Source organism: Rutilus rutilus, assembly GCF_951802725.1.
Source record: "Rutilus rutilus genome assembly, chromosome: 4".
Classification (NCBI taxonomy): Eukaryota; Metazoa; Chordata; class Actinopteri; order Cypriniformes; family Leuciscidae; genus Rutilus; species Rutilus rutilus.
The window spans coordinates 46,510,093-46,631,988 of record NC_140212.1 but is presented as its reverse complement, the minus strand read 5'-3'; the positions used below and the strand labels follow the sequence as shown (position 1 = coordinate 46,631,988).

Below are 121,896 nucleotides of genomic sequence, written 5' to 3'. Positions count from 1 at the left end.
ACGCATTGCAAGTTCCCTTTTTGAAAGGTCACGACTATAACCTTTGTTCCCTGAGAACAGGGAACGAGACACTGCAGCTGCATCCGAAAACGTAGGCAGTGACTTGTTGCCTCGCTGCCCTATCAGGCAATGACTTTACAGGCAGCGTTTGGCAGCATTTATCAGTTTTCGGACGCAGACTGCGTCTTTTGCCATGCCACGGGGATGCCTGCTGAACAATCCCTTCAGACGATAAGTGGATGACATGTTCTCTAGGCGCCCCTTATATACTTCCAGGTCACACTAGTAGTGACGTCATAGGGTCGCCGGTCAATAAGATTGCTGTGATTTGATAAGCGTTTCAGACACCGGATCATGCGGAGGCGTTCCCCAAAATTGATGGAATGTCTCATTCCCTGTTCTCAGGGAACAAAAGTTACAGTCATAACCTGAGACGTTATTGCTGCTAAAGGTTTGAATCATAGGGTGTACTTAGTTTGACACAACTGGAAAGTTGTCCTTGTTTTGGTCTTGTACATCAAAAACCTAGTTTTGTGTTTTCTGAACATTTGTTGACTCTTCTCCAGATTCTTCTCCAGCGCTCTACTGTGGGGTTTTATAAGGGTCTTGATAACTGCCAGCTTGAGATTATTTGTGACGTGTCTTAAAGAAAGCAAACAGTGAACAATGTTGACAAATTTTTTGTTTTTAGTTGTTTAGTGCATATATGATCTAGAATACATGTTGTTGGATTTGATGTTTTACATGTTTAAATGGTGTTAACTTGTTTTTGTGTTTTTTTCACTCTAGACTTGATGGAGCTGAAAGAGGAGAGTCAAGAACTGAATAAAATGGAAGAGGAAGATCAGTATGAGCAATGCCATGATTTCATGACTGGGGCAAAATCTATTAGTTACTCACAGACTCATAAAACAGGAACTAGAAACCTTAAAGTCCAGATGGGAGTTCACATTGGAGATAAGCCTTTGACCTGCCAACAGTGTGGAAAGAGTTTCAATCGAAAAGACAGCCTTAAAGCCCACTTGAACATCCACACTGGAGAGAAGCTGTTTATATGCCCTCAGTGTGGAAAGAGATTTACACAGAAAAAAAACCTTAAAGCCCACATGAGAGTTCACACTGGAGAGAAGCCTCACACCTGCCAACAGTGTGGAAAGAGCTTCTCACTTCAAGGAAATCTTACGACTCACATGAGAATTCACACTGGAGAGAAGCCATACACCTGCAAACTGTGTGGGAAGAGTTTCAGACATAAAGTACACTTCAATGATCACATGAGGATTCACACTGGAGAGAACTGTGTTATATGCCCTCAGTGTGGAAAGAGTTTCACAAAGAGAGTGTACCTTGAGAATCACATCAGAATTCACACCGGAGAAAAGCCTTTCACTTGTCCTCAGTGTGGAAAGAGCTTCACGATTAAAGGAAACCTTAAGGTTCACATGAGAGCTCACACTGGAGAGAAGCCTTACAAGTGTCTTCAGTGTGAGAAGAGTTTCACATATCACACAGAGCTGAAACGGCATTTGCAAACTCATTCAGAAAAGAAATATCCATTTTCCTCAGTGTGACAAGTTTTAGAAAAAGGAGCACATCTGCGAATTCAATTGTGATTAGTCTAATAAAAACATCACACTTACAAAAACATAGGAAAAGTCATGAAAATGTGAGACCCTGTTTGTGTTCTTTGTTAAAAGAAAACCGTTAAAGAAGTTTATTCAAGTGTGCTATTAATGTACTTTTAAAATAAAACAAAGTATCATTTCAGTCTACATAAGTAAAGAAGCATAAACTAGGCTGTTTTAGATTTTCATTGTGTAAGCAATGTTTCTATTGCTAATGTTACTGAATGACGAGTTGAGCCCATGAAGAGACTGTGGAGCTTCGGGGCTGATGATGGACTCGATCTTCTCCATCTGTGTTTTGATCATCGATCCAGACATAGTCTTTGAACAAAAAGCTGAAATATTTATGTTTTTGCCAAAGTTTTTTTTTTTTTTTTGGTATGAAACGTACCCACATTATTACGCTAGAACAAAAAATGTTTTGTTGTCGTTTAATAGCAGAGGCTCTTATCTTTCTTTTAATATACTGTATGTTTAGATATTAATACAACACAATATTCTGGTGGCCATTTTTTGTGAAAATTATCAAAAAGTTTTTAAAAGAAGTTAAAGTCCTTTAAAGGGTATATTTTAAGTATAAAATATTTTCTGCAAAAAGAATATATAAATAAAACTAAAAGTATAATGTTCACTTTACTTTAAGTTTACCTGCAGTATAAAACTACTAAACTAGTAGTTTACTGAGAATATAGTTCAAAGCGTACTTGCAGAAACCAAAAATGCGCTACACGTATTTACCTAGTAAACTAATGGTGTATACATTCAATTTGACTTGTAGTATAGTTGCAGTACAAATGAAAAACGTAGTTGTATACTCATAGTTTACTAATGTTACTTACAATTATACTTTTATACACCAAAAGTCGGCCAATTTAGTCCCAAGCAGTATTAAAATAGACCATTTACAAGTATACACCTGGTACTTTGATATTGGTATAATTACCCCCCAAAATATACGTAAGGGATAATCCATGGCTAGCATGTTGTGGAGGCAAAGCAGAGTGCGTTCAAATAGTTTAATGCAGTGCTAGCCGTGGATAATCCCACTTATATTATGTTCATTTACCAGCATTGACAACTTAAAGCTGTTATTGATGTTTGTAGTTGTAATTTTTGTCAGTTAGATCTAGCAATCTTCCATCTTTTGAACCGACAGATAGAGATAAAGTAGTGCGTAAGTTTACATTCTTTTAAATGAACATATTATAGCATTTATTTGAATTAATTATCGCGAGAGAGAGATGAGGGATTTGTGTGTGAATTACCGGTGTCTGTTCAGCGTCTCTCTCTATTAACAACAAAGCTGTGAGTTCAGTTGCTTCAGAATAGCAATGTTACCCCCTCGTTGCTGAGAAAGATAATGTAGTGATTCAGTAGTGAAGCTATTTTATTAAGAAAAGTTGTGGGGCAGCTATTAAAAGTTTCTGTGCTCCTGAATGTTTCTGTGTGAGCAGCGCGATCTCCAATCTCTGTGTGTGCGAGTGACGAATGTGTGTGAAAACACTGCATTAATACAACAGTTATTCAACTGACCTATAACCACCTTACTGAACACCTTCCAGCCAATCAGAATCGAGTATTCAGAACCATCATGGTATAAATATTTTTGTTTACATTCATGCATTTAAAAAAAGGACAAAAAACAACAATAAAATACATTCAAATAATCAATACGATACAACAAGCTTGCGATGCTTTTGTCAGTAGCTGCGTCTCGTTTCGAAGGCTGTGTCCTCTGAAGCTGGCATACGTCATCGAGCCTGTCGCATTTCAGAAAAGGAAGTTGTTGGTACATTTAACCCATAAAATGGCAGCAGCTGCACATTCAAGGGAAGATGTGGTGTTTAAATGTAAGTGGTTTCAAGTTTTGTATGTAGTTATATTACCTCAGTAGACGGGTGTAGTAAAGAGGATTATAAATGTTTAGGTTTTTTTTTTTTTACTTAACAAACAGTACTTTGCTACCAAATCAAAAAATAGTTAATTTGTTTAACCCTCTGGTATTATACATTTCAGGGTCGATTTCGTATTGTTCACGGTAGAATCTGACCGGAGACAATAATCTTATAATAAGTTTATAATAAATTTTTAAAAATAGAGCTAGAACATGTAAAATCCAATGACTGGAGACAATGAATTGGTGCCATCTGGTGGAAAAATTATATGTATATCACGGTGTTGACACTGACACTAGTGTATCATAGGCAGAAATTTGTTTGCAGTGTACTGTCACTAATCTCAAACGACAACACATTAACATGACTAGTTCAAATTAGCCAGTAGTCTTATTAATTGATATATTGTTTGTAATAATGTTTTTCTGATTAAATTTTAGATGAAGCGTATAAAGTTAGGTTGGTTTGAGTGTTTTTACTCTGCGGATTGCTTGATCTGCATCTGAGTATCTGAGACTGACTGACTGTAACCTACAGTGTGCATCTCTATCCTCTGCCCTGGATGTGAAGTAATGATGCCTATAGGGAATTGAAGGTAAGTTATTTACTCAATAATATGCATTGTTAGTATTTGCTACCGTTTTGAAAGTTTACATCAGTTTGATTGGCTCTGAATGACTGTGAAAGGATTGTTCTATCCTCATGTTTCTGTTCCACCTGAATGAATCATGTTTTAGGTGGGTCCTGATAAAATTCAACCTTGGAAGAGGATAAATGTTTGTTCTTTGTAACGGTGAAATGGACTACTTGGACAACTATTTCCATGTTTAACTTTGAACAACTCAGTCGTTTCCAGTTATAGCAATGGCTACTTACTATACTCGCTATCTCCAGGATCTCCCGGAGATCAGCGTTAATGACGTTCGTCGTTTTCGAGGAAAACAAAACAAAAAAACAAGCAAAGCGCCCAATCAAGTAAGCTGGAGAAAGGTTTAAAATTGTATGCCGCCTCGTATATTCACCGTTAAGAAGGTAAGAAAAAGTCTAATGTTTCCTAAGTTTACAACGCTATGACTGTTAGTTAGCGTTTAACAGCCTTCATTAAATACGTAATTTTTTCAGTTGTTGTTTAGTATCAAATAGAGACAGGCTGTCAGCATTAGAGCCTGGTGTCACAGGTCGATGAGGAAGAATGAACCGCAACCCAGTTTAATCGTATGCTAAAGGGTTAGGGTTAACTGTCCTGGAAACCCAGATAAAGTGTATTTCATGTGTGTGTCCTGTTTATAAACCAGTAAAAATAGCAACAACAACAAACAAAAAAACAATCTGCAATCTGTAACAAGTAAGTTTAACAGCATGATTTTACTCCAGAAGACTGCAATCCTCCTGAAGACAACACTGGGTTGGAAGAGGAATACCAGGAATCGGGGGAGGACTGTGAGGAGGCAGATGCAGACCAAACCTCCACAGAGGCCAGGGAGAACTTCAGCTGCACGAGTTACAAACCTGACACCTGGACCAACAAGGTTCTCGTGTTGAGGACATAAAGTCATATTTTTTGTTATTTTTCCCATCAAGCATTCAAAGCATCTTGGTGGAGATGACAAATTTGGAAGGAAAGCGTGTTTATGGTGCTGACTGGAGGGATGTGGACTGGACAGATATGGAGGCATTTATTGGTCTGCTCATTCTTGCAGGAGTTTATCGCTCCAACAATGAGGCCCTGTCCAGTTTGTGGGAGGCTGAAACTGGGCGAGCAATTTTTTGTGCTGTCATGTCGCTGAAAAGATTTCAGAGTCATACGATTCGATGACAGGGCCACAAGACCATGCGTGTGGTCCTTGGACTGACCACTGGTCTCCAGGGACAGTTACGTGTGACAATGTCTTCACTTTGTATGCCCTTGGCCAGGAGCTCCTGAAAAGGATGTTGACCATGGTTGGCACAGTTCGTAAAAACAAACCTGAACTCCCACCTGCTCTTGTGACAGCGAGAGACAGAGCTGGATTGCAGGTCTCCTGGCTCAGAGTTTTCCAGGACTTCTTCAGTTTCACTGGAACTCTCTTTTTGCATTCAATGAGACACACAGTCTTGTGTCATATTGTCCCAAAAGGCATAAAAATTTGCTACTCGTCGTGAACACGTCACAAGGATGGCAAAAATCAGTGACAGACTCCAAAAGAGCCATTTGTGCTGCTCACACCATGTACTTGTGCCAGATGTTACCATTTGTTTTACATATAATTTTTTGTAGCTTGTTATTGCTTTTATGTTCAGTGTTTCAGAATGTGATTGTAATTTTTTTTATTGTTATTCACCCCTGTTCATTTTTGCATATTGCTGTTGGTTTTATTTACATATTATTTATTTAATTTCTGGTGCATTCTAAAGTTAATTATATATTTTTTCAATAATATGCAACTACAATCTGACTCCAAGTCTCGTCTTTTAGGTGCGTCTTATGTGGCATTTTTCTATCAAATTTCTGTGGCATTTTGTAAAAACAGGCATTTCAAAATGCATCAAAAACTATGAAAATTCGACTATATGAAAGAATATTATATTTATTTTAAATGTCTTTTCTAATGTTATAAATGAACAAAATGTATCACAAAAGTTGTGATACAACCAGTTGGCCACATCCAATAAAATGAATGGATCTCTATTGCCTCCGCTGGTCAAAACGTACGTCTACACCTAACACCTAGATCAATATCCAGAAACAACTTGTTAAATTTAGATCATCATTTAAGTGATTTTTTTCTTAACAATTTAAGATTTCATATGCAAGCTAATGGTGTAGTTGATGAATTGTGTGGTAAATAGGTACAAAAAGTACTTCATATCTCCCAAAGCACAGCATTAATGAAAAGATGAGAAGTAACATTTTTTTTTTTTTTTTTTTTAAGATATATTATTTGTATGGTTAATTTTTTTTACATTTTTTTTTTTACAATTACTCTATCAATTGTTTGGGTCATACTGACCCCAAAGACCAGAAGTGTAAACAGGAAATAAAGACCATATTAGGGTTAATTTCTTTCAAAAAAATTTTTTTATTACTGACCCCAAACTTTTGAACGGTAGTGTATAATGTTACAAAGGCTTTCTATTTCAGATAGATATATTTCAGCTATTTTTGCTGTTCTTTTGAATGATGGTTTATGTGTAATGTGACATTTTTTATCACATTAAAATTCTTTTTAGAATTAAAGTATCCATAAATAGGTTAAGCAAAACAAATGTGTTTATATCTGAGAACCTTTTGTACACAGACACTGAAATGACATACACTGTGTGGTACAGTACAAATTTTCGGAGTGTTCAAAGTATCACGATTGTCCCTTATTTTCCTTTTCTGAAGTTGGCAACCCTACTTTACACAACTGCTACAAAAGAACAGGCTTTTTTTGGACAGACCCTCAATTTTGATTGAGGGAGTGAGTCCACTCAACATGTTCACTTCAGGCAGATCCATAGACCACAATGCAAAACGATTGTGACGTAACAGCAGATCACGCTTAATTTACCCCACCCCACACAACTCTAGTGTATGATACTGGAGTTATTTTGACATTTAACCGCATTAAATACTTGTAGCTACCTTAAGCTGACTGTTTTTTTTTTTATTGTTTTACATTTGAAGAGTTCAGATGCAAAAGCCTCTAAGTGCCATCTGAAATTTTCTTCTAGAATGATCATTTTTATCAAGCTCGTATATTTAAGTTGAGTAATTTCACTTAAATGGCAATGCAAATTACCTATGAATTGTCCTTTAAGTGAAATTACTGAACTTAAATATACGAGCTTGATAAAAATGATCAGTCTAGAAGAAAATTTCAGATGGCACTTAGAGGCTTTTGCATCTGAACTCTTCATATATAGTTTATTGTTTAAGTGAAATGAAAACACAGGCGATTGATTAGTTTTGGTGACTGATTACGCCGTTAGGTTTTACTACAAAGAAAATCAAACAAGTAGCAATTAAATGAATAAATTAAATGAAAATCTGCTAAATGAATAAATGTAAACAGTTATGAGAAATGAGCAGTGTTGGGGGTAACACATTACAAGTAACATGCATAATGCATTCAGATTACTTTCTAATCTAACAAGAGGCGCATACATTATGTAATCACATAACTTTTTTTACTTAAACATCTGTAATGTGAAAAAGCTTTTTTCAGGGCAGTACAACAACAACAACAACAAAAAAGTTTTTATGATCCTTATTATTAAAAAATAAAAAAATAAAACTGTTCCCAAAGAGAGAAAAGACCCCCAAGTAAATTGAAAGATTTTGTTTGGAAAGCACAATGTGGGATGCAGGGTGTACATGTAGAACCCAAACCTAATTATTTTAGTCAAGTACTTGAAATGATGCAACAACAAATGAGAGTGCAACAAACTCCAAGTGAATTGTTGTTTAGCCTTGTGGGTCATGTACCAAATTAAGTATCTGATGAGGACATCAGACTTTCAGCAGTGGAGGATGTAATCCACCCAATTATTAGAGGCTGTGTTCCTATGTATTTTCATGCATGATTTTATTTATTTTTATTTTTTTATATATTTATAATGCATGAAATGTTCAGACATGGGTTTTATTATTATTATATTTATTATTTTGTTTTCGCTGAGGGACGAAAATAATAAAGAATTGCGTTGATGGGTGCTGACGTCACATGCGTGCCAGCTCATTAAAGAAAGAGGTGTGAGCCACATGTGTGCCTATCATTAATCTAATCCATCGTCATCAATATTTTTCTAAATGGATGTCTGAACTGTTTTATTGCATTAGGTAAGTCAAATTTTTTCACATTTTCATTAATAATGTTTAAGTTTGTGTTTGTTCATATAAGAAAATGTGGATGGTTAATGCTGTTCGTAATTGAGTATAACGTGTGCAATAGAACACATGTAAAGCCTTTAAATTGTAGTAGTATACTTGTTAAAACCTGTTTGCACATTTACGTAATGGGAATAATGTTTTAAGTTTAAAAGTTATGAACATTTAATGCATTTCATGATGGATGCTGTAGCGACTGAGACAAATCAGACACAATTATTTGGCATATGCACGAACAAATCTTTTAAAAACTTCCATCTGAGAGCTGTGGTCCCAACCACATGCATCCCAGAAACTGTGAACATGCATCCCAGAAACTGTGTGAATGATTTACTGGCTTGTGTATCATTATGTATATACTTTGATATATATTTGATTATACAACCAAAAGGGACTCTCACTTAATTCTAAGATATTTAAAGGAGTATTTTTAACTTAAAGGAGAGATAAACCCTATTAATCATATTTATTCTATGTATAACCTCTTGAGAAATGTGTAGACATGTATCTAATTTTCACACCTCATGATTTTTCAGACCACTGGGCCCTGCAGGCCTCAACAGGCCGAGTCAGCCTGCCTTTCTTAAATCCAACCAAGAAGGAAACGGACAGCTCTTGCCTTAAGGATACCGTGCGGTCCAGCATGGCCTCAACAGGCCCAGGGCAGGAGGCTTCGAATCATCCAGGACATATGCTCACTCCAGCATCAAGGACAAACTCAGGAGTTCAGTGACTTCATTTAACACGGACGAAGTCCCTAGCAACTCTCACCATGTGCTCTTTGTGTCCTGCTGGCCCAGAGCATGTAGGCCACAATCTGCACTCCAGTCATGAGAACAGCGACAATACAAGTTAATCCTATCTCCTTCATCCAACGGAGAAGAAACGATTGCAGCTCATACAGTGACATTTGACACTCAAGGACCCAACGACGAATTCAATCTTCAACCACTTCAAGAATTGACCATGCAAGTATAAATTTCATGAGGTGCTATGAAATAAGCTGATGGTTCTTTTCATACTGAAATAGATCTTGCTCCATAGTTCTATTTCCTGTTTCCGGTTCCACATCACTCACCCCTTTACCTATGCATGTATGTATGGATGTATGAATGTATGTATGTTTGTTTAGTGTTAGTTATGTTTGTGATTTAGTTAATAAAACTTGTGCACAATTATGAATTAGATTTCTGATCCTCTGTTTGCATACAAAGTCTTTTACGATCTTGATCTTGTTACAGTATGCTCTAATTGCTGTACATGCTAAGGAATAATTATTTTTCAGTGACGATGAAAGATACACTTTTCTTAGAATAAATGAATAATCAAAGAATTCATTGGAACTGATTAATTGATTGTAATATTAATTGGCTTACCTCAAAGTTAATCTAATTAACTGACCCAAATATTTATAATTAATCATAATTAGTAATTATGGATTATTATTAATATTTCCCCTTTGAGCTAATATTATTACAATGCTGACGTCACATGCGCGCCAGCTCATTGAAGAGAGAGGTGTGAGCCACATGTGTGCTTATCGTGACTCTAATCCATCGTCGTCAATATTTTTCTAAATGGATGTCTGAACTGTTTTATTGCATTAGTTTGGATTGTTTCAACGCTCCATGATCGTGTTGGATTCGTGCAGTGAGGGAGAACCACCTGGATTCCACTCTGGAGGAATTGCATCATCTGGGGACTCTGCCTTCACGAGGAAAAATATTCGTTATCGCTCATCATTCATTCCTGCAAAGACTGTAGTATGCATTCACATTTGAACGAACTGAACTGAGTCCATTATATATTCACACGAACTGAACTGAGTCAATTGCATTGAACTCAGACTTAAACATACAGGTTGATTCTTTATTTATTTTTTATTTGATTGTCATTGATGAATGATGTATTTTGTTCTCAAGTGGTGATTTGTAAAGGGGCAAAGATAGTCTCATGTGATGTGTGCAGAGCCGGCCCTAGACCTTTGGGGGCCCTATGCAAAATTTGGTTGGAGGCCCCTTTGATCATTTTAAGACCTAAAGAAAAGCAATGACTACCTAATAACTATACGGTACATATTATTATTATATCTACTATGTTTGATGTCTAAAAGAAAAAAAATTATGATACCATGCACTGACTGAGCTGATGCACTGACTGAGCTGAGTGGCAGTGCAAGACTGAACACACACTGAGGAACTTGCTGAATAAAAAGACTGATAAAGTGATTTTCACTGACCAAATATAATTTATTTGACAACAGAGTTTAAGAGGCACAAACTACAGCATATATAATTTAAATTAAATAGAGCAAATAGAATAACATTTAAATAAAATATTATATAAAATAATAAATAGAACATTCAAATGTTTGAATTTTTCAAATAAACAAAACAATAACATCTAAAACACCACAAACAAGATCAATAGTAACAATAATAATAATAAAAACAATAATAAGAATAAGGTAACATTTCAATAGAACTATTCAAATCCAAACTTATTTAGTACTTATGTATTTGTGTGTGTCTCCTTGGGAAAAAGTAAGTCTATTTCTAGGTTAAAATAAAACACAGAACTTACCAACATTGTTAGCTTCTTGAGAGACATGACTGTGTTGTGAACTAGGAATATATGTGGTTGATGGAGCTGCAATGACATAAAGAAAATAATTATATATAAAGGTAGAATTCATTTTTAAAATGCATAAGGTTATCATTTTACAACCCCTTTATACTCACCAACAGCTAGTGCTTTGTTTACTGGTAGCATGTAACTTAACGTTACTTTAAAAGTGCTCCTGGACATAAGGAATAAATTAATGTTAACGTTAGCCCTTTAGTGTAGAAGCCAAACTGGGTTTATATTGCTGGTAAATGCTTTAACACCACATCGAATGATATAGGCATGATACTAAACCAATTTCATGCAGCAGCAGAAGGGTCTGGAGGGAGATGGAGGGTCTCGTAAGGACAGGTGGAGTGATGGAGGGTCTCGTAAGGGCAGGTGGAGAGATGGAGGGTCTCGTAAGGGCTGGTGGAGTGATGGAGGGTCTCGTAAGGACAGGTGGAGTGATGGAGGGTCTCGTGAGGGCTGGTGGAGTGATGGAGGGACTCGTGAGGGCAGGTGGAGTGATGGAGGGTCTCGTAAGGACAGGTGGAGTGATGGAGGGTCTCGTGAGGGCTGGTGGAGTGATGGAGGGACTCGTGAGGGCAGGTGGAGTGATGGAGGGTCTCTTAAGAGCTGGTGGAGTGATGGAGGGACTCGTGAGGGCAGGTGGAGTGATGGAGGGTCTCGTAAGGACAGGTGGAGTGATGGAGGGTCTCGTGAGGGCTGGTGGAGTGATGGAGGGACTCGTGAGGGCTGGTGGAGTGATGGAGGGACTCGTGAGGGCAGGTGGAGTGATGGAGGGTCTCGTAAGGACAGGTGGAGTGATGGAGGGTCTCGTAAGGACAGGTGGAGTGATGGAGGGTCTCGTGAGGGCTGGTGGAGTGATGGAGGGACTCGTGAGGGCAGGTGGAGTGATGGAGGGTCTCGTAAGGACAGGTGGAGTGATGGAGGGTCTCGTAAGGGCTGGTGGAGTGATGGAGGGTCTCGTAAGGACAGGTGGAGTGATGGAGGGTCTCGTAAGGACAGGTGGAGTGATGGAGGGTCTCGTGAGGGCTGGTGGAGTGATGGAGGGACTCGTGAGGGCAGGTGGAGTGATGGAGGGTCTCGTAAGGACAGGTGGAGTGATGGAGGGTCTCGTAAGGACAGGTGGAGTGATGGAGGGTCTCGTGAGGGCTGGTGGAGTGATGGAGGGACTCGTGAGGGCAGGTGGAGTGATGGAGGGTCTCGTAAGGACAGGTGGAGTGATGGAGGGTCTCGTAAGGGCTGGTGGAGTGATGGAGGGTCTCGTAAGGACAGGTGGAGTGATGGAGGGTCTCGTAAGGACAGGTGGAGTGATGGAGGGTCTCGTGAGGGCTGGTGGAGTGATGGAGGGACTCGTGAGGGCAGGTGGAGTGATGGAGGGTCTCGTAAGGACAGGTGGAGTGATGGAGGGTCTCGTAAGGACAGGTGGAGTGATGGAGGGTCTCGTAAGGGCTGGTGGAGTGATGGAGGGACTCGTAAGGACAGGTGGAGTGATGGAGGGTCTCGTAAGGGCTGGTGGAGTGATGGAGGGACTCGTGAGGGCAGGTGGAGTGATGGAGGGTCTCGTAAGGACAGGTGGAGTGATGGAGGGTCTCGTAAGGACAGGTGGAGTGATGGAGGGTCTCGTGAGGGCTGGTGGAGTGATGGAGGGACTCGTGAGGGCAGGTGGAGTGATGGAGGGTCTCGTAAGGGCTGGTGGAGTGATGGAGGGACTCGTGAGGGCTGGTGGAGTGATGGAGGGTCTCGTAAGGACAGGTGGAGTGATGGAGGGTCTCGTAAGGACAGGTGGAGTGATGGAGGGTCTCCTAAGGACAGGTGGAGTGATGGAGGGTCTCGTAAGGGCTGGTGGAGTGATGGAGGGACTCGTGAGGGCAGGTGGAGTGATGGAGGGTCTCGTAAGGACAGGTGGAGTGATGGAGGGTCTCGTAAGGGCTGGTGGAGTGATGGAGGGACTCGTGAGGGCAGGTGGAGTGATGGAGGGTCTCGTAAGGACAGGTGGAGTGATGGAGGGTCTCGTAAGGGCTGGTGGAGTGATGGAGGGACTCGTGAGGGCAGGTGGAGTGATGGAGGGTCTCGTAAGGACAGGTGGAGTGATGGAGGGTCTCGTAAGGACAGGTGGAGTGATGGAGGGTCTCGTGAGGGCTGGTGGAGTGATGGAGGGACTCGTGAGGGCAGGTGGAGTGATGGAGGGTCTCGTAAGGGCTGGTGGAGTGATGGAGGGACTCGTGAGGGCTGGTGGAGTGATGGAGGGTCTCGTAAGGACAGGTGGAGTGATGGAGGGTCTCGTAAGGACAGGTGGAGTGATGGAGGGTCTCGTGAGGGCTGGTGGAGTGATGGAGGGACTCGTGAGGGCAGGTGGAGTGATGGAGGGTCTCGTGAGGGCTGGTGGAGTGATGGAGGGACTCGTGAGGGCTGGTGGAGTGATGGAGGGTCTCGTAAGGACAGGTGGAGTGATGGAGGGTCTCGTAAGGACAGGTGGAGTGATGGAGGGTCTCGTAAGGGCTGGTGGAGTGATGGAGGGACTCGTGAGGGCAGGTGGAGTGATGGAGGGTCTCGTAAGGACAGGTGGAGTGATGGAGGGTCTCGTAAGGGCTGGTGGAGTGATGGAGGGACTCGTGAGGGCAGGTGGAGTGATGGAGGGTCTCGTAAGGGCTGGTGGAGTGATGGAGGGACTCGTGAGGGCTGGTGGAGTGATGGAGGGTCTCGTAAGGACAGGTGGAGTGATGGAGGGTCTCGTAAGGACAGGTGGAGTGATGGAGGGTTTCGTAAGGGCTGGTGGAGTGATGGAGGGTCTCGTAAGGGCAGGTGGAGTGATGGAGGGTCTCATCCATGGCACCATCTCCAGGATTCAGCTCTGGGCTCCTCATCCTCAGTGCTCACCCCAGCCTGCTGACATTTCAGATCCTACAAAAATGCACAAACATAACACAAAAGCAGTCATTTTAACAGCACAATGTCATTTGATTTCAGTATTATTTAGAAGACAAAAACGCTTTTTTTCACAAATGCCGCCATCATCTTTCCTTGCAGGTCCTGCTCCACAAAAGCTCTGCAGCAAATGCACAGAAATCAAGAATCAGAAAAGTGCTGTAATAGCTCTGTTTGATATTACAATAATTAAAATAACCTACAACTTAAGATTTAAATAGTTGTTGTTATTCATTTCTGTAGTATACTCACTCAAAGCCTTTGATGGCAGCATTCAGCTTCATGAGCCACTCTCCACCGGATAAACACACACATCTGTTCATCTGTTCATCTGTCCCTGTAACATCCAGATAAGATTCACATTACCTCTATGATTTATGAGCTCAACACTACATGTTAAACATTTACATGTTGAGGTTGTTTTAACTTTTTATTCAACATAAATGTTCCTCAATTTATCAACAGTAATGGACAAATAAAATAGATAACTTTAGTTGCTTTATAGATTTGTTCTACATAATAGCACACATTCATCACTCAGATGTCTATTTCATGTTGTGATGTGCTCTTCTGCAATACTTTCTGAAGATTTTCCTGTCAGATGTAAATAGACATTTAAAATAAGCGTCTTTAAGATGTATATGGTTTATGTAAATCCACTTTACAGACGCAACTTACGTGTCCTTACTGGAGCTCCCTGTTAGCTAACGTTAATAAAACGTGTTTTTACAGCAAAATCACAACTATACTATAGTGTCTAACGTCTTTACAGCTTCAACAATTCAACAGTTTACTCTACAGTAGTTCAAAACATGCAATTTTAACACAATAACCGTGTTACTCACATTTGAAAGCACCCGCGTCGCCGATCTCTGCGATGTTTGATAATGACGTATCCTCTCGCGTGGCCTCCTGGGATAGAAGAGTATCCATCGGTTGAGCACTCAAAAATCTGGGCGGAAGCAGTAAGCCATCCGGGAACTTATCGCCTACTCTTTTATGAATATTGATGTTTCGAACGTACTGCTTCCTTCACGTACTGTTTTCGCCTACTATATAGTAGGAAAGTAGGCATATTCGAATGCACTTAAGCCCGAATCTCACGATAATTAGTACGTCACCCAGGTAAATCTCGCCTACTCTTTTGGATTCGTACATACTTTTTCGCTCGCCTACTCTTTTTCCCATACTAAATAGTAGGGAAGTATGCGGTTTCGAATGCAGCCCGTCAGGGCCGGCTCTAGGTTATTTGGTGCCCAAGGCGAGAGTGCTCGACACCCCCCCCCCCCCCCCCCCCCCCCCCCCCCCCCACCACCACCACCACTTTTTACGCTGTAAAATTTTTTTGTAATGAGACATTTTAATTGTTTATTAATAAACAAGTGTTTCTGTGTCAGCTGCAAAGATGAAGTTGACAATACTGACTCGCGATCTTTGCAGTAGTGAACGCGCCGGAGAAAAATGCATTTCTTACGGATTACATAGCCTAGTTTTATTTAGTTTTGAATGGTTCTGTTTAAAATTAGAAATTTCAAGCTTTCTGTAGATAACAGATATAGGATATTTCTAATTTGTTTAGGTCTGTGAGGCGAGTAGCCTAGGCTACCTATAGCCTACGCTGAGTTTCAGTTCATGTATGATAGCTTAAGCTCCAGCCTGAACGTGTTGTGATTATACAAAATAATGAAACATGGATTAAAATTAAGATAAAATTAATACAAAACGAAATTCGTTTTAAAGAGAGGCTTTGTGCTTTCTGTTTGATGTCTCTGTGAAAGTTTTAAAAGTATTTTAGTGCCGCAGAGCGGTTGCGTCCTTAATGGAGAACGAACAGTCACATAACATGTTTTTTTTTCCTCATAAATGCCAACACGAAATAAAAGACAAAATACTTTTTAAAAAAGACAAACCAGCAATTAAAAAAAAAAAGAAAAAAAAGATGGATTTATAGCTTTTGAAAAAATATGGATGGATTTATAGCGTTTTGAAAAAAATACGAAAAAAGACTTTTACCCCATCATTTAAAGCGCTAAAACGAGCTGTCAGATGTTTTCGCGCCACTCCCGGTTGCTGAGCAACGCGCGTGAGTTTGACAGCTGTCAGAGTGACTATTACTTTCATAATAAGATATACATTTAATTAACTTTTTTTTTTTTTTTTTGCAATTTTGCGCCCCGTCCAGCAGATGGCGCCCCAGGCGGCCGCCTGTGTCGCCTGTCGGCAAAGCCGGCCCTGCAGCCCGTAACACGAGACAAGCAGGAAACAATGCATTCATGAACCGTGACAGTGAGTGTTGAATTGAAGTGAGAGAAATTTCAGTGAATATAGATACTGTTCAGTGAACTGATTGTTTCATTAATTAATTCATTTTATTTCATATTTTATTTCATTCATTGGTTCAATTATTATTATTATTATTATTTTATTTTTTAGTTAGTACTGTAGATAACCATTTAATCAAGAGCAGACACACATTTAAAATTATTAATCATTTATTTTCTTTTGATTAATGCAAGGTGTGAGACCCTGAACCCAGGACTCCAGATACTGTAAGTTGTGAGTATATGTATTTGGTGAGCTCAGACCCCAAGTAGATATTTTTCCTCCTTTTCTTTTCTTTTTTTATTTTATTTTCATTAGTAGGTCGTTAATTCCTACTAATGGGTTACACTAAAGAAAATGATTGATCAGTTTTGCCTCATTTCTTTGGCCAAAGTAAATTGGTCAAAAAGTGAAGCATTGATATGTGGTAAATGGGCTGGAGGTCCTCCTAAATTACCAGGAGGCCTGTCCTGGAAAAGTGATGGAATAAAATATCTGGGAGTTCATCTTGGGAATGATTCTGTTACAAAAAAAAACTGGGGAAGTGTTTTAAAAAAGGAAAAGGAAACCTAGGAAAATAGAAGTGGTGTTTAATTGTCTTAACATGTCTGAATGTAGGTTCAAATGTAAAAAAAAAAAAAAAAAACATCAAAAAAAGTCTTAATTGTTTTCCTTGTAATTTGTTGTTTATAAAAATGTATTCATGTATTTGTTTACTGATTTATTGATTATTTGTTTATTGCTTATGTGATGGCCAATGCTTTGGCAATACTGTACAAGTCATGCCAATAAAGCTCACTTTAACTTGAGAGCCTGAGGAGGGGAGAGAGAGAGAGAGAGAGAGAGAAGCAGCCACTGGAGAAGAGGTATACAAGTGTGTGTGTGTGTGTGTGTGTGTGTGTGTGTGTGAGTGAGTCTGAGGACAACCTACATTTGATATCAGATACTTTCAGGTTTTTAGTCAAGTTGACTTATATTTGCATCCTTTTCATCAGAGAGAGAAACAGACAGGAAACATTAACAGGTGTGTGTGTGTGTGTGTGTGTGTGTGTGTGTGTGTGTGTGTGTGTGTGTGTGTGTGTGTGTGTGTGTGTTAAACTATGCAGGGAAATGTCTTGATATTGTTTCTGCTGGCCCAGGAAAGCATTGTTGCAATTATGTGGTGTAAATCCTGTATGATGGAGAATATCTACAGGTGTTGATGTCAGTGTAATAGAGGCCCTATGTGTGTGTGTGTGTGTGTGTGTGTGTGTTCGGGCCAGAAGACAATGTGCCCAGGGTTCTGAAATCTTAATCCGGGCCTGCGTACAGACAGAGTTTTCTGCAGAGAAGGACAGTTTCACCCAGTGCCTTTATGTGCATCACTTAAACCTCACACTGCTGTTTCCTGTTATGTTCATTTAGTTAAAGATCTAAACCATCGTGAGAAAAACTTCTCTCACCCCTGATGCCCTAGAGAGGAAACGATTCAAAGAAGTAGCAGGTTATCGGCCACATCCTGTCACACAAACATATGCATTTATATTGAAGAAACAAACTTTCCACTAAGAAGAAAACTCTTAAAGTAACTACAGTGTTTTGATGGCAGACAGTGCTTCTCCATCTATGAATTTCTATGAATTAAATCTCTACTAGTTTTCTGAAGAAGTTCTGGTTTAATCGGTTTAAGTTTCAAAGTTCTCAAAGTCCTTTATGAAAACGCAGAACTGAAAGCAGCTTTAAAGCAACTTCTGCAGGAACAAGACTCATCTTCACCGTCATTATTCATGGTTAGTAAATACTACTTCTTAATATACTGATATATAAAGATAAAAAGTCATGTATCCATTCACAATGATCTAGACTTAATAAACAGTATTGTGTATGACTTTTTTGATTGCTAACAAAACTCAAAGCAATATTTGATCTTTTACAGTAATTTTAGCAGATTTAAGCAACACAGCTTTCTCAACACAGTTATCTCTAAAGAGCAGTCCACTTTAAAAAATAATAAAACATATAGCAGCAGCATATTAGAAAGAGCAAGCATAAAATCGGTTAAAAAGCAAAAAAAATTGGCCAGTGTATGTTTAATTATGACTGAATTGCATTTCACTGTGGCGTCATCCTCTCATCACATATCAAGCACACAGGTAAGCCAGAATCGTCAGGGGTGAAGGCAAATTAATCTGTCCGTGAAGCATTAAATGTTCTATTTTCATCCGAAATTCTTTTTTTAGATTTACACTGTTAATGATTTTCTTGTATTTGTACAGTACATTACTGGCTACCGGAAGCTAATTATTTTATTAACCCTCTAGAGCAGGGGTGTCCAAACTCGGTCCTGGAGTTTAGCTCCAACCCCAATTAAACACACCTGAACCAGAAAATAAAGTCCTAGTAAGATCTTGATTATCTGGTTCAGGTGTGTTTAATTGGGGTTGGAGCTAAACTCTGCAGGACAGTGGCCCTCCAGGACCGAGTTTGGACACCCCTGCTCTAGAGCCCTGTGGAGCACTTTTATGATGGATAGATGCAGTTTTATCATGGATGGATGTACTTTTATGATGGATAGATGCACTTTTATGATGGATAGATGCACTTTTATAATGGATAGATGCACTTTTATGATGGATGGATGCACTTTTATGATGGATAGATGCACTTTTATGATGGATAGATGCAGTTTTATCATGGATGGATGCACTTTTATAATGGATAGACAGACTTTTATCATGGATAGATGCACTTTTATAATGGATAAATGCACTTTTATGATGGATGGATGCACTTTTATGATGGATAGATGCACTTTTATGATGGATGGATGCACTTTTATGATGGATAGATGCACTTTTATGATGGATGGATGCACTTTTATGATGGATAGATGCACTTTTATGATGGATAGATGCACTTTTATGATGGATGGATGCACTTTTATGATGGATAGATGCACTTTTATGATGGATGGATGCACTTTTATGATGGATAGATGCACTTTTATCATGGATAGATGCACTTTTATGATGGATAGATGCACTTTTATCATGGATGGATGCACTTTAATCATGGATAGATGCACTTTTATGATGGATGGATGCACTTTTATCATGGATGGGTGCACTTTTATCATGGATGGATGCACTTTTATGATGGATAGATGCACTTTTATCATGATAGATGCACTTTTATCATGGATAGACAGACTTTTATCATGGATAGATGCACTTTTATAATGGATAAATGCACTTTTATGATGGATGGATGCACTTTTATGATGGATAGATGCACTTTTATGATGGATGGATGCACTTTTATGATGGATAGATGCACTTTTATGATGGATGGATGCACTTTTATGATGGATAGATGCACTTTTATCATGGATAGATGCACTTTTATCATGGATGGATGCACTTTAATCATGGATAGATGCACTTTTATGATGGATGGATGCACTTTTATCATGGATGGGTGCACTTTTATCATGGATGGATGCACTTTTATGATGGATGGGTGCACTTTTATCATGGATGGATGCACTTTTATGATGGAGAGATGCACTTTTATGATGGAGAGATGCACTTTTATCATGGATAGATGCACTTTTATGATGGATGGGTGCACTTTTATGATGGATGGATGCACTTTTATGGACTTTTTTTTTTTACAGAAACAAACATTCACTGCCATTATAAAGCTTTGAAGAGCCAGGACATTTTTTTATATATATCTTCGATTGTATTAGTCTTAAATAGGGATGTAACGGTATGAAAATTTCATATCACGATTATAGTGACCAAAATTATCACGATTATCAATATTATCACCGTTTTATTCAAATGAGATGTAAATGTTCAAAAATAACTTATACGCACACTGAAACCATTTCAACAAGTTTTATATTTGGAAATCAACAAACAACAAATAAAATTAGCAGCTCTACTATGCACTTTTTTTTAAGCATACACATTAAATTATATGACCGTCGTCAATAGCAATGCATTGTAACACAGCGCACATCTCTTCTATCACCGCGGCAGCATTCCCGTTGTCCTTCCAAAAGTGAGAGAGGTATGGGGCCCTGCACAGTGTCTATTTCAGCAAGCAATGCTGGTTCAGGTTTTGCTAATGTTCTTGTGATTCTACCGGCATTCTAGACAAGCAATCGGCTGCAAAGTTTTTGTGTCCAGCCCTGTGCACCACGTCTTATTGGTAACAAAGCAGTCTAGCTGACCATCTTGCAATGCGTAAGCCAGCGCGATTCATGCCTTTTGTAGCAAGTAGAGTTGATAACGCTCGATTGTCTGAGGGTAAATCTTCTCCCCCAGAGATACGTTCTCCAGCGTTCCACAGCGAAAACACATGCCAACGCTTCCTTTTCCACTGGACTGTACTTTTTGTCTGCATCGGTAAGTACTCGAGAAGCAAATGCAGTAACTCGTTCTGTGCCATCGGTGTGAAGCTGGGATAACATCAAGTTCAAGTTCAAATTTATTGCCAATTTTACTGTATGTACAAGACATACAGAGGATTGAAATTCCATTTCCCTCAGACCCCATGGTGTAAAACCCAAACATAACACAGACAAGTATTACAAATGTTAAAATTATATATAAATCACAATAAAAACATTTAAAAAAAAAACATCAGGCACATAAGAGTGACATAGCCCCTAAGCCATAATCAGATGCATCTGTTGAGAGATACGTTGGCAAGTTTAGATCGAAAGGTGCCAGAGCTGGACCTTGTTTGAGCAGTGTTTTCAGTTTTCGGAAGCTGTCATCCGCCTCCGCCTCTTCTGATTATTCTTTTCACTCCTCTATCAGAACTCTTGCGAGGAGCACTGGTCGAGGCAAATTTATGGTGAAATGATTGTCTTTCCACTTCCGTATTATGGCCCCAACAGTGCTCACTGGACCATTCAGAAGCTTAGAATGGTGCCTATAACCAATGCCATCATTATGTGTTGGAACAATTAGGTTGCGAAGGTCTTGAGACAGCTCTTTGCTTTTACCCATCATGAGATGTGTCTTGTGTGACACCTTGGCAATGAGACCTTTTTGTAGGCCAACCGTTGGGACTGAACCAGCTGTTATTAATTTGCATGGACAGGGGGCTGGATTGCTTTTTAATTACTAATAGTTTTAAGCTGGTGTCTTGGCTTTCCATGCCTTTTTGCACCTCCCTTTCTTCATGTGTTCAATACTTTTTCCCTGTGTCATTTCACATTATTACACATAACGTAATTTCTGAGCTTATTTGTTTTGGTTTCTTTGTATGTCCTGATTCCTTGGGTTGATATCAACATCTGATGAAAATTTCATGTCAATAGCACCTTTGGAAATATATTTACTGAGAAAAATGGTGACGTGTTCAATACTTATTTCCCCCGCTGTATCATATTTTTTTAATACTGCTTTTAACCGATAGGAGTTTTTAATATTTTTTATTATATTGCAATAAGTTCACAGTTACTGTCCTAATTAATGTAGAAACAACTTTAAGTCAGTATATTTTAAATATTGGTTTAATGCCATCTTTTTATAAATGAAGGCCAGTATCACTGATACTAATACAGCTACTGATGTCTCTATAATAATTGATTTTTTAAACATTAATCATAGACATTCATCTTTACAGTATAACTGAAAGCTATCGATTTCAACATTTATTAGGCTATAAATAAAATATCAACTTTTAATGTAAGTGAACTTAAAACATTCTTCTCATAAACCCATTTTAATAAATGTCACATTAACCTGTGACCTTCCTACCTGTCTAACAGGAAATATACAGAAATTAAATAAAGTTATCAAACACTTTACAGTCTTCACTGCATAAATCATAAATGAAATATAGGTAACACTTTACAATAAGGTTCATTAGTTAACTACATTAGTTAACATTAAAGCCACACCGTGTAACTTTTCAACCTTCATAATATATTTCCAAGACCCTTGTGATGGTACATCGACTTACAGTAGGTTGAATGACACGTCTGCCATAGTCTGACGGGGTCTGTATCGCTTTTACTGGCGCTATGTAACTTCGGGGTTCGGGTAGTAACCAGAGCACAAAAAGAACTACAAAATTCGACTGCTTTACGGCATACGTCACTTCCCCCACCACTTCCTCAAATTCGGACGTGAGCGTTTATATACTGTCTATGGACGTGAGATGCCAACCAGCGTTTGTTTTCGGCTTTCGTGCGTATGTTTTTGTCATGGGGGCTGTTGTGTTTAGACCTGGCCACTTCATGCGTTTTCTCAGATCGGATAGCTATCCGATTGAGAAAAGACCAGGTGTAAATGCCCTCCGAAACGCATTCAAGACGGATTTGAATCCGATCGCTCAAACCACTTCAGGAGGAGGTCTGAGACGCATTCCAGACGAAACTGAACAAGTGTAAATGCATCTGGTTGTTGAAACCACACATGTAAATTGTACTCCTCCCAAAATTGCTAAAAAATAAATAATAATAAAAAAACGTGTGAGAGCGTGTTATTGGCTATATGTTATTGCCAGATATGACGACGCGCTGGAACACGCATCACCGCAGCTGAGCATCAATTCATCAAGCCAACGTGCAAACTATCGCAAATCAAAGTGAAAGTAAGTCGCAGACGCTTAACACACAATAATCATTATCATTAAAAGTAAAGAAACTAAATGATCTTACCAGGGCTGTTGCTGCTGCTCTCTCTTATTGTGGTCTTTGATTTTGAAATTTTAGCTGATGATCAATAAAATGCAGCTCATATCTGTTGCTTTCGGTGACGTGCACTCCATTAAATCTGCATATAGCGCGAGAATTGAAGATCGGATTTAAATCCGTTTCGCAAAAACACATTTATGTGACCAGGTGTAAATGGAATCGTTTTGATAAATCTGATAGCTATCCGATCTGAGAAGACGCATGAAGTGGCCAGTAAATAAATCTCTTATTTGTAAACTTGTTTGCATTCTATGTTGTATGTTGTTGTGCTTGCTTGTAGTATGTCATTTTTTTACATGCTGTTCATTCATCCATTGCTGATAATTAGACCAGTCCAATAATTTCCATGTCTAGCTAGCTTTCGGGGGTGGAGGGGTATTTACAACAGTGCAAGTATTCCACAGCGACTCTAGGGGTCGCTGTTTGACAAAAACACAATTTCTCCACAGTGTCCCTTTAACTAATAATGAACTGCACTTATACAGCATTTGTTCATCTTTGTTAATGTTAATTTCAACATTTACTAATGGTTTATTAAAATCTTATTAACATTAGTTAATGCACTGTGAACTAACATGAACAAACAATGAACAGTTTTATTTGTATTAACTAACATTAACAAAGATTAACAAAAACAGTAATAAATGTATTGCTCATTGTTAGTTCATGTTAGTTAATACGTTAACTAATGTTTAATAAAGGAACCTTATTGTAAAGTGTTACCGAAATATAAATGAATCCTTATTAAATCTACAATTTTCTCTGCTACAACAATCTCTGTTACCTTTGTTCTTTGATTTTGATTAGCCAGCAGCCATATCTCCCTGTAGCCCAAGACTGGTTGGTTGCCCACTGAAGCTAAGCAGGGCTAAGCCTGGTCAGTGTCTGGATGGGAGACCTCCTGGGAAAACCAGGTTGCTGCTGGAAGAGGTGTTAGTGAGGCCAGCAGGGGGCGCTCACCCTGTGGTCTGTGTGGGTCCTAATGCCCCAGTATAGTGACGGGGACACTATACTGTCAAAGAGCACCGTCCTTTGGATGAGACGTTAAACCAGTGGTGTAGTCTACGTGATACGCAGGTATACGCCGTATACCCACTAGAAAAGGCCAAGGATTTGCGTATACCCACTTAAAAAAAGCGTGAGGATACGTATCAACTTCGTTTTGTGTCAGAACTTTCACACTTTCATTCATAAATTCACCCCATCTGTGTTTGCGAAGCGACGGATCGAATCGCGGAATCCAGTCACAAATGGAACTTGCTATATAAAGCAGAACGTCACGGAATTTGCTATTTTTGAATGAATAAATCAAAAGTAGCTGCTGTACAATGAATCAAATCTCGATATGGACTAGTGTCTATGAATATTAAAGCTAAAAGAGACTGCAATTGTTCTACGCGTCTCTGGGAATGAGCGCTGTGTGCTCCTCCACTACACACACACACACTAGTGATGGGAAGTCCGGTTCTTTTCTGCGAACCGGTTCTTTCGGACAGTTCGTTTCAATGAACCGGTTAAAAAAACCGGTTCACCAGTTCTTTTACGTCATCATGTAATGACGTCAATTCTATCATCGCGGCGTATAAATATACATTCAAATAAAGGCATTTGTAATCATAACTTCAGTTAAATAATGTACTCATCGTCATAATCATTTTGGATAGGTTTCTTACATTTACGTTTTGAAAGTGAACCCTGTAGTAGGCCTAAGGAAATGCGCAAACGCGGATGTTTTACATGTCTTAAAGTGAATAAACTGGTCTTCATCATTTTTATTTTATGTGCAATTAAATAAACTTACATTTCGCCGAATTCGGCCCCTCATTCAAGTCATTGGTTCACCCGTGCTCATGTAACAGCACAGCACATAGACAGCATATAAACACAGCATCAGTTGGCCAAAAGAAAGTTCGGTTCAGAGACGGTGCGATCACGCATGCGCAGTCTCTCCAGCTCATCGGTTCTCCGTATCGAACGTGTCCGAAAGAAACAGTTCTCGGTTCTGTGCTGGTGATCCGAGAGCTGCTGCAACAACCAGTTCTTGACTCGAGAACCGTAGCATGCCTGAGTGTGAGCTGAAAACTACTGAAACCTTACTAGGCTAAATCAGTCGACAAAACTAAAAACTCGATGCATGTCTCCAGTATGTTTAATACGTTATGTTTTGATTAACACATTATAAACATTTGCACCCTTTAAAACCTTGGAAAGAGTTTAGGCTACGTCAAAAACGTATATCACCTTACTTAGAAATTAAATTATCTGTTCCTGAAAATAATGTTTTAGTATAATAATAAATGTTTAGTTTTATAATCCATTCATTGTTTCCAATCTTTAAAATAATACAGTGAAAAGGCAGTAGCCTATGTGATAAACATGTTTCTAACATGTTTTATTTTGTTACACTTATTGATGTTCAATAAAATACTTAAGAAACATGCATTTCGTCCCTCTGAAAAAATTGCACGCATGCTCAGCTCATCAGCTCATCGGTTCTCCGTATCGAACGCGTCCGAAAGAAACAGTTCACAGTTCTGTACTGGTGATCCGAGAACAGCTGTACCTGTACGTTCGGCAGTGCGCGCATGCTCAGTATCTGCTCGTGCTCATCACTTCTCTCAGCACAACATGTCTCAGTTCAGTGAACTGTTGGATTTACTGGAGTAACATATATGCCTACCCCGGATATTGGTTTATTTTGAGTCGAAGGGACTGTCAGGACTCAGGCATGTCCGAAAGTGAGTAACTTAACTTGTGGATCAGCGCTGACGCAAGACGCGAACTGTTTCGAACGATTCAGTCCGATTTAGTGTACTGGTTCGACCAGTTCACTAAAAAGAACCGGTTCAAAAGAACGATTCGTTCACGAACCGGCCATCACTAACACACACACACACACACACACACACAGAGAAGCACGCGTGACTCACGCTCGTGGGGTTTTCAGCGTTTCACTGTATTGAGACATGATGTAAGCTACACATGTGCAATTGTGCATTTCATCGCAGAGCTGCTATGAGAGTCACTTGATGAGAATTTCACCATTTCATTTGATAAAACTATCGTCATTCATTCGTTTCATATACACACAGAAAGTAAAGTTATGTCTTTACAACAACCTGTCAAAATAAAAGTTCTGTATAACTTGAAGAAATTATAACAGAAATATATTACTATTGCACGGAGTATACTTCAGGCCTAATAATAATAATAATAATAATAATAATAGTTTATTAAAACACACAGAAACTCAAATGAAATGTCTACAACCCACCAAAATAAAGTTCGGTCGAACTCAAATTAATTAGAAAGAAATTGCACAGTAAAATGTATTTTAAAATAACATTTTTTTCAAAAACACCATTTCTAGGGGGGGGGGGGGGGGGGGGGGGGTGTTATATAAGAGTATACTCACTACAAAAAACTACACTACACCACTGCGTTAAACCGAGGTGCTGACTCTCTGTGGTCATTACAAATCCCATGACACTTCTCGTAAAGAGTAGGGGTGTAACCCCGGTGTCCTGGCCACATTCCACCCATTGGCCCTTACCAATCATGGCCTCCTAATAATCCCAATCCACTGAACTGGCTCTATCACTCTCTCCTCTCTCCACCTAAAGCTGGTGTGTGGTGAGCGCACTGGTGCCGTTGTACTGTGGCTGCCGTCGCATCATCCAAGTGGATGCTGCACACTGGTGGTGGTTGAGGAGACATCCCCTGATATGATTGTAAAGCGCTTTGGGTGTACAGTAGTACATATGAAAGCGCTATATAAATGCCTCATTCATTCATTAACATTAATGACATCGCAGCAACGGGTTTATTAGGCTGAACGTGTAAACATGCAGTGCAAACGTGTGTTTGAAGTGGCGAAACAGGTGAAAAGAACGTGCTCTTTACTTAGTGTTCTCAAAATTGCATGTCGAAAGCGTGTGCTCACTTTTTTAGGGCTTGAGTCTGTCACGTTTTTGTCCTATAGCACAAATAAATACAACAGAGCAAACATTTACAAATTCAATTCAGATGAAATAAACAGTTCTTTTAAGGTTTTTCAATCCGTGTATCATTTGTTCAGTCATTTTTTTATTTAATATTGAAAGTAGAAAAATGAGAAAACGGTTCCTATTTCGTTTTTTCATTTTTTTTTAGCTTTAGTTTTCGTTCTGAGGTAGCAAAATTAATAAACAGCTTGAATATTCGATTTCTTCACGTGGGCGGGAATGAAACGCCCCTCTCCTCTGATTTGTCAGCCGAAGATCAAACTGTCCTGTCATCAGTTCTTCCTCAGTTCTGCACTACAGAATAAGAGTCCTCCATTGTGTGGATTCTTAACGCGTTTATTGCAACTTTTTCTTTTTTTTCCATCAACCAGACTAACGAATGGCTCAACACAACCCGTACTGGGGAATAGACTAGACAGGGCTTTCTTCTTTGTAGACCAGAGTTCCCAAGTGCCAGGGGTTTGCTTTTTTCCTATTTTCCGAACTGTAAAGTCACGTTTTTTTAATTTTTTTTTATCATGAACCACGCTGTGTTTTATTCCTAAGTGACTATATAATGCATTTTACTTCAAATAATCTAAATGTTGACTTTGGAAAGTAGGCGCGTCAGAAGGCTATTCACTCTATTTTGGTTCATTTTTGGTGTGCGCCAGAAAGATGTTAAGGAAGCTGAGCATCATGTTGTTTTCTTTATTTTTCAAAGGCATGACATTTTGTTGTCATTTTGAATGTACACAAATAAAAATATAAATTTTACCGCTTCGAATGACAGAGTTTTAAACGACAGAATATTAAGTTATTTCCCCTGTTGAGCAACAAATCCAAGTGATGGCGCTGGCGCATCGCTCGCTCACACAACATCTAGGCTATTATCAGTTCACTTCTGGCATTGCTAACTTGACATCGCAGCCTGTTTATTATTAAAATAAAACACAGTCGACCAAATATATAAAAAGTTATTCTGCTTAATTTAATTGGTCTTTTGTACAATATAAAAGCTGTGCCGCACAGTCCTACTTGCTGTTACTCCAAACTCCTTTCTCTTGCTGTGATGATGCTGATTTAGCCTATACATGTATATTGGGACTCGACTGAAGTATGAAGCCTTCTTTACATTACTAGTTAGCATCCAAATGTTACATTGCAAATATGGAAACTTTGGACTGAATGAGAGATGCGTGAAACCAATGTCGGTACAGTTTCAGTTTCGATTCAAATTAATTTTTTTTAGGCTTGGCGTTTAAAATAGGCTAAATGTTGTTTATAATAAAGGACACAATAGTCAAGTCAAGTCATCTTCATTTATATAGCGCTTTTAACAATGTAGATTGTTTCAAAGCAGCTTTACAGAGATAAACGTATAATTTAAGGTAAGATTGTTTTGGCTTTATAGCGGTTCTTTAATAAAGTTATTTTCCAGCTAAAGTTAGTTTTGATTGATTCGCTTCCGTCGCAACGATCATTTGTTATTAAATTTGGGGCCGCTAAGACGACACCATTCTCTCTACACAAACTTTAAACGCAAACCTGTGAGAAACGCTGATGGCGTTCACATGCGCATTAAGAATCTGTTCTATAGTTATGTGTGTTTGAATATATGTGCGCAGGTTTGTAATTCCCTACAAACCAAGCCTAAACAAAGTACTGGTGTTTCCTTATAATTTTGATACAGAATTTTATATTATTTTATCCATTCGGGGTAGGTACGCGAATTGAGTTTTCCCGACGACGCTTTATCTGTAGAGTGGTAAAGGGATCCTCCATAGGGAGAGACTAGTTGGCACTTCAGCACTGCGTTGACATCGGGTTCAGGCGAAGGTCATTCGTCAGATCTGGATACGGCCTGGATCTGGCAGGCTGCGGGAAAACCTCGGGATAAACAAAGACACTAAAATTAGCGTAGATGCCATTCTTCTCATGATGTAACGAGTACATCAGGATTTATGGGAAGTGTTCCCGGTTCCAGCTGACCTAATCTATGCAGCCTAACATTGAATTATAGAAGTCTATAATGTATTATGTGAATGCTAGGTCAAAGAGATGTGTCTTTAATCTAGCTTTGAACTGACAGAGTGTGTCTGCTTCCCGGACAATGGTAGGAAGACTGTTCCAAAGTTTTGGTGCTAAATAGGAGAAGGATCTCCCGCCAGCAGTTGATTTTGATATTCTAGGTATTATCAACTGGCCGGAATTTTGAGATCGCAATAGACGTGAAGGACTATAATGTGTTAAGAGCTCGCTCAAGTACTGCGGAGCTAAACCATTTAGTGCTTTGTAAGTAATCAGCAATATTTTAAAATTTATGCGATGTTTAATAGGGACCAAATGCAGTTTTGACAGAACTGGGCTAATATGGTCATACTTCCTGGTTCTGGTAAGAACTCGAGCTGTTGCATTTTGAACTAGCTGTAGTTTGTTTATTAAGCGTGCAGGGCAACCACCCAGTAGAGCATTACAATAATCTAGCCTTGAGGTCATGAACGCATTAACTAATTGTTCCGCATTTGTCAATGAGAGCATATGGCGTAATTTAGATATATTTTTTATATTTTACAGATACTAGACACGTGACTTTCAAATGAAAGATTGGTATCAAAGAGCACACCCAGGTTCCTAACCGACGACGAAGACTTAACAGAGCAGCCATCAAGTGTTAGACAGTATTCTAGGTTATTACGTGAGGAAGTTTTTTGTCCAATAATTAGAAACTCTGTTTTTTCAGAATTAAGTAGTAGGAAATTCGAGTCATCCAATTTTTTATATCAGCTATGCATTCCGTTAATTTTGTGAATTGGTAAGTTTTTTTAGGTTTTGAAGAAATATAGAGCTGAGTATCGTCAGCATAACAGTGGAAGCTAATTCCATGTTTCCTAATGATATCTCCTAAGGGTAGCATGTACAGAGTGAACAGCAGCGGTCCTAGTACTGAGCCTTGTGGTACGCCATACTGAACTTGTGATCGATGAGACATCTCTTCATTTACTGCTACAAACTGATAACGGTCAGATAAGTATGATTTAAACCATGCTAGTGCAATTCCACTAATGCCAACATAGTTTTCTAGTCTATTTAAAAGAATGTTGTGGTCAATAGTGTCAAATGCAGCACTAAGATCGAGTAACACTAATAGAGAGATACAACCACGATCGGATGATAAGAGCAAATCATTTGTAACTCTAACTAGAGCAGTCTCGGTACTATGGTACGGTCTAAACCCGGACTGGAAATCCTCGCAGATATCATTTTTTTCAAAAAAGGAACACAGTTGTGAAGATACTGCTTCTTCTAATATCTTTGACAGAAAAGGTAGATTCGAGATCGGCCTGTAATTGACTAATTCTGTAGGATGAAGTTGCGTTTTATTAACAAGCGGTTTAATCATAGCCAGCTTAAAGTTTTTTGGCACGTATCCTAGAGACAAAGGCGAATTAATGATATTAAGAAGAGGATCTATGACCTCTGGAAGCATCTCTTTCAGTAGCTTAGTCGGTATAGGGTCTAACATACATGTTGTCGATTTAGATGATTTAACGAGTTTAGTAAATTCTTCCTCTCCTATAGCAACGAATGAATAAAATGTTTCCTCAGGAAGACTACAATGCACTGCCTGATGCGATACTGTAGTAGACGGTTGCATAGTTATAATTTTGTCCCTGATATTATCAATCTTTTAAGTGAAGAAGTTCATAAAGTCATTACTGCTGTGTTGCTTGGAAACTTCGGTGCTTGATGCTTTCTTTTTCGTTAGTTTAGCCACTGTTTCAAATAAATACCTAGGATTATGTTTATTTTCTTCTAATAGGGTTAAAAAATAAGCAGATCTAGCAGCTTTTAAAGCCTCTCTGTAAGTAATTGAGCTCTCCTTCCATGAAATGCGAAATACCTCTAGTTTTGTTTTCTTCCAGTTGCGCTCCATTTTTCTGGCTGCTCTCTTAAGGGCCAGAGTGTGCTCATTGTACCACGGCGTTGGACTATTTTCTTTAATATTCCTTTAAGCGCAACGGAGCAACTGTGTCTAAAGTGCTGTAAAAGAGAGAGTTAAAAGTTTCTGTTGCAATATCTAGTTATTCTAAGCTATCTGGGATGCTGCTGAGGAGATGAAACTGATTAGGAAGATAATAGGCTATTATTATAAGTTATTAGGTTATATTTTTATTATACGTGGCTACTTATTTTTCATTCTTGTTGTTTTCTGAATACCATTCATTTAAGGATTTGACATATTCTACAGTAAGGGGAAGGTAAATACACATAGACATAGCCTATATGTTATTAATAGTGTTTATAATGTTAATGTTGTATTTTATTTACTGGTCTTTTACACTATTTCTGAATAGGCTAATAATAAAATGCATTTGTTTCCCTCTCAACATGACCGATGCGCTACGCACAAGCGCACATCTTTGAGATATAAATGAATAAATTTTAATAAAACAAGGCCTACATCATAAAACTCAGAAGAGTATGTATTTTAATATCTCAGTTGTTCTCTGTTCTCCGGTTGTTAGATAGTCGGTCTGAATGACAGTTCATGCGTTTAGGTTAATATAGGTCTATTATATAGTCAATGCATTATTCTTTTTTTTTGTATTAGTGTTAAAAATATTTAATTTACAACTAATTATATTGATTTATAGCTTCATTTATTATTATTTTTTTAATTACTGGGCGAGGGCGACCATGGTAGGCTAACAGCCGTCATTTACCCTGCATACCCAGCTGATGCAAAGCGTAGGTGAATTTATATCTACACAGAAGAAAGCCTACACCGTCTACACCGTCTAGTCTATTCCCCAGTACGGGTTGTGTCGAACCATTCGTGAGTCTGGTTGTTTGATGAAAAAAAGATGAAATGTAGGCCTAGTCCACACGGACACGGATATTTTTATAACCGGAGTTTTTCCTCCTGCGTTTTAAAAAAAAATCCCGTCCACATGTGCTCGGTTTAAAAGAAATCTCAGCCTACATGAAAACACAAAAACACGCTATCACGCGCTGTCAAGAGCATGCCACACCAGCAGGCTGCGATCGTAAAGCCACGTTGGCCAATCAGAAGCCTGAATTAGAAGCAAAGACCCTGGTTTTACTGTCTACACGACAACACTGCAACCGCGTTTCTGAAAATCCTCACCCTGGCAGGGGTTTTCAAAAATGTTCGGTTTCAGTGACCTGATACTGCGTTTCCGTGTGGACGAACGGCCGAACCACGTAAAAAAAGTCACGGTTATAAAAATAACGTGTTAAATCCACACAACGGAGGACTCTTATTCTGCAGTGCAGAACTGAGGAAGAACTGATGACAGAAGAACACTAATCAAATATAAAATATCACTGCAGTCTTCAGGGAATAAATATAGTTATAGATAAATATAGATCCTGTCCACGTTAAAAATTCACTTTCCACTTTCTTCTCTAGTTTTACAACAGTCAGCATAGATAATACTTTGAAATGAATCATGTCTATGAGCTCTTTCACATGCTCTTTGACCCTTTGCCTACTGAGGTTCTAAACATGTACTTCACAAGCTTATGTCCTGCTATTACCGTAATTATTAACAATTCCTTAGCTACTGGGCACGTCCCTTTGGCCCTTAAGACAGCCGCTATTACACCAGTTCTTAAAAAGCCTGGCTCTGATCCTGAAGATTGATCTACCTATAGGCCTATTGCCAATCTACCTTTTCTGGCTAAAGTCCTCGAACGGGTCGTTGTTGGCCAGCTACAGCAATATCTGTACAAATATTTATGTCTTTATGTTGTTTCTACATTATTTTGGAGATTTAATGTGAAAGTATTATAATATCAAAATATATTAAAAACTTTATTGTTTATCGCGATTACCAGAAAATGACAAAAAAATTGCAAAAAAATTATGTTTATTTTTAAATCGATTGACAGCACTTATACTCTGCTCTTTTTTGTATTTTTGGAAAGTGTCTGATAACATATGATTTATTATAGACATGTGTGTTCTTGTCCAACAGCTGTAAGTCAGTAAAGGACAATGGCTTCTGTTGAACAGCATGATAACACACTTGTCACATTCACCGTCTGTCGCTGCACTACATTACCCAGGGTCCTCTTTGGCGCACCTGCACTCACTCTCTCCGGATTACTAATCACCCGCACCTGTTCCCAATCAGTACAGTCATCAGCCAACTCATAAAACTCTCACTGTGATTTCAGTCTTGGTCAAGCCTCCAACAGGAACTGACCGTTCTTCCCGTATCCTGAAGACCCTGATATCTATGAGCCGCCTGAGTATTCTGTCTACTTACCTGACTCAAACTAACCTTTGTGATATTGTTCTGCTGTCTCCAGATCTACCATCCGATTCCTGAGATCCTGTTCTCTCATGAGATTCCATGTCCGCAATTTGATCCAGTTGCCCTGATCATACCTAAAAGAGAGAAGAGAAAAGATAAGCGAACTGAGACTGAGTGATTACCCTACTCTTGAAATTATCTGGATTACCTGTTGTCAACCATGCACTGAGTGATCTTCACAGTATTTGCACCTGAAATCACCGTATACTCATCTTGCACTATTGCCACCTGTAAATAAAGCTGTATTTGAATCACTTACCTCCGATCTCCTTGTCTCTATCCTGACAACACTAGATGAGCCTGAAAACAAAAAAGGAGGTAATAGTGATAAAATATTTTTTTTTTAGAAATGTTAAAGTTGTGATTTAAGCAATGTAATTAATCTCTCTATCTCTATTCCAGGCCAGATGAGCAGCAATGCTCACACTAGAGTCAGTGTTGATGTGAACGCTGAAACAGGAGCAACTGTAAATTCTCCTGTACTCACTGATAACAACATCACAGGCTCAGTGACCTTCAACATCTACAACACTGCAGGACATGGTAATAAAGAAAGAAAGAAAGAAAGAAAGCAAGCAAGCAAGCCTATTTTGCCAGCTGGCGCGGCAATAATAAACCAGTTGCATTTCAAAGTCATTCGCGAAATAACCGCTAGGTGGCGCAAAGGGATAATGTGCAAAACAACAGCAATCGCTCTAATTAAATGTAGGCTAAATCGCCCTGAATTAAATTGTAAAAACAGATCAAATAAATGTATGTCAATGTTGCGATATTGTTTCATTTAAGTTCATAATTATTCTATAAATGTTTAGTTTAACAGCTTTGAAGATTGTATTTAGTTTTGCTTGGAAAAAGCTGGCCCAAACTGAAGTAGCGTTTTATTTCTTCAATTATTGAAATAATTAAATATTTAGTAATAAACATTTATGACAGATATATTACTACATAGCCTAAATTATTTAATTCCTTCATTATCAACACTTTAATAGTCTATTGCTAATGTCTAGAATAGCGATTTAAGTGTGAATTGCAAACTCTTTGTTTTAAGTCAAACTCAGATAGCCTGTGGGGGGTTTGGAGAAGGCAGTATAGTTGCTTTATCATGGGGGTGCAGGACAAGAGGTGTTAATGTTCCGTCTTTCATATGGAGAGTGTCGGATAGCCAGCCTGATGAGCAGGAAAAGGCAAAATTCTTTTAAGGATACATCTCAAAATCTCCAAAAGACCATATTCCCTTTGCGACGCAAAATAAGAAACACAGAATCTTATTCTTGCAACATTTTAAATTTCTATTGTCAAAGAAATTGCAGCCAAGTTAAAAAATTTAAACGGTACAAAACGAAAATAGTTCAAAGCAACATAAATTAGTAAAAGTTTATTTTGTCTCCCTCACTGCGCGTGCCGGGTCTCTCTCAAAATGAAACATTTCAGGGTAAAAACACACCATACAGCTGATAATACTGTATATGTCGCTGCGTGTCATCCACACAAATCACGAAAGAAAAAACTGTAACAAATAGCCTTTGTTGCTTCAAAGACACAGCATGCCTTGCTGAATTCACCTTACAATAAAATGAGGTTGGTCTCTGTATCTGCTAAACTGAAATTGTGTGTGGAAAACCTTTAAATACAATCAATAAAACTACAATATTTATAATTTAATAAGATAGGGCCTACATATGGACTTTTGGAGATTTGGAGATTTATCCTTCAGAAATTGTGTGTAAACAATTTGAAAAAAAAAAAGAAAATATTAAGCCTATTTGTTTTATATCAGGATTAGCAAAGAGAGTACGATCACTGTATCATTTAAATGCAAGCTATTTAAAGTGTACCTAAAAAAAAATATTAGCAATAGTTCCATTTAGCACAAATATACTTAAGTATAACTTTAGTTGGACCTCAGAAAATCTTTACAAATTTACTTTGTACCCCACAAAATTACTTTAACAGATTTAGCAGACTTAAAGGGGTCATATAATGCCATTTTTGTACTAGTTATTATGATTCTTTAGGGTCTAAATTAAAAGTTTGTAATACACTTTAATTAAAAATTCTCATTAGTATTGTAAGAAAACACTCATTTTGACTGGTCAAAAACCGCTCTGTTTTCAGCACGCTGTTTAAGTGCATGTGTCTTTAAATGATAATGAGCTTTATATAACACAATAACCATAACGCGTTGTTCATTATAAACGTGGGACTATGAATTATATTGAGAACGTCGTACATAGAAAACATGCCGTAAATGTACCCTGAGTGTAAACCTTAGCCGCATTCATCGTGAAGCGTGCAGCAAGCGATTTGCAAAGTTTAATATAAAGATTAATATAAAGGTTAATAAAACGTTACACTCACTTCTTCTTCTGGAGGTGCAGCAGGAACACGAATAGTTGGTACCGATCTTTTTTTCAGGAGCAGCTTCTTAGCAAAAGCAGCTTTATACTGACCCTCCTTTGTAAAGCAGTATGGTGTGTGAAATGATTCGCGCAAACATGAAAGCATTGACGTTGATCATGGGGAATATTCCCTTCGAAAACAAAACTCAGCCACTGCGTCTTCAGTGGTTCGGATTTAGGAACATCAAAATGACTGCTGTGTTTATTACACCCAAGAACAGAACACCACAATCGCTTAGACGCCATTCTGCTCCAGCGTATCAACAATGCGGAGTATGATGACAGCTCGCTCAGGGCGGGTCTGAGTTGAAACGCTGCTGTCAATCAACAATCGTGGGAGGGGCGTCCGACCGTGTGACGTCACAAAGTCGAACGGCTTGATTTGAGACGGGAAAACATATGGAGATTTAAAAAAAAACACTGGATGGATTTTTATCATTTTGTGATGGTTGTGTACAGGCACTGCCAACACACATTTCAGTACAATCAAAAGTGCATGTACCATTATATGACCCCTTTAGTATACAAATTTAGTATACTAACAGTACAATTGCAGGGTATAAATATGTACATAAGTACATAAATATGTAATGTATTTGTAATATACTTAGCATAATGATAATGTAATGTATTTCAAATACATTTAAGTATATTTATTTTTCATTAGGGTTATCACTGCCTGTACCTGGAAACAAAAAAATATAACAGCAAGCAACAATTACAGGGCCAAGAAGAACAGCAGCAGATCTTATACAAGTACATTTAATAGAACAGTGTCTGATTTTTTCAAATAGTTATTTAAAATGGTCTTAATTAAAACCATTAATTTAAACTTCTCTTTCTTTTCAATAACCCTAAACTAACCCTAATACAGTGTCCTTTAGATGTCAATGTTTAATCAAAAAGCTTTTAATAATATTGGTCAGCATGGCCTGAAGTTGATCTGGGTCCAATGGTACCAATCCAATAAATGCTCAGGTAGGAACTAGAAAAAATAAAGTTATTTAGACATTTTAAAACTGAAACCAACTGCATTCAAGTCAGCATTTGTAAAGGTGTTTTCATCACCATACATGTTGTCAAATTCAGCATGATCAGTGTAAGATGTTGATGTAAACACTATTGCAGTGCAAGTGTGATTAATTTGAATACAGCAGAAGTGCAGTTTTATCACACATGTGTTGTTATTTTTGTAATGGGAACTGCTGACCAGTTTACAAATTACATATTGGTTTTATTAGGAAAGAATGAAAAACATGATCACTTAGTCTCTGCTGTCTTTTCCCCTCTTTTTTTAAAGTCTCCCCTGCAAACGACAGTCCAGCCACTCTTCCCGATTACAAACAGGCCAGCCTCAGACTGAAGAACAAATTAAAACAGGAGTGTGAGCGGATATTGGTTGGTAATCCACAGACAGGTCATAATAAATACCTGAATGATGTCTACACTGATTTATATGTGGTGGAGAATGAGACTGGAGGAAGAGTGAACGACCATGAGGTGAGACAGATTGAATCAAATGACAACCGACCGACTGCCAAGGAGAAGCCAATCATGTGTAATGTCATGTTTAAAGTCCAGTGTGACACGGGTCGACGAAACAGAAAAGTGCTGACAACGGGCATTGCAGGAGTGGGAAAAACTGTCTCTGTCAATAAATTCATCTTTGACTGGGCTGAAGGAACAGAAAATCAGGATATAGTCTTCATATTTCCACTTCCATTCCGTAGACTGAATTTGATTAAAGAAGAGTACAGTCTCATGGGACTGCTCAACAAATACTTCTTTAGTCCTGAAGAATTGCCCTCTCTTCCTCAAGGTGATGGTAAAGTTATGTTCATCTTTGATGGGCTGGATGAATGTCGCTTTCTTTTGAACTTTAAAGAAGATGACACATTAACAAATGTAAATGAAAAAACAACAGTGAGTAAGATAATAATAAACCTTATCAAGAAACATCTGGTTTCCTTTCCTCTCATCTGGATCACATCCAGACCAGCAGCAGCCAGTCTGATACCCCGTGACTACATTGATCAAGTGACAGAGGTGCGAGGATTTAACAATGAGCAAAAAGAGCAATACTTCATCAAAAACAGTCCTAAGGTTGCTGAAAACATCATCAGTCACATCAAGAAATCCAGGAGTCTGTACATCATGTGCCACATCCCCGTCTTCTGCTGGATCTCTATAATTGTTCTTCAGCCTCTACTGGCTCGAAAGAGCAATGACAAAACTCCCACAACTCTCACAGGGATGTACACAAGCTTCTTAATTTCTCAGAAGAAACAGATGGAAGAAAAATACTGTGCTGACACCGAACCTTTTGATCAGATTATTCTGAAGCTTGGGAAACTGGCCTTTCAACAGCTGGAGAAAGGAAACCTGATTTTCTACAAAGAAGATCTTGAGAAGTGTGGACTAGATGTTAATAAAGGGTCTGTGTACTCTGGGTTATGCACTCGAATGTTTCAGGAGGAAAAGGCTTTTACAGACACACACGTTTACAGCTTTGTACACCTCAGCGTACAGGAATTTCTTGCTGCTCTTTATGTGTTTTTGATTAACAAAAAAAAGAAAGCAAACCCATTTGTTCAATGGTGGAAAGAAATGACACAGAAATTCTCCATAAAGCCACTGTTTCAGCTTCATAAGGCTGCAGTCAACAAGGCTTTAGAAAGCAAGAACGGACACCTGGACCTTTTCCTCCGGTTTCTCCTGGGTCTCTCACTGGAGTCCAATCAGAGTGACCTGAAGGAACTACTGCCAGGACTGGAACTGAAAACACAGAATGTTAAAGACACTGTTGACTATATCAAAAAGAAAATAGATAAGGAGAAATCAGTAGAGAGGACCATCAATCTCTTCCACTGTCTGAGTGAACTGAAAGATGACTTTGTGGAGGAAATCCAGAAGAATCTGAGCTCAGGAAAACTTTCAGCACAGAATCTGTCCTCTGCTCAATGGTCTGGTCTGGTGTTTGTGCTACAGATGTCAGAAGAGACTCAAGAGAAGTTTGAACTTCAGAAATACAGAAGATCTGATGAAGCTGTGATGAGACTGCTGCCAGTGATCAAAAACACCAGAAGAGCACTGTAAGAGGCTTCTTTACAATCATTTATATACACTGTTAGTCATTTTATTTGGGCTTAATCTTACACAGGTAATTTGCTGGTCAAGTCTGTATCAATGAGTGTGATGATATTAAATACCAAAGTACCTCCATTATCAGGCAAGTTGGGTCAGGCATCAGGCAAAAGTAAGCAACCTGAGTTTTAACCCATTTTAATATTCCTAATTGTATCATTAATTAAAGAAACTAAAAAAAAATTTTTTATAGCTTTGCTTACATTACTTCAGTCAAATGTTTTTCCAAATGATCTGTGCTCCAGATTAACCCTACCTAAAAAAAAATGACTATGGCATTACTGTTGTTTTGTTCTCTTCACAGGCTACACTGCTGTAATCTCACTGCTCAGTCCTGTAAGAGTTTATCATCAGCTCTACAATCCTCAAACATCTTTCTGAGAGAGCTGGATCTGAGTAACAATGACCTGCAGGATTCTGGAGTGAAGCTTCTTTCTGATGGACTGAAGAGCTCAGACTGTCAGCTGGAGATACTGAGGTTTGAGTTAAAGTACTTTATTTTATAGCAATGAGTTAATTATTAAATATCCCACTGCTAAGATTTATTCTGTATGCAATTACATTGTGTTTTTCTTCAGATTTCTCACATCTAATCTCACTGCTCAGTGTTGTGAGAGTTTGTCTTCAGCTCTACAATCCTCAAACATCTTTCTGAAAGAGCTGGACCTGAGTAACAATGACCTGCAGGATTCTGGAGTGAAGCTTCTTTCTGTTGGACTGAAGAGTCCAGACTGTCAGCTGAAGATACTGAGGTAAATGTTTGTAAAAGTTTTTTTTATTAAATACTTTCACAATAAATTATTTTATATTCACCTTTCACCTGTTGTCTGTGTACGTCCTGTCATTTTCCTGCATATCGTGACCTGGGCAATAGTACTGATAATTCAGGGCAGATGTGCACAGATCACAAGCTGATTTCCCTCACCTGTTGCTTATTCCGTTTCCGTTATATTTTCTGCTGTGTCTGACCCTCGTCTCGTCTCGCTTGCCGTCCCGTTGGGTGTGCACCTGAGGTGGTCTCCACAGCCTGTGTCCGCAGGTGTCTGAACGGACGGCTCTGAAGCTCTCTCACATCCTTTGTGTTCCGTGTGTGTGCTACTGCACTTTGGTTTGTCTATTCTCTTGAATATATAATAAACAATTGCATTAACCCTCTGGGGACCAAAAACGCGCCCGCGCGTTTTGCTCGTTTTTTTTTTTAGCAATGAAAAATAAACACAAAATGCTCTGTTAATTTTGATCTTTCATTTTCGTGTAATACATCAATCGATCCTGTTCAGTTTCTATTTTTTTTCTGTATACTCACAATAAAAATAAAGTGTTTTGCTTTTTGACAAATAAAGAAAAACTAACATGATGCTATTTCTGCCTTCTCTCTGTCAGTAAACTCCCATTTGAAACGCGTTCGAAAATGATCTATAACTCCGCGAAAATTCAGTCAAACAGGGAAACAGACCCACGGGCATAAAGCTTGAGATCGCAGCTTTTAAATGAAGTAATTTATATAAAAAACAAATATTATCAGCTTCTGTAATCTGTATAAAAAGAGAGCGACTCCAGTCGAGCTCATTACGAGATGATTCACAGTAATTTGACCACGCCCCGGAGAGCGCGTGCTATTCAAACGCAAATTCTGAGAACCATTTCAGTCTGTGAAACGCCCACATCAACTGTAAACAAAGAGGCATAATATAGCCTACCTTATGGAGAAAATTTTCCGTGCTGATATGAGGAGCAGATCCCGCTGAGGAGTGAGGTAGGCTAAGTTATCCTTTCTCAAGTGTTAATGTGGAATAACGTTATGGAATAACGTTAGTGTAGGCCTATGTAAACAAAAAGATGAATCGCGTTTCTATAATATGAATCGCGTTTCTGTGAGATGAATGAAGGGTACATATTTGTAAAGACTGTTTAGCCTAAATATGAATCGCGTTTCTGTGAGATGAATGAAGGGTACATATTTGTAAAGACTGTTTACCCTAAATATGAATCGCGTTTCTGTGAGATGAATGAAGGGTACATATTTGTAAAGACTGTTTAGCCTAAATATGAATCGCGTTTCTGTGAGATGAATGAAGGGTACATATTTGTAAAGACTGTTTAGCCTAAATATGAATCGCGTTTCTGTGAGATGAATGAAGGGTACATATTTGTAAAGACTGTTTAGCCTAAATATGAATCGCGTTTCTGTGAGATGAATGAAGGGTACATATTTGTAAAGACTGTTTAGCCTAAATATGAATCGCGTTTCTGTGAGATGAATGAAGGGTACATATTTGTAAAGACTGTTTAGCCTAAATATGAATCGCGCGTCTGTGTGTGAATAAACTGCTTTGCTAGAGCCTACTGAGATGAGTAAAAATCGACTGAAATATGTTGAAATAAAAATTTTTTGTATAAGCAACGTATTAAACTGCAAATTAACATTTATAGGCTATGCCCTAATATTTCATAAAAACAACGTTACAGTCAGGCGAAGTATGAAAGACAATATTTTGTTGACTAGATTTGGGTACAGTTTTTACTGTAGAATATACTGTCACATCAAATAAGCTTTTCTGCTCATATATATAAAATACTATTTTGTCAAAAATAAAGTCATAGACTAAGATGTTCCAATGTTGGCTATATTCAAACTAATGAATACATATGATAAAATGTAGGCCTATAATCTTTTTTTTTTTTTTTTACAAAGAAAGAGTACTTTTTTTGCAGAAATATTGCTGAAATTGTAATTATTGTTGTAATTGTAACCTTTTTAATAAAATAGCAAAACATATTTACAAGATAGATGTAAGCAAAATCTTAAATGGTCAATATAAGTCTTCTTCTAAATATATAGGCTATTTTGTCCTTGCATTGTGGCTCAGTCAGTGTCACACCTGAATGAATGGCTAATTATGCAGAGTCATTATGCAGAGTGGGTGGGACTGGGTAATCTAAGGTGTAAACTACTCCTCCCCCTCGCATATTGGCTTTCCAAGCAAAACCTGTTTTACACCATTTAAATCAATGTATTTTTTTTTGTGAACGATAAAGCAAGACTATTTTCACATAATTTTGAAGCTAGAACTCGAAGAGAAAACATCCATTAGTCAAAAGTCTTGTGGGCACATATTTTGTATGAGTTTTGTGGTCTTATTTCAGCAACTTTCATTTTTATTTTTTTAAATAACCACGCATAAACATTATTCTCTTAAAAATACAAACATCTACATACATGTTGCTCGCATATTATGGTAGGCCTGTTTGTGCTATATAGAGTGAATTTACACCTTTGCCATTAACATGTTTATAAATAACTGAAAAAAGCACAAATGTCAGAGCATGTCAGAACATCTCAAGGGCCCCAAAAACAGCTTGGTCCCCAGAGGGTTAACCTTCTGCTTTTGAGTCCTCTCTTCACTCAGTTCCTGACAACAAAACAACATTTGCAAGAATGTGATTTTATTTAATTTTTTTCCATATTTATACAGAAGTATGACTCATGTGGACTGCATAAGTCTGAAAAAAATATCGTTGGGGGTGGACGGACAGGAGTGGACTGTAAAATGTATATTTTTCAAATACATCTATTTCATGCTTGGTTTGCTTCCGATAGCACTGAACAGGCTAGTAGCACCATCAAGTGGATGTGTATGGGAAACAATTTAACATATCAGGCAGGGTTCAAAATTAACACCACATGCCAATTGATGACTGTATGAAAAAAATACACTCACCAGTTGGCTACCAGTTGGCTCACCAGCTATTTTTTTTAATCAATTCTAGCAATACATATGAGACAATGTAGTATGAGTTGAGTATGAGTTTTGAAGTCAGTTATGTAATTATAAGAATATACATTCTGACATGCTCCATGTTGCAGAGTGAAACGCAGCACAGTATTCATTTATGGTGTTTTCACTCTGGCAGTTAAGTTCGGAGAGCGGTATGGTTCTCATGATAAATTGGTTATGTGAAAGCCCTGGGTACCAAACCTGAGACTACCTGGAGGAGGTGGTCTGAGTTCGGTTGCACTCAAACTGTGCCGCAATTCGCGTGAATGTGAAAGCTACACGGACTTGGGTGCGCACTTGTTCAGGAAGTATACCTGTGCATTTTAGCTGATTACTTTTGGTGACTTGACTCGCGAGAAGATGAAGGGAGGAGGGAGAGGGGGATGCAGAGATAAGGATGCAAATTGCTTTATGTTACACTTACTCTCGCATCAGCTGTTGTGTAAACAGTAGGGGTGTAACAGTTCACAAAAGTCACGGTTCGGTTCGATACAATACACTTGTGTCACGGTTCAGTTTGGTAAATTTTTGATACAGCAAAAAGAAAGAAATGCCTGAGAAATTTCCTTTATTTATTATTTTTTTTTTATTAAAACTAACATAAAGTATGATTTTTTTTTTTACTTTGAGCAATAATTGACTCTTTTTAGGAGCATATAAAACAAAACAGCTCCTTGGAAAAAATATTGTAGTAGTTATAAACAAAGGTTTATTTTAGTTCAGATTAACATTTGAGGGCAGCAATTGTATTCATAATGTCAAAATAAAACCGATATAATGTTACTTGTAGGCATTATAGCTTGCTATTCCTGCCAAACTTCCATGGTTGCAGTTAGTGTTACTACAGTAAAGCCATGGTGAATGTTGCAGATCTGTGGACACTGGATAGTTCATTCATGCCACAATGTTTCTTCCTGGTTTCCACGTCAGCGCTGTTTGATCCGTTAATAACGGAGAAATGTGAATGTTTCTCACTAGATCTCGCAGGAGTCGCAGCGATGTTATTACTTCTGTGGCGAATTCAAATGCTTTCTTTACTGGATCTCTTATTAGCGCTGTGTAATAACAGTGTCGCTTTATCAAGATCGGCTCGCGCTGCTTTGGTCCAAACTGATAAACGGTCCGTCAACCACACAATAACGAGCAGTTTCGTTCCGCTTGCATTACGTTTGCCATTTGATGTTGGACAATGTTGTGGTCGCGCCGGCGGATTATGAGCGCGCTCACCACGCGCAACGCGCCTACAGAGCAGATGACACATAAGCGAATATTTAATACGATAAATACAAGATACAAGATTTGTTAATTGATGTTCATGAGAAGGGTTGAATATGTGATAAATGTTTCTTTGTTTTTCCGTTTAGAAGACAAAAAATAGAAAACAAATTATCTGAAGGTACACAGACCCAATCCACTAGGGATGGGCAGTTTTCTAAAAAAAAAAAATTTGAACATTTGTTTATTACATTTATTTAAATTAATCAAAATTATTATACATTTAATTAAAATAAGTATAACGAGAAAACGTTACTTTTAATCATTATGTTTTTGTCACCATTTCTGAAGTTTATGATTGGCAAATATAACAAGCTTACATTATATCTTGAAATTTTATTATCGTGGAAAACATTAAACAATGTGTGTAAATAAAAAAAATATACAAAAGCATTCAAGCTGAAGCGAGGTGAAAGGGAAAAAACGCTAATAAAGCAGATGGCGGCAGTTATCGTAGAGAACGTACATATACACTTGAATCAGCATATGATTATCGTGTTTATATTCTTTCACATGTTCATGTTGAGAGAAAAAAAAAAAAAAGAGTATCCACATGCACAGGTGAAAGTTGGCTCCTCAGTCTGATAACAATAAGGCCAGGCGCAGAGAAAATGCACTCCGCTGACAGATGACACAGATAACATGTGCTTTGACAAGATATGTCTCGAGATCATTTTGCTATCAGATAAGTTATCTTCTCTGTACAGCAGTGCTTACCTGCAGTAATGAATAGTGATGCACAACTGTCTTTCCTCATTCGACTGGTGTATGGATTTCATGTGATTTCATGGTGGTGATATTTATGTTAATCAGATTTATGATTGACCCAACGATGTTTCCGCATGACGTGTGGATTCAATTTGATCAAAAGTAATTTCATTTTGTAAGGTCATTTAGTAAAATCATTCTGATCAAAGTTTGCTGTGCCTAGAGGCAGACGACGATGGTCTGTGATCAACTTGCTCCACAGTGCCACCCAGTGCATTTAGTAATAACTGGGAGCTTCAGTTTACATGCTTAGGATTTCACTGCATTTACAGACAGCAAAGCAATATTTGTAGAAAATTTTAATAGCATTTTTATTTTTCGAATTATAATTACAGATTGACTATTTGTGATTACTCCTTCAATCCACGGTCTCCTCAAAAGAGTCTTTTAGCAAGGAGCAGAGAGTCGCCTTTATGCGACACGCATTAAAGGAGAAGTTCACTTTTAAAAAAACTTTTGCTGATAATTTACTCACCCCCATGTCATCCAAGATGTCCATGTCTTTCTTTCTTCAGTCGAAAAGAAATTAAGGTTTTTGATGAAAACATTCCAGGATCCATATAATATAATATAATCCATATCCATTTTTCTCCATATAATGGACTTCAATGGGCCCCAAACGGTTCAAGGTCCAAATGACAGTTTCAGTGCAGCTTCAAAGGGCTTTAAACGAAACCAGACGATGACTAAGGGTCTTATCTAGCGAAACGATCGGTCATTTCAAAAATAAATAAAAAAGTTTAAGTTTTATAAGCACAAATGTTCGCCTTGCTCTGTTCTGTGATGCGCGTTCGTGACGTCACGTAATACGCAATTACGTTGAAACACGAGAGTAGCTCACACGACACCGTTCCAACAGAAAACCCTTAAGTTCTCTCTGCGCAAACGTTAAAAACGCGAACCTGTGAGAACGCTGATGGCGTGCACATGCGTATTACGAGTTTAGTCAATAGGTATGCATGTTTGAATATATATGTGCGCAGGCGTGTAGTCCTTCTTTACAAACCAATCCCCAACAAACTACTTGTCTAGCCTTAAAATTTATAATACAGAATTTGTATTGCTTCCGCATAGCCACGCGAACCGGAATCATCCCGACATCATTTTATCTGAGGTACAGAGGTAAAGGGAGGGGAGGGAGGCCTTCACAGGGGAGATAGTTGCCACTTAAGGACTGCGTTGTCATCGCGTCCAGGCGCAGGTCCTTCATCAGATCTGGATACGGCCTGGATCCGGCGGACTGTGGTAAACCTCGGGATAAACAGAGAGACTAATATTAGTGTAGACGCCATTCTTCTTATGATGTAACAAGTACATCAGGATTTATGGGAAGTGTTCCCGGTTCCGGCTGACCTGATCTATGCAGCCTAACATAGAATTACAGAAGTCTATAATGTGTTATGTGTATGCTAGGTCAAAGAGATGTGTTTTTAGTCTAGATTTGAACAGACAGAATGTTTCTGCTTCCCGGACAACGTTAGGAAGACTGTTCCAAAGTTTTGGTGCTAAATAGGAAAAGTATCTACCGCCAGCAGTCGATTTTGATATTCTAGGTATTATCAACTGGCCGAAATTTTGGGATCGCAATAGACGTGAAGGACTACAATGCATTAAGAGCTCGCTCAAGTACTGCGATGCTAAGCCAGTGTATACTATGTTTAACCCCCTGAGGTCGGCGGTATCGCCGGCGATACCAGCTCGCTTTTTTTTTAGCAGTGTAAAAGAAACTCATGAATACTCTGTTGACTTAGATTTTTCATTGGAGTTTCATACATCAATAGATTCTGTTAAATGTGTATTATTTTTGTGTATACTCACAATAAAAACAAAGTGTTGTGCTTTTTGCCAAATAAAGAAAAATAAAAACGAAGCGAGTTCTGCCTCCTCTCTTTCAGTGTAGTCCATTCTGAAACGCGTCCGAAAATTAACCATAACTCAGCGAATACTCAGTCAAACAGGCATACAGGCATACAGACATGAAGCTTGAATTCTCTCCTTTTAAATGAAGTAATTTTTATAAAAAACAAATATTCACAGTTTATGTAATATGTATGCAAAGAGAGAGATGTCAGTCGTTCTCATCTCAGCTAATTACGTTATAATGTGCTCCGCCCACGGAGAGCGCGCGCTATTCAAACGCAAATGTGAGGCGATCCAAACAAACCTGTGAAACGCCCACATCAGCTGGATAACACACACCGCGAGTTCACTTTCAGACGTATGTACTTTACGATGCTGTGAGGAATAATACTATCTTGATAATAATCCTGCAAAAATGTACCTCAGAAGTTCTGGAAGTATCATTTCGAGGAGCAAACGGATCCCGCTGAGGAATAGGTCAGTTCTGTTTGCTTTGTTCTAATCGGAATGAATGAACGCACAGATGCGCGCTGTTGTGGAGCTACTACAGCTGGCAAAAATACTGTTTTAATATGAATCGCGAATACAAAGAAAGATTACACTGGAAATACTGTTACAATTTTAAATGTTGTTGTAATTGTATAACCTTAATATATATATATATATATATATATATATATATATATATATATATATATATATATATATATATATATATACGTATACGTATACGTATATATAGGCCTATATAAGGATAGATGTAAACAAAATCTTAAAAGGTCATTATAAGCCTTCTCTTTAAATAATTTTATTATGCTTTATTAGTGACACATTTGGGAAGAGAATATATTCCAAATCTGACAGTATGAGAACAATTAACTGCACAATTACTAGAAATGTTTACCTTGGATATTGTACAATTTGCAAGCAAAATTTGTGGAAAAAACAACAAACCAGTTATATATTGTCCTTGCATTCTTGTGGCTCAGTCACACACCTGAATGAAAGGCTCATTACGTATGCAGCCTCATTATGCGGGCTCCATTGACTCTGCAGGTGTGAATCACGCCCACCCGCATATGGCCTTTCCAAACAAAAAGTGTTTTACAAGATTTAAATCAATGTATTGTGTTATGTGAATGATTAGGCAGGATGATTTTCACATAATTCTGAAGAAAAAACAGTAGGCAATGACATCCATTAGTCAAAAGTCTTATTTACATATATTTAGAATGTGTTTTATGGCCTTATTTCAGAAACTTTAGTTTTTTGTTTTTAAAAAAACCATGCATAAACATTATTCTCTCAAAAATACAAACATGTACATGCAAGTTGTTCACATATTATGGTAGCCCTGTTTGTGCTAAATAGAGTGAATTTACACCTTTGCCATTAATATGTTTATAAGCAACTGAAAAAAGCACAAATGTCAGGGCATGTCAGAACATCTCAAGGACCCCAAAAACCTCTCAGACCCCAGAGGGTTAACCCTCTGGGGTCTAAGGTGTCTTTGGGGTCCTTGAGATGTTTTGACATGCCCTGACATTTGTGCTTTTTTCAGTTGCTTATAAACATATTAATGGCAAAGGTGTCATTACACTCCATTTAGCACAAACAGGGCTACCTTAATATGTGAGCAACATGTATGTACATGTTTGGATTTTTGAAAGAATAATGTTTATGCATGGTTATTGAAAAAACTAAAAATGAAAGTTACTGAAATAAGGCCACAAAACACATACTAAATATGTGTCCACAAGACTTTTGACTAATGGATGTTGTCGCCTAGAGTGGGAGTGGGGGTGGGGGTGTGAATGATCATGAATAATGCTGTGGTTCACACCTGAGAAGACAATGACCCGCATAATGATCTGCAAAATGGTCCTTTCATTCAGGTGTGTCACTGAGAGGGTACCACAAGAAAGAATGTGAGGAAACAACAGCGCGCATCTATGCCGTTCATACCATTGCAAGATGACGTAATTCATATTTAAACAGTCTTTTTGCGGTTTACAGACACTATTGCATATCGCGATGAGAACAAAGCACTTAAGAATAAAGAACTTACTATTCACAATCCTCAGCTGGATCCGTTGCTCCTCAAAGTGAAACTAAACCAGCACTTCTAAGGTAAATTTCCCAGAATTATTATTACAATAATATTATTCCTCACAGCGTCGCAAGACGACGTAAAGTACATGAGTCTGATTAAACTTTTATCAAGCTGATGTGGGCGTTGACACGTTTGCATGGATTGCCTCAGATCATTTGTATTTGAATAGCGTGCGCTCGCCGAGGTCATGTTCACATTAGCGGATAATGAGATGAAATGAGAATGACTGACATCTCTCTCTTTTCATACAGATTACATAAACTGAGAATATTTGTTTTTTTTATATAAATTACTTCATTTAAAAGAAGAGAATTCAAGCTCCAGCCTGTGTCTGTATGCCTGTTTGACTGAGTATTCGCTGAGTTACAGTTCATTTTCAGATGCATTTCAGAATGGACTTCACTGACAGAGAGAAGGCAGAACTCGCATCATGTTTATTTTTCTTTATTTGGCAAAAAGCACAACACTTTGTTTTTATTGTGAGTATACGCAAAAAAAATAGACACTTAACAGGATCGAATGATGTATAACACTTATACGTAAGATCAAAATCAAAACAAAGAGTATTTTGAGTCTTTTTTGGACTAATAAGAAAAAAAGCAAGCTGATATCGCCGGCGCGACCACCGACCCCAGGGGGTTAATAAAACAAGTAAATGTTTAGTTTGATGGTTTTACAAACCAATTATTGTGTTTCCAAACTTTAAAATAATATATTGGTTCATTGACCAATACATGTCAATGACATTAACAGAGTGACTGTTAGCCATATCCGAAAGTGAGTAACTTTAGTACATTGTCGAGACGCGAACTGTTTAGAATGATTCAATCCGATTTGGTGAAGTGGCTCAACCAGTTTCCTAAAAAGAAAAGCTTCAAAAGAACGATTCGTTCACGAACCAGACATCACTACTCACTACTAGTGTTTTATTGTCATTACCTCCCCGCAGTTTTCTGCTAAAATAAAAATTTTTACATTTACAAATAAATTATACCTAATGAATGCTTGAAATAGGTATTTCAAGGTATTTCCGCAGTTTTCTGCTAAAATACAATTTTTCACATTTACAAATAAATTATACCTAATGAATGCCTGAAATACAGTGAGGAAAATAAGTATTTGAACACCCTGCTATTTTGCAAGTTCTCCCACTTGGAAATCATGGAGGGGTCTGAAATTGTCATTGTAGGTGCATGTCCACTGTGAGAGACATAATCCAAAAAAAAAAAAATACAGAAATCACAACATATGATTTTTTAACTATTTATTTGTATGATACAGCTGCAAATAAGTATTTGAACACCTGTCTATCAGCTAGAATTCTGACCCTCAAAGACCTGTTAGTCTGCCTTTAAAATGTCCACCTCCACTCCATTTATTATCCTAAATTAGATGCACCTGTTTGAGGTCGTTAGCTGCATAAAGACACCTGTCCACCCCATACAATCAGTAAGAATCCAACTACTAACATGGCCAAGACCAAAGAGCTGTCCAAAGACACTAGAGACAAAATTGTACACCTCAACAAGGCTGGAAAGGGCTACGGGGAAATTGCCAAGCAGCTTGGTGAAAAAAGGTCCACTGTTGGAGCAATCATTAGAAAATGGAAGAAGCTAAACATGACTGTCAATCTCCCTCGGACTGGGGCTCCATGCAAGATCTCACCTCGTGGGGTCTCAATGATCCTAAGAAAGGTGAGAAATCAGCCCAGAACTACACGGGAGGAGCTGGTCAATGACCTGAAAAGAGCTGGGACCACCGTTTCCAAGGTTACTGTTGGTAAAACACTAAAACGTCATGGTTTGAAATCATGCATGGCACGGAAGGTTCCCCTGCTTAAACCAGCACATGTCAAGGCCCGTCTTAAGTTTGCCAATGACCATTTGGATAATCCAGAGGAGTCATGGGAGAAAGTCATGTGGTCAGATGAGACCAAAATAGAACTTTTTGGTCATAATTCCACGAAACGTGTTTGGAGGAAGAAGAATGATGAGTACCATCCCAAGAACACCATCCCTACTGTGAAGCATGGGGGTGGTAGCATCATGCTTTGGGGGTGTTTTTCTGCACATGGGACAGGGCGACTGCACTGTATTAAGGAGAGGATGACCGGGGCCATGTATTGCGAGATTTTGGGGAACAACCTCCTTCCCTCAGTTAGAGCATTGAAGATGGGTCGAGGCTGGGTCTTCCAACATGACAATGACCCGAAGCACACAGCCAGGATAACCAAGGAGTGGCTCTGTAAGAAGCATATCAAGGTTCTGCCGTGGCCTAGCCAGTCTCCAGACCTAAACCCAATAGAGAATCTTTGGAGGGAGCTCAAACTCCGTGTTTCTCAGCGACAGCCCAGAAACCTGACTGATCTAGAGAAGATCTGTGTGGAGGAGTGGGCCAAAATCCCTCCTGCAGTGTGTGCAAACCTGGTGAAAAACTACAGGAAACGTTTGACCTCTATAATTGCAAACAAAGGCTACTGTACCAAATATTAACATTGATTTTCTCAGGTGTTCAAATACTTATTTGCAGCTGTATCATACAAATAAATAGTTAAAAAATCATACATTGTGATTTCTGGATTTTTTTTTTTTGATTATGTCTCTCACAGTGGACATGCACCTACGATGACAATTTCAGACCCCTTCATGATTTCTAAGTGGGAGAACTTGCAAAATAGCAGAGTGTTCAAATACTTATTTTCCTCACTGAAGGTATAAATAGGCGCGTTCAAGTCATGTTGACTATTGTTGTGTGTGTCTGTAGGTTGTCTGGCTGTATGGTGACAGAGGAAGGCTGTGGCTATGTGTCTTCAGCTCTGAGTTCAAACCCCTCACACATGAGAGAGCTGGACCTGAGCTACAATCACCCAGGAGATTCAGGAGTCAAGTTGCTCTCTGAAAAACTGGAGGATCCAAACTGCACACTGGAGAAACTCAAGTATGTGAAGCAGGAAGAGTTTTGATTAAATCACTCCAAAAACAGCATTACCATCTTCACTTATTACAAACTAGTTTGATTTCATTTCTTTCATATATTTACAAAAGTTCTAATTGATCATTAACAGAGGTTTAGCTGTAGTTATACAATTGAATGCTTCATTTTGATTGGTTGATGAACTTTCTAAGGTGTGTAATTATTTTCAAGTAAACCCACAGCTAAAGTAGTTCCAGTCATGTCTTAATCACATCACAGTTCCATATCACTTCGTCAAATGATTTCAGTTATTTCAGGCTTCACCTTACAACAGCAAAACAAAAACAAAAAAGACACTGACCAGCCAAATAAATATAGAAAAAGATAAAAATGACAAACTATTAGACAAAATTAAATTGTATTATCTATGGTAAGTCCGCTCTTTTCACAAAGGATCTGATCAGCTTCACACAAAGGAGGCTTATTTGTTCTTAACCTAATGATAACTTTCATCTTGGTCAGGGGTCGGCAACCTAAGGCAAGGTTAATCACTGGCAAGCAAGCAAATGCAAGAAAAGTTTAGGTATTTCATTCAGATAAAGTACCTCCCACCTGCATACAGATCTACATTTTGATTTAATAATTCCTTGTAGTTACAGCTTGTTGTTTTATTAAATAAATACTATTAACGTGTGAGAATGAAACTGCGCAAGTCAATGAAAGCGTGCAGCTCTAAGAAACCATTAGCACGACCACTGCGCATCTGCACACACAAGTTACTGACTTACAACTTAAAGCTTGTTCCACTGTAAATATTTGTAATATAGTTTGTTGTTATTTGAAGAAGGAGGCCGGAACGGGCAAACATTTAAAGACTTTAATAACAAAATAAAACAAATACAAAAAGACAGCAGCCCCTCACAGACGACTTCCCCCACACATAATAAAAAAACATAAAATAAAACAGTCCAGGCCTGGTCCTCTCTCATCCTTCACAATCGTCGCTCTTTCTTTAATGCTTCTGCTCCTCCGTGAGAGATGCGAGACCGGTGCGCTGCACAGGTGTTGGCTCATCAGTAATCACGTCCTGCTCACCACAATAGTTAATGCTATAAATTTGAACCAAGTATATAGAGTCCTTATTAAACATTCTACACATATTAAAATGACTGTGATGCATGTGGAAACTTCATTCATGCGTAAGCTATCTGGTCACTTAATGTGTCCTGATCGGAAAGCTATCCAGTCGTGAGGTAAATGCCCTCCGACAGAGAGGACACTTTTTCATTTTCCAGATGAAACTATCTGGTTGTTGAAGTCACATATATGTAAATTTTACACCTTGTGTGGAAGTGTAATTTACTCAGTTCAGTTCGTTCAAATGTGAATGCCTACTACAGTCTTTACACGAATGAACGATGAGCGATAACGAATATTTTTCCTCGTGAAGGCAGAGTCCCCAGATGATGCAATTCCTCCAGAGCGGAATCCAGCGTGGTTCTCCCTCACTGCACGAATCCAACACGATCACGGAGCGTTGAAACAATCCAAACTAATGCAATAAAACAGTTCAGACATCCATTTAGAAAAATATTGACGATGATGGATTAGATTAACAATAGGCACACATGTGGCTCACACCTCTCTCTTCAATGAGCTGGCGCGCATGTGACGTCAGCATCCATCACGAAATGCATTAAATGTTCATAACTTTTAAACTTAAAACATTATTCCCATTACATAAATGTGCAAACAGGTTTTGACAAGTATACTACTACAATTTAAACGCTTTACATGTGTTCTATTGCACACTTTATACTCAATTACGAACAGCATTAACCATCCACATTTTCTTATATGAACAAACACAAACTTAAACATTATTAATGAAAATATGAAAAAATCTGACTTGCCTAATGCAATAAAACAGTTCAGACATCCATTTAGAAAAATATTGATGACGATAGATTAGATTAGATTAATGATAGGCACACATGTGGCTCACACCTCTCTCTTTAATGAGCTGGCACGCATGTGACGTCAGCACCCATCGACGCAATTCTTTATTATTTTTGTCCCTCAGCGAAAACAAAATAATAAATAAAATAAAATAATAATAAAACATATGTCTGAACATTTCATGCATTAGGCAAGGAAAAATATAAAATCAAAACAAACCAAAAAAAAAAAAATCATGCATGAAAATACATAGGAACACAGCCTCTAATAATTGGGTGGATTACATCCTCCACTGCTGAAAGTCTGATGTCCTCATCAGATACTTAATTTGGTACATGACCCACAAGGCTAAACAACAATTCACTTGGAGTTTGTTGCACTCTCATTTGTTGTTGCATCATTTCAAGTACTTGACTAAAATAATTAGGTTTGGGTTCTACATGTGTTCACTAGTTCTGCAGCTCTTTGTGCATGAGCCTTTCTCTTGATGCACCTCTCACAAGTCCTGCACTTTCTCTCCACATATTCTGCCATTTTAGGCCAATAAAATCTGCCTCTTGCGAGCTCCAGAGTCCTTTCATACCCCATGTGCCCCGTTTCGTCATGAACTCCTTCAAGAGCTCCGTCTCCGAAACTCAGGGGAACCACCAGCTGCCTATATTTTTGCCCATACTGATCAGATACCGTACAACACAGTACGCCTTCTATTAACCCTCTGGGGTCTGAGCTGTTTTCTGGGCCTGGAGGTGTTCTGACATGCTCTAACATTTGTGCTTATTTCTGTTACTTGTGACATTTTCATGGCTAAAGTCTGATTACACTGTATTCAGCACAAACTCTGCTACAATAATATGTCAGCAGCATGTATGTAAAAGTTTGTAGTTTTGAGATAATGACATTTATGCGTGGTTTGTGAAAATACAAAAAAAAAATTGTCACTGAAATAAGGCCATGAAACCCCTACTGATTATTTCTTCACAATACTTTTGAAAATTGTATCACGTAGCCTAGAATATTTGCTCCAAAACTATGTGAAAATCATCCTGACTGCTCATTCAGAGAAGACAATATATCGATTTAAAAATTGTAAGACGTGTTTTGTGTGAGAAAGCTTTATGCGAAGGGGTGGATCACATCATTAATATGTAAGCTTTTCACACCTGAGAAAGACAAAGACCCTCCCCTAACGGCCCTATTAGGAGCTATCAGGCCCTATCATTCTGAGCAACATTGCACAAAGAATGAGGAGATTTAAAAAAGAATGGCTTTTTGATTGTTTGGATTTATTTGGATTAACACAACATAATCCAAAGATACAAAACAAATGACAAAAAAGCACTTATAGAAAACAATGATCCAAAGACAGAGACCTTTGTGCCATTCCTAAAAACATTGTACATACCTTTCATTTCCAAGGTGTTTGATTTTCACTTTACCATGTCCATGTACAGAGACTCATGTGAATGTTGAAGTCAGCAGGACTCAGTGGCATCTGGTCCCTGAAAGAAAAAAAAAGTGAACATACTGATATCAAGAGAAACTATAGGGAATATAGTTCTAAAATTTATTGGGAATAAAATTTAGATTTTTCTGGTTAAAATTGCTTTTTAAAATTCACAGAATACACACACACGTTTCCAACAATATATAATATAATGAACACCAGGTTTGATGTGCCTTGTAAGCATAGGCTATGCACAGTGCTGCATAAAATAATAATAACAATAACCTATAGCAACGTATAAATCTTCCAAAAGATTTCAGTAACAACTACGCTAGAGAAAAATATATTGATTATCATATGTTACTTCAAATGTTTCCATTCGTTATGATGATATGAAATGAGATAATAGTAAAAACATGAAGCCTTTGTTTGGTGCGTTTTGCTTTTCAAACGCGATCGTTTCAAACGCGATCGCGATACATTCAAAACCAGAGCTCGCTCCAAAATATGAAACATTTTGGTTACCATATTATACATATCTACGTTTGAGCAGATATCCACAAACACAGTAACAGTAAACACGGGTCTAAATCACACGCAATGAACGGATCGTTCGCGAACAACACACATCACTACATTTCAAACATTTACACCTGTATTCACAAACATCTATGCATAAAGCAGTATTGAAGCGAGTCATAGGCTAACCAAAACCGAACATTTATATAAAAATATAATGTAGACAGTAGCCTATCACATATTTTACCGGAGGCTGAAATATATTTGCACTAAATCACATTATATTTGTCTTGATATTCGCAAACAAGCTACATTACGCATAAGGAAGTATTTTAGCATTATAATCAGTGTCATAAGCTAATCAAAACTGAGTGCAATATATTATTTAGTATTTACATTTAGCACTGAAAGGATGCCTACCAGTCTAGTTCACATTTCAACATGTTTCTGTCTATTTATAGATACATACATGTACGATATTAGGCTTAGTTCATGTTTTTACTCCAAACTCATTTAATAACATACATTTTAAACTGGTCGTTTAACATGTCTTACCCTAAAAATCTTCTCATCTTCAAATCGCGTTCTTCTGAGGTAAATCCGAGTGAAACAGCACGCACAGCACAAACATGCAGTCTTCCAAACTCGATGAAAAGCAGAGAGGAGTAAGTTCCCGAAGTTTCTGAATCTTTGTTTTGAGGTAATGTCGAGGGCGTTTACAGGTCTGCGTTTCTCCACATGGATCATTTGCATGTCAATCGCTCGTGCGCGCGTGGGCGTGGTCAGGGGCGTAGCACCAAATTTTGGGCCCTGGGTACAAACCATCTTGCTGGGCCCCCGTACCAAATACCATAGTTTAAAATAAATGCAGACTATAGAATCACAGGGTACACTAACCGCCAAACTAGACATTCAGTCTTTGAATTACGTTTTTAAAATAAGTCATTTTCAATCATTAAGATGTGCATTAAACTGAGACAGGGTACCCCCAGGATCCTCCAACTTAAATTCAAGGCTTTTTAAGACCTTTTTAATACCATTTCAAATGAAATTCAATGCCAACTTCGTACCAATTCCGACAGAAGTATGAGGGGAAAATGTCAAATCTGTATACATTTTAAACCCTAAAAAATAATTATGTACAAGTAGACTATTTGAATTAAATAAAACATTTTATTTAAATGATCAGTCATATTTAATACATACGCATCAGCGTTGTAGCGTGCACGTGTGTAGGCCAATGTTAATTTTGGCAGCCATTTTTGATTTAGTCTTACTCTTCATCTTCAGACGAAAATGCTTATTGGTCTTAGTCACATTTGAGTCATTCTGCCTTTCATAGTTTTAGTTGACGAAATGTGTTTGCATTTTTTGTCAACTTTTAGTCATTACTTTTAGTCAAACTGCAGTTACTTTAATTTTGGTAACTATTTTATATGTAGTCTTTAGACAGAAAATGTCATAATTATTCTCTCTAGGCCAATTCGATTAAGCTTATGAGAAATTAAAATTAAGCTAACAGGCTGTATTGACATTGCACTCTTTAGCAGTAGCACTTGTGCAATTCTACATATCCCTTTTCCTTAGTTCTTCAATTTTTTAGCGTGCTGTACTCTTCCACTCTTCCAATTTGCATAACATTGCGGTAAAATAGGCGCTAACGATCTGTGTTTTCGCGGGTGTTAGATTTTGACAATGGAGGGAAATATACAGTGTTTTCATGTAAACTTTTGACTCTGGGGAGAACTGCAGCAGAAGAGGAGACAAGCATTTAGGCAGCTGCCTGGAGTGGCAGTGTGTTGAGCTCCCAGCTCCGCCTCCGTCTGCGCGCTTCTCACTCCGTTATTTACCCAGAAACATTGTTTGCTCGCTATAGGTTGTGATACTATAAAGTATTGATATATAATTCAAATAGAGTACTAACATAAATGTATGCTATTCTACCTGGAGTAGATATTTATGTTAAAACAATGTCAATGCTCGATGATGCACTTGGAGCTCACCTTTCTTTTCAAAAAACTGAGTGAGCAACTGCTTGCCCTCATTTGCCTTTCTCTCTTTAATCTTCTTTTCTTTTCGTTTTTGAGCCCCTGATTTTCGTTTCTTAAGGAAAGACATGACTCTTCCCCTGTCTTCCTAGTTCCTATCACGGCTCACTCCAGCTCCCGTCTCATCAACTGATTCACCGACCGCAGGTCCGCAGCAGAAGCACTTGAACTGCGGGTCGTACCATTTACATTGATTCGAGAGGGGTGGTGGGGCCCTGCACAGCATGAAAATGACTTTTTTTATACCAAACCAGTGCCTAACTACAAGTTTAGTTTTGCACAGGAACTTTTTTATTTGTACATAAATGCTATACAAATGTTAGTGCATATATATGTATGTATAGAAAACTGACTTCTAAGGGCCCCCCCCTGCCTCGGGCCCTGGGTACTCGGTACCCTTTACCCCCCCTTTACGACGCCCCTGGGCGTGGTCACATTAAAGTTAATTAGGACGCGTTTGAGAAACTGTACATGCCGCTGCTTTCATACGGATTACTTAAAAATAGAATATTTGTTTTTTATATAATATACATACTTTAAAAATAGAGACTCCAAGCGTTGTATAGACATGTGTTTCAAGTCTGTGTGACAAACATTCGCTGAGTTACAGGTCATTTTCTGTCGCGTTTCAGAATGAGTTTCTCATTGAGAGAGACGGCAGAACGCGCATCATGTTTATTTTCTTTATTTTACGAAAAACACAACATTTTGTTTTTATTATGAGTGTACACAAACAGTGTACAGTGTAACAGTTTTAAATTATGTACAACACTTGCCTGTATGACAAAAATCTACGGAGTTATTTGAGTCAATAAGAACAAAAGTGAGCTGGTATCGCCGGCGATACCGCCGACCCCAGGGGGTTAAGCTTAGTCTGGGCCTTTCCCTCAGCATTAGACTCACTTCTTTAGATTCTTTGAGTCTATCTGCATGAGTTAAAGTTTCTCAAGACATCACAAGGTCAATTACCCTTCTGATGGCTATATCCTCTCTCTGTAACTTGTACCTAGTCTGTGGGAGTCATACTGGGTAAAGTAGTTTGTCCAGACCTGTGCCCAGGTTCTACAAAATCATCAGGAACCACATCATCATTGCAAAGAAGCATCTCGACAGCAGGATTTGGGATGACTCTGCCTTCCAGCAGGTCTCCCTCCTCACACGGCTGTACGACAGACACCATTCTATCAAAAGAAAAGAATGACTTTAGTTCAGTGATCGACATGCCCCTTTTCAGTCACCCAGAAGATCCATGTTCGCAAACAAGATGCCTGATTACAACAAGACTAGTTTAGTGACGAGCAGTACTCATTCAGTGAGTCAAACCAATGCTACACAGAATCAGTTACAAATTAAAAAGTGCAAATGCATTTACATAGGAAAAAGGCAAACAACTGTAAACAACTATAATGTTGATCATTGCCTTATATACACAAAATACACAATTCAGATCTTATTTTCCTGTATTTAGGAATACTATCTGTAATAAATAACAATATTTATTTAGATGCAGGTGCGCAGTAACACTTTCTCCTGGTCTCAGGAGACTTTCATCTTGACAGAACTCAGCACATTTAACCAGAGTGTTTCACAGGATGAATGACTTGCTTCTCTTCTTCAGTTTAATTTTTTTTTATTCGCATGACCAGTATTTTTACATTCGTATTGCCAAAGCATTTGCAGTATTGCAAAGGGCTATCAGTAGCAGAAATTCTGTAATGTGAATGAAATGAGAGGGGAACGAGACTACGTCCCCTTGCCATACTTCCTGCATGCCTGGGAGCAGCGGCTTGCTTCAGTCTATCAAAAGCTGAGGCTGTTGTATTGCCGGCTTCCCTTTACAGCTGCTGCCTCAAGCTGGAACGCGTCATAGGGTGTTGGACTAGTTTCACATGTGCTTCAGACACAGTCACGCTGAAGGCGCTTCCCAAAGCGTCAGCTGGGACGCAGAGTCTTGTTCCCCTTTCAGCTGTTAATAAACTTGTTGTTGTTGTTAACTCAGGACTGAACACCCTTGGCTCAGCCCGACTGTCATACCAACTCTTCATTTTCTGTTGAGATTTAGTCAGGTTGTCAGTCGCCATCTCACAGGCTAGAAACAACCTACGGCGAGACCATTAACATAGTCCAACAAATTAACAGCAGACTCAATCATTTCAGCTCCCCCTGCAAAACTGCTAGAGGCCCACAAACTCTATGGCCAAAGACCAAATAATTAGGTGACAATCCCGTGCTCTCCTGAGTTACCTCTCGTGCCGCCAACATTAGCCATGGGAGCCCTTCCTCCCAGTCTCGGTAAAGCTCAACACAATAACCCCTGAGAAGCGACTTCAATGTCTGATGAAAACGCTCCAGAGCACCTTGGCTCTGGGCGTGATAAGCGCTTCTACGCTGATGTTTCAAGCAACTCTCTGAACATGCGTGACATAAAGTTAGGGCTTCTATCACTCTGTATAGTGTGAGAGATACCAAAGATGGAAATAAACTGGGAAAGGGCTTTCACCATCGATCTAGTAGAGATTGTACGCAAAGCATAGGTCGCAGGGTATCGGGTAGACTGACACATCACCGTCAGCATGTAAACACACCCTGACTTAGATGGAGGCAATGGTCCCACACAATCAATTAACAAATGTTCAAATGGTTACCCTATAGCTGGAATAGGGTAAAGTGGAGCTGGCTTTAACACCTGATTAGGCTTCCCCGTTAACTGGCATACATGACACGTCCTAATGAAGCATGCTAACATCCTTCTTTAGGCGAGGCCAATAGAAGTACTTCATAAGCCGGTCATAGGTTTTCTTACCCCCAAGTGCCCAGCTACATCCCCATGAGCTGTCTGTAGAACCAATTCTCTAAACTTAAATGGCACTACCACTTGAAACACTGGGTCCTCGACCCCTTCGTCAGTGTGGGAAGACCACTTCCGGATCAACAACCTCCTGAACAAAATAACCCCTCGCTGCACTGCGCAACTCCTCAGGTGGCAAAACCCCAAAAGAACAGATCTTTTAATATCGCATCTTCCTTTTGAGCTGCAACAAAATCACTATGGGAGAGAGAAGGAGGTAGATTAGGTAAAACAACAGACTTTAACTCCTTAGTCTGAGTAACATCATCATCATTAGAGGCACGGCTCATAGCCCATGCCACTGCACAAGCTGTAAAAACATCAGACAGATTATGACGACTAACATCACTATCAGCTGGAATAGAGGGATAATTCTTAACAACTACAGGGGGCGGTATATCACGCCAGACACGCTCTCCGGCCAGGTTATTGTCCACGAGGAGATGGACGCATTCTACAGGCAAAGAAGGGCGGACTGCTATGGTTACTTCCCCCTGTACCAAATCAGACTGCAGATTAATCCTGTACAATGGAACAGAGACACCCTGTAACCCAATCCACTGGACTAAGACATTGTTCCCAATGCTTGAGTCAGTAGAAAAAGGCAAAACAGACTCTAAGATAAAGGACTCAGATGCCCCTGTCTCCTTAAGTATTTAAACTGGCACCTGGACGGATCTACCCACCAGTTAAACTAAGCCATCTGTAACAAAATGAAAGTAGCCATTTCCACCCGCTTCAACTGAATTGGCCCTACCGTTGCTCTCACAAGACCCAGCAGAGCTCAGGCCTGATAGCTGAAATGAAGTCACAACCACTACAGGTTTAGCCTCCGTTCCGGCCACCAAAACTTTAGAAGGTACACCTGACTAGAGACAGCAAGTGTGACCCCCTAACAACATCAGTACCATTTCTCTGACTTTTCCCCTTTAAAACAGGACAGTCTTTCTTCCAGTGCCCCTTGTCCAAACAGTATCGACACACATCAGCATCCTTCTTAACCTGACTGGCAGATGTAAAAGCAGAAAACCCAGAATCTCTGCGAAAACTCAGAGCGCCCTTGTGTGACTGATTAGCGTGTGAATCTATTCTACTCTGAGTAGGTGACCCAAATAAACCTAATGAAGAAGACCCCAAAACTGTTGTATGTTCTACAACATACAATCCTTAGATACAAAAGAAAAACGAGCTCACCTTTTTCAATGCAAGTGTGGCCACAACACTGCACATCAAGAAGAGAAACGGAGCTGCCCTGTAAAAAACTGCAATCCCCTTCATGCATACCCCAAGGACAGAGATTTTAATTACACAATATCAGCGGCGTCTAAACTCCCCCGACAAAATTGCTGTTAAAGCAGGCCTCCACGACGGTGCCCTCTGCCCAGGATAGCACAAAAACAATAAACTAAAAAAATGTATATAACAAACAAGCCATAAACACTAGGCGGGCACTCGCAAAGCTCCGATAATTATGTAATCCAAAACTTTATCAATAAACTCAATCTCGTAAATACAGTGCAGCCCCACACTTACCAAACAATGGCCCATCACCGATTCTTCAGCCTGGCTCACTTCAAAAACGGCCAAGGCACAAGTTAACAACACCTCCTCCTCGTCTCACGCACCAACAACGAAACTAACAAAATTTCCAACCCCCATTTAAACTAATCCACATGCGTCTTCCCAATGATTCAAAACCACGTGTTAAGCTCAATGAACTGTATCGGATCTTCACAGGATCCGTTTACAGCGCTTTCCAGATCAAACGCAACTAAACAAAACAAACCTAATATATTTAAAGCTTTTAACTCCTACCAACACCTACAGTAGGCTATTCAAAACCTAGTGATAAGCATTAAAGAAAAAATGCATATTTACAGACGTCGTTTCAGATCCTTGACGAGCCCCCAATCTGTTACATCCTGCCTATTCTAGGCTATGTAACCAGAGAGGGAAGAACATGCGGAATTGCCATTTAAAGAAATATATTTATTAAAGATAAAGAATTAACAACGTAGGTTAAATAAAGTCAGTATAGATGTTAGGTTGGAAAATAAAAGTGTATGCAACAAGAGAAATGAGGTGTAGTGCATAAACAAACAAAAAAGCCAAAAAGGTGCGGGAGAGGAAGAGAAGCGGTGGCCATCCACAACCAGGTCTGGAGAGATTTTAAAGCCCAAGATCCAGGAAGCAATCACACGCGCACCACGCCACACCTGTGCTTCACCCACCTGTAGGGGAGACGCAATAAACAGGAAAAAAGCAAAGAGGAGGAGGAGTCCGGCAGATATATGGCAATAGATAGATAGATAGATAGATAGATGTTTTAGAATGTTTATAGCATATTTTAGCATTTTAACTTGTTTTAACATAAGTTTTAGCATGTTGCCAGCATGTTTGTAGCATATGTGAACGTGTTTTAGCATTGCTGGTATATTCTAGAGCGGTGTTAGGGTATTCTGGATGGTTATTAGGGTACTCAGGTGGTTGCAAGGTTTAGGGATAGGGTTAGTGTAGGGGGAGAGGATATACAATTTGTACAGTATAAAAATTATGATTGATCATGTCACTGTGTCTGCTTTTTCTAGTGTGGATCATGGAGGAGAGATCAGGATTACAGCAGGACCACGAAAATGTATGTCTACACACACACACGTCTGGTTTACTTTCTTTGTGGGGACTCTCCATAGACATAATGCTTTTTATACTCTACAAACTGACTATTTCAATCATCAAGCAATAATCTTAAAAACATTAATAGACTGTAGGACCAGGTTAACACATACAAACATTAAAGACACCAAACATAAAAAGGAGGCAGAGGTTTACCAATGACAGGGAAACTAGTTTAATGAGCACAAGGCTCCTATACCACCCTGTGCACAGGTCTCACCACAACACACTCACACCAATAAGGTCAAGCATGAACACACAGCACATACAGCACAGCAATCGCAGAATCACATGAATGCTGGAGAGCAGGTGTCACACCAACACATGAACCGAGCGCACACGCGCTGACGAGCGAGTTGTCACTGGAGAAACCAGGATAGGCAAAGCAGCAACATCAAATAGTGTTGGCCCGCAGGCCTCACTGAATGCACGGTATCCGAGAACACAGACTATTCCTCCTAAACTTTAAACGTAAAATTACTCACAACATAACTATAAATGAACGTTGTGCAGTAGCGGTAGTTACACGTACCTTCATTTCATAGCGGGTCGCAAATCCAAGTGACACACACACACACAGAAGAGTCTCACCATGTCAACAAAGCACGGGAATGCGGGAGGGGCATGTGAATGGGAAATAGCAGATGCCAACAACCCACAGCAACGAACTATCCGCCATAAAGCTATAAACCAAATGACTGTTACATAAAATCACAAATCTATGTGCTAACTAGTAAGCCAAACAACACATACCTCAAAGCAGAAGGGATGAAACAAACCCGGGCAGTGACGCACAGACAGCAACAAGCGGTGCATTAGAATCCTCTTTTATACACTCCCTCACGGTATATAATTGGACAATTACCCAAGAGCATTAGGATAATTAGAAACGAACTCTGTAGATCCCACCTCACACACATGGACTGGTAGGCAGTGGCATATCTCCATGTTCTGTACGGCTGCCACCAGGACCCTGAGTTAGGTACAAGAGGCCCTTTTAGGCCACAAGAAAACAACTCAGTCAATCTCCAATAATGTCACTTGTTCCTTAACCTGTAACCAAGAATACTGACACACACACACACACACACACACACACACACACACACACACACACACACAGCTTCTTCAAAGTCGGATTTGGTTGGGCTCTAACTATGAACAGGAGACTCTTCCCAAAACATCAAGATAACATGTTCTTTCTCTCAATGAGAGGACACTTTAATATAGAACAGTAAAGTAAATGCTTTAAATAAGAAATGGTCAAATAGTGTTGCCCCGCAGGCCTCAATGGAAGCCGGGCTAAATGAGCAAGCACTGTTACTGCTTTCTTGGCATGGGCCAGACCCTCAGTCACCTCTCAGATATTTATTATAGACATTAAAGAATACATGAAAAGAACATTTCAGTAATCACACTGGTGACTGCTATAACTAAGTAAAATCTCATAAGCTTAGAGAAGTCATTCAACTCATTTGATATTTAGAAGGAAAAATATTGATTAATACCTTCATTATAATCACTCGTTAGATATACATTAAGACATAATGCACAGATCCAGTACACTGATATTGTTACACATGTCTTTCTCATCTGTTTATGTTCACTTAAGATATAACTGACTGTGTTTGCTAGGATACTTGCCAAGATGGGCATGTTGACAATTAGGGCTGTACTCAACCAAAGAAAATCTTGGTCGACTGAAGTCCTGAAGTTTTCGACTAAACATAGACTAAAATCGACTAAAAATGACGTTAGAAAAAAAACGTTAAATTAATTAGCTGCGCACTGTGCGCAGTACTTGGTAGCCTTGTTGTCCGCCTAAATGAATTATAAATAAACATAAAAAACTAGTAGGCTATTTGCAGAATATTAAACCGTTTTTGACCTAATTATTTTGCACTGAAATGAGTCTGACACACGAGTCTGTCGGCTCTGACAGCGTTGCATCACGTGCACCTGCGCAATATCATAGCCTATGATTTCCGAAAATAGTAGGCCTACTATGTTGTCATGTGATATCATCACAAGAACTGTTGAGGAATATGCAACATAATTTAGACAATTCTTTTTGTCATATGTTATAAGAAGTTATAACTGTCAGACACTATCATTTTTCAGAGACACGAATAGACTATTAACTTAAAGCTTTTACTCTTAATAAACACAAAAGGCACATCCACTTTAATAAAAAAAAGAATATTTATTAAACAAACCAGATCAAGAGCAGAAACGAAATAAAGTGCATAACTGAAAAATAAAGCATCTTAGGCTCAAAACTAACACAAAGTGGGCACAGCGCAATTGCACATTAGGCTCCAAATAAAAAAAAAGAATAATAATAAAGTGCCCAAATCCAATAAATAATACTAGAAATAAATTTGCAGTTTGCACAATAATAAAAGGGAACCATAAAAGTAAAGTAGGCTACAACATGTTATTCAGCCAAATTTTAAACGAAACAAAATAAATAAAGTGCATAGAACAACAAGGTAGGTGAACTCAGAACAAAAACAAAAATAAATAAATCAAATGCCCAAATCCACAAGTATTTTAAATAAATGTGCAAAATTATAAAATATTATAAATGTCCAAAACGAAATAAAGTGCATAACTGAAAAATAAAGCATAGACTCAAAACTAAAACAAACAGTGGGCACAGCGCAATTGCGCGTTAGGCTACAAAAAAAAAATAAGTGCCCAAATCCAACAATACTTTAATTAAATGTGCAAAATTGTATTAATGTTCAAAACAAAATAATGTAAAAACAATGAAATAAAACAAATGGCTACTCACTCACAGAGAGTACACTTCAATCAGAGTCCACTCCACACTTTTTTGTGTTGTGTGCGAGAAACAAAAGCATATCCACGTTCTTTGGAAGGAGACAGCTTCTTGCTTTATTGACAATAAATCCTGCCTTGGAGAAAATGCGTTCAGAAGGCGTGGATGTTGCAGGGATACAGAGCAGTCGCTTTGCAACTCGGGCCAGGCTCGGGTATCTGTCTTGGTTTTTTTTCCACCACCCCAATGGTCCGGAGTCGATTTTGGTTCTGTCCTGAAGATAGGTTTTCATTTCTTCTGTCACTGTGCTTCTCCCACCTGATTCTCTAGAAACCTCGTCGTCCTCATCTTCGCACAACAGCATAGCAATCTCCTTCTCTGTCGTTTTTCTGCTTTTTTGACACATGTTGCTCCTCCTCACTTCCAGGTTCACCTGTGCCTGTGACTGCGCTGAGTGCACTCAGTCGTTCTGCCAGCTGTGCAACTACTGTATAGGCCTTGTCTCGTTTGGCATCATCCAGAAAAGACAGCTGCTTAAAACGAGGGTCTACTACTGCAGCTGTAATGTATACACTGTGTATACACTCTGTGTCTGACCAGCTAGTTGTGCCTCAGGCTTGTTACATCTGGCCCGGCCCTCTAGCTGCTACCGTAGGCGCACACCAGGCTCAACATCCCTGGTGAGTCGGTACAGTCAGCAGCTGCCAACGCCGAACCCCGGGCGGCGGTTAACTAACCCGGAAAACTCAGTTTGTCTGAGCCTGGGCGCGTGGAGCCCCTGGTGGAGGAAATTCCACCAAAACGGGTCTTTGGACCTTCCACTGCAACCAGGACCATCTCCAGTCGTCTTGACTACGTCTTGCCACTGGGTACAGATGTGGCTGGTCGAGAGAGTGAGGATGAATGCTGCGCAAATCACCCTCACTTAAATCCAAGTTCTCTGCGCAAGTCATGGCACTTTTTTCTTACCATCGTCATTATCCAAGTCCTGTGGCGATGGGTGAGCGACGAAGCAGCAGGCACGGATATGCTGGAAGCTGTAGTCGCAAACCTGCATGCAGGCGGCTCAGGATATTGGTCGTTCCCTCACTGGACCGAAGCAGCAGTGAAGTCCGGCAGCACCCTGAGTGACTGAGCAGCCCTATTTAGGATCACACTGCTCACCTCCGTAGTGAGGAAAGGGTTAGAAAAGGTACCCTAAACATTGTCTGCTTCAAAACATCCTGGCCAGCCTACCGCAGCTGGCGGGATCCCGTACTTGCGGTCGAAAAACAAAAAATAAAACGAAAAAGACCAAAGTGATACCACTCACTGTAGGCGCCTGGAATGTGCGCACCTTGATGGACACATCTGGATCAAAAAGACCTGAGAGACGCACCGCCCTCGTGGGCAGAGAGCTAGCCAGATATAATGTGGATGTTGCTGCCCTTAGTGAGACCTGACTGGCCGATACTGGACAAGTGACTGAAGTGGGTGCAGGTTACACATTCTTCTGGAGCGGACGAGGCCAGGAGGAGAGACGGGAGGCTGGTGTTGGTTTTGCAGTAAAAAATCACCTGGTCAACCAACTGGCAAGCCAACCCAAGGGGATAAACGACCGTTTATGGCCTCTGTCCATCATGGCCTCCTAATCATCCCCATATACTGATTGGCTTCATCACTGTCTCCTCTCCACCAGTAAGCTGGTGTGTGGTGGGCGTTCTGGCGCAATATGGCTGCCGTCGCATCATCCAAGTGGATGCTGCACATTGGTGGTGGTTGAGGAGATTCCCCCATCTATGTAAAGCGCTTTGAGGTCTCAGAAAAAGCGCTATATAAATGTAACGAATTATTATTATTAATTAATTAATGACCTTACAGCTCCACCTAGTTGGTAAAAAGGCAGCCACCATCATCAGTGCCTATGCCCCTACCATGACCAACTCTGACGAGATCAAAACCAAGTTTTATAATGACCTGGAAGTCATTATTGCTGCCACAGCCAGCTCGGATAAACTCCTGATACTGGGTGATTTCAATGCCAGAGTTGGAAGTGACCATCAATCATGGAATGGAGTCATAGGTGCACATGGTATTGGAAAATGTAACAGCAACGGTCTTCTACTGCTGCAAACATGCTCTGAATTTGACCTGCTCATCACCAACACGATATTCCAACTACCAAAGCGCAAGAAAACTTCATGGATGCATCCTCGTTCACACCACTGGCACTTGATTGACTACGTCATCGTGAGGAGGAGCGACCGGCACGATGTCAGGGTGACCAAGGCAATGTGTGGTGCTGAATGTTGGACTGACCATCGTCTCATTATCTCCAAACTTAACATCCGGATTAAGCCTAGCAGACGCCCACAAGGACAAAGACGTGTCAAGCGTCTTAACATCACTCGCCTACAACAGGAACACACCAGACTGGCCTTTGTTGAGGCTTTAGACCATCACTTGGAGTCTCTAAGCTTCGAGCATACAGACGCTGAGGCAGACTGGACTGCTCTCAAGACCGTGCTGCATTCTACAGCTCTTGAATCACTTGGTGTTCCATTACGGGTCGAACACTACAGCGCGGTCCTTAATCGGCCATCGTGCATAAATGAGCAGGCAATTGCGAGATTGCCTCAAGTTGAAATAAACCAGTCCTTGGCTGTTCTACCATCCACTGAGGAAACCAGCAAAGCCATAACACTTCTCTCATCAGGCAAAGCTCCAGGGTCCGATGCCATTCCAGCAGAAATCTACAAGGCTGGAGGGCCTCGCTTAGTCGAGAAACTGACCGACCTCTTCCAGGTTATGTGGAAATTAGAAGCTGTTCCCAAGGAGTTCAAGGATACTACTATAATCAATCTATATAAAAGGAAAGGCGATCGGCAGGACTGTGACAACCATAGAGGCATCTCCATACTATCAGTCGCTGGCAAAATCTTGGCAAGAATCCTTCTGAACCGCCTAATTCTCCATCTAGACCAGGGTCTGCTACCTGAGAGTCAGTGTGGCTTCAGAAAAGACCGCGGAACCACTGACATGGTATTTACTGCTCGGCAGTTACAGGAGAAATGCCAAGAACAAAATGTTGATCTATATATGGCTTTCGTTGATTTAACAAAAGCATTCGACACAGTCAGCCGGGAGGGCCTATGGAAAATCATGGCCAAGTATGGGTGTCCAGACAAGTTCATTGGCATTGTGCGCAATCTCCATGATGGTATGATGGCCAGCGTCAGAGACCAGCAAGAACTCTCTGATCCGTTCCCAATCACAAACGGGGTGAAGCAAGGCTGCGTTTTAGCGCCAACGCTCTTCAGTATGGTGTTTTCTGCCATGCTGCAAGACTCATTCCAGAATTACAACACTGGGATTAACTTCATTTACCGTTTTGACGGTGGGCTATTCAATCTGCGGAGGATGCAAGCCAAAACTAAGTCACTGTTCGAGAACTTTTGTTTGCTGATGACTGTGCTCTGGCTGCTGGCTCAAACAAAGATCTACAGGACAGTATGGACCACCTCTCCTCAGCTTGCAACAACTTCGGCCTAACAATCAGCACAAAGAAGACTGAAGTCCTATACCAACCTGTTCCTGGGAAACCCTACACTGAGCCAACCATCTTTGTGAATGGGAAAAAGCTTTCAGCCATTGACAAGTTTATTTACCTTGGTAGTGCACTCTCTCGTGCTGTGCACATAGATGATGAAATTAACATCAGGATTGTCAAGGCCAGCGCAGCCTTTGGACGTCTACGTGACTCGGTATGGGAAAGGACTGGCATAAAGCAGGAGACAAAACTGAAGGTCTACCGGGCTGTTGTCTTACCAACTCTTCTGTATGGGTGCGAAGCCTGGACAGTCTACCAGCGCCATGCCAAAAAATTGAATCATATCCACTTGAGCTGTCTGAGGAAACTGCTGAGGATCAAGTGGCAACACAGAATCCCTGACAAGGAAGTCCTCAGCAGGGCAAATATCCCCAGCATCTACACCATGCTTGCGAAGGAACAGCTCAGATGGACTGGCCACGTGATCAGAATGCCCTACGTGAGACTTCCAAAACAAGTCTTCTTTGGCGAGCTGAAAAATGGCAAGCGAGCACAAGGTGGCCCCAAAAAGCGCTACAAGGACACCCTTAAAGCTTCCTTGAAGAGCTTTGGACTCGACCTGAAAAGCTGGGAATCCCTAGCACAGGACCGACCTGCCTGGAGAAGAAAAGTCCAGGACGGTGCAGTCCTCTGTGAGAGTAGGAGAAGCTCCTGTGCTATCTTGAAGAGGCAGCAACGCAAATCTACCAAGGAAGGACATGTGGCTGCACCTCAGAGCTCTACATCCTCCCTGACCTGTCCAGTGTGCCGCAGGGAATTCCGGGCTCGGATTGGCCTCTTCAGTCTTCTGCGCACTCATCAAAACCCAACAAAATGACAAATGTGCCATGGTCATCATCAACTTTGATGGACGAACAAGAAGAAGTCATCATCATTCGGTTTTTAAACTTCCACCTACTGTCAATTTCTTTGACCAGCTTGCTTTTAATTTTTTTGGTAATGGGGCTGTCATCATCCGCGATGGCCAGGTGACGTTTCTTCAAGTTTGCCAGCATGGGTACTGTTGCAGACAGGGACACGTTGTCCTCTTCAGACAGCAGCTCGGTCAGGGTTGTCATCGGTTTCAGCACATTTTTAATGTCCTCTACCGCATTCCAGTGTGCTGTGGTAAGGTCCAGTGTACTGCTGTCGCTCTTCTTCGTAAAGTTTGGGTCAGACAGCACTGCGGTAATGGGCCAGCGTTGCTCCAGCAGTCGCTCCAACATCGAAAATGTTGAGTTCCAACGTGTAGACACATCCTGAATTAGTTCATGCTGAGGGACGTTTTGCTGCTCCTGCTTTTGTTTTAGCCCAGTTTTTGCTTTGTGCCCCTTTTTGAAATGTCCCACCAGATGACGTGATGCAGCCACGGCACGACAAATTGGATCTTGTTTGAGTGCAGCGTTAATACAGAGCTGCAAAGTGTGCCCGGCGCACCTGACGCCCTGCATCTCTGGCCATTTATGTGATTCCTTTAGTGTTTCCACACAGAGTGCCATATTAGCCGCGTTGTCACATACAACAGAAATTCTCTTTGCTTCTTGAATTCCAAAGGTATCAGCAACTTCAGATAGTCGCGCAGCAATGTTTATTCCTGTGTGCGCCTCTTCTATTTGTTTTGTCTCAAGCACAAGACTCTGTGCTTTCCAATCTCCATCAATGAAATAGGCAGTCACTGTCATATAGGACTCCATTCTAAGAGATGTCCACATATCTGTGGTCAAGCTCAGTGCCTCGCTGTGTTGTATTAACTCTGAAACTTTCTCTTTGAGTCCCTCATATTTTGCGGTTAGTGCATGCATGATTGTGTGGCGATTTGGCAGTGTATATACAGGTTCCAAAACTTTTAACAGGTTCTTAAAACCTTGGCCCTCCACAACAGCAATGGGCCTCATATCCTGAGCAATAAAGTTAACAATTCCTTCCGTGATTTTATTTTTCCGTTTGGATGATAAAGGAGGCTTAAAATCCAGCGTGGTCTGGGTGTGGGTGGGGGATGCTATCGTCATTGCGGATGGGTGCGCCTGCAGTTATAGAACGATTATTACACTAAAACATTGAAATATGCCAATTCTGATATTTTCATATAGCCTACTCAAATCAGACAGGGCAACCTAACGCAGACAAGTTAGCTTACTGCTTTTAGATGATACGACATGTTTGTCGTCGAGCTGTGGAAGGCAAACTGTTTCTTGCAAACTTTGCATTCTACCTTTTTCCCGTCAATTTTGACAAAATGCTGCCACACTGTCGACATGTTGGACGAGGACTGACTAATATAATACAATAAATAATATTCCGCATATAGCCTATCTACCTCTCTTCTTCAGTGGGTTGGGCTAATCCAAAAAAAGTTGAAACAGGGATACTCTGAAAACACCCCCATTAGCAATTAGTGCTTTCCACCTGATGAAATGAGCGTGGCAAAACTGATGAAATAAGCGCGGCAAAACTGATGAAATGAACGCGGCAAAAAATCGACCAATCAGAATTTTGGTCGAACCAGAACGTATCGACCAATTAATCGACTAATCGACTAGGACAGTACAGCCCTATTGACAATTGTGTGAATTTGAATTTGTTTGCTTAAATGATTAAATTGGCAAGGCTTAAATAATAAATTATTTCTCATATTAGAGCATATGACACTTGCATTGAACAATTTACAAAGAGTGACTTTTTTTCCATGTTTTTGTTTTTGTTTCATCACTGTTGTAACATATTGGGAAGCCAGATGATTATCCATTGACTGACACATACATTAGCCAAACTCTGTCTGTCTGTTTTATGTCTTGTTATTCTCAACAAACCATATCATAGATGTGTCGTCAGATGTGAGATGAACAGCAATGCAAGGACAGAGAACCGTTACACCCCTATTGCACAGACCAGTTGTCTAGTTGACTTTAATGTTCTACCATGATGCTCTGAGTCACTGATCATGTGAGCAACATGGCCACCTTGCAGAAGACCTTCAGACTGTTCTGACTCAGGGTGCTTTATCTCTTCTGACAGCTTCATTAAAAGATCAGATTCATAATTCCTGATTCTGATGTGTTTTCTCTCCATCAGATTCCCGTCAGCTCACTCTGGATCTGAACACAGTGAATAAAGACCTCCATCTGTCTGAGGACAAAAGAGAGATTACTTGCACTGACACAGTCCAGTCGTATCATGATCATCCAGACAGATTTGATCATTATGAGCAGGTGTTGTGTAGTGAGAGTGTGAGTGAACAACGCTCTTACTGGGAGATTGAGTGGAGTGGGTATGTGTTTATATCAGTGTCATATAAGAGCATCAGCAGGAAGGGAGAGGGTAAAGAGTGTGTGTTTGGATATAATGATCAGTCCTGGAGTTTGTCCTGCTCTTCCTCCAGTTACTCATTCAGACACAATAACATAGAGACTAAACTCCCTGTAGAGTCCATCAACAGTAGAGTAGGAGTGTGTGTGGATCACAGTGCAGGAACTCTGTCCTTCTACAGCGTCGACACAATGAGCCTCATACACACAGTCCAGACCACATTCACTGACACACTCTATCCTGGGTTTAGGGTTTATTATAATGGATCATCAGTGAAACTGACTGTAGAGTAGACTGTAGAGAGATTCTACCCATAATGCTAAATAAATATGTGTTTATATATATATATATATATATAATATAAATATATATTATAATATAATATATATATATATAATATAAATAAGTGACAGTTACCCCTTTTCCACCATCAAAGTCAAAGTCAAAGTCAAAGTACCTTTATTGTCCCACAAGGGAAATTGGATTTGCATCAATGCTCCACATAAAACACATAAACACATAACACATAAACATACAACAACACTCACCAACAAAACCAACCAGCAGAGAAGGAATTCACATTTAAGCCCAATGTACATAATGTATAATAAATAAGTAAATAAAATAATGCAAAAAAAATGCAACTTGTGCAAGTTAATATAAAGTGCTAAGTGCCATTAAGGTGCCTCACAGCTGACGGAATAAAAGATATATGCATCCTCTTTGTTCTGCAGCTAGGAACTCGATAGCGCCGCTCAGAGGGCAAAAGCTCAAACTCTGTTCTAAGGGGATGATCCTGTGAATGAGCTATAACTCTAACTTTCCTCTGGACCTGTTTTATGTATAACTCCCTTGGTTATACCATGGCAGTGCTGGTGCCGGTTCGGAGCCGGTGCCTACTCGCGAACCAGTTCTTTGTGTTTCGACAGCCAAAGAACCGGTTCTCGGCCAGGAAAATTGGTTCCAAAGCGGCACCAACTCTTTTCTGGACTAGAACCGTTCTTTTACCACGTCATGCTTACGTCGGGGGCAGGGTTAATGCCGAACTTCTTCTCGAACGTAACCTCCATCTATAGTAATCCAGACGAGCAGCACAAATGTGTTCTGAACATCTTCTTCTGACCCCAATATAGGATCGCAAAGCCAGGAGAAACTTTTGCAGAAAGACGATGTAGTCCAACATTGTAATTGTTATGCTTGAAATTGGCGCAAGCCTTTCTAGGAAAGCTAAGACGTAGCCTATGGCAACGTACACAGTGGTGTAACGACGTCGTTCGCTGGGCTCTCTAGTCAGTGGAAAAACAAACAGGTTCTGAGAAGGTTCGCAAATTGAACTTTGAACCAGCACCAGTTCCGAACCAGTTCTTTTTTGGTGGAAACGGGGTACCCATAATGCTTTGAACTGCATGATAAATCAGTGACAGTGAGATGTTCTAGAGTCTCTTATTGTCTCTTCATTACATTAATAACACAGCTGAACTTCTGTCAGTGAAATAAAGAGAAACAGACAATGATACACAGAGAAGAGAGAGGAAATATGAGACACAATGAGACTCACTGAAACATGTCTGGATGATACGAGCAAAACTAGACTTTCAACTCTAAACAAGACATGACTGAAACTAGTCTGTGGAAACAGGAAGATTCCTTTAAATGTACATCTGAATTTTGTGATGGGTCTCCTGCTCTTCCTGCTGTTGGTGTTGTAGGTGTTGTCCTGCTGATGTGCACCTGTTCTTATGCTAGAAAACCTTAGGCCTTGTTTGTATGGTGTGCTCAATTGCTCCTGGTTGTTTTGTGTTTGGTTTTGGTTCGTTAACGTCGACCTTGTTATTAGTTTTGAGTATTGTTCTGTCTGATACTTTTACATCATGTGTCTGACAGAAATTCTATTTTATTACGTTGTTTATATATATATATATATATATATATATATATATATATATATGTCTACTTATGTTAATAAATATTTTTAGTTGCAACCTTACCAACCTTGCTTTCATTTGTCATGGCTCTGAGCTGGTCGTGACAATTTATTGAAGTAAAACAGAGTATAATTAATTTTATAAGGCTTTTATTTTGAAATTCAACATCTGACATTGTGTGAGTGAAATGTGTTTTTTGCCTTTATTAATGTGGGTAAAAATACTGTAAAAGAGTTTAATCTTATACATCTGTTGCTACTTTCACATACAGTTTAACACATCTTCAGTGTTACGATCTCTGTTTCTGAAAATACAACAGTGAGGAAAACATTATTGTGCTTATATTCAAGATTTACCATTAGTTTTTTTTTACATGGTTTCCTTTTGATATTACTACCACTACTACTACTATTATTAATGTTTTATGTATTTTTATTATTATGCATTTATTTATGAATTATTATGATTAGATTTCTTTTGTTTTCTGATTTCTTATTGATTAATTATTACTCTGTTATGTTGTAATATATTTGTTTTTTCATTTCATGTCTGAGTGAGAAACAGCCTGAAATGAAGAGTTAAATTAAGTACGGGTTCCATGGTTACTGTGTGGGCATGGGCTTTGGCTGGGGGAAATCAGCGGGTCCCATGTAGGTTTTGTAGTATGAGTCCCACATAGGAAGCCCATATGAGCTGATTACATGGGCCCCATAAGGGACAGGCATGGGCCAAGTGGGCATGGGTTTGATCTGGGAACACATATATGTGTCTTGAATGGCATATTTATGGTCCAAGTGGGCATGGGTTTGAACTGGGAACACATACATGGGTCTTGAATGGCACATTTATGGGCCGAGTGGGCATGGGTTTTAACTGGGAATGCAGCCAAGTGGGCATGGGTTTGAACTGGGAACACATATATGGGTCTTGAATGGCACATTTATGGGCCGAGTGGGCATGGGTTTTAACTGGGAATGCATATATGGGTCCTGCATAGAATTTTTATGAGCCAAGTGGCCATGGGTTTGAACTGAGAACACATATATGGGTCCTGCATGGTATTTTTATGGGCCAAGTGGCCATGGGTTTGAACTGGGAACACATATATGGGTCCTGCATGGTGCATTTATGGGCCAAGTGGCCATGGGTTTGAACTGGGAACACATATATGGGTCCTGCATAGAATTTTTATGGGCCAAGTGGCCATGGGTTTGAACTGGGAACACATATATGGGTCCTGCATGGTGCATTTATGGGCAAAGTGGGCATGGGTTTGAACTGGGAACACATATATGGGTCCTGCATGGCATATTTATGTGCTAAGTTGGGTTTGAACTGGGAACACATGGGTCCCGCATGGCAGAGGCGCAAAGTAACTATGTAGGCCTATTGAGTTATGTAATTACTTACTGTACAATTTTTAGTAACTTGTAGTAACTCTACATGTAGGCTAATCAAGCATGTTGAGATTGAGTAATTGTAACTCAATACATTTCAAGTCACGCTAGTCACCAAGAACAAACATTGCATACATGTAGATCTTTTGCCAAAACAATCCATCAGTCATTTTTGTTAGTCGTGCAGAAAATGAAAAATGTAACTTCCCAAAAATGTAAAAAACATCAAAATAGGTCAAAGTTTACACTGTGTTGAATTATGCTGATTAGTGGACTCTCAGAAAGGTTGCAGGCCTACTGTAACACTTCAAATAATAGCCCAGTTCCAGACGCCTGTCCCTTGGGGCAGAAACACATATTTAGACAAATAACTAGGGATGCTCGATATTATCGGCCGATATTGGCTTTAAAATTCAATATCGGCAAATATCGGTATTTGAAATGGTTTAAAATTACTAAAGTATGTCATTTTATACCTTATTGGAAAGCTCGTTTCCTCTCAAAGCGAATGCAGACAAAATTTGGGTGTTGCTGTAAGTTGTTGGCCAACCAGCATAAACACAGGGTTTGTAGAGTATAAATTCTTGAGCAGGGCAGATCTAAGCCCCAATGAGTGGAATGAGTTGAATTTTTGTTCTTGTGTGGCTATTTGTTTTCAGTTTACCTCAGTCAGAGAAATGTTCAGTTGGCATCTTCATTCCCTCGAAGGGGTAGTAAGCACCACACCCCAGTTAGCCTACCGGTTGCTGGCTAGTCCTTCAAAACATTCAAATCCCCAGTATCAAGGGAGTCATGGAACAGTGGGCAGTAAGCCTATAAACGATTATATGTTTCGGTATCTGTATCGGCTAATATCGGTATCGGAAATTAAGCATTGGACAATATTAGTATATCAGATATCGGTACAAAATGTCAAGCATCCCTACAAATAACCCCATACGGTTATCCACATCCCATAGATGCCTGTCCCAATGGTCTATTTGGTCAAATAAAACTCCGGGATCCTATTCGAAGTTTTACGGTACTTCATTTTTGAAGATGAGGACAAATAGCTCACAGACAGGTAGTCCCTATATGGACATGAATATGATGCATTTATTATTACCTCTTAGGAAATTGTAATTCAATATTTGTTAGAAAAGGACTTGCAGGAGGCCTCATCATCAATCTGTCTTCCACTTCTGTGTTGTTAGATGTCCTTGGACCAAGGAGTAGCATGTGTTTCTATCAAAGTGTAGCTCATACACCAACAATGACTGATGTGTTGGCTGTAAAAGGTACAGTAGATCTGTTTGAGAAAAAAATGAGGGAAAAACACTTGTTTTGTATCTTATCAATTATTAATGATTAATAGATTGTGGCATTTTAACTTTTGGTAAAGGAAAACACACATCCAGCCCTAGTCTGGAGAAGTGACGGTGACATCAGTGGTTAAAAGTAACTAATACTCTGAGTAGTTTTTTTTTTTTTCTACAAATTGTACTTTTACTTGAGTATTTCTCTAACACCAGTACTTTTACTTGTAATAGAGTAATATTTTTAGCAATGTAACAGTACTTGTACTTGAGTACAGATTTTCAGTACTCTTTCCACCACTGCCTGTTATGCACACAACACCTAATTAGGCTCATTCATAATGAAGCCAGCGAAGCAGTTTAAGTTTATTAATTCTCTCACATATCCTTTAATTTAAAAATTTTACTGTATTTAATTGTTATTTGGTCAGGCAGTTATTAGGACATCTATAAGGGGCCTGTATGCTGCAAGAGCCCAAAGAGAAAAAGGAGCGTCCACCACACAGATGCCATGAGTGTATTTTGTATTAATGTATTTTTTGGAGAGATGTTTTTTTTTCAGAGATTTTTTTTAAATATATTTTTGATTTATTTATCGGTATGTTGTGACATTTAAATTGTTTTTTAAAGATTATGTTTGTTGTTCGATGTAACAATTTTGTATTAATGTATTTTTTGGAGAGATGTTTTTTTTTCAGAGATTTTTTTAAAATATATTTTTGATTTGTTTACCGGTATGTTGTGACATTTAAATTGTTTTTTTTGTAAATTTTTGTTGTTCAATTTAACAATATATTTCTTGCAGTTCAAAGCGTCAAGTGTCTTGTATTTATCTTGGACTTATATTCATTCTTCGTTTTTAGTTTTTCTTAGATTGTTTCCTTAAACCATTTGGCATGGTTGGGCTTAGATAAGCCTTGCATGAATTGCCCAGTTAGGACCCACATAAGATCCTTACAGAGCCCACTTTAAGCCCATAGGGGCATTCACGGTTGAATCCTGGTGCAAGCCCACTTTAAACCACTTTAGGCAGGTGGGGCCCAAATGGGTCTGACATGAATTACCCAGTTAAGACCCACATAAGACCCTTACAGGTCCCAATTAAAACCCATCTGGGCATCCACGGATGGCCCCCGTGTGGATCCCGGGTGCAAGCCCATTTTAAATGCCCTTTAAGCAGGTGGGGCCCAAATGGGTCTGTCATGAATTTCCCGGTTAAGATCCCACATAACACCCTTACAGATCCCTTTTAAAGCCCATCTGGGCATCCACGGCTGGATCCTGGGTGCAAACCCACTTTAAACCCCTTTGGGCAGGTGGGGCCCCAATGGGTCTGGCATGAATTGCCCAGTTAGGACCCACATAAAACTCTTACAGAGCCCATTTAAAGCCCATCTGGGTAGCCATGGTTGGATCCCGGGTGCAAGCCCACTTTAGACCCATTTGGGCAGGTGGGGCCCAAATGGGTCTGACATGAATTGCCCAATTAAGACCCATGCAGTACCCTTACAGGTTCCACTTTTAGTACGTCTGGGCTTCCACGGCTTGCCCCAATGTGGATCCCGGGTGCAAGCCCATAATGGGGCCCACATTTGCCGCCCATGAAGCCCTCATCTGGGCCCCACATGTCATTGCTGGCTGGGATAGGAATATGACGCCTATTGTTCTTCTTGTTGATCCACCGTGAGCACGGTGTATTTTATTTTGAAAATTAACCGGATGTTTTATTTTGTTTCTGTGTTCGACTTCCTGTCCCGCACAATCTGCCCTGTGCTTTCCGGCATCCGGCAAAAATAGAAGCTCTGCGTATCTGCTCCGGAGGGCCGCGGATCGCCGGATCTAGGCCGGAATCGCAACGCAGCCGTTACGCAGTCAGTGAAAATAAACACAATGACTTTAATGGAAACCTATTGACTCTGCCGCCATTCCAGAGCGGATCCGCAGCCAGTTCCGCAGTTGGTGGAAATTACCCGTAAGACTGAATTAAAAATGGCTGTCAAAAATTAATGCCTTAAAGGGACAGTTCACCCAAAAATGAAATATATCATTTAATCACCCTTTCCTGTATGAGTTTCTTTCTTCTGTTGAACACAAAAGTTCTTTGGTTATTTTGCATTAGAGTTTGATATTTTTATTATTATATTTATTTTCATACAATAATAAAAATGCAATGGCAAATTAACCAAAGAAATATTATAATTATATAATGATACTAAAATGTACAGAGCCCATTAGATAAATTACATACCGTAAGGAAAAAATATGTATAGAAAAATATATTTTTTAAATTCTTTTGCCTTTGTGTTCTTTGGGAACTGCCACAAATTTTCTCTGGGGAACTTTTGCGAGAGATCATAAAAGAGATCATTGACATAATTTTTCCTCCCATCTCATATGTCTTTCCTTCCCTCATGTCTCTTTAGCGACTCTGTAGAAATGTGTATAGTAAATATTTAACAATTAAACTGCCTGTCACATTCACCGTCTGTCATCGTCCTGTCTGCACTACACTTCCCAGAGTCCTCAGTCATCATCACCTGAACCTGGTCCTCATCACCATCATCATCATCACTGTCACCTGTTGTTTCTGTCATTTCCCTGTGTATTTAAGTTCCTCTGTTTCAGTCTTCAAGGTCGGTCAATGTTTATGTCAGTGTTAAGTCAGTACTCTGAGCACACGCTCCCTGTTTCTTGTATTTGCTTTATTGAGAATTAAAACCTTGGAATTATCATCTTCTTGTTCGCCTCCTACTTCATCTACCCAGGAACCTGACAGATTTACCGACCCAAAATGAGTTGAGTTGGGAGCTCGCTGGACAGATCGCGGCTTTGTCTCTGGATTGCCGCGATCTGTTTGACTACACCAGGAGGTTTAGTCTTCTCGCTGTCACCAGCTCTTTAAGCGACGAGTCAATCAAGGCATGTTATCGGATTGGGGCCGAGGTGGTCGATCCGAGGGAGCTTCCAGATCTCTCCGGTCTGGACTGGAGAGAGGCACACTCCAGGTGTCTGGAAAGCTTCATCCCGTGGCATGCCATGATACCACCTGATCGTCATATTGCCACCCCGGTGTTCACTCCCCATTCAGTGTCCAACTCAGCACTTCACGCCAGTCCAGCCGAGCCCGCACTTCACGTCAAATCTGTCCTGTCCAGCACAAAGCCCTCTTCGCTGGTCCCGTCCAGCTCAAAGCCCTCTTCATCGCTGGTCCCGTCCAGCACAGAGCCCTCTTCACCGCTGGTCCTGTCCAGCACAAAGCCCTCTTCGCTGGTCCCGTCCAGCTCAAAGCCCTCTTCACCGCTGGTCCCGTCCAGCACAGAGCCCTCTTCACCGCTGGTCCCGTCCAGCACAGAGCCCTCTTCACCGCTGGTCCCATCCAGCACAGAGCCCTCACCGCTGGTCCTGCCGCCCAGCACCGAGCCCTCATTGCTGCCCAGCACCGAGCCCTCATTGCTGCCCAGCACCGAGCCCTCATTGCTGCCCAGCACCGAGCCCTCATTGCTGCCCAGCACCGAGCCCTCTTCGCTGCCCAGCACCGAGCCCTCTTCACGGTCCCTATCAGCCCAATCAAAGACTGTTTTTAGCCATCCTTCTCCTGTACCCGGGACTTTCCCCAAGTATTTTTTTGGGGGGGGCCTTATGCCTCCGTCCTGGCCACTCGAGGGACCACGGCCACCCGAAGGGTCCTCACCACCATGGTCGCCTGAGGGGACATCACCACCCTGGCCACCCGAAGGGTCCGCACCGCCATGGCCACCCGAAGGGTCCGCATCGCCATGGCCACCCGAAGGGTCTGCACCGCCAGGGCCTTATCCTCAACCTGCACCGCCTTGGTCCTGTCTTCAACCTGCACCGCCTTGGTCCTGTCTTCTGTCTGCTTCGTCGTGATCACCTCCTCCTCTGTCTGTCCTGCCACCATCCTGGAGTTTGTCCTTCTGAACCTGTTCCACCTTCCCGTCACGGACTCCAGGATGCCCACCCCCCCCTCCCGTATAGCATACGGGAGGGGGGGTGGGCATCCTGGAGTCCCGTGCCTTCTTCGGGAGGGGGGAGTAATGTCACATTCACCGTCTGTCATCGTCCTGTCTGCACTACACTTCCCAGAGTCCTCAGTCATCATCACCTGCACCTGGTCCTCATCACCATCATCATCATCATCATCATCACTGTCACCTGTTGTTTCTGTCATTTCCCTGTGTATTTAAGTTCCTTCAGTTTCAGTCTTCAGGGTCGGTCAATGTTTATGTCAGTGTTAAGTCAGTACTCTGAGCACACGCTCCCTGTTTCTTGTATTTGCTTTATTGAGAATTAAAACCTTGGAATTATCATCTTCTTGTTCGCCTCCTACTTCATCTACCCAGGAACCTGACACTGCCGACTTCTGTCTGAAATTTTGTCGTTTGACAGGTTCATGACAGCAGAAATCTTCTTCTATACACACGAACATTGACTTGATTATCAAAGACATAACAAAACGATACTGTGACGGAATGATAATGTGAACACATGATTATGTGTTATTACGATTGTCAATTTTCAATTAATGTAATTTGTAACTTTAAGTGTTTTGCATTTAATCAATTATTTTTTTGTTCGGAAATCCTGCGTTCCTTGCTTGGCTTTGACGGCTTGGTCCCTCACAGAGAGTATTTGTTTTTGAATGGGTTGGTTTAAAAGTAGACATTTCAAGCTTTATAAATCACAGCTGTAGATGTAATTAGTCAGTAGAGTTAGAAGAAACCAAAAGAACCATTACAGGCGGACCCATCATCTTGTTAATCACTACAAAGTATACAGTTTTCAATTATGATAGCCATGGTGTGAATAAAGGCTTTTTAAATTGTTGGGCCAGAAGGAGTGCCTTGGATTCCTTTCCATAGTATATGTTTGAAACCCAACCAAGGAGCACCTTCAGGGATTATTTCACAAGATCCTACACAAACAATGTTCTCAATGCTCGTGTAATGTATGGACTTAATCAAAATGCTCTAGACAGCAGAAACCTTCCCCCTCTCCCCTGTTGTCATCTCCCCTGCTCTCCTGAACAATCTCAGCAAGAGACGGTGTCTGCAATCCTCAAAGTCAGCACGAGAGTCCAGACGGCACATGCCATTTGGTCAAAGACTATAGAGACAAACTTCCAATACACAAGTACACTTACTTTAACAGGATGGTGCCATAACAACAACCTCAAGCTTAATACATTAAAGACCAAAGAACTGATCCTGGACTTTAGGAGAAAGCGACAGATGGACCCACCGCCACTCCTCATAGCAGGGGCTAGTGTCGAGAGGGTCAACACCTTCAAATACCTTGGAGTCCATATCAACAATGATCTGTCCTGGTCCGTTAACACAACCACCATAATCAAAAGAGCACAGCAGCGTCTCTACTTCCTGAGATTGCTAAAGAGAAACAACTTAAGTGAGACGCTGCTGTGGGTTTTTATCGCTCTGCCATAGAGAGCACACTGACGTACTGCATCACAGTGTGGTATACAAGCTGCACTGTGGCACAGAAAAAATCCCTTCAGAGGGTTATCCGTACAGCGGAAAAAATCATTGGCTGCTCTCTACCCACATTGGACAGTATTGCCTCATCACGTTACCTCAGCAGAGCAAAAAATATAATCAACGACTCCACCCACCCAGGCCACAAACACTTTCAATTACTCCCCTCCGGAAGGCGTTACAGGTTGGTCAGAACACGCACATCCAGATTGAGAGACAGTTTTTTCCCCACAGCCATCACAACTTTAAATACTCACTTACTGAAATAGGACTATTTCATGATGAATGATTGTATTATTTATTTGCACTGCATTTGCACTTTCTACCATGTGACCTGTCTTATTATGTGTATGTGTTGGTATGATTCTGTGTGAGACTATGACTTGAGGAAGTGTATGAATGTATTTTTTTATATATGCACCAGGAGTAGCACTTTTTAATTTCGTGTAACAACGTTTTTACAATGTTTTTTACGATGACAATAAATAAATAACAATAACAATAATACTCCATTCTTACCCACAAATTTGCTCCAGGATTCGTACAGATTCTGTCAAATGAAATTCCAGGACTTTCAAGGACTTTTCAAGCACTACTTTTTGGGATTTCAAGGACTTCAATCAGCACTTATCAAACAATATATATATATATATATATATATATATATATATATATATTTTTTTTTTACTCAAATTACATATATATGATATCTAATGTTTCACGTCATAGAGATCAATCCATTGACCAGCGCTGTCAGACATGGGAAATCAACTTAACCATTGAAAGGATATTGAAGGATATAGATTTTTTCCTTATGAATATATGATTGACCTGAAGAATGAACGTTGGATTGTATACTTATACTTAATATCATGTTCATAGCCATGTGAAATAGCTCTATATCTCAGACTGGCTGCAGCGTTAATTTAACGTGAAACGATTGTCATTTTTCCAACAACAAATATTTTTTAATTAGGGATGCACCGATACCACTTTTTGCCACTTTTTCATTTTTGGTACTCGTCGATACCAAGTACTGATACCGATACCCGATTTGTCACCGCATCTGTAATTTTTAAATAGCAGATAAACCAAAAGAATATAAATCAAATTAGTTGGCTTAATTTGTTCATCAAATATATATTTATTTCAGTTATTTTCATGCTTAATTAAGCCTGCTAAAATGCATTGTATGAGCTTCTGTTACTGTCACTGTTCATTCTATTGCTCTATCATATTTTATCTTTCATTTAATAGCACAGCACATATTTAGAGCAGCTTCAGCGGTTCAAATGATTAGATACCAGTGAAATATCAATTATTTAATCCAAATTTGATACAACAAAAACTACCAGCCTAATTAATGTGAATTTAAAACATTATTAAAGACAAGTAAGCTGTCAGTAACAAAATAAGAACAAATAATCAAATTACAAATAGGACAAATGAATACAATAGAACAAAGAAAGGCTAAAAATGAAATAAACAGTGTTTAGAGTTTTTTCGGGTAGATCTAACAGGTACAGAAATTTGAAAAAAGTAATCAAATGTGAAAAAAAATGCATATTCATTACTGTATAAATTATATATAGATGGATATTTTTGTAAAGTTGAAGGGTAGCCTGTTTAGTCAAGAGCAGTGAGTGATTTATTTGTCCTTTGTTTGATTAACATTAAAACACAGCAGCAGGTTTATTAGACTTCTGTCCCTTTAAGACCGAACGCACGGACCCCATAGGAACATGGCTACGTTCACTTGAGATATAACCGACTTTGTTTACTAGGATACTCACCAAGACGGGCGTTTTTACATAAACTTCGTCCGGAATTCGTCCATTAAAGCGCAAGACGTGAAAGACAATTCAATTCAGTATTTGCGCGCTATCAAGACGTTGGTTTGCGGGGCGCGCGCTTCGGATGTTTGCGTTCATTAAACTTCTTGACATCTTCAAACGTCCTGAAATAATGTAGGGAACCACACATAAATCAGGTAACAGTTCATGTTTTACTTTACTTACATATACGATTTAGTTTTAATCCAAATGACATGTGCTGAGTGAACGATCAGCAATCAAGAGCATTCAACAGAAGTGCTCTCTCTCTCTCTCTCTCTCTCTCTCGTCAGTTAACGTTTTATTTTTTTTGCCATTGACATCTGACTGAACTACAAACTTTCCACTGATGTCTGTTTAAAGGGGTCATATAATGCCATTTTTGTACAAGCTAATATGATTCTTTAGGGTCTAAATGAAAAGTTTGTAATATACTTAAAAAATTCTCATTAGTATTGTAAGAAAACACTCATTTTACCGGGTCAAAAACAGCTCTGTTTTCAGCACGCCGTTTAAGTGCATGTGTCTTTAAATGATAATGAGCTTTGCTCACCCCGCCCCTCTGTTCTGTGGGGCGTTTTTGACACAACCGGACACAACACACGTTGAGTGTTGCCTTGACAACAGTTGAGGGTATATTTTGAAGAATGGCAGCGGGAGTCTCTGAGGACACATCTGTGCAACCGTATCAATTTGAACCGGAGTCGGACCCGGAACAAGATGACGGCCCAGAAAAAGTTTGACAATTAAGGCTCGAACAGGACGTTTCTGAATGGTTGGTTAACGTAATGTCACTTTGATCTATCTTTGTGTGTACTGGCTGGGTAGAGTAGTGAGATACGAATGTTATGTGTTTACTGATGTATACGTTAGTTCATTGACAAATTGATGTTACAGCTAATGGTCATGACATTTTTTTTTCCGGTAAATGTAGGCTTGTTAGTGATGCGTAACGTTATCTATGCAGTGTTGGGTACAACTGTCAGGGCTGAAGCACTGACATGAGGTCACGGCAGGAATGTTTATAGCAGTAGTTGAAGGACACCTACGAATTTTGTGTTACCATTCATCTTCATGCAGTTATAACTGTTTTTTTTACATTACTTCTTAATCAGTAACAGACACCGTTATAAACCATCTACAAAAGTAAGCTTAGTGTGGTATTACCACGTTAACTTTAACACCTGCGTACACAGTTTGTAATAACACAATAACCATAACGCATTTTTCATTATAAACGTGGGATTATGAATTATATTAAGAACGTTGTACATAGAAAACATGCCGTAATGTACCCTGAGTGTAAACAGCCGCATTCATCGTGAAGCGTGCTAGCGATTTGCAAAGATTAATATAAAGAATAATATAAAGGTTAATAAAACGTTACACTCACTTCTTCTTCTGGAGGTGCAGCAGGAACACGAATAGTTGGTACCGATCCTTTTTTCAGGAGCAGCTTCTTAGCAAAAGCAGCTTTATACTGACCCTCGTTTATAAAGCAGTCTGGTGTGAGAAATGATTTGCGCAAACATGAAAGCATTGACGTTGATCATGGGGAATATTCCCTTCGAAAACAAAACTCAGCCACTGCGTCTTCAGCGGTTCGGATTTAGGAACATCAACATGACTGCTGTGTTCCTTATTACACCCAAGAACAGAACACCACAATCGCTTAGACGCCATTCTGCTCATAGACAGTGCTCCAGCGTATCAACAATGGCGGACTATGATGACAGACAGCTTGCTATGAGCTTTTTTTATCTTCTTATATGTTTTCCCCCGTATCAAATCGAGGGCAGGTCTGTGTTGAAACGCTGCTGTCAATTAACAATCATGGGAGGGGCGTCCGACCGCTTTCGTTGTGTTGCTGAGCACACAAAACTTATCACACAGTGCGCGAATACCAAACTGAGAGATGCGGGTGCTTTCGCGTCTGTTTGTGCTAGAATATTTAAGTTGGCAAAGCTTAAAAACACACGCAAATTATGAACTTCTGTGAAGATGTGGCACTGACTCGATCGGGCAAGTGGCAGTTCCGTCAACTGGCCTGAGTGTCTTTCACACCGACCCTGGGCCACCGGATAGTCCTTATTGTCGAGCCCTGAAAACTTTGAATGCCAGTGTTACAGGTAGAACCAATATTCATTGCTTGTCAATAGTTGTCAATTTGCTCCTACTAAATTAAAGATATTACATACATTTTACTTTTACATTCATATTTTTTCTCCTTTTAAGAAGAACATATTTGAAAATAAAACCGAGGTTGTTGGTCCCTATTTGGAGGACGGGAATCATTGGACCTTTTTTGTAAGTCACTCACTAAGAAAACATACATTTTGTTGCGAGTAGTAATGTGCATATTATGAACATGTCAAGCATATTGTCATATTTCTTATTCATATTTGCTGTTGATATATATATATATATATATATATATATATATATATATATATATATATATATATATATATATATATATATATATATATCCATCCCTTTATTTATGTATATATATAATATATACATAAAAATGTAAATGTCTTTGTTCTAGCACTGCAGTATTGTGGATCGGACTGTTACTTACCTGAATTCACTTGGGGATACTGAGCAGCAGTATAATAAAATAGCAGAAAACTGGCAGAGGTACTGGCAAGTTTATTTATAGGTATTTCTATATAAACTCTGTATAAACTGTTTTGCACATCTACTTTACATATTATAACCTTTACCTACATTTTAGCACATTTGCTGCATCAAAAGGCTACCAGGGTCCATGGCAAAGGGCAACAAGAAAGCATAGCCTCCAGTATGACAGTATTTCCTGTGGTATTTTCACAGCTGTGGTAAAAATGCTTTTAATTTATCATTAATATTATTTATTATTATTACTACTACAGCAAATCATTGTAATTTTTTTGTATCATGAAACTGTGGTATCATTTGTAATGATATTGTATTTATTCCATATGACAATTTTTTTTATTGGTTTTAGATCAAATGGTCTTTTCATTCTACCACAAAATTCCAGTTGATTATGGAACTGAAGGCACAACCGTTTTGAGAAAAGTAAAGCTAAACTTAAGTAATTTTGCTTCTGTGGCATTGAATTAATCATTCTTTTTGGAAACCCTATAGTTTGCTGAGGCCATTCTAGAAGGCACAAAGGGATACCTTGCATGCTCGCCTGTACAGCAAGAGAGGGAGCGATTGGGGTGGTTTATTTTCCATTCACTTGGTAAGTACCTTGCGCATGGATGTATTTAGAGTTTGTCATTGGTTGTTTCCTGTTGAAAAAGTTGCAATGCAGCAAATATGTTTTCTATGTGCTTTAGATAAGTCAGGTATTTGCGGTATCTGTCACAACACGGTGCCTAGGAAGAACAAGGCAAGTGACACAAATGACACTTTTAATATTTTAAACTGAAATTAAAGAAGCATTCTAAGCTTAAACAGATGTTTCTCCAATTCTTGTTTCCAGTGGTCTTTTGATTTGGTTCACCTGGGGCCAGCCATTATGTTATGACTGTGTCTTAAAGGTGCTCTAAGCGATGTCACGTGTTTTTTAAGCCAAAAGATTTTTTGTCACATACAGCAAACATCTCCTCACCATCCGCTAGCTGCCTGTCCCATGAACACACTGTAAAAAAACTGGGCTAACCCGCACCACGAAACATAACAAACTGCTCCAGCCAATAACCGACAAGAAGGATTTGGGGTGGGGTGGGGTTTGGGGGTTAGTGCGTGGATGAGGAGGAGGGAGGGTCGAGCTAGCCTCTGTTTTTTTTGACAATACTTCGAACGTCAACAAGAAGTGACGTCACCCAACATCACTTAGAGCACCTTTAAGATCTAGTATGACCAACTAGCAGTTAGTTAGGGTTGATCAGTCTTACTTTTCGATATCAAAATAGATCAACCTATGTTTTTCTCTATCTGACTTGAAAAAGTTATGAACAGTCTTAAAGAAAACAAATTGATGACATACTTGTAAGACTAGTCTTAGCAGTTTATACAACTGGCCCATGCAGATTAAACAGTCTAATTAGTTTAAAAAAAAAAAAATATATATATATATATATATTTTGGCCCTCAGGAATTGGATTACTTTGACCTAACCATTTTTCATGCAAATGATCTTTCTAGGAAAAATGCTCAACCTGTTAAATAAATATCCATAAAAAATGTCTGCCTGGGAATCAAGAGGATGTGAAGTGTCGTTTTTGCCAAGGTAGTACATTTTGGAACAAATGACCCTTGTGCCTACATTGTAAAATAAACCTTCTAATATTTCATAGTTTAATGATGCATTTTACATTTTGAGAGGATGATAGACTATTATTAAATTTCATTAATAGCTAGTCTGTTCATTTTAATATTATTTCTAAACACACGAATTCTGTGAGAAGACAGCTCAGAGGAAATCAACCGAAACAACAAGGAAACTGAGGGTCAAGACAGCTCAGAAGAAAGCAGCAAAAACACAAAAACCAAGGGTCAGGAAAGCTCAGAAGAAAGCAACCGAAACAACAAGGAAACTGAGGGTCAAGACAGTTTAGAAGATAGCAACCGAAACACAGAAACTGAGGGTCAAGACAGCTCAGAAGATAGTGTAACTAATCTAGGTATTAGCTCAATTGATATAGGGAATCAAAATTGATGAATCGGGGTTGTGATTCATCTAATTCGCATACAGAATTAATAAAATTATTGAAACTGAAAATTAGATCAATTGTATACATTAGTAACCCATCACAATGAATTATGACTTAATCACTAATATATCAACAGTCCATTCCTCAGATCAGTTACAGAATAATTTTTAATGGAAATTAATGCAGCTATCCACAATTTGTTTGTCCAGCAAACGGCCGTAAGATTAACCCATCAATTTCTCAACAAAAATTATCTCTTTCTTATAATTCGAAGAAAGCTCTTTTCTGGCCCAAAAAAAATCACTTTCCTGTTCTTATAAAATTTAGGTTACAAATAGTAACACAATTTGTAAAGCTTTTGTAGCTTAGATCGGACTTTTCAGGGACTTTGAAGTGTTGAGCAAACAGAAACAATCAAGAATGTATATATTGTTTTTAATAATATTGCTACTGTGGCAGAGCGGGCGTGAGCTGACCCAAATTGATATGATTTCCGACTACGCCACCTGGGGAATTTCACCCCAAGAATTAAACACAACCTCTAAAGGCACGCACAGGTCCCAATCACCGTTGGAGTCAGAGACATAAGTAATCGTACAAAAGTATTTTATTTAAGCGGCATTCATAGTTAAAAGAAGCATTGACCAGCAATCACACTCATCTCAATTGTTAAATTCACTCATTGGGGGCAAAGAACCCAGGCTTACCACAGGGGCAGTCTCAGAATATCAACCTTAATGAAAGATCACTCAAATCACAGTGCACACACACTAGCACACACACAGCGACTAAGGTCAGAGAAGACCACGACACACAGTGAAGGATGCCACCACCAGAAGGTCACTCGTCTGCCCCCGGGTGCCCAGGTCCTGCCAACAAAGAAGGGAAAAGACGTTAAGAGAGCAGAGATATGCATAAACAAATAATACAATATAAAGAGCAACTCAATACAATTCCAGGAAGAAACCAACTACTCGGTTCCACCCGGATCGTCACAAATCAAGATCAAATACAGCAAAAGCATAAACTCAAAATATAAACAAATGATTAAATAAACTGACAGTAAGTCAACTGTAGAAATGGTTGAATAAAGACAATATATTAAATAAATCACAAATAAATCACAATCAAAATACAACTTCAAAAATACCCAACCATTGACATCAATTAAAGAAATAAACCAAAAAAAGGAAAACAAAAAAAACTCAAAACGTATCACTAAGACACAGCCTAGAAAGCACGACAAAGTTCACTTGGAACACGGAAAAACTCATTGAGAGCGTCCCAGTCTCGTAGAAACGGAACAATCCGATGGAAACAGAACAGCAACTATGAGGAGAGACGGAGCGTCGGAGCGAACAGCAACTCTATGATGAAGCACGGTATATTGGAGCGAACAGCAACTCTATGATGAAGCACGGGGCGTCGGAGCGACCAGCAACTCTATGATGAAGCACAGAGCATATAACAATTGACCAGAACGCCGCCATTGCCCTTGTCACGCACCTACAAACAAAACAGAAAGTGTTACACTGCCATTCATTCTCCCCCTGGCTTCCGGCTCGAGCAAACATACTCACAATAACAGATGCTGCACTGGGATTAATATCCCGAACTCCTAGCAATGCATGGCACCGGATTTCTCATCAGCAGAGAGCACGGATGAACTTTAGGCTACATAAAGCATACAGATTAGTACCCGCTCGATTAAAGCAACCTACAGGAATCTCATTACACAAACGTCGTCGTAAATGCTTTCCTTACCGTATCAAATGTCCACATTTGATTCTCCAGCACAAGCAGCAGGGCGCGTAGGTGACGTCACGGCCCCGGAAAGTGACGCACACCTATGACTGGCAGCCCATGCTCTTATACACCCATGGTCCCAGCCCATTGGCCAAACCTCAAATAAAAAAATTAGGAGGGGTAATAACCCATCCTGCCACACTACGAATATAGAATACTATTCACACAGAGTAAATATATGTATATACATCAGAAACAAACGAAAACAATACGGGATGACGGGTAACAGATGAGAGAGAGAGAAAGAGAGGATGAAAGGGTGAGCGAGAGAAAGTGAAAGAGGAATAGAGAGAGATCACAGAATGATCGCACAGTAGCCTATGGCAAAATCACAGACTCGGTAACCTTTGAGAGCCAACAATAAATCAAATCACCTTGAAAAGGGAATAGACAACCTTAAAACAGCATTTAAATTTCGGTAGAAAAATATTACTTGCATATGGTTCTCTTTGTATTGCTGAGGAAGGCGCATGTGTCGGTCCTTCGGACTCGGAGCTGGGTATGCTTCTCGGGCTTCCGGGGGCGACAGAGTCGCTGGAATTCAAAGGTCCTTTGAAAGCGAAGTTACTAAAGAAATAATTCAGGCTAAGTTCATTTTCCCTCGTAGGTGGAAATGAACAAAGGAGAATATGAAAAATAAAGACTAAAAGAAAAGAAAAGAAACTCCAAAGAGTTATGGAACCGGGATCTCTCCCCAGATGGGTTCACGCCTACTTTGCATACGTGGACCAATCACTTCCAGAGATTTCCGAGCGGGAAGATTTCTCTTTGTCCTGTCAGATGGTTTATTTGCATAGTTTATGACAGCGTTTAGAATTCGTAATTTCTACCCAGAAAGCTGGTACACACAGAATAATAAATTTTACTGTAATCTCCGATGTATGAGTGACTCAGTCAAACTGAGACTGTTAAATGGATACCAAGAATGAAATATAAAGCAGTTAAGGATACAAAGTTACAATCAAATGCACGATTAGGAGCATTTACAGTTCACTCCTTCACCTAGAAGATCATATGCAAAGCTAATATGAACTGGGAAACACACAAAAGTATATTGTATACATATGACATGCTTATATTCTAAGTTAATGTTCAAAGTTCGTGTATGTGTGTGCGTTAATGTGCAGGGAGAGTTCATAATCTCTCTGAAGCTGGCAAACGTGACTTGCGTGGATTGTCTGCTTTTCCTGGGTAAACTCAGCGGTCATAAAAAGTGTCAGAAAGCACTCTAAACCCAGACCTGGTGTTCAGGCCATAATTTGCATCTGGGAGTCAGGAGGTTAAAAGCTTTAGTAATCTTAGCAAAGAATGTGTTTATTTGCTATAACGAACAAATCATCCATCCATCCATCCATCTTCTACCGCTTATCCGGGGCCGGGTCGCGGGGGCAGCAGTCTAAGCAGGGATGCCCAGACTTCCCTCTCCCTAGACACTTCCTCCAGCTCTTCCGGGGGGACACCGAGGCGTTCCCAGGCCAGCCGGGAGACATAGTCTCTCCAGCGTGTCCTAGGTCTTCCCCGGGGTCTCCTCCCGGTGGGACATGCCCGGAACACCTTCCCGGGAAGGCGTCCAGGAGGCATCCGGAAAAGATGCCCGAGCCACCTCAACTGACCCCTCTCGATGTGAGGAGAAGCGGCTCTACTCTGAGCTCCTCCCGAGTGACCGAGCTTCTCACCCTATCTCTAAGGGATCGCCCAGCCACCCTGCGGAGAAAGCTCATTTCGGCCGCTTGTATCCGGGATCTTGTCCTTTCGGTCATGACCCACAGCTCATGACCATAGGTGAGAGTAGGAACGTAGATTGACTGGTAAACCAAAATACAGAAACTGAGGGTCAGGACACCTCAGAAGAAAGCAACCGAAATACAGAAACTGAGGGTCAGGACAGCTCAAAAGATAGTAACCAAAATACAGAAACTGAAGGTCAGGACAGCTCAGAAGATAGTAACCAAAATACAGAAACTGAGGGTCAGGACAGCTCAGAAGATAGTAACCAAAATACAGAAACTGAGGGGGGTCTTGACACCTCAGAAGAAAGCAACCGAAATACAGAAACTGAGGGTCAGGACAGCTCAGAAGATAGTAACCAAAAAACAGAAACTGAGGGTCAGGACAGCTCAGAAGATGGTAACCAAAAAACAGAAACTGAGGGTCAGGACAGCTCAGAAGATGGTAACCAAAAAACAGAAACTGAGGGTCAGGACAGCTCAGAAGATGGTAACCGAAATACAGAAACTGAGGGTCAAGACTGTTTAGAAGGTAGTAACCGAAATACAGAAACTGAGAGTCAAGACAGTTTAGAAGATAGTAACCAAAATACAGAAACTGAGGGTCAGGACAGCTCAGAAGATAGTAACTGAAATACAGAAACTGAGGGTCAAGACAGCTCAGAAGATAGTAACCGATATACAGAAACTGAGGGTCAAGACAGCTCAGAAGATAGTAACCGAAATACAGAAACTGAGGGTCAGGACAGCTCAGAAGATAGTAACCCAAAATACAGAAACTGAGGGTCAGGACAGCTCAGAAGATAGTAACCGAAATACAGAAACTGAGGGTCAGGACAGCTCAGAAGATAGTAACCGAAATACAGAAACTGAGGGGCCAGGAAAGCTCAGAAGATAGTAACCGAAATACAGAAACTGAGGGTCAAGACAGCTCAGAAGATAGTAACCGAAATACAGAAACTAAGGGTCAGGACAGCTCAGAAGATAGTAACCAAAAAACAGAAACTGAGGGTCAGGACAGCTCAGAAGATGGTAACCAAAAAACAGAAACTGAGGGTCAGGACAGCTCAGAAGATGGTAACCAAAAAACAGAAACTGAGGGTCAGGACAGCTCAGAAGATGGTAACCGAAATACAGAAACTGAGGGTCAAGACTGTTTAGAAGGTAGTAACCGAAATACAGAAACTGAGAGTCAAGACAGTTTAGAAGATAGTAACCAAAATACAGAAACTGAGGGTCAGGACAGCTCAGAAGATAGTAACTGAAATACAGAAACTGAGGGTCAAGACAGCTCAGAAGATAGTAACCGATATACAGAAACTGAGGGTCAAGACAGCTCAGAAGATAGTAACCGAAATACAGAAACTGAGGGTCAGGACAGCTCAGAAGATAGTAACCCAAAATACAGAAACTGAGGGTCAGGACAGCTCAGAAGATAGTAACCGAAATACAGAAACTGAGGGGTCAGGAAAGCTCAGAAGATAGTAACCGAAATACAGAAACTGAGGGTCAGGACAGCTCAGAAGATAGTAACCGAAATACAGAAACTGAGGGTCAGGACAGCTCAGAAGATAGTAACCGAAATACAGAAACTGAGGGTCAGGACAGCTCAGAAGATAGTAACCGAAATACAGAAACTGAGGGGTCAGGAAAGCTCAGAAGAAAGCAACCGAAACACAGAAACTGAGGGTCAAGACAGTTTAGAAGAAAGCAACCAAAACAAAGAAACTGAGGGTCAGGACAGCTCAGAAGATAGTAACCGAAATACAGAAACTGAGGGTCAGGACAGCTCAGAAGATAGTAACCCAAAATACAGAAACTGAGGGTCAGGACAGCTCAGAAGATAGTAACCGAAATACAGAAACTGAGGGTCAGGACAGCTCAGAAGATAGTAACCGAAATACAGAAACTGAGGGGTCAGGAAAGCTCAGAAGATAGTAACCGAAATACAGAAACTGAGGGTCAGGACAGCTCAGAAGATAGTAACCGAAATACAGAAACTGAGGGTCAGGACAGCTCAGAAGATAGTAACCGAAATACAGAAACTGAGGGTCAGGACAGCTCAGAAGATAGTAACCGAAATACAGAAACTGAGGGGTCAGGAAAGCTCAGAAGAAAGCAACCGAAACACAGAAACTGAGGGTCAAGACAGTTTAGAAGAAAGCAACCAAAACAAAGAAACTGAGGGTCAGGACAGCTCAGAAGATAGTAACCGAAATACAGAAACTGAGGGTCAAGACAGTTTAGAAGAAAGCAACCGAAACAACAAGGAAACTGAGGGTCAAGACAGCTCAGAACACAGCCAAAAAGATCAGACAGGTAAAGTTTTAAGTAGGATCTGGACTTGCTTAAACGTTTGTGTACACCTTATCATACATGTGAATTTCCATGTGAAATTAAGGTTGTTAATATTGAGATATTCTGCCCTTTGCATGTGCTCTATCATGGCTTTATCCTCTGGAAGGTTAGTCATTGTAAAGAAATAATCAGTGTTATTCACTTAACCTTTCAGTAGTTTTAATGTTATGGCTGAACAGTGTCAGTAGTTTTAATGTTATGAACAGTGTGATTTGTTTGTCTAGTAAAGAACAAGTTGACACTGATATAAACGTTATAAATTCTACATTAATAAAGGAAACCCCATTGTTAGTTGCTTTTCTTTTTTCCCACACTTACAGGGGGATTCCTGGTGGAAAGTGTTTTAAAAGTTTCAGATTTTCACCAAGCAAAAAGGTAAAGACAATATTTCATTAAATGGGTATTTAATTATAGCAAATTATGCTGCCTGTAGATCAGCCCCATTATTTTTTTTAAAACAAGTTATTTAATTATCTCATTGCCATGGTTCAAATCCTTCTTTCTTATGTATTCCTATGCATCTAAGGCCCTGTTTACACCTGGTATTAAGATGCAGTTTGGTTGATCGGATCACAAGTAGACGAGGGAGACACATTCCCGTTTACACGTAGTGTTTTAATCCGTCTCTTTTGTCCAGTTTCAACCACTTCTGTCCTGATTTCTTCAAGGGGAGGGCCTGTAAGCGGGTAAATGTAAGTTTTTTTTTTCAGATCTTTCTATCTAATGGACAAAAACAATTTGCGTAATTTACACATGAACGCAACCGGAGACGACAGAAAAACACACGGAGAGAATCAGCTTTCATTTCTGCTCTGACAGCTGCAAGACTAGCCGAACGCTGTGAGTGTGTGTTAGAAATCAGGAATGGTGAGAGAACATTGTGAGTGGTACATTTGTCGTCTTCAAACCAAGTCTTCAGCTGACAAAGACCCCTTTTGGCTAGAGCACTTCCGATAATGTTCACGCATTAGTTCAGTAGGTGAAGAGAAGACAGTCTTTTAGTGGCTGTTTGAACACATTTGCCCACATGAGCATTTACACTACGAAAACAATCCGGTATAATGCGTTTTCGCCTACCTCTGGAAGTGTTAGAAAGTGTACAAGATCAAAACGTTTGAGCCTCCGTTTACACCTGTATTTAGCCTCGTCCACTTGCGATCCAATTGACCAAAACGCATCTTAATACCAAGTGTAAAAAGCACCTCAGACTTCTCATTATAATTTGGTTGACTTGGTCATTATAATGTACATAACACATTGATATTTCAGATACCTGGTCACGTCAGATGAACTACGGAGGAGGTGCTCTCTACCAGAGAGCTACTCTGCGAACACTGTAGTGGCTTATCTACGGAAGGCCAAGGGACAAAAAAAGAAAATTACAGAGAAGTTGGAGGAGCTGCAGGTGATTCCCTCAAAGTGCACAAAGTTAACTTCACAGTGCTCCAAACTTTGTGAAGGTATTAAAAATATAGTAGTAGTAGTAATAACTTTAAAAGGAATTATGAGACCTGTATCCTTGTTTTGTGGTTTTTAATCATAAAATTGTTCTAATAGTAATATTTTACATAACATAATTTCCACTGAATTTCTATATTACTTGTAGCTGTATTGTTATACATTTACCATGTATAAATAAAAAGTAAATATAATCATAGAAAAGTTGTGTTAATAACCCCTTAACTTAGTGCTATATTGTTTTACAACCAGTTTTGGAATATAATATATACTCACTGTCCACTTTAATATGAACACCTGTACACGATTATTATTATTATTATTATTATTATTATTATTAGTTCATTCATGAAGTTATCCAATCGGAGAATCATGTGGCAAATGCACCGTGCATAAAATCATGCAGATACAGGTCAAGAGCTTTAATTAATGTTCACATCAGTCATCAGAATGGGGAAAATGTGATCTCTGTTTTTGGTTCTAGATGGGCTGATTTGAGTTTCAAAAAAGACTTTAGTGTATGAAACGTCCCAGTAGTTCAGGAGGTTTTGAAATACTCAAACCAGCTAATCTGGTACCAACAACCATACCACGTTATTTTTTTTGTTGATTCTAATGATTGATGTGAACATTATCTAAAGCTCTTGAACTGTATCTGCATGTTGTTGTTGTTGTTTTTACATTATGCTGCTGCCAAATGATTAGCCAATTAGATAACTGCATGAATGTACAGGTGGTCTTAAAGGAACACTCCACCCATTTGCATTAAGCTTTGCAATGTTAGAAACCTAGTCATACTATTGAATGGTCGTGCAACATTTTCTCATTTTCCCCTGAGAGGAGAGAAATCTGTATTTACCTCTTTACACTTCCTCCTACAATGACGCAAAAATCGTCATTTTGCGTCATTGTAGGAGGAAGTGTAAGAGGGGGGGATTTCTGTTGAGACTACAAGCACTAGTTCCCACCCTTTCAAACCCGCCCATAGGGGGTTGGACCTAATGCGCTAACAGACCTATCACAGATCAGTGCCAGTGCGTTTGCTTTCACCGGCAGAATCCTGCATGTCCGGCCATCGAGATCGTCCAAAATGTCGGTCGCCATTCATTGTTTACATGCACACCTTTTGTTTCAATCTAACTGAATTCATTTCGATTGGTGAATCTGAATGTAGTGTTTACATGAACGCTAAACAAGTGATCGGTTGATGTGCATTTTACCATTGCTAAGAAAATACCCGCTCCTCCGTGAGAGATAGCCCACGAGACCGGTGCGTTTCACAGGCGCCGCTCATCAGTAATCACGCCACCGCTTTTGCGTTCTAAAGTCGCCATTCATCATGTTTACTGTGGCGAGCAGGACGAGGCTAGGGCCGCGGGAGAAAGACGTGAGGCCGGTGGCGTGATCGGTTGATGTGCGTTTTACCATTGCTAAGAAAATACCTGCTCCTCCGTGAGAGATACGAGACCAGTGCCTCAGGTGTCGGTCATCAGTAATCACGCCACCGGCCTCGCGTCGTTCTCCCGCGGCCCTAGCCTCATCCTGCTCGCCACAGTAAACACAATGAATGGCGACTGTAGAACGCAAAAGCCGAATCCCGGACATTTTGTGCGATGCGATCTCAAAAACCCAGGCAGACTCACAGAGACTAGTTAGCTTTATTGTTTACAACTGCTCTCTAACCGGTAGGCTTGGCTTGGGAGTGGCCTCGTAGAGCAGTGAAGCAAGTGCATTCTGGGAGTTGTTGTCTTTCATCCACATGAGCCAAAAATACATTTTCTGGCTTTTCTCAGTCTAGAAAGCTCCAAATTCAAAAATAATTTCACATTTCTTCTACATAAATGACCCAATTTAAATACACATTCATCTTTCCAGAGGTGGAGTATCCCTTTAATAAAGTGGACGTTGAGCGCATCCACATACTTCATCTTTCTTTACTTTCTTGTACTGCTTGTAAGTTGGACATTATTACAAATAATTATGTTTTGTATAATTATATTTTAGATGAATGCCGTGATCTGGCTGGTGACATAATGTACCTGGCAACAAAATTCATCCCCCAGAAAAGAGTGGGTCAAGCACTGTTAGAATGTCCATGCAACCATGGCCAAAACAGAAGACTGCAGGTAATTTAGTTAGTAACAACTACACTTGACATTAACTGAATGATTCAAAGATCAGGTGAACTGAAAAACTAAATACCTATTGCTATTTTCAATTGCAGGAAGACATTGAAAGCTGTAAAGGATGCCTTAGACTAGAGACTATTTGGGAAACATTTGACCTGGCAACACATGGTCTTGGCCCTGCTGTTATAAAGGACACTTTTTTGCGTGTCTTAAGGAGAAGATGAGAGCACTGAAATCAAGACTCCACAGATGAGTAAGGTTTTCCCCCACTTTGTTTTGTATCACTTTGCACGCGTTTCTTAAGCAGCCCTAGAGGTCGATCGTGGATCAAATCGATCCACCATCAAACAGCGTATATTTTGTGCTGTTTTATGCGTTTGTGATATGTTTTTTCCCCCCCTTAGTTCAAAACTGACATTTTACAGTTATATTCTCCATCTGTAAATGTTCGAAAGTCATGCAAATGTGTCCATTTTGCTGCTAATTTTCATATTGAACGAGCGCTGCTGCGCGCATGCGCGCCAAATAGGAGCGCAATAATTCTGACTAAAATATACATTTTGCTTGGAAAATTAATATGTGATATTTTATAACATTATAATAATTTATCTTTAGGATGTTGGGTAAGTTCCAGTGAACTTCTAGCGAACAGAAGTACTTCAGTGAGGTAGCCTATAATTCAGGGAAGATTTTTTTTAAGAAACTAAACATATAAAGATACAAAATATAGTTTTGTGTATAGGACCTATGCTACTTAATAAAGATGATGTATACTTGTTTAGAATGCTGAGAATTACAGCTTTTAATGCAATATTTTTTTGGAGAAAGCAAGAATCCCCAGTTTTAAATGAGTAGATTTAGTTTCTAAAGTACATTATGGAGAGGATAACATTAAATTAAGAGCAAATGTATACATTTTGAAAAGATATGTGCAACTCTAAAATCAAAGAATATTCCATAAAATAAAGGAATATATATATTAGCCTACATTAACTACATTTTTATATAACCCTCCCTCCCTTTTATTTCTAGTTATTTGTTATTTTATTTATTTACTTATTTAATATTGAATATTTGATATTTGATATTCAAATAATATTACTTGAATAACTATTAGGAATTATGTGTCATTATAAGAGTTTGATATAAATATGTTAATGGTAAATTTGTATTACTATTTATTTATTGTTTTTTGTCTTTTCCCCCTTAAATCATATGTAAAAGTGTCTATGTACTTTTTGGTTATTGCTCTAATCATGTGTGTTTTTAGGCTATGTGTTGGTGGGTATTATCACAAAAGAAAAAAAATAGAAGGAAAAATAAGGAATATTTATTTGGGGAAAATATGATGTCTTTAAAGGAACTGTCCATTTGTATAATTGTGTTAAATGTGTTTGAATTGAAAGACATAATAAAGTACATTATATATATATATATATATATATATATATATATATATATATATATATATATATATATATATATATATATATACTAAAATATTTGTTATTTGGACATTAGATGTGCCTTATTTAGAATTTTAAACCTGTGTGTATTTTTATAATAGCAATAACTGTAAAGTGACTATTGTAATGGGGTAAATCAAATATAAGCTAATATACTGTCAATTACTAAGCTCAGATTCATCTTACCAGTTAAAATTTATACTCTGCTTTTGTAATTATTTATTTTTAATTTTGTGATTTTAACTTCTGCTTTAAAAAGCTTTTTTCAGATTGTGTTCTAATGTTCTTCTAATAATCATAAACATGTACTACAGCTGCCAAACAAAACCAGAGAGAAATGTATTCATAAATCTTTAAAACAATCTAATTAAATCTTGGGCACAAAACATTCAGCCAGTAAAAAAACCTGTAGTATATATATATTGTATTTAGGCTTATCTAGCTATCTATATATATAGGTCTATATTGTCTAATTTATCATTGTAGCCTTATTTAAGTTGATTTTCTGTATACTGTGTATTTATTTTTGGACTCATAATGGTTAATAAAGTCCAATAATGGTATGAGAGAGTGTCAGTGGTAATATCATTGTGTTCTTGTCGGTCAGTGTTAGAGGATCTGTGTAACAGCTGAGGCTTAGCCTGACAGTTAGCCTGCCCTGGACCAGGCTAGTTTCCCAGCATAAGTTGCCAGGGTAACTGAGTTTGAACTATTTTAAGTTTGCTTTATGAAACCGAATCTACCAAAAATAAGACTAACCGAAATAAGCCTGGCTTATACTCTAATCTTGGTTTATGGAACAGCCCCCTGATGTCTTGAATATCTAGTCCTTGTTGCTGTGCAACTTTTCTCGAGAAAACTATATGTTTGCACAGAGAGCCGCTTCTGGATCTTCTGCAGTCACATTTGACCATGGCCAAATCAACTGTGTGAGACTGAGGCCCTGTCCACACGGACACGGGTATTTTTATAACCGTGACTTTTTTTACGCGGTTCGGCCGTTCGTCCACACGGAAACGCAGTATCAGGTCACTGAAACCGAACATTTTTGAAAACCCCTGCCAGGGTGAGGATTTTCAGAAACGCCGGTTGCAGTGTTGTCGTGTAGACAGTAAAACCGGGGTCTTTGCTTCTGATTCAGGCTTCTGATTGGCCAACGTGGCTTTACGATCGCCGCCTGCTGGTGTGGCTTGCTCTTGTCAATGCGTGATAGCGTGTTTTTGCGTTTTCATGTAGGCTGAGATTTCTTTTAAACCGAGCATGTGTGGACGGGATTTTTTTTTTTTAAACGCAGGAGGAAAAACTCCGGTTATAAAAATACCTGTGTCCGTGTGGACTAGGCCTCAGTGCTAGTATCTGGTGGAATAATACATGTTCCCTTTTCATTAATTTTACATTTTGAAGCCAGCCCCTTCTCAATCATAGACTTGACAGCATTAGAGAAGTCATCAGCGTTGTCTCCCTTGATGCACCCACTTGCTGCCAGCTCATCCATGTAACTGAAAATCACACAATCATTCATTAGAAATGTAAATTAGATGTAGCAGGAAATAATTGAAAATGTAAAATATATATATATATATATATATATATATATATATATATATATATATATATATATATATATAATTTATTTATATATATATATATATATATATATATATATATAAGAATCTATGGAAGAAAGACCACCAACTTGCCACAGTCAATATACACTATAACCCTTTATTGTAAATTTACAGCAAATTTCTTACAGAATTGTACTGTATTTCCATAATACAGTATAAGGCTGTATCTTTTACAGAACAGCTGTAAATATACAGCACATTTCTGTTTTCATCCCGATAAATTGTGGGATTGATTTCTTTCGCGCTCAATTCAGATCAAATGTGACACGAGCAGACAGTAGCTACTACAGGCAAACTTGATTTGTCAGTGGGATTCAGCTGAACAGAATAATCATTCCTGTTATCAAGATAAACGGTGTCTGCGAATCTGTGAGCAATTTTTAAGCTTTTGTGAGCTTCAGTTCGTGTTTCAAACATTAGTTGCCTGTGACGCAGCAGAAAATGGATGACGTTAATGGTACGTGAAGAAGGATGGAAGAATTTGTCATCTGAATAATCTATCCTGCGCCTGTGACGATAAGTGGGATTTAGAGTTTGAGAAGATGGAAAATTGTTCAACTGAGTGATATGGTAAGTCAATATATTTTTTTGCGTTCGCATATCAACATTGTTTCCACGTATTTGGTTTGATTTTGCGAACGCGGTTTATTACCGCGGCCGCGCAAGCATTCACTCTGTTCCACCTGTTTACCAAGTAACTTCGACATTTCACATAATAGGTAACATTTACCATGTTATTTGCATGACATGCTTTTGATATATATATTTTTTCGTTTCAGGCTTTGTAATCTGATGACGGTCCAGTGCTAATGTAAGTGCTTTTAAGTAGTGTTACAGTTATAGTCTATGTGGTAACATAAATGCTATGGTGTCAGTTCTGTTGATCGTGCTTTTGAATCGTTGAAATAATTTTGCTAGCACATGAAAATCCATGTCCCTAATGCTGTTTTCAAATGTAGTATTCCTGATTGCCATGCCATGGTCCTACAACTACTCCCACACTTCAAAGAGAAGTTAGACGGTGTTATCCTTCAAGCAGATAAGTAGAGATTATTCAACAAATCTCATTAATTTGTTGATTAGGGTTTTGCTGTAATTTTAAAAATTGTTTCAGGAATTTGCAACTCTTATGTCCTGCATTCTACTTTTGCCAGAGAGTCCATGCCTTATATTTCTTGGTATGTAAACATTAAAGGGGTACGGTAGAGGAATATACTGTAACTAATCCTTTAACTGAAAACAACTTGCACTGACATATCTTAAAATATGTGACTGCCATTGTTTTGTCTCAAGATGCACACCAGTAATGTTTTTTTATGAGACATTTTTATAAAAGCTGCTTAAATACCCTAATTTTATTAAGGCCTAGACCTGGCTTAAGCTAAGCCCAGTATGGAAATCAGGGCCATTTTGTTCATACCAGTAGTCAGCTTAATAAATACTGTCAAGAAAAGGCCAGTGACACAATTCAGTCTAATATATATATGAATGGCAAATATGCTAATGACAAACCTCTGAACAAACTCAGGGTGCATGCTGCATCTTCCTGGTACTGCAAGCTGAGCTCATAGGAGGAGGCAAACAGCGCTGCCAGGCCATTATGAAGTTAGAATGTGATCCTTTCCACACACACCTTGACCTTCCAAACTTAATATCCAGCACTGGTTGCTTAGAGAGTGACCTGTAATAAAAAAAAAAAGGATTAAAGATTAAATAAATAATATTAATAATTAAAGTAACTATTGTGGGTTCCACTGTGTTTCGATGTAGTTGTCTTTTCATAGTTTTATTAATTACATTTTTTACCTAAAAATTCAAATTGGTTAGGGTTAGAATGCTAAAACGCACTGGCATAATATTTTGCTTGTTTTAAGCATAAACTCACTTAGTTTTGACTTATTCTTTCAGAAAACAAGACAATTTTTACTTGTTTTATCTATAATTTTCACACCATCAATACTTAACTGCTTAGTAATATATATGGGGATAGACTCAGAAGAGACATTGCCTGATAAAAGTTAAATAAGGCCACTAGGAATGGCATCAAATGCTACTGCAAACTCTTTAGCAGTTACAGGGATCTTATAAGAGTTAAGGAATTCACAGTAATTAAAAAGATGTCCATTATTCTTAAATAACTGTTTGACCAAAATTATACCATAATTGTACAAGTGTCTGTAAAATAAAGCTTTATTTTTAAACGTAATATATTTGTTGTTCCAAATCACATATTTGTGTGGAGAAAAATTATGCTTAAAAATGAGCATCCATAATAAAAAAAAAACCTGTTTATGAAAAGAAGAAAGCTTTATCGGAACCTTATTTACATCAAAATTACACCTCAAAAAAAATTCTAAACCCCCCAGCTTATCAAACATGAACTCAGGGATGATATTCAAAATTTTGCCTTTAGAGTTCAAGTAGTTCTTTATCCACTTGTTCTTAAATGTGCAATTAGCAGTATTAAAGTCAAGTATATTTAGACCACCATCCTCGACTGGACTGCATAAAACAGTTTTTTGTTTTTTTAAATAATGTGGGCTGTTCTTCCAAATGAAGTTGAACAAAATAGTATCCACCTCTTTTATAAATGATTGTGGAACGTCTAATGCAAGAGCTGTATACACCAAGCGTGACAATCCTTCAGTTTTGGATTATAATATTCTTCCTTTTAATGAAATGCGGGAGGACACAGCTTCAGTGAGTTGTTCAAAATCTTTATTTTTTAGTAAACTCTGTGTACATAAACAATGTTCTCAATGCTGTTCATGTGTAGAGCCCCTGGTGATACTTCCAGCAAAGTTTCATGTTGTGTCGAGCCTTCTTAGTGTTTTAAAAATAGCGATTTATTTTTGATGCTATCATAGTCGTGCCCCAAGCACTCCCATTCAAAAGGCATTTTGACCGAAAATGAAAATACGGTCAAATTTAAAAGTGGCGTTTCCATACTAATTGTGTTTTTAAAAAGATCCTAGGTTGCATTTTGGCGAGAGTTACCCTTTAATGCGCTCCTGCCCACTCATCCGCACAAAACAGTGCCTGGTGGCTCGAGAACGCAAACCCTGTCATAGATTTCAAGGTGCAAGCCTTGAAAAAACGCAGCGCTTCTGGGTTCTACGTCAGAACGTAGGCTTATTATTGGCCAACTCTGGTCGTGTGTGATGACCCAGGAGCTAGCCAATAGTGAGCCTACATTCTGATGTAGAACCCAGTAGAGGTGATATTATCACTTCATAATATTAAGGTTGAACCACTGTAGTTATATGGACTATTTACTGATGTTTTTACCACCTTTCTGGGCTTTGACAGTTGCAATGACATTGATGTCAATGGAGGGACAGAAACCTCTCAGATTTCATCAAAAATATCTTCATTTGTGTCCTGAAGATGAACGAAAGTCTTGAGGGTGAGTAATACAAGAATATATTATAAAATAAGAATTTTCATTTTTGGGTGCAAACATGCATTTTAGTCTGGTAAATGTCATGTTTAACATTTTCATGTAGTCATGTATGCAATAAACATTGCAAGGCGTGCAATTGAGTTAAATTATTTCTGTCACAAAGGCTGGATTCTGGCATTGTGTGCTCTATATAAACTGAGAGTCTATGACTGCCTTTCCACTGATACTCTGATGGGACTTGATGAGGGGACGAAATTGTTAATGAGCTGGGTGATGAGTAGACAAAAGTTGTAGAATAAAACTTTAAATCTGGCAACCCCACTTCCAAAAGTTTAATTAGTAGTATTTATTATGACAGTGCGCTTGTAAACACACATTTAGTTGATGTATTTTAACCAGGACAGAAATAATATCAGTTATTGATCACGACATCCAACATTTTGCGAACGCGGTTTACTAAAATCAAACCAAATACGTGGAAACAATGTTGAAATGCAAACGCAAAAAAATATGCGAGCAATTCCAGCGTTATGGACGTGACATTTGCTGTCAAAACGTAAAATATAAATGATCAGAAAATGCATTTAATACCAATATATTTAAACGTCTGTTTATATGTCCATACTCACTTAATAGGAGTCCAGACATTAGAAAAATATCAGTCTACACATGCGATTATATTTAATATGAGGGAAATACACATGCGTTACGGACGTGACAAAAAAAGCCGTGAGTTTGTGGGAGACAACATACTTTGTAGAAATTCTGCGAATTAAAATGCACGTCAAAAGAAATAATACCAACCGAAGGGAGGACTGTTGGCTCTCTACAGAACATAAATTATTTATTTTATTTTTCATTTTTTCATTTATGAGGAAAAAACGTTGTTACGGACGTGACGGATTTCCGTTATGGACGTGACAGTTCCGAAATCAACACTTGGCTGACGCTGGAAAATCAGAGAAAATGCTTTAAAAACTTAAACAGAGACCTATTTGTGTGTCTCTGTTGGGTATTTGAAACAACAAACATCTGAGATGATGACATCTGAGACATCAGTAAAGGCTGCACAATCAATCAAATTTAAACTGAAATCACTGTGTTATAGATTATAGCCTCCGTTCACGCATATCTCTCATGCTGCTAAAATGTAACCAGCTTTGGCATGTTCAAAACTCAATTCGGGCATGATATTGCTTGATAATGTGGTGTTTACTATAGACCCCGAAAGATACGGAATTGCTATGATACACCAGCAGCTATTTTGTATTTTCATCATATCGATATTCTCCGGAGTCGAAATCGCCGGTTTCCCCTCAGTCCAAGGTTAGGTGAATTGAAACGCTGTCCGATTGTAAATGTGTGTAGGCCTGTGTCTATATAGAACAAACAGTCTGGAGAGCGGTATGCAAAACGCAATCGTGTCACAGTGACCGCAATATTATGTTTTGTGTCAAAATGATCTTCTGCCGGCGGAGTTCTCGCCACTTTTCGAAGGTTTTTCTGATGTAAATTCAGTACTTCGTACGTTTCTTATCCTTGTCCCTCTTCTTTGCAATTTGTTCATCGGAACGTCGTCTCTTTGGTCGTGTGTCGGCCATAATTCAAACTTCCCTCTTCATGCTTCTCTCTCCTCCACACACCCCCTCTATGTTTCGTGGTGCGGGTGAGCCAGTTTGTTTTTGTTGCCGTTTGTGGAGCCTGTGGTGTCTACAGAGACTGCGTTTTTTACAGTGTGGTCAGGGGACAGGCAGCTTGCGGCTAGTGAGGAGATGTTTGCTGTATGTGACAAAAAATGTTTTGGCCTAAAAAACGCGTGGCATCGCTTAGAGCACCTTTAACCATTCTATTTCATCAGAAACGATCTGAAAATAGTAGCCTGGGAAAACCCAGACAACTTCCGGCAAATTTAGATTTGCTCTGCAAGTACTCTGGCAAAGAGCTCATTCAAGTCCATTTCCCCATGCCGAGAAATCGCGGCACCAATCAGAAACGTTGAGACGGGCTTTACACATGACGATCGCTCTGATTGGTTTTAGGTCTAGCCTATCCAATTGCGCCCAGAGGCATTTGAGCGACGTCCACTCCGTTGGTGAAGCGCACCAACTTTTAAATGCATTATTATATTCAAATTGCAAACACATGACAACAGTCTCCATGAAAGACCCACTGGCAGATGAACGTGCTACTACATTTCTCTCCGAAACGGTAGGAAATTAAATTAGATTTAATAGAGGATTTTAACTGTGACGATGATTGACAGGGCAGTTTACGTGACAGGATGCACGCGACAGATCCGTCCGATAAAGATGGCGAAGTAGTATGTGCCAAAGTTGCCTACTTTTTTGCTTTGGTTTTAGGAGTTTTAGGTTTATCCAATTGCGCCCAGAGGCATTTGAGTGACGTCCGTTGGTGACGCCCCTTTGGACATTAGTTATTAAAGGAGCTTTGCCAGACCATAACTCAGTTACTACTGAGAATGGTCTGGTTTTAACCAGGCTATGAAAACAGGGCTTTAAGTGTAAAATGCCGAACTTGTCCTTTAAAACTAGAACCAGCAAACAGGGCAGACCTTCAGATTATAGCCTACTTACTCAGGTTATTACATCTTTGTTAACTGATCAGACTTTTTCTAGAAATGACGAATAAAACTTTATTAAATTAATTTCACTCGCCGCTCAGGCAAGTGCAGATCCTATTTCTTTGAACGGGAAAACATCAAATTCTCCAAAGCAGTTCACCTAGCTTAAATTTAATATTCAAAATGATCATATCTAAAATTTAGTTAGAAATCAGGTGTGTCAAAACATACATTGAGATTTTTGAAAGTGAAAGTGAAAGTGAAGGCCAAGTATGGTAACCCATACTTGGAATTTGACCTCTGCATTTAACCCATCCAAGTTAATGCACACACATTAGGAGCAGAGTAGTGAGTAGTTAACACACACACACTGCAAACGTGGATACACACACCCAGAGCAGCAGGCAGCCTTTGTGTGGCGCCCGGGGAGCCTTGCTCAAGGGCACCTCAGTCATTTCCCACCGGCTCTGGAATTGAACCAGCAACCTTTGGGTTACCAGTCCAACTCCCTAACCACTAGGCCATGACTGCCCCCTTTTGTAGTCGATTATGGAAACACTAAGTTTATTATAAAGTTTCCTTTGTGTCATTTTTATTCAATCAAACATAGTGTGTAGCCTAAAACTAATTATTTTGTAATAAAAGTCTTGTTGATAAAATGCATTGCAGTGTGTGTAAATCTTTGTGCTCTTTTATTTTATTTTATTTAAATTTTTTTGCGGGTCTTGCTTGAGTTGGAAAGTTTTGCTTGCAAGTGCAGCTGCTTTTAATAACCACACAGGTAAGTATAATAACACAATACACATAAATTGCAGTGAATATATAGACATAAAAGCAACAATTAAAATAAAATTAAAGGCCATGTTGCAGGTTAACCACCACTGTTGATCAATGGGTACATTAATCACTCAAGATATGTATACCATTTTTAAAATGTCTCAAAAATGGTCTTAAAGACCAGTTTTTTACGTTTTTGGTATGAACGTTTTTTTTTACGCAATTCGGTGATGACGTCACGTTGGGGAGAAGTGGAGGAAAGGTAGCCTCAGCCAATACAGTTTGTATTAGAACTGTGGCGACTGACTGGGAAAAATGAGTGAAAAATCAACGTTTCCTTTATATCTAGTGGCAGTGATCATGACGTTAGTTCAGATAAGTACCGGTAAACTTTGTCTTCATCTAGAAATAGAAGGCATCATGCTAGCTATGAGCTAATTTGCCAGCCCCACCTGTTATCCACCCCCTCCAGATAATCCCTAATTAAGTCTTTCCCCCAACGTTGTAAACACATTAATGATTAGTTATCCCACGTTTTGATGGTAGCTACTAGCTCCAGTAACAGCATCATTGCCAAGTGTTTCTAAGCGTTTACCTCTTCCTCCGGTGAAAATGTTGCAAACGCAGCCGTCGCGTGTCTGTCGCTGTTTGGCAGGTGCTTGTGTGGGCGCCAGCGGTGCCGTCCCATGGAAACTGCGTTGGAAAGCTTGTGCTGTAAGTGAGTGCGTTTTGGTCGCTGGTCGAGGAGCTCACCCCGCGACCAGATGTGACGTGCCTCACTCAGCATCCAGGATTTGCATGCTGCCTGAATCTGTTTGTGCTGAAGATAGCATACACCCATTTCACGCAGGATCATGGTCCCCTTCAAACGAGTATGTTAATTGTTTGTTTACTTTACCATTCTTTTTACACGAAGTCTTATGAACCATCTTAAACAGTTATAGGTGACTAGAGATGTGTTGTATAATCTGCGCTATCTGAATACTCTCGTGTCTCGTCTACTACTCGTCTCTCTAGTCACTCTCAACGCTCTCAAGGCGGGCTTTGGAATATTCTCTCCCCAACGTGACGTAATGGAATGCATTGTGGCGGAAAGGAGAATCGTTGCAAACCGCTGTAAGATAGCCTACTTTTTCGTATTATATTGCATTTTGTGATACCCAACAACATAAAATACAATGGATAACAGTTTAAATGTTTAATACCAACAAGTAAACTGCACAAATTCGATGAAAAAAAAAACCTGCAACATGGCCTTTAAGATTAACAGGAGCCAAAAATAAGTCACCTCTTCAGTGCATTAACAATGCCAAGAGGAAGAGGAGACAAAACAGGAAATGATGTAGGCTCATGATGACATCACAGCAATTAAAGGGTAAAAACGCTCATTCAGGCAGGCGTACCAGATATATGAAAATTAACCATTTTGTGTGAATTATAACAACCAATACATATGTTTTAACAGAACACTTTCTGTACCCGTTACATCTAGACCCACCAGGATGAAAGGCCTTTTTCTATTGGTCACTCTCGGTTGACCATGCCCACTATGTTTTTGAATTGATCCTATTTACTTTGTTAGTAGCGCACATTACTAGTCTTGTGGTGAACAATTAATTAGTGCAAATAAATAGAGAGGAAAAAATAGACTTTAATCAAAGTCTGAAAATGTACTTTCGCTCTGGAATTGGGTTTCTTCTCTGATGACGTCAGTTTGAAGGCTATAGGGTTGAATATCCTTTAACCACTATCCCTCCAACCTTATAAATAACCTTATTCCAGCCGTTTGACCAAAATCCCATTCAAAAAAACTCATTGACTTCGGGGTGATGGAACCGGAAATGGTTTTGGCCTATAAAAATGTGTCACACCTCCACCACTCTCTTCGTCACAACACTGAAGTAAAGTCAGCAGCAGCTTCCGGTTCACGGGGACTGTAATTGCAGTTAATCATTTTTCTCCCTGTAAAATTTATCAGGAAAAAGTGCACAAATACAAAATAATTAGGAATGTTCAAGATACCATTAAAATACACAGAACTGATAGTTTATTCTAAGTCAGCCATGAGTAAAGTTTGTGTACTTTATTGTTGTGTTTTTGTGAATTGAAACTTCTCTCTTTTTTGATAGACTTCCTGACGACATCAAGCAAGTTTTGGGGGGGTTCCTAAACCTCCTCAGTGAAAACAGTGAACAAGGTCCGTCTGAACAGACAGAAGCTGTTCTCCAGCAGGCAGAAAACATTATGGCATTTTTGCAGCAGTGTATCGATCTGCCTCATGAGTGTATCGATCTGCCTCATGAGTGTATCGATCTGCCTCATGAGTGTATCGATCTGCCTCATGAGTGTATCGATCTGCCTCATGAGTGTATCCAACCCACAACTGAAAAAATATCCAGAGCTTGTGATCTTCTACAAGCAAACATGAACAATACAACCACACAATTTAGAGTTCCAGCTTTATGTAGCGGGACAGAGGCGACCAGCTTTAATAAGCACCTTCGACCAGCTGGAGTTTCTGCTCGAGTTGCAGTTTTCAGTCCCAGACATGGCCAGATTATTGAGTGTGAGTCGATCAGCTGTCAAGAGAAGACTCTGTGAGTTCAGTCTGTCAGTCAGACAGGCATACAGCGTTATCTCTGATGAGGACCTCAGACAACATCTAGAAGAGTTTACTTCACGGTTCCCAAACTCTGGCTTCAGACGGGCTATTGGTCTTCTGTGAGCTCGTGGTGTTAGGTAAGAGCTTATGAGCAATGTTATGTCTCCACATACAGATACATCCTCACATGCTTTCAGAAATATCAATTGCTGAAACTATTGCTTTTCAAATATATTTTTTTAAATATATGTTTATCTCTCATACCAATGAAAAATGATATGCTTCTAAGTGTATTCTACAACAGATGTTTTATTTATTTTACACACCTTCTTTACCACTAGAGGACAACGATCACGGCTGCTAGCCATGCTTAAAGCAGTGGATCCACTGGGGACAGTTCTACGAGGAGTTCAGCTCAACGTCACACAGAGGAGATCGGATTGTGTAGGAGCACCAGTGGCACTACGGCACATTGATGGAAATCACAAACTAATCAAGTGAGACTTAATTTATATGGTTTGTTCTTACATATTTTCTTGTAGTATTATTTGTGCCGCAACTTTTTATGAATCCTAACAAACTTGGCCCTAAAATTGTTCTTGCAAACTTACATATTAGGCTGGAATGTAGATATTCTATGTCTGGTTTTGTACAGTTGGCGAATTGTTATTGATGGAGGTATTGATGGGTACAGCCGCAAAATAATGTTTCTGAGAGCCAGCGACAACAATCGGGCAACAACTGTGTTGAGTTGCTTTCTTGCTGCTGTTGAAGATGTGGGTTTACCAGTGAGGGCAAGAAGAGACAAGGCTGGAGAGAGTGTGGAGGTTGCCCGGTTTATGCTGGAACGCCCTCTTCGTGGAGCAGGGAACTACAAAGATAGGGCATAAGTACACATGTTATTTTAAATTAATTTTTATCTAAAAAATTATCTTTTTGTAATATTACTTGGTTGTTGGTTCACAAAAGCTAAAATCATTTAAAGGTGTATTTTATTTTATTCAGCATTTTGGGAATATTTTGTGCTGTAACCGAATGAAAAGAATGAGTCAGCAAGACTGTTAGTGATGCCAAAGCTGACAGATGCAGTACTACAAATGAAGCAGCATTATTAATTACACAGACTCACTGCTTGTATGCTCAGTGTCCAGCCGCCCCTGTTTCCCTGGTCAGGAGAGCTTTCTAAAGTTCCAGCTGTAGACCACTGGTTCAAGAAGAGCAAAAAGGTCTGGGACTCAGGTCACGTCCCTCTGTTAGTAAGCACAAGAGCCAGGAGAATGTCAGACGAGCAGACACTAATATAACACCTGGGACATTCACCTCTGACTAACCCACTGCAAGCTGAGTCCCAGATACACTAGACCATTTACTATTGCACGTCAGAGAACTGATGTCACTTACTGGCTCAACTTACCTCCACAATACCGTGTTTCAGCCACCTTCCTGAGTTATGCTCTGTTAAAGAAACTCAAGTCTTGTTGATTCCATCCGTGTGACACCTTGCTGTCGGGTAATGATGATTGTGTGATGTTTTTTCTCTATAGTAAAGAGCAGTTTTATCACTGGCAGAAGTGAACACAACCAGAGGATTGAGCGTCTTTGGCGAGACATCTGGTGTGCAGTCACTTCAGATTATTATGCTGCCTTCCAGTGCCTTGAAGAAGTGGCACTCTGGACATTCAAAATGAAATTCATGTTCTCTGCCTACATTACGTGATGCTGCCTCGGGTCAACATGCACCTGGATCTGCTCCAGAGAACATGGGATCCACACCCTCTCTCCTCTGAGGGGAAGCGTTCTCCACAGCAGCTGTGGGCAGGAGACCAGCTTCTAACAACAGAGTGGCCAAATGATCCAGTGAGGAGCCTGTTCAGCATAACCTTAAAGAGCTGAATATAATCACTACAAGTGAATTTCATAATTGTTTTTAGACTGATTTTACCTATTGGGCCGTAGATTGGGATGGACCAGTACCACAACCAGATGATGCCCGGAGTGTTGAAATCCCGGGATCACCCACTTCTCTCCAGGATGCATTGCTGGCTGTGCCTCGAGAGAATATTGATCCATTGATGAGCAGCACTTGTTTCGGCACAGACATATACCAAGAGGCTGTAAGACTGTGTGAGGCACTTCAGTTTACCTCTTAATCATGTTTCCATTTGCTCCATACTTCTTGCCTTTTTGATAGTGTCATTTTGTCATCTTTGAGGATAATATTACTTTTCTGTTTAAATGTTAATGCAAAACTGTCATGTCCTGTGGATGTATTTCTAAACAAATGTGTTGTTTGAGGAGAGTTAGACAGCGCTAGCTAGCTAATTTATGTTACATTTATTTAGATTTTTGATTTACTACAATTGTTACTTCCTCTTCTACCTCTTCTAGACAAACAGGGAGGGTTGTAACAGTATGTATATATTTTTTTCCCCAAAGGTTTTTATATATGTGTGCACAGTATGTATGTATATATATATATATATATATATATATATATATATAATACTAAGTAACAACTGATGCACTTGAAATAGTATTGTGCTACATCTAATCTGATTATATTTATATTGCAGCTGACTGAACTTTTTTTTTGTCACATGCATTTTAATTGGTTACCGTTCACAAAATGCTGTTTGAATGCATTTAAGAAAACTATTAAATATGACAATTAATGATTTTAGTTTTGCTATTTCTGTTTGTCTGTTTTTGGTTGAAATGAAAAGGTACCTAAAGGGATGTGTGTGAATTATATATGATTACTATAATGATTACCAAATAATTGTTTTATGTGTGAAAATATAGCAAAAGTAAAACAGAAATTCAGAAATAATGGACTTGTGACAAGGCCCCTGAAATAAGCTTTCATTTAGTGATGAGGGATTATTTGCTGGACAAAGAGCAGAAGAAATACTAAGCGAGCGTCTCAGAGCTAGCATAAGCTATGAACAGAGTGAATGTTTATCTCACAGAGTAAGCCTGCAGAAGTGACATGGATGTTGTTCATCTCGAACTGCCTTCTCCAGCCAAACCACAATAAAGTCAATTAGTCTTTTCCAAGGCCCATATTTACTAAATGACTTCTGGGAATCCATTCTCTCTCTTATGCTGAAGGTGACCGTGCTTACCCGTTACAGCCCTGGATCATGACACCGGTCCAGTACCCAAGGTCACAGTCAGAGGAGCCCTACAATCGGGATTACGGAATAACCCATTTTTCCTAAACAGAATGTTTGTAAGATTTTTGTTTTCTTATATTCTTTTAGACTTGTTGTTTTCTATGTGATGTGTGATGTTCGTGTTCACTTTTGTGAAAATTTGAGCTGGTCTATTAATTTAGATTCAGATTAAAATTTATATAAAAAATAGCCTACTTCATTTAATAAACTCTTACATTCACAGAAGTGTCATGGCATGTCATCCTTTACACGCACAACAAATAATATTTTCCAGATTTCCCCGGTTCAGGACCATGACAGCAAACAACGTTCCCCCGATTGTGTTTTAAACACACAAACCGTTGAATAAATGTGGGCTACTGGCAATGTGTGGCCATGAAAACAGTGTTGTGGAAATGAGATTTCAATCGTGTGCTATATCGTAAAAAATGCTGCGTCTCATTTGTGCTAAAATCAGAGTAGCCTATATTTAACCTAAATGAGGCTGTTGAAATGTTGGCCCTTTCAGAGACATAAGCTGGCACGGCCTTTTTGTGCAAGTTATAACAAATAGAGTTGCTAGAATAAAGCGATCATTATCTAGACACACAATATGAAACATGAAACACAATATGTTGAACAGAACCTTTAGAGAAATCAATACTCTTCGCAAATGTAGTTATGTTGCTCAGTGCATATGCTGTTGCTAGAGTCACTGGGATAATATTACTGACTATGGGGTATAAAATGTAAGGTTTTGATCAAATTAATTTTTTCAGTGTAACCATGGCTAATGTAGTTTCAGTGTAACCGTGGCTAATGTAGTTACAGTGTAACCATGGCTAATGTAGTTTCAGTGTAACCATGGCTAATGTAGTTTCAGTGTAACCGTGGCTAATGTAGTTTCAGTGTAACCATGGCTAATGTAGTTTCAGTGTAACCGTGGCTAATGTAGTTTCAGTGTAACCGTGGTTAATGTAGTTTCAGTGTAACCATGGCTAATGTAGTTTCAGTGTAACCATGGCTAATGTAGTTTCAGTGTAACCGTGGCTAATGTAGTTTCAGTGTAACCATGGCTAATGTAGTTTCAGTGTAACCGTGGCTAATGTAGTTTCAGTGTAACCATGGCTAATGGCTAATGTAGTTTCAGTGTAACCATGGCTAATGTAGTTTCAGTGTAACCGTGGCTAATGTAGTTTCAGTGTAACCGTGGCTAATCTAGTTTCAGTGTAACCGTGGCTAATGTAGTTTCAGTGTAACCGTGGCTAATGTAGTTTCAGTGTAACCGTGGCTAATGTAGTTTCAGTGTAACCGTGGCTAATGTAGTTTCAGTGTAACCATGGCTAATGTAGTTTCAGTGTAACCATGGCTAATGTAGTTTCAGTGTAACCGTGGCTAATGTAGTTTCAGTGTAACCATGGCTAATGTAGTTTCAGTGTAACCGTGGCTAATGTAGTTTCAGTGTAACCATGGCTAATGGCTAATGTAGTTTCAGTGTAACCATGGCTAATGTAGTTTCAGTGTAACCGTGGCTAATGTAGTTTCAGTGTAACCATGGCTAATGTAGTTTCAGTGTAACCGTGGCTAATGTAGTTTCAGTGTAACCGTGGCTAATGTAGTTTCAGTGTAACCGTGGCTAATGTAGTTTCAGTGTAACCGTGGTTAATCTAGTTTCAGTGTAACCATGGCTAATGTAGTTTCAGTGTAACCGTGGCTAATGTAGTTTCAGTGTAACCGTGGCTAATGTAGTTTCAGTGTAACCATGGCTAATGTAGTTTCAGTGTAACCGTGGCTAATGTAGTTTCAGTGTAACCATGGCTAATGGCTAATGTAGTTTCAGTGTAACCATGGCTAATGTAGTTTCAGTGTAACCGTGGCTAATGTAGTTTCAGTGTAACCATGGCTAATGGCTAATGTAGTTTCAGTGTAACCATGGCTAATGTAGTTTCAGTGTAACCGTGGCTAATGTAGTTTCAGTGTAACCGTGGCTAATGTAGTTTCAGTGTAACCGTGGCTAATCTAGTTTCAGTGTAACCGTGGTTAATGTAGTTTCAGTGTAACCGTGGCTAATGTAGTTTCAGTGTAACCGTGGCTAATGTAGTTTCAGTGTAACCGTGGCTAATGTAGTTTCAGTGTAACCGTGGCTAATGTAGTTTCAGTGTAACCATGGCTAATGGCTAATGTAGTTTCAGTGTAACCGTGGTTAATGTAGTTTCAGTGTAACCGTGGCTGATGTAGTTTCAGTGTAAGCGTGGCTGATGTAGTTTCAGTGTAACCGTGGCTGATGTAGTTTCAGTGTAACCGTGGCTAATGTAGTTTCAGTGTAACCGTGGCTAATGTAGTTTCAGTGTAACCGTGGCTAATGTAGTTTCAGTGTAACCGTGACTAATGTAGTTTCAGTGTAACCGTGGCTAATGTAGTTTCAGTGTAACCGTGGCTAATGTAGTTTCAGTGTAACCGTGGCTAATGTAGTTTCAGTGTAACCGTGGCTAATGTAGTTTCAGTGTAACCGTGGCTAATGTAGTTTCAGTGTAACCGTGGCTAATGTAGTTTCAGTGTAACCGTGGCTAATGTAGTTTCAGTGTAACCGTGGCTAATGTAGTTTCAGTGTAACCGTGGCTAATGTAGTTTCAGTGTAACCATGGCTAATGTAGTTTCAGTGTAACCGTGGTTAATGTAGTTTCAGTGTAACCATGGTTAAGATGCATTTGTAAGTTACTGTGCCCCTTCAAGGTGACCCTGATCCTCTGATGTTTCTCGTAGGTTGTGGTTAACTGATTGTAATCTTGCCATTCTCTTTTCTTCTCTCTCTCTTTATTCACTTTTCTTTACTTTCTTGACTCTGTATACAATCTTTGCTTAGTTTAGTTGTGTGTGTAGCCTACCCTAGTTTAATTTATTAAACCATTATATCCATGCTTTATTGTTTCTGTGTTTGCCACATATCAAAGTCACTTAAACATCTTGATCTAGCGATTCCTGCTATTACCCTGCTAGTGCTTTATTTACTTTAGCTGGAAAAGGTTATTCTTTCTTGGCCAGGAAGATAATATATTTCCTAGAATTAATAATTGATTATGCTTTCTGTTCATTGAATGAACTGATTAAATAATTGTACAATTCATTCTGCTACAGTCAATTCTAAAAATAATTTAAATATTTATAATTAATTATAATCCGTTAAAATATATATATATATATATATATATATATATATATATATATATATATATATATATATATATATATATATAGTGCCCCAAGCACTCCCATTCAAAAGGCAATTTGACCAAAAACGAAAATACGGTCGAAATTAAAAGTGGCGTTTCCATCCTAATTATGCTTTAAACTAAAGTTTGCCTCGGGTAGATTCACATAAAGAGCCTAGGTTGCATTTTGGCGAGAGTTACGCTTTAATTTGCTCACTGTTCACATAATTGTTCTATTAGGGTTTTTTTTCCTTCTTGTTCGAGTCTGTGTCAATAACAATATTTTCTGTTAATGCTAGGGCTATACGAGACATGCTAAAAAGAAAAGCTCTGTTTTTGCTTTGTAAAGAAAAAGAAGCAGATTTTTGTTTTATTCAAGAAACCCACGCCTGCAAAGATGATGTGCTCTTTTGGAAGAATCAGTGTGGATCTGACATTTGGGTTTCTTGTGGTGCCTCAAATAGGACAGCAGGTGTCGCTAGTTTAAAGGACAGGTTTTCAGGGAAGGATATAAGTCACAAAACAGATGATCAAGGTCATTGGATTGCTCTACTTATTGATATAAACCAAATAACGTTCAGTTGTAAGTCATTTATAAGTGGTTAGTTAATGATGAACTAATCATTTACAAAACATTCCTAAATGATTAGCAAGTGATATACTAACATTTTATGTATGTTCTGTAAATTGTGTTACAAGTCATTTACAATTGATTAGTTATTGATTAACTAATCATTTACAAAACATGACTATGCGTTCATAAATGATTAATTAGTGATATGGTCATTATTTTATGTATGTTTTGTAGATTCAGTTATAAGTCATTTACAATTGATTAGTTATTGATTAACTAATCATTTACAAAACATGACTATGCGTTTCATAAATGTTTAATAAATTGTTAATTTTTTTTTGTATGTTTTGCTCACATCAGGTGCACAGTGGTTAAAGACTCCATGTGTGTCAGAGAAGACAGCTGTCTATACCCTCACCAGTCAGCACTTACACTGCAGTGCACACTACACCCTACTCTACACACTACACTACATACTACACTACACACTACAGAAGACAGCTGTCTATACCCTCACCAGTCAGCACTTAGACTGCAGTACACACTACACTACACTACACACTACACTACACACTACACTACATTACACACTACACTACAGAAGACAGCTGTCTATACCCTCACCAGTCAGCACTTACACTGCAGTGCACACTACACTACACACTACACTACACTACATTACACACTACACTACAGAAGACAGCTGTCTATACCCTCACCAGTCAGCACTTACACTGCAGTACACACTACACCCTACACTACACACTACACTACACACACTACAGAAGACAGCTGTCTATACCCTCACCAGTCAGCACTTACACTGCAGTACACACTACACCCTACACTACACACTACACTACACACACTACAGAAGACAGCTGTCTATACCCTCACCAGTCAGCACTTACACTGCAGTACACACTACACTACACTACACTACACACTACACTACACACACTACAGAAGACAGCTGTCTATACCCTCACCAGTCAGCACTGCAGTACACACTACACTACACACTACAGAAGACAGCTGTCTATACCCTCACCAGTCAGCACTTACACTGCAGTACACACTACACTACACTACACACTACACTACACACACTACAGAAGACAGCTGTCTATACCCTCACCAGTCAGCACTGCAGTACACACTACACTACACTACACTACACACTACAGAAGACAGCTGTCTATACCCTCACCAGTCAGCACTTACACTGCAGTACACACTACACTACACTACACACTACACTACACACACTACACACTACACTACACACTACACCACACTACACACTACAGAAGACAGCTGTCTATACCCTCACCAGTCAGCACTTACACTGCAGTACACACTACACTACACTACACACTACACTACACACACTACAGAAGACAGCTGTCTATACCCTCACCAGTCAGCACTGCAGTACACACTACACTACACACTACAGAAGACAGCTGTCTATACCCTCACCAGTCAGCACTTACACTGCAGTACACACTACACTACACTACACACTACACTACACACACTACAGAAGACAGCTGTCTATACCCTCACCAGTCAGCACTGCAGTACACACTACACTACACTACACTACACACTACAGAAGACAGCTGTCTATACCCTCACCAGTCAGCACTTACACTGCAGTACACACTACACTACACTACACACTACACTACACACACTACACACTACACTACACACTACACCACACTACACACTACAGAAGACAGCTGTCTATACCCTCACCAGTCAGCACTTACACTGCAGTACACACTACACCCTACACTACACACTACACTACACACACTACAGAAGACAGCTGTCTATACCCTCACCAGTCAGCACTTACACTGCAGTACACACTACACTACACTACACACTACACTACACACACTACAGAAGACAGCTGTCTATACCCTCACCAGTCAGCACTGCAGTACACACTACACTACACTACACTACACACTACACTACAGAAGACAGCTGTCTATACCCTCACCAGTCAGCACTTACACTGCAGTACACACTACACTACACTACACACTACACTACACACACTACAGAAGACAGCTGTCTATACCCTCACCAGTCAGCACTGCAGTACACACTACACTACACTACACTACACACTACACTACAGAAGACAGCTGTCTATACCCTCACCAGTCAGCACTTACACTGCAGTACACACTACACTACACACACTACACACTACACTACACACTACACCACACTACACACTACAGAAGACAGCTGTCTATACCCTCACCAGTCAGCACTTACACTGCAGTACACACTACACTACACTACACTACACACTACAGAAGACAGCTGTCTATACCCTCACCAGTCAGCACTTACACTACACTACACACTACACTACACTACACACTACAGAAGACAGCTGTCTATACCCTCACCAGTCAGCACTTACACTACACTACACACTACAGTGTTCAACACCTGTTATAGATGATGTGTAAACGCATGAATAAATCATTTACAACACTTTCTGCATCCCCTAATCTAAAGTGTAAACTACTCATCACTTGTAAATATGTTACACTTACCTGTTACAAATGATCTGAACGTGTATTCAAGGCATTTACAACACTTTCTGCACCCTCTAATTGCTGCATACATACACATTTTTTTATAATAATAACATTATTTATTAAACATTTATGAAATGCATATTCATGTTTTGTAAATGATTAGTTAATCATTTACTAATCAATTGTAAATAACTTATAACTGAATCGACAAAACATACATACAATGTTAGTATATCACTTGCAAGTCATTTATGAATGTTCTGTAAATGATTAGTTCATCATTAACTAACCACTTATTAATGGCTTACAACTGAACGTTATTATAAAGTGTTACGGATCAATTGCCACCTAGAATTGACAATATGGCAAGTCCATTAAGTAATGTCCGTTTACGACTGAACATAATTGACATATGGAGGTATAAAAATCCACAGTCGCTTTTGTATACATGGAGTAATAGGGACAGATCTCAACAATCGCATATTGATTTTTGGCTCATTTCAGAACATATAAAAGAGAGAGTTGAATTTGTTACTATTGAACCATCAGTTTTAACAGATCACAAAGGCATATCTATTAAAATTAATGTGTTAATTTGTCATTCAAGTAGAGTTAAACGAGGATATTGAAAGTTAAATAATAGTCTATTGAAACATAATGATTTTTGTGACCAAATTAAGAATTTAATTGTTAAATATAGGCAACAAGCTTCTTTGATTCAAACCTATGGGAAATTATGTGAACAAACAAAATTTTAAATAAGGAAATTCGCAATATCGTATGGAAAATCCATGAAAAAGAAAAGAAAATGAAAACAAAATAATGAATGAAATAATATCCCTTGTAAAAATAACCAAAATATGTCAAGCACTGAATTATTAAAGCTTGCTACACTGCAGAATGAGCTGAATAATATTTATGAAGAGAAAGCTAGGGGTGCTTTTGTTATGTCTAGACAAAAATGGACGGAAGCAGGAGAAAAAAATACTAAATATTTCTTTGGTTTAGCAATAAGAAATAGAGAAATAACTTCTGTAAACAAATTAATAATAAATGGACTTACTAATGATAATCCCAAGGATATTTTTTGTTTTGTTAATCAATTTTATAGTAAATTGTATAGTTCAAATAATCAACTATTCCCAAATTACATAT

The 121,896-nt window shown here is 39.3% G+C and overlaps 1 protein-coding gene across 1 annotated transcript; it reads left to right on the top strand.

Moving 5' to 3' along the window:
- The first annotated feature begins 17,756 nt into the window (after positions 1-17,756).
- On the top strand, positions 17,757-78,112 carry LOC311289539 (protein NLRC3-like). The gene is made up of 9 exons (XM_084407618.1): positions 17,757-18,022; positions 33,279-33,601; positions 33,686-33,826; positions 36,983-38,774; positions 39,131-39,304; positions 39,405-39,578; positions 51,385-51,558; positions 62,941-62,987; positions 72,451-78,112. Exons 3-9 carry the CDS (start codon positions 33,691-33,693, stop codon positions 72,975-72,977), a joined length of 3,024 nt encoding a protein of 1,007 aa, XP_084263744.1. The 5' UTR covers positions 17,757-18,022; positions 33,279-33,601; positions 33,686-33,690; the 3' UTR covers positions 72,978-78,112.
- Positions 78,113-121,896: the final 43,784 nt, after the last annotated feature.

Bases quoted from the DNA above. Each gene is read 5' to 3' on its own strand.
- LOC311289539 (XM_084407618.1), top strand. From the start codon at position 33,691: ATGAGCAGCAATGCTCACACTAGAGTCAGTGTTGATGTGAACGCTGAA. The intron at 39,579-51,384 runs GTAAATGTTTGT...GTGTGTCTGTAG, and splicing joins TGTCAGCTGAAGATACTGAG to GTTGTCTGGCTGTATGGTGA. The intron at 51,559-62,940 runs GTATGTGAAGCA...TGCTTTTTCTAG, and splicing joins TGCACACTGGAGAAACTCAA to TGTGGATCATGGAGGAGAGA.